We start from the raw sequence: 120742 nt of genomic DNA on the forward strand, positions 1-120742 counted from the left end.
GATTCTCACTCAGTTCTGCCTGTAAGCTCACTGTGAGCTTGGGCGAGTCATTTTCTTTCTGGACTTCAGTTTCTCCACTGATAAGAAAGAAAGAAAGAAAGAAAGAAAGAAAGAAAGAAAGAAAGAAAGAAAGAAAGAAAGAAAGAAAGAAAGAAAGAAAGAAAGAAGGAAAGGAAGGAAAGGAAGGAAAGGAAGGAAAGGAGGAAGGAAGGAAGGAAGGAAGGAAGGAAGGAAGGAAGGAAGGAAGGAAGGAAGGAAGGAAGGAAGGAAGGGAGGGAGGAAGGGAGGAAAAGGGCAAATGTTGTGGGCAGGTAGCTCTGAGATGTCTGATTCCCGGAAGGAGCATGACATGTTCGCTTTAGGGTTTGCCCTGGACTCTGTGCTCTTTGTCACTGGAGACCCAGCATGCCCATTTGGGCAGTTCTTTTGAGCTGAAGGGTTTGGAGGTCAGGTCAGACAGTGTCTTATTTTCTAATAATAATAATAATAATAATAATAATAATAATTTTTTAAAATACCTGTTCCTCTCTTATATTTGACATCTCAACAAATGGCATCTCCCAAGCCCCTTAGTGCTCAGGTCGAAACCCTTGGAGGCATCTAGAACTACCCCCTGCACCTCACCCCCCTCCCCACATTCAATCTATCAGCAAAGCCTGTTGACTCTACTTTCAAAATGCAGCCTAAATCTGATAACTGGGAGCAACCACCACTTCTCTGGCTACAACTGTGGTCCAAGACAGTGTTTTCTCTCCCTGGATTCTCCATCAGCCCCCTAACTGGGCCCTGCTTCTATCTTGTCCACCCAGAGTCTCAGCTCCTCATGTCTAAGAATGCCTTGAAGACATAAATTAGATCCCATCACTCCCCCCAGACCATCCCTCTCTTCCTTTCTCTCTCTCATCATTAAACCCAAAGATCCCACTAGTAACAATAAAGCCCCATATAACCTGGCTTTGCCTTGGCCTCATCATCTCCAACAAAGGTCCCCTTAGTGTTGCTCGAATCTCTTCCTACCTCAGGATCTTTGCACTTGCTATTCCTTCTGCCCAGAAATCGTCCCCTCCAATATCTTCATGGCCTACTCCCCAACTTCTTTCAGGTGTCTACTCCAGGGCCACCTCTTAAGGAATGCTTTCCAGACTGCCCTGGCTAAAATGGCTAAAAGAGCACACCCCCTTCCATGTCCTTATCCTACTAAATTTTTCAGCCAATACCCATCACCCAGACATTATGAGAAGACATCATCACATTCATTTGTTCACTTTACATCTCCTCCTCCACAGTGTAAGGCAACCTTTGTTTTGTTCACCGTTGTAAAATCATACCTGGAATGGTGCACCTGGGATATCTTAGGTGCTCAGTTAGTAGATATGAGAGGAAGGGAACAGAACAGGTTAAGCAGAACTGCACTAACCTGGAGGCTAAATCTAAGGATTCCGTTGGAGGGATCAATGCCAAGGTCCTTCCTGCACTATTCCAGCAGGGTAGGATGTCCTGGGGAGTCAAAGGTAGAGTGGAGTGTCAGAAGAGGGAGGTAGGGCAGCATGGAGGATACAGGGTAGGCAGGGGAGGTAAAGCATCTCAGCTGAATTTATAAGTTTATGGGCTGCAAGTTCTTGATTGAGACCAGAGGAAGCTAAACAGCCATTGTGGACAAGTTCCAAAAGACAGGATCCTGCAGACAAAGGGTAGGTTGTCAGTGAACCACCAGGAGGACCAGCCTGAAATTGGTTCTACACCAAAGCAGGTTTTCTCAGGTCTGATCAGGTCACTCCTCTGTCTAACTGCCTTCTCAGGCTCCCAGTGTCCCCCATCAAGCCCCAGGGAGTGTAGCGAGGCCAGAGAAGGTGGGAGGAGGGAGAGTGCTAAGGAACATCAGCCATTATGTGGCAGGATCTCCCCAAAGCCTCAGTCTCCTGCCCTTCCCTCTTATCCCCAGGCCTTGGCTAGTGTCTCTCATGAAGTAAAGTCATAAGAGAGCATCACCCTAGTAACTATATTGAAGGACAAGTGGGTGCCTGCCACTCAATAGAATCCTCACAAAACCAGGGGAGGTACAGGCTTCATTTTACAGACGAGGCCACTGAGGTTCAGAGAGGTTATTCTGATGGTCCAAGACATACAACCTAGTAAGTTGCAGAGGTTAGGACTTAGCCACCAAAGCCCAAGCACCCAACCCCGTGAGCCATAACGTCTCTGAGCTGCAGCCCACGTCTCCATCCCGACACTGCCTGGGGTTCCCGGGTCACAGCAGTCCCAGTAATTGAGAGGCTGAGGCTGGAGAGGCTGGAGAGGCTGGAGAGGCTGGAGAGGCTGGAGAGGCTGCCTCCCGCTTTGGGCCTGCAGCCACAGGAGCCTGGCCTCCCCCCAGGCCTGAGCAGCCCGCCCGCAGGGGGCGATGATGGCTCGGCGGGAGTCGCCCTGAACGCGGGGTTGGCCAGCAGAAAGCAGCGAAGGGCAAGGAAAGCGCCCAGGGCCAGGGCCAGGTGCTAGGGAACCCCTTGCAGCGCTGAGCAACCCCACGTGGGGGGGCTGCACCCCAGCTGTGTTGAGCGCCGCCGCCAGGCCGCTGGTGCGGTCGGGAGCTCTCCAGCCCTTGTTTGATGAGCAGCGGCCAATAAATTCATTAATCATCATTTTATGCCTCATCAAACCCCCTCCAAGCCCCTCCATGGGAGTTACACAAATTAGCCCCTGAAAAGACAGTAATTTCAGTATAGCGAGGTAAGTGCTTTCTGATGGGCTCCGCGCACAGAGCTCTCCTGACAAGCCAATCCATCAGCGCGTTGGGGTTGGGGCGCGGCCGGCCTCCCCTGCTCCAGCCCTCCCGGCCCTGGCCAGCCTAGCCTCCGCGGGCTACCTGGAGAGGGCCTCCGACTAGGGCACCCCGGCCGCGGCTCCTTTACAGCCGCACCGCAGGCTGGGTGTCCAGCCTCCTGTCCTCACGCACCCCCACCTCCTCCCCAGCCCTTCCCAACAGAAGAGAAATCTGGCGGTGGGGGAAATCCCAGGCCCCATTTAGGGAACAAACCGGGAGGGCGATGGAGGACTAGCGCTCAAGTTCTGAACTCCAGCCCCGGGGAGGGGAGAGCCAAGCAGCCCTTTCTCCTCCTAATGTCTAGATGTCCGGGTTCTGGGACCCCTTGAAATTACTGAAGATCTGTATGTATTGTGTGCGCCCTTTATGGGGCGGGGGTGGCAATCCATGGCATCCTGACAATTGGGAAAGAAATCCCAATCTTTCCAAAAGAGAGCCATCTGGGAACAGAGAAGGGGGTCCTTCTGTCTAAAGGGCGGCTCCACGGGACCCTGGTGGCGGAGGTGGGGGTGGGGCGTGCCTAGCCTTTTCTGTGGCCCCTGCGTCTTTCTCTCTGAGGCCGTCACCTGGGGTGAAAGACGACGCCTGGGGAAGAGAGTAAGAAAGGATTTTCTGTCGAATGGGCCGGGCCAGTTGGACTCCAGCCTGGAGAGCTGAGCATGACAGGAGAAGGGAAAGAGCCGGAAAAAATTGTGGTGAGGAGTAGGATATTTGCAAACACGAAGCCCGCCCGGCGCCTTCTCACTTTCTGGTCCTGGTGCCCAGAATGTCCCACGGGCACCCTACTCGGCGGGCAGGGGCCATGCAAACGGGGTCGAGCCTACCGGCCAGCGCACCGTGACCGGCCAGAGCCCCAGCGCCGAGCGACGCGCAGCTCCTTCATTAGCTTCCCCTCCGCGGCGCTGCATGCCTCGGAAAATAAGTTAGCAAACGGGGAGCCGTTTATCTCTTTTATCTTGGGGCCTGATCCAATTAAATAAGTGCACATTTACATTTGCATCCATCAGGCGGGAGCGCTGAGAGCCCGGGGTTTGCTCCGAGCAAATAAAAGCAGATTTCACTGGGAAAAGTGGCGTCTGGGCGCGCCGGGCTCGTCCGGGCGCCGGAAACGAGCGCAGCCAGGAGGGCCGCTTTAGGGACTCAGAACTGGGGCCTACGGCCAACAGGAGGCTAGAGACGCGCAAGGCCGGGAGAGGCAGGCCTGGGCAGGGGCTGCAGCCAGAGCTGCATCCCCGCCCCAGAGGCGATCCTCCGTTAGGCCACAACCTGGGCCCCGCCTTGTGCCCTGGACCCAAGTCACATTTAAACGAAAACGAAAAGGAGACTAACTCTGGCCAGGTCACCGAGGGAGACCCCTGAGGTGGGTCTAGGGACAGTCCTGCCGTTTTGGCCAGTTTGGAAGGAGGGCAGGTGGCAAGGTCTCAGTCAGGCCCGATTTTCCTATTCGATGGCCCGAGTGGAAAGAGATTCCAAGAACCAGGCCGAGGACGCGCCTCCGCTTTTCCCCCCAGTATCTCTGCAAGACGGGAAGACCAGTTGATACCAGCGGTTAGCGCTTCTGGAGGGGTGAAAGGGGACGCCCAGGTGTGCACCTCTTGCTTTGCAGCGCCCACCTCATTAAGACGCTTTCGAAATAGGAGGGTTTTAAGAATGCGCAGGTAGTTTTGTTTTCCCTTTTCCTGTGTCTGTACAACCCATAGACCAAAAGACGGAAACGGTTTTGGGGGGTGCGGTCTCGTGGTAGACCCCAGGCACCCGAAACCGCAGGTGAACCAAAACTGCGCGGGTTCCGGGACCCTGGCGTGGCGAGGCCCGCAGAAGCGGAAGCGCGCACCTGAAGCGGAGCGGAGCACCGGCCCCACCCGCACACTTGCTCCAGCCGTAGCCGTAGGCATATTTCTCAATTGCCTGCTGCCTGGTTTCCGAGCCCGTGGCCAAACCGTGGCGGGAATCGGTAGGGTTAAAACTATTCTAGTCGCGGGCCCCGCTTTCCAAATCGTCAGTGCTGTCTGGGTCGTGGGACCCGAGACGCAGCGGGTGCGGCTGGCGGGACAGCTTCGGGGGTGCAGAACTAAGATCCCGCTGAGGGGTGGGGGGCAAGGCCAGGTCTTGCCTAAACTCCTCCTCTCTTCCAACCGCGTGGCGCCCGGGGACCAGTAGGCGGCGCCCTTCCTAAACAGCATCCGCGTCCCGCTCCCTCTTGGGAGCGCAATCACATTCCTTTCACTTTGGGCGCTTTGCAAAGCGCTATTGCTTGTCTCTGCCCGAGGTGGCGGCTGGTCGTGGGGGACAGGTGGGCCGGGAGGCACGATCGGCTCTAAAACTGCACGTGCGGACCCTCCCCCGCAACCCTCCAGGCTCCCAGAGCTGCGCACCTCTAGCAAAAGGAGAGGCCCCGAAGGGTTTGTAAACCAGGCCGCGATGCAGGCCCCGCACCCAGGCCAGGGAACCACACTGCGGGCCCCAGCACCCCGAGCCAAGGAGCGGGAGGTGCCGCAGGAATGTCCCCTTTCTGTAGCTCCTCCTCGGTGCCCGCTGAGGCGCCCTCGGGGATTGACTAGGGTTGTTGGCTCTTTACCCCCAAATCCCATGAACTGATTCGGCCCCGCAAAGAGAGGAAAGGGAAGGGAAGGGAACGGACCCAGCAGGTTCTGGTTCGGCGCTGCCTCAGGGGGATGACCCTATAGACCCCACGCAGTGACCCCGCTGCCCCTGCTGCCTGGGATTCAGCCCTCCTGGTCCCTAACTGCCCAGCTAAGCGCTCCTCCGGGGGCCGGAACCAGCACAGCCCAGCGCAGGTGGCAAACGCCCGCGCAACCCCGGCACCCAGGTGTCAGGCACTGCCTCGCGCAGCTTCCGCGCCCCAGTCCAAGCCTGCGAACCAGCCCCGACCCCACTGCACGCCACAAGTTTGCCCCCAGCGCCTCTCAGACGCTGCGCCTTCCAGACGCCCCGAGACGCGGCCGGGCGGGGCTCCAGGAGGCACTCGGGGTCGTAAAGACGCGAAACTACTTCTAGGATTAAGCGCGGGAGACATCTCCGAACTATCCAAACCCCGAACTGCCCGGCAGGCTCCCCCTAACTGGGAAGTCTCTAGGCACCAGAAAAACCACTGGCCACGAAACCCAGCTCTGCAAGGGGCAAACCCCACACTTAATGGGAGGTTTGCATGCAAGATGAAGCACGTAAAGAAGCCCGTAGACACTGCAGAGGCCAAGGGCAGGAGGGATGCGGGCCAGGGGCAGGGACTCGGGCTCCAGCCTTCGCGCCCCAGCCGGTCTCGCTCTTCTGGCGGGGGAGGCTCCTCGCGCCGCCCCTCGTTGGGGAGAAACGCCGGGGGCCCCCGGGTGCGGGGTCCCGTTCCCAGGCAGCCCCGTGGGCATTCGGCTCCCGGCCCCGAGCCTCGGCGCTCCGCCTGGGGAGGCCCGCGCCGCGCTATTTGCATATTCCCGGGAACACAGGGAGGCCTGCAATTTTCTTTTTAAAATCATTAGGCAGGGTTTAGGGCCAGCGCTTCCAAAACCCCGCAGAGTTGATGTCGTCCTTAAACCCTCTCTTAAGAGAAGGGGACTGGCCTATTCTTCTGACTTTTTTAGAAGAGAAGGTGACTCCTGGGGCTGCATATTCAACTGGGGGTGGGGGCGAGGGGGTGGAAAGCTGATTGTGAACGAGGCAGTCGGCGGGGTGGGTGGAGGGGGCCGGGGCGCGGGGGTAGGGGGGTTGGTGGGTGGAGGGCAAGTCATCTCTGGAATTCAATTGTTAAAAAAAAAAATCATTTATAATTAAAGGGACAAAATAAAATACGATCGTCTCATGCATATTTAATCATTCGCACTTCCAGCTTTGAAACCATTTTTCCCTGCGTGAATTTTCTCACTCATTTAAACTCTTAAGTCGACTGTTGTTCGCAAAAACATCTGGACAATGCAGTTTTCAAACTTGTTTAAATTCGAACAAGCTAATGGAACCCCGTCGCAGGTTACAAAAAAAAAAAAAAAAAAAAGCAAAAGTTAAACCTCCGGTGAAAGTTTGGGGTGTGTTTAAAAAACAAGTAGGGTTGAAGTAATCTTGAATAGAAATGCAAATATGTGCATTCCGATTTAGCCTAATTAAACTAGTGTTATGTGCAAACACATTCTCTCTACACTCGGGCTTTGGGTTTAATAGAGCAAATTAATTCCCCTCGATGGAGTATGTTTTTGCTGTAAACCCTCCCCTCCCCCGACCACCGAAAATTTCCCACGAAGTAAAACACGTCCGCGGGTCCATCTCTCCGGCGCAAAATGGAGACGCGAACCCCGACAGTACAGGCGGGCCTCGGGCACCGGGCGGTGTCTCTTCCTCTTTTGGGGTTGAGACTCATCCTGATTTTTCATTTTGAAATGAACCATGCGGGATTTAAACGGGGCGGGGGCGGGGGCGGGGGCGGGGGCGGGGGGGAACCTCAGAAATACTTTAGCTACTTGGACTCTCGACTCCGAGAGGGGAAAAGTGCTAACGCGACGACAAGCCAGATCGAGTTCACAACAGCCTCATTATCTAAGGCCAATGTCCTCGAACTTTTTAAAAGCCACTTGTCCAAAAAAGGGGCCGGTGCGTGGAGCGGGGGCTGGGGGCGCCCCGCGGGCGGCTGGGGGCTCCCCTCACCGCCCCCAAGCGACTGTGGCGCGCCCTCCCCCACTTCCGCCCACTCTCTCCAATCTCCGACTCTGCAAAGTGTAGGCTTGTAATTCAGGACAAGTGTGACACCTACCTGTGAAAGGGGGGAACCGTCCCCTAGCCGGTCCCGCGGCCCCAGCCTCGCTGCGGCGCGGGGATCTGCGGGGCCGCCTACCACCCGCACTGTCGCGGCTGGAACATCTACTAATTTAATCAAATCCAGCGAAGAGATCAATGCCCAATTTTGAAGGGGTAGGGAAAAGAGTGACTTGGGAAAGCCTCCTCCTTGGCATCCCCTAACGCTCCCCGCCCGCATTAGCCCACAGCACCTTTGAAATAGTAATAAGGGCTAAATCCGGCATAAAATCGAACTCATTAGCAAAGTTCACCAGCTGATTGCTTTGCATAAAACACGACACTGATTGGAAGTAATTAGGTTAAGCGATGGAGCTCGGGTGGTGCGCGTCTCGAGCAGGCTTTGCCATCTCTTCTCCCTTCTGGGCACACACTTGGGTCTCTCTCCTCCTTCCTCCAGGGTCCAATCTCCCCCAAGCAGCCCCCCATCAGTGATCCAAATCTGCATTCCCGGCAGGGCTGGGGTCCCCGGGGCTTGCCGCCTAATTATGGTTTCCCCTTGGCACACTGAGGTTGCTCTGCGGAACCTTTCATTCCCCACTTCGAGAAAAAAAAAAAAAAAAAAGTTGCAGTTTCCACCTTTTGTCCAAGGCGATGGACAGTTTACTGAGGCTTCTAAAAAGTAATGAGTGGCTCTGATTATGTTAAAATCTCTTTTAATTAAATATTTTGCATTTTACAAAGGCGGCTGCAGTTTCTTTTACTTTTTAAATCTAAGAGTATAACCTGTTTCCTTTCTGTAATAATACTTTAGCTCATACCCAGCAAAAAATCAATAGGTGTAAAAAAATTAAATTAAACTTGTATTTTTAAACTATGAAACAGTTTGGGGGAACACAAATGTATATATTTATATTACAAAAAAAAACATTAAATGCCTGTACAGGTGTCTTAATTTCATAATTTACTTCAAAGATATTGAATTATCAATTTAAATACAAAAATGCTACATTAAATATACAGAATAAGATTTAATACAAATCCTTTTTTAATTTTTTTTTTCTTTTCGGTTGGTTAAGACATTTTTGCGTGGGGAGGGGAGATGTTTACATGTGTATGTCATCCATCTCCGTGAACTATAAACTTTTTAATAGGAGGGGTAGTTTTGTTTCTCTCTCTTGTTGATGGAAAAATAACTGCCAAGGCCATGTTTTTTTTTTTTTTTTTTTTTAATAAATTAGGAAAGTCCGGGACCGACGCAGCCCGCGTTAAATGTCGGACATACCTTTCTTCAATTCATAGGGAGAGTCTTTGCACAGGTCTAGTTGAGACTGGCTCCGCAACATTTTCGGGTCTTTAGCCAAAGCGTCCGCTCGGTTCAACACGGTCTGGTTTAATCCATTGAAATGCGAGCCCGGACCGGTTGTGGGGCCCGGCCCTGGCCCTGGGTGGCCGTGAAGGTGTCCAAAGGAGCCATAGTTCGTGTAGCCGGGATAGAAGGGCGCCGTGTAGTAGAGAGGCCGGGACAGCACCGTCCCGCCTGGAAAGGGACACTGCGCCGAGGGCGAGCGCGCTGGCGCCGGGGCCGGCGATGCGCGGCTGCCTCCCAGGGCCTGCCCCGCCACCGGCCCGGGGCACGGTGGGCAGGGAGAGCCTTCGCTCCCGCCGCCCCCGTCCTTGACCTTGTCCGAGGATGTGGCGATCTCTGCCAGAGACCACAGTTTGGGCTTGGCGAGCACCGCCTGTGGCGGCGGCGGTGGCGGAGAGTGTATGACCGAGGGCCCGCCGGGACCGGGGGGCAGCTCGCCCGCGGCTGGGTGCGGGCCCGGAGCCGGCGCGCCCGAGGGGTAGTGAGGGGCCGGGTCCTCGGCCAGCCGCGCTGCCGCCGGCCCGGCCGGGGAGGGCCCGCCGGCGCGGGGGGGCCCGGGCAGCGCGTCCAGACGGCCCTCGGATGGCGGCTCCTTAAAATCCGAGTCGCTGAGGCTGCCCTCCGTCTCCTTGCCGGCGGGGGTGGGCGGCCCCTGCAGCCGTTCGCAGCCCGCAGCCGCCTTCTGCTCCGCTCCTCCTGCGGGCGAAACCCCAGGCCGTCAGGGGCGCGGGGGCTGCGCGCGGCGGGGCCCGGGTCCCCGCCCGCAGAGGCGGAGAAGAGCCTCGCCCCCAACCTCCGGGACCCCGCTTTCCCATCTAGCTCCCGCTCCAACACACCCTCTCCCGGGCCCACCAACCTGCTTCGGGGCCCTCGGAGTCGCCCTTGCCCTCGGGCTTCTGGGGCTCGTCCTCGTCGTTCTTCTCCAGATCGATGTTCTCCTCCTCCTCCTCGTCCTCGCTGCGGTTCCGCGGCGTCCACGTCATCTTGTTCTCCTTCTTGAGGCGCCGGCGCGCGTTGGCGAACCAGGTGGACACCTGGGTGAGGGTCATCTTGGTGATGATGGCCAGCATGATCTTCTCGCCCTTGGTGGGGTAGGGGTTCTTGCGGTGCTCGTTCAGCCAGGCCTTGAGCGTGGCGGTGGCGTCTCGCGTGGCGTTCTTGCGGTACGCGGGGTCCCCGTAGGGATAGGAGCCCAGGGGCGCCGCGTATGGGTGGTACCCCAGGGAGCCGGCCATGCCCGGTGTATGGTCGTAGGGCGAGCCCTGCAAGGAACAGGCAGAGAGAAGGTGAGCGTGGGCCGTGGTCCCCAGAACCACCCAGACGACCAGGGGCACACTTGCCCTGCGCCCAGGGGTCCGCGAGCCGCGAGGCCCAAACGCCGGCTTCCCCAGGGGTAGGGCTGGCGGGCTCAGACCCGGGGCAACTCCTCCTCCTCCTCCTCCTCCTCCTCCTCCTCCTCCTCCTCCTCCGCAGGCAGCGGGGGCGCCAACTCCTGACTCCGGTCCTTCCGGGGCGCCTGACGCCGTCCCGGCCTCGGCGACACCCTGCAGGGCCAGTCCGCCCCCCAAGCGCGGATCCGGCCACCGCGGCCAGGCCCTCCGCCCAGACAGAGGCCTGGGCAGCGGCAGCGACTCGGCACTTCGCGCCCTGATGGCTGCGCGGCAGGCGCCGAGGAGGGAGGGCGAGAGGAGTCAGGGCATTCTTCGCCTCTCAGAGAAAGGCAAAGGAAAAGCTAAGCCTTGCGCGGGCACTCCCACCCCTCCAAAAATGTTACCCCAAACCGAAGCCACAGCGCTTTTCCAGAAAGTGCACCCGGCCGAAAAATCCCGGATGCACCGCAGCTCGGCCGACTTTTCAGAAATTTAATACCTCCAAATCGGATTGCGAAGATAGGATTACGGATTTGCAACATTTTGGAGGACTAATTAAAGGCGAGGCCAAACACATTTACATAGACTTAGCACGCTTCTGCTCGGATTTCTGGTCCATTTCTTTGGAACTACTTTCCCAAAATGGCAAAACCCGAAATAAAATAAAATACAATACAATAAAATACAATGAGATTTGCAGGGCGGCCCGGGGCTCCGGTTCGAACCGAACGCTGCTCTTCAATTGCAGCGACCTCTCCCCCAAAAGCCCTGTCAGCTCAGCGCCCCAAGCAGGACGCGCGGCTCCGCTCTCCGAGCAACTCCAGAGCCCGAGGCCCGGGCGAAGCCGAGCGAGACGGTCGCCCAAGTTTGCAGGGGCCGCGAAGCTCGGCGGGGGCGGTCCGCGGTGGCGCCGCGGCCCGTGTCCTCCGCGGCCCCCGCCCGCCCGCCCGCCCGCCCGCCCGGCGCGGCCCCAGCTGCCCTCGCCCGCCGCGGCTCCCAGCTCACTCACCACGTACGACGAGAAGGCGGCGGCGGCGGCTGCCGCGGGGTCGGCCCCGTACTGGAGGTGCGAGTTGTAGCCCGGCGAGGGCGCCGTGAAGGCGGTGGAGCCGGCGTAGGGCGAGAACGCGGAGCCCGACGACGAGCGGCCGAGCTCATCCGTGCGGGGCCCCGAGATGACGCTGGTGCTGTACGCCGGGCACGAGTAGAGCGCCAGCGAGGCGGACGGCTGGTACAAGTAGCCCTGCGGGTAGGACATGGCCACACACGGGCATGGGGCGCGCCGCGCCGCGGCCGCCAACGAGCCGGGCGGCGCCCTGCGAGGGCGAGCGCGCGGGCACCTGGCCTCCGGCTGCCCCCGGCTGCCGCTTGTCGGGCCCCGGCTCCCGGGCTCGGGCCCGCGGCGCCTCCTCGCTGGCTTCCCGCGCGCCTCCGGCGGCGACTGCCGAGCCCGCTCCTCCGCGCGCCTCGCTCGCCCCGGTTGGGTTTGCCCCCCCTCCCCTGCTGCTTTCTCTTTTTCCCCCTCGCTCTTTGCACTGGGGGGCTCTGCTTTTGGCTTCGCAAAGGTCCTGCCAAGATGCTAAGTTGGAAATTGAGGATTCTGACGCCTTGTGCGCGCCCGAAGCTCCTCCTTCCCGGGGTGTAGTCGGTGGGAGGACTGGCAGGAACCTCTGGGCGGCCGCAGCCAACCCGGCCGCCAGGCGCGCCTCGCCCTCTCCCTCTTCCTCCCCGGCTCCCTCTCCCGCTCGCTGGCGCTCCCCTCGCCCCTCCCTCGCGCCCGCCTCTCCTCCGCGGCCCTCCTCTCCACCCTCCTTTTTTTCTCCCCCCTCCTCTCCCGGGTCTCTCTCCCTCTCTTCTCTCTTTCTCAGACTCTCGAGCGCCGGCCCCAGGATGACAATCACATCCCAGGCGCGCCGATCTTTTCCAACTTTCCTTCCCAGCTAAGTCGGGGTGGAGCGGCGGATCCGACGCAAGGCGGGCCCTGGTGGCGGGTCCGGTCGCTCCGAGGCACAAAGGCGACGAGGCGGCTGACTGGGCGCCCGCGAGCGCTCCGCTCTGTGCCGGCCGCAGGAAACCGCGCAATTAGCGGACGTCTTGCTCCGCGAGAGGCTGGGCTCCCAGGCGGACCGCCGCCTACCTGCCCCCGGCTTCTCCCCCCCCAGCCGGGGAGCCGGGGAGCCAGTTGGAGACCCGGAATGGAGGTCCCTGGGAGAGACGGAGGGGTGCCTTCGTCCAGGGCGCAGGGGGGCCGAGATGAGCGGCCCTCTCCGCCAGCAGCAGCAGGTGGGCGAGACACAGGCCCCGGACATCTGCACGTCTCCGGCCTCCCTTCCACCAGCTCCCCGCCAAACGGCGAGGGCGGGGCGGGGCCCGGGACGGCGGGGTAGCCTTTCTCTGGAGGAGAGGTAACGGGTGGGAGCTGCCCTACGGAGAAGCAGCTGTCCCGGAGCGGGCCTCCGGACCCTCCCGCCCCCGCCAGGACGCACCGCCTCTTTCTCGGGGCTTTCCATCCTCGGCTCCCCCTGCCAGGCCGGGGGTTGGGGTGGGGGTGGGGGTGGGGGTGGAGGGTGAGGGTCCCCTTCCCCTTAGCGCGCACTCTAACACCCGCCCCCGCTGCATTGCAAACACCCGGCATTGCCCAACCCAACCACTGTTTGTTCAGCGAGGCGCTGGCAAGGCAAACACACACAACTGAGTCACAGGCAGAGCCCTTGCCCACGACGGCCACACGGATAGAATACAAAACAGCCCCCCTGCCTGGCTCTCCAGCCCGCGCCGCCCGAAGCCAGACGCGCTCGAACTCCGGGACAGACAGGGGCGCTGGTGAACCTAAACAGGGGGCTGCTGGCACGGGGCGGGGCACTCCCCTGAAGCTCGGGCGCAGGGACTTGGTGAACTTGTATAAGCCTGGGCCACACGCAAGCCGAAGCACAAGCACGCGGTTCCCCACGATGCCTGTCGCCGGCAAGATACGCTTTATTTCCAGAGCTCCAGTCCCCGCACAGCAACCGGGTCGGTCAACTCGGTGGCGTTGGGCGGCGGGACTTCACGCACGCGCGCTAACTCCTCCCCCGCGTCCGCTTCCTCCCGGCCCCGCCCCTCCAGCCCACATTGGACAGTGCTTCGGTCGGCCCCGCCCAGTGCCTCCCTGCCTCCGTCTCTGATTGGACGCTGGCCTCCGTTGGCCCTGCCCCTCAGCGACGGCAGCCCGCGGCCCTCCGAGTCCCGGCGCCGAGGGGGTGGGGCCGGGCGGGGCGGCGGCGCGCTATTGTCATGGAGACGAGAAGCCGGCGGCCGCGGAGGCGGGCGCAACCCGGCCCAGGTGGCTGCCAGCCCGCGGAGACGGCGGCGAGGCGCAGCGGCGGGGACTGCCGGTCGGCGCGGGAGGGAGCGCGGAGCTGGGCAGTGCTGGCCACGCGGGCAGCAGGGTTCGGTGGAGGCCGGGTGGTCGCGGGGGGCGACCCCGCCCCGCTGCCTCCGCTCCCGCCTCCCGCGGCCCTGGCGCTGCTCAGCGCCCGCCCCCGGCTCCGCCCGCCGCCGCCGCCGCCGCCGCCGCCGCCGCCGCGGCCCCTCGCGCTAACGGTCGGTAGCGGCCCGCGCGCGCCGCCCGCCGGGGGCTCGCGCCAGCCACGAGGGAGCGTCCGCAGCCCGCGCGCCCGCGCCGGACAGTAGGTGAGTCCCGCGCCCGCCGGTGCCGCCGCGGCCGGCCGGGCCTCCTGCCCTCGAGCCGCGCCCGCGGCCCCCCGTGCCCCGGACGGACGCGGCGGCGCCCCGCGCGGCGGCGGGCGGGCCTCTCGCGAGGTCGCGGGCCCCGGGCCGGCGCGCGTGGGCGTGTCCCCGCCACCCACGCGCGGCCGAGGCCGCGGAGCCGCGGAGGAGGGGAGTCGCGGACACCGACGTCCTCCTTCCAGCAGCGGCCGCCCCGGGCCGCCCCCGCCCCGCCCCGCCCCCGCCCTCCCCTCGGTCCTCCTCCTGCCGTGGTTTCGGTGTCGGGGCTGGAGAGAATCCTGAAAGATGCTGAAGCCTTTCGAATTTATGGTTCTGTTGCTGTGGTTGTCACCTCCGCTCTACGTCAAATTTAAGACTCATTTCTTAAGGATGTCTCTATTTTCTGCTTTATTTGCACATTGATGGCTCCGCTGCTCGGCTGGCCGCGGCCGCCCCGCGTCTCCGACTTGTGCTAATACGTGAAATGGAAGAACTGGTGGGATCTAGATAGCATCTGGCGGGGGTGCTCCGTGTCCGTGGGGAAGTCTTTTTCCTTTTCTGGTGGTAAACACGAGGTTTTTCCCTTTTTGATCCTGGCCGTGGGTACGGTTGAGGTCCGCTCTCCCCTCCCTGCCTTCTCCTTTATCGTCAGCTTTCCCGCTTGGGTCCCTGCTCCCCGGCGAAGCTGCGGTCCGGCTGGCCTCGTGCTGGAGCTTCGCCCCCGCGGAGGGGGGAGCCCTCGCCCCCTCCTCCCACGTTCCCCAGATGACTCCTCTTTTGGCGTGGGGGGGGGGGAGGGGGGAGGCGGGGGGATTATTCTTGCATTTGTGTCTTTCTGAACATTTTTAACTTCCACTGAGGGTAGGCGTGCCCTGTTTGTTTTTAACGTGGCGCTTTAAAAAATTGGGATCTTAAGACTTCCTAAAAAAGGTTCATTGGTTTGTCGCGTCCGCACGGATGCGGTTACGCGTAACTCTTAACATGCAAAGCTTCCAAGTAAGATCCACAATTGCATGGCTAAGACATGGCCGCAGAGCTTGCTCCTCGAGTTTTGGCTGTGCAGTTGTCATCGTTTAAATCAAGTGCAAAAGAGGTTATTCCTGTTTATTTAGCGTAATAACTGTTTACAGTTAAAACTTTAAAGACCCATAAAAGTGGGTCTGCTGTATTTTAAAGATCTCATCATTCTTGTAGGAGAGACACAACACGGGCACTAGGAAAGGCAACAGATTGCTCCTGTCATATCGCTTTGCTGTTTCGGAGTGTACTTAAAGGATTATGATTGATAAGGCTGTCTTGCCAGAGAATGTTGACACAGGTGTGCATCGTTATCTTAATTAAGATCCTGAGAAAATGTTGTCTATAAAATGGTGACATAAGAAGGGCGGCATATTTTTGTACAGTTTTGCTTTTGGAGAATTTAATTGCACTTGAAACCTGTCTTTGAGCTTCCAGATTTTGTGAGCACTTTGGCAACAGAAGTTTTAGAGAGAAATGGTAGTTTAATGTTAAGTGCTCTGGCATGTAGTAATACTACTTGTGGCTTTTGGGCCATGCCTTTGTCAGCTTTCTTTGTGCTCTTTGTGGAGTCATGGTTACTAACTTAGGGGGAAAAAAAGCATAAATGAGACAGTCTGTTATTAAGCAAACATTTATTAGCGTTGAGAATAAATCTGTAGAGGAAGGCTCGCTTAATGCGCAGAAACAGGAATATAATAAGAAGGCAAATATAGGAGAAATTTATGCTACTTTATATTTTGGGAAACTGTCTCCTAGAATGTTTTAATGATCTAAAGTAGTTTCTCTTTTCACATCATCAAGTACTTAGCTTAGTTCTTTATGGAATGCCTTGTTTTTATTAACAGAAAGAGAAGAAAACTGTTTTATTTCTTCCAAAATACTGTCTATAAATTCAAATTATGGGCAAGTGGGCATAAGTGCATTTAGCCTCTTATTAGTTTAAGGATCTGAATCATAACCTGGGCGACCACTAAAATAATATTACTGTCCTTTACTTCAGATTTCTGAATGCAAAACAATAGCGAGACGGATGCTGCTGATTATATTACCCTTGGCTCACCCAGCACCTAATACCCTTTAACATAAGTATTGCATTAAGATTTTCCCCCCTCTCTTTGTAGCTCATGATTTCCTGGAAGCTGGCTGTCCATCAGTGTGTATATAAGATGTGTGAGTGTTTTTCTTTAATATTAAAACTCATTGTAGAAAGAGGAAATGAAAGTGGAGGAGGCCATAGGCATATGATCGGAGAAGCCAGGTGTAGAGTCACAGCTCATTCGTGACTCCAAGGATAATTAGCTGGCTAGAATTACATGGTAAACTAAAATCAAAGAAAGACTTATTTAGATTTGTTTGCTGAAACTAAAACAAGAGCATTAATTTCGAGATAATTACTTTACTTATCCCCCACGCCCCCCATCAAAATTTTTGTTCTGGCAGCTAAGATCAGCATCCCTATGCTGTTTATCCATGTGTTATTTTCAAATTTTATATGCAGTGTTAAAAGAAATGACATAAGAATGTGAACTAATTACCTATTGTCTGTTTTAATGAATAACACTAAATAATTGTTAATATATTTTTACATTATAGAAAGCTTAGGAAAAAATTAAACATTCTTCAGTTGATAATGTGCAAGTAAATGAAGTCATGTAGTCATAAGCGAGTTAAATGTGTTCTTTAAAATAGAATATCAAGAGAGTATCATATTTGGAATACTGTTTTAGCTCTGAGGTAGCACAGCCTTTTTTGTGTAGTAATAGCTCAATATGTATATAAGTGTATTTCTCTTCAATTTCTACATTTTATTGGCTCTTTTAATTTTAACATCTTTTTGGTATATTGTTAGCTGTTTTATAGAGAATAATTCTGCTTGAAAGATGCAGTTGATGCAACTCTAAGAAGATGTAAAATCCTGGACTTGTTTTTCTCTTGTGCAGTAATGACTATGGTTTGCTGTCACAGCACTACTCTGAAGTATGATACTTATAACTTATTTCTGCATAAATTCACGGTGTTTTCATAGCTAGAGTATACCTAAGCACCAATTTAGCTTGGCAAATTAACTTAGATGCTTCAAAATTGAAAACTAGTATATTCTAATGTAGTTCAAGTTTAAATCTTTATTAGTAAGGATGCACTTAACATTTGTTCAGGAGAAGGAAATACAATTTTCTCCTGCAGTTGTCATTTATGTAATTCATTTTTCTAGCCTTTTCTCAGGCTAATGATATTCCACACCTTGATACAGCCTTTATTTGTTTATTTGGAGTAATATGGAGTGATACCTTGGAGAAAATTAGATTAGATATTCCTATCTAATATCCCCAAAGTATTTAACTAGTCTTCTGTGTTTCTTTAAGCAGAATCATTTTCATTTTTGCGTGTGTGTGTGTGTGTGTGTGCAGTTTATAAGTATGACGCTTCCATAATGCATTTGGATGTTTTAGTTCACTTCTGAATTATGGGGTTCCTCCAAATGTTGGCTGAAATTTGTCCTTGTATATCCCCAAGCTCATCTGCAAGTGAGTGTCTGTAACACAGTATGTTTATGTATGGAGTAAACCCAAAATAGCATCAGTGTTGGTTTTACCAAAGTATTTATATTGGTAATAGGAACTAAGTACAGAATGTAAAGAATGTCACTTGAGGCCTTTGATTATTAAAATTTTACTAAATGCATTCGCCAGAGGTTCAGTAAATTAGAAAAATTTCTGATTCGTGGAAATACACTGAATAATTAATTTTTTATGATATCATTGGATGGTGAAATTTATAAACTCAGTGCTTTCCATAAAAGTCAAGACTGAGGTTACATTTTATAGGAATGGAATTATTATTTAAAGGAAATAATCTGTTTATACCAAATTATAGTCTTTCATTATTTTCATTACCCAGCTCTTTTAAGAATAACTTTAATAGGAGGATCAACTCCAGGCAAGGGTACTAAACTCTTTTAATGACAGAGGGTGTACAGGTATGTGTAAAGCTTGTCATTTCTCATCAAAATAGGGGCCGCTGAATATAAAGATGAGAAAAAATTCTTTTGCAGAATATTCACGTTGTCTATTGGGGAGAGCAAGGAACTGGATTTAGTGGTAGAGAATATTTTGTTAAGTAAAAAAGATGATCGTATGACCAAAGGAAAAAAGGCTAATTTAAACAGAAAGCAACTCTAGTTAGTACAGCCTGCGTAGAACAAATGCTTCTGTATAAACTTTCAAAGGGCTTAAAGTGATTTTTAACATAAAAATGAAGTGATACATAATTGTTTTCAAATAATACACTTGTGTTGCCCAGTCTCTGATTGGGTCTTATGGAGATGGGGTTTCATGTATGACCAGGAGCTGATGCCTTACAGCAAGTTAGAAAATACACAACAGGAATCTAAGGAAAATGTGAAGTAGTGAGCAGCTGATTTCTCTCCATTTGACTTTAAGCTTAACCTTTGTTTTGTTGTTGTTTTCAACCATGTTGAATTTTTACTGAGTATTGGTTGGCGATTCCCCCCCCCGCCCCCACCCTAAGAAAAATCTAAACCTATATGCAGATGGGTTTTGTTTTATATCTGTTGTCACCCAAAATTTGCTATTAAGATTTATGTTTCATCTGTATTCATGATATTCATATGTATTAAAACTGATACTCTTTTTATATAAAATAGGTGGGAGTGTCCCCTATTTAAAAAAAATATGAAGAAAACATGTCATTTCAACAGTAATGGGTTATGGTTGATTAATTGAGACGGTTGTACTAAATGTTCTCTAGTGGAAATAGCTAGAGTATGCTTTTTGAGAAATGTGTCATTCAGGAATAAAATCAATTGAAGTATTGGTAATTAAATTGTAATTCCATGAAGGAAGGAAGTGAAGGAAAGATGAAGCTAACTGTTGCTGTTTTTCTTTTTAAGAATCTACAGTTCATAATGGAGCTTCTGTACTGGCTATCGGAAGGAGGAGATTCGGAAGATAGGGAGGTAATATTATCTCTTTTAAAAGAATACTTTCCTCTGTAATCCTGAGCCTTTATTACATATAAGAACTTTATCTACCAGACAGCAATTTCTTTAAATGTGGGGTATGAAACGATCTGATTTTCCTGTGCTGAGTTTTGAGCTGCTTCTCCGAGGACTGTGGGCTGTGCCCGGAGAGCTGAGAAATCTCATCTAGGCATACTCAGCACCCTTAAAATAGCTTCTTTCTGAGAATTAGATCTGTGATGGTGGCCTCCCCAGTTCTAGTAGACGTCATTTTAGTTTGTGGCTGATGTGCGTGCATTCAGCATGTTGCTTGGCTGTCCTCATTTACCTCCCAGTCTTTGTTGCCTTCTCTGGGAATGCACTCTCTGCAGGGCGATCTACTGCCAGCCTCACCCAGACTCTGAGTGGGAGACTTGGTGGTTGACAACTGGCTCCAGAGCTCTGCCAAGGAGTGAGCCTGGGCCCAGCCTGGGCTGCTCTGGTGCAAGGGGTCGCACACACATGGGTCCTTTGCCTTGTTGTTCACCCCTTTAGGTCCCTTTCCATTTTCCTTGCAATCCTAGGTTACGGATAATATACTTTCCTTTTCCTCTCATTAGGTTGGCTTGCTGCTTCCTCTGCAGCTGTTGCAGGGATTCACATGGAATGGAAGACTCTGTTTTACTCTGGATGATATCGTTGATCATTTACCCTTGTGGGTTTTTTTTTTTTTTTCCATTTTCAAACATCTAATGTTAGTGTTAAAGAATGACTCTAAGATTATTGAGGAACAATATTCATGCACAATTTGTAGCCAGAAGAAATTTGTATCATGCTGTGTTGCCACATTGAATATGCAGGTGAAATTAAAAACAGAGTAAAACTCTTTTATGAAAGACCACTGACTGTGTCTAAGAATGTTTATGTAGGCTTTAGTTGGGGAATGATATTTATATCTATTTTTTTTCCTTTTTAAGAAAAATGATATACTTTTCTAGTCACCAAAAACATCTACTTCTTGAACTATACCTGTGGAGGGATATTAATAGGACAATAAAGGGTTTCATGGTATCCAATTATATAATTAGGAAATTGGTAAGCAGTGTGGTAGCTAAAACCAAATTCTTCCATTAAAAGAGCTAGTGTACATTTAAAAACAAAAACCTGCAGAAAACAGACTCTTTGAACTTTAAATCAAATGACGTTTTCGGTTAACAGAACAAGAAGGGGAAATATACCAATCTCAGGTTCTTGTATTGATGCCAAGGTAGAAGTTGTAAGCCGAGGAAGCCATTAAGATGTAGCCTAGGAAAAATGGTGATATCAAAGTGATTACTTGGAAAGCAGTTTACATTCACAAAACAATTCAATATTATGACCTTGACCAACTTTTACACTTCAGATGCTTGGGTTATTACTCCAGTTTTTAAAATATCACTCGATAGCTCGGGTATAGAATGCAAGGGTATTTTTGAAGTGACTGGGTCTTGCTGGTCATCTTAAAATAGGCTACAGTATTACAAAGTTGAAATGCAATATGTATTAATAGAAGGAAAATATAAAATTTAATATCCGGGTCACTCAGAGACCTTTATACCTACTTTAAAAGTATAATCTTGACATCTATGATACGATTTTTTTGTCTTTGTTATATGAGCAGAATTATGGATATTCTACAATCCAGATGTCTCATTTATTAATCCCAAATCCCATTCTCTGTAGTGGACATTGAAAATAAAAGGTGTATGTGGGAGAGTCAAGTTTTGAGTCAGAGGCTAATTTATTAAGCATTCGGACGTAGACCAGCAGCCTTGATTAATGTGGGACCATGAAAGCGGACAGGTGAAACTGTTTTTCAGCTGAAATTTACTAATGCAGCAGTCATTAAAATTAAATGTTTGTTAACATAATAGCGATGGCGTTTTCTCCTCCTCCTCCTTGTGGTTTTGTCCAACTAGATGTTACAGTGGCAGTTGTACTGACTGTTGAGTGTTTAAATGATGACACCATTATGTGAAGTGATTTTGAAATGAGAGATTTCAGCCAAGAATTACATCTGCTCCCATCTCCTTCAAATCATACTCTCTGGCAGTACAGATTATGATTGATTTGTTTGTGACAGATTGCAGGAAACAGTCATTGATTTTTCAATATTTTACCTTAAAATTATTTACAGTTGTAACCATGGGGAGGTATTTCCATGGGCTGTCAGCCCCTGAAAGACTAGGATAATATTCCCTGCTCTCTGACAAGACAAATTACCTGTAATGAGTGCAGTAGCTGAAGGGTATACTTTTATTTTAAAATATGTCAATAACCCCAGTGACTAAACGAATATTGATTTAGCATAATGAAGCCTGAGTAATGTGAAAATGAGCTTTTTCAAGGAGCCTGGTAAAGACTTTCTTTTTAGCTGGTTGTAAGAAGCTTTTCATTCTTTTCAACCAGCTCCTGGAGATAAGGAGTTTTATATGCAAACCATCAGGAATGATAGTGTTGTTTGTGATAACAACCTGGGGCCAAATATTTTTGCCTTTACTTTTATCGATTCTTTTTTGCAAATCTGATTTTGAGTCTTAACTTTCAGTCATAGAATTTGATTTCCTTGATCTTATCTTTAACCGACTTAGTATATTCACAGTTGCAGCATATTTTGCATTAGAACCTCCAGTCATGAATATTAAAATATAACTATATGTATGATCATTTGTAGATGACATAATCATTATCTTAGGACATTTCAAACGGGTTATTGTAGAATTTAATGCACCGTATTTTATGGGAGAATAATTCCCAGTCCCTGGACATCAGATTGCTTTCAGTGAACGAAGATTAATTTACTTAGGCATCGGTGCATGTTTTCATTTTTGTCCAACTTCCCTCCCATTTTTTGAATGTAATTCCCAACTTTTCATAGATTAAGATCCTAATGCATAAGGTCCTCCAGGCAAGAATAATAGTAGAGAAGTATATAGCTGTATTTTAGAATCCATCAAGGAGCCTGAAGACTTTGTGCCTGAATAAGTATCTTCGTATCTAACTTGGTTAGGAGAAAATAGGGTAAAAATTGCTAGTAATATATAGCAGAAAAAAGGAAGTATTTGAACAAGATATCAAACTGATAATTCGTGGAACTCCAACGTACTTTATGATAACTAATAGTAACGGCATCTTATTAAAAGCAGTAGGTAAAGGCCCTTTAAAAATTAATAATGAGTTCCGATTGAAATAAAATTCAGATGGCTCTTTGTGAGTGCTAGTTATCTTGTAGGATGGCCCTGGAAATGTTGCAATAAAATGAAAAATAGAAACCTATTTCTTAATGGAAAAAAGGATAGACTCTAGAACAAAAATTATCATTTCCCCCATCCTCAGGAATTTGCCTAAGGGTGTGACACTCTGTCACTGGTCTTAGTTGTATTCTGCAGTAGATCCGACGCTTTATAAAATCACTGGTCCCATGGTTTCAGATACTGTAAGATTCTATTTCTCTATCACCCCCTCCCCCAAATTCTTGTGCTTTTTCTATAAACAGACCTTTGAAACTAGAACTGTGAGAAGTACATCATTATTACATATAAAACTGGTTGCCCACAAATTCTTCAATTATTAATTGGCTTTACAGTTCTTTTTTTTAAGTTGATGTACTAACTGTACAACTTATCCATGGATAAGGTGATATCTATAGATATGCCTTCCAGAAAAAGAAATGAATATAGGTTTTTTTCTCCGTAGTTTTTTTAAATAAAACATTTTTTTTTCCAGACAAATCTAGGCTAATGAGAACATCTATATTGTCATTTATTTTGGAGATAAAAAATAAATGTATTATTCTCAGCACTTCTTGACCACATCATATGGTTTAAACTTGTGGGTTCATTTTACAGTGCATGTATAGAACTACTTATGTGAAGTAGGTTTTAATAAATATGTAGTTAAAGTAAGGCTTTTTCTGGGGAAATGATTCTCTTTTGGATACTACGTCCTTCTCCATTTCCCCCCCTTGGGAAAAAAAAATACTCTGCCCTTGTTCTTTAAGGAAAAATTATTTATATAGAGTGTTTTTAAATCATGCAACTTATTGCCTGGGGTTAGTTAAGACATTTTTTTTTTTTTTTTTTTTTGGAAAAGGAGAAAATGCCCCCTTTTAAAAAATCTTTCTTGTTATTTGTATCTATTAAGATAAACAGTTTACTTTGATACGGTACATACCAATCTACTTAGTTAATTTTTTTTCCAGAATTCATTTTGCTGTATTTGGTCTGACCTTCTATGATAACTTAATATAGGAACAAATTAGCATATAATTCTATTTTCCATGTGACCTCAACCAGTTGCAGAATCATACCACCACTTTTGGAGGGCAATTCGATAGTGTATGTAGACTGTAGCATTAAGTGTTTGCAAATGTTTAGGGCATCCTGGCTAATGTGATATCGAAAAGATTTCAAAATCATCAGTGAGAGGAAATACCCCAATTACTAACGTATGAAAACACCTCCTAAAGGTACCATTTTTAATTAATGTACATAATTGATTGGTGATTTGTCTTTCCCCTAAGCAGAAAGTGCAGTTGGTGAAGTCTGAGATATTAGGGATTGAACGTGACAGTGATCATGACAACTAAATAGATCTTTTTTTCTTTTTTTTCTCTTTTAGATTTGGATATCAGGCTTTGAAACTTCCTGTGGTCTGTTCAATCTAGACACAAAGGACCTGGGACAATCAAGTGCTCAAGAGGTTTAAATTGTTTTGGATGTTCCTATTTATAGACAAAAATATTTTTCCAATTCAGATCCTCACTTGTTACACAGAAGGTCATGTTCTTCTTGATCATCCATTTTGTTTGAAATGACTAGTATTGTAGAGTATCACCAAACATTTTCTGTTTGAATCAAAGCATAGAAAAAATAAAATCAATTCTGTATGTTGACTTTTTTCTAAAATGTCTTTATTGGATCGAATGAATGTTTATACTTGAAAAAAGAGGGTTCCGGAAAAAAAAAAATCCCTGTCTCTGTCATAGCGATTCTTCCAGCAGTTCAGCATCGTTATATATGTAATATAACTATTACAGTTATGGGAGAAAAAAGACTTGAAAAGTATCCATGCATTTTTTTTTTTTTTTACTTCTCTATATTAATCCCCTTGGAATAGAACATTTCTCCTCACAAAATCTATTAGCGCAACTCAGATACATGAAAATGTTGCCTTAACGGGCAGATCATTTGATATGTGTTTGAATATTTGATTTATGTAAAGAAGATGATATCCAGTTCTTTCACAGAGTTCTTATATTTGTGTAGACCGACTAATAATGGGTTGCCTTGCCATTGGGAAATGCCTTGTTGTGGTGTGTGGCATCTGTAGGAAAACAGAAGGATTCCTCTGGCCTCTGCGGTGTCTGATCAGAGACAGTCCTCAGTGCGGAAACTGGGGAGATTCACAGATGCCGGTGACACCCATAGAAACTACTGTGGGTCACTGTTTTGTGCTTGACCCAGTTTGTACTCCATCCACTTCTGTAGTTTCTACAAAGAATCAAAGGTGCGGTGATTATTCTTAAGTTTGGATCTCAGTATCGCCAAGTAAATTTATTAGGCTAGACTATTTCTTTTTAAATTTTTAATTAAACTTTGTATTTCAAAATAATTCCAGATTTCACCCGCAGCTAACTAATGGAGGGCTCCCATATACTTTTTACTCGGTTTTGCCAATAGTGACGCTAATAACATGTAGTGTAATATCACAGCCTGGCCGTTAACGTTGCTACAGAAGGTACAGAACATTCCCATCACCACAGGGATTCCTCATATTATCCTTTCATATCCATACTCCCATCTCTCTTGCCCCTTCTCCTTAACCCCAGCAACCACTCGTCTGTTCTCCATTTCTATCATTTTGTCTTTGCCAGAATGTCACAGAAGTGGAATTCCATAGTGTGTTACCTTTTGGAATTGGCTTTTCTTGCTCAGCATATTTTACTGGAAATTCAACTTGTACTTATTCAGGACTTTGTTCTTTTTTATTGTTGGGTAGTATTCCATGGTATGGTGGTCCTGCAGATTGTTTAACTAACTAACCATTCACCAGTCGGGACTTCAGGGTTGTTTCCGGTTTCTGACTGTTACGAATAAAAGGGCTATAAACATTCGTGTACAGGTTTTTGTGTGAACATAAGTTTTCATTTTTCCTGGGAAAAATGCCCAGGAGTGCAATTGTGGGTCATATGATAATTACACAGAGTATTTCTTTTTATGACTAGACTTGATTTTGTGTGTGTGGAAGGGGAGACAAGGCGGACATCGACATTTTTGCGGTGTCTTTGCTTTAACTGGATTTGTTTCTGATTTTAAAATATGCAGACTATCTTGAATAACTTGTAGCCAGATATCAAAAACAGTTCTCCACAACCTAGATTTTGTTCTTATTTTTAGAGAAATACTTCTGGAAAAAATTGCTGCTTTTTTTTTTTGTAAACAATTTGTATGTAGAGGGATAAAGGTAGATATATATTGTAGAGAAGGTGCTGCAGAGCTGACGGGTTACTTAGAGAAATGTAGGGGGAGTTTTCCAAGTGTTAATACAGACTTGGCGTTCAAGGACATACCATGGTAGCTTCCAAACTGATAGACTCATGCTTTTGTCACTCTCATCTTGCCTACTTGTAGAATTACTTGTAGAATTAAATCATTATCTTAACAGTTCGTTCTCTGTAGTGTTGCATTTCATGCTCATTTGATTCAACTATAAGACTTGTGTTTGTAAGGAAAAGAAGGAAATAAAAGCCAAAAAGTGTCTTTCCCTAGTACACGACCCCCAGAAATGTTAACTACTTTATATGGATGCTTACAATGCTTACTGGAAGGAACAGCTCTGTTCCCAACCCTGGTGGAAATTATACTGCTTTATTGTATGTGCCTTGACATAATGAGACATGTACAAAACCATGGATGCTATATTTTGGGGGTGACCCACTGAAAAGATTTTTCGAGGACAATTTTGACTCTTATTTTCTTCCATTATATATACTGACTTTAGAACTCTCAGCAAAGACTGAGCTCCATTTCATTTTTAGAAGCATTGGATGTCACTTACTGGTTACAATGATCCTGCTAACAAAAGTCAATATTATAAATCTTTAATTTTTTCCAGTGAGGCACTAGGCTCAGAGGACCCCAATCTTTCAGGGCTTCTAAATATAGTTTTTATCTCAGCATGTTATGTTTATGACCACAGTGATAGAAATGGCCTAAGACAATAGAATCATCCTTGCCCTTAAAAATGACCTGGTTATAAAAGATAGCATGTGCGCGTGTGATCTTTAAATACCAGTAGGTCACTCATCGTTGAGGAGCTGCCGAAACACCCCATGTTCTGGCACTTCTAGGCACTGGGAACCTAAGAGCCCCCCTCTTCTCTCAGCCTGGTTCTCAGTAGGGCATAGAATAGGGGGTGGGGACAGGGGAGAAAGTAAAAAGAAACCGACAGACCGACATGACTGCGTGCTACTAGAACTCCAGAATCTTCAGAACTCGGAAGAAAGTCTAGGCCAGCTGGAACTGCTGAAGCAGGCCTCACAGAAGATGGCAGGCTTGAAGTTTGAAGGAGCATATATGTGATACGGGGAAGGATATCCGCAGAGACAGAAATGAGCTCCTGTGTGGTTTAGTTGAAAGTAGAGAGGAATCTGGTCTGGCTAGAATTTCCTGGGACATTGCAGGGGTAGTCACTGCCCAAAAGTCTATTTAACAGCTTCCTATGTTTTAGGAACTCACCAGAAATGTGGCATGCTGTTTGAAAGAGTAATATTTAAATTTAAATATGTGGGTTTGAGTGAAAAAAAAAAAAAAAAAACAAGTGGGTACTCTTCCTCCTTAAACTAAGGCTTGGAAGTATGTCTTAGCTTTTAAGCCTCCATCTGTTGGTGTGTGTGTGTGTGTATGTATGTATGTAGAACAAAAGATTCTATTTTATTCTCTTTACATTTTATAAGGAATAAGAGGTTTTATACTTCTTCAGTGTCTTAAATGCATAATCTGTAAGACAATCATGCTTCTTAGAATTCTAGTTTATTTGGGGCCTTAAATAACAAAAGAAGTTGGGGACTTAGAAAGATGATTTGATCAAAGTGGTTATAAAAGACATAAAAATTAAGGTAGTCAGGGTTTTATATGTAATAATATTGATCCCAGTATACCCAACTACATGACATTGCCAACACAAATCGTGTTTAGTGCAAGAGCTATGCTAGGTTGGCAACTTAAAAGTCTTGAGTATATATGAAGAGGAAGCATTAAGGGATCATCGTGTAATAGTGTTTAGCAGTTTGAAAAATAAAATAAAACTGCAATTTTAGTCAGGTTTTTAAAATTTTTTTACAAATACTGCAAATCATAGGTTGGTTACCACTAGACTTCCTGACTCTGCCATGATTGCTGTATTCTAGGTCTATTCTTTTAAAATACCAGGCACTTTATAATTTTGTCTATAATTGTTTATATATATATTCTCCACAAAATCTTTTTAGAACAACTTATTGCTAAATTACCTTAACCCACTCGCCATCTTTAAACTTTTATGTATACATACACTAAAGTGTGAGTTGCAAGACACATTGGTGGAGTATTTTATTTTTCTAGGCGCCTTATTCAAAATACCTTTCAAACTCAATGCATAAAAATAGCAGGCCACTTCCTTTTGCATGCTTTTGAAGCTGGAAAAGACTCATTTTACATATGAAGAAACTGAGTCCCAGCAGCATCCCAGCAGGATGAAATGACTAACTAGTAAGTAATGATGAGGACCTTTTGAATGGAAAACAAAAAGTAAACTCAGGTGACTTGCTGCTTTCCCCAGTTCTGGAAATTCAATTTAGGGAGGCTTCTTTCACAACCAGATTCTTGATGTGTTCTTATTCTATATATGTCAGAAATAAATGTCTACTTTGCCGTCTGCACGTCATATTGACATTTGGTCACCAAATACGGGTATAAGTAGCAAGTTCAAGCGTATTAATCTCAGAACTGAATTTTAGTCAATAGAATATTGCATTCATTCACTTCTCTTTGTGCATACCTGCTGTCCCTAAACATTGTAATAAATCCAGGGAACCAAATATGAATCCGACATGTTCCCTAAAATCAGTAAAGTGAGCACAGGGCTCAGGCCTGGAGATGAAAATGGTGAACAGTATGCAGTGTTTGTTTAGGAGCATAGGGCTTAGCATACCGTGGAGATGGGGCATAAATAGACCATTTCACCATTTCAGCCCAGCACAGAATAGTCGCGTGAGCTAGGAGAGTGGCCAGGGAAGGAGAGGTATTAAAGGATTGATGGAAAACACTGAGATGCTGGAAATAAAAGGGCTTGATGACCCATTTCATATGAGGGTAAAGAAGAAGTATGACAATGAGGGTGTCCACAGGGCTTACACAATCAGGTCATGGTGTCGGTGTTCTGGGACCAAGATCCCAGCGAGTAGGTCTGATGGGAAGAAATGGCACCCAAATGGTTTTGAGGTGCCAGTAGAATAGCCAAGGAGTTTGGAACTCACCAACGAGTAAGCAGGCAAGAAACAAATCTCTTCTTCCACGGTGGTGCAGATTTTTTTTTCCCCTTAATGGGAAAATTTCTCAAAAAGTGTGTTTGTTTTCTGTCATTATTCCCTGTTTCTTTATCATGTGATACAGCTATGAGAAGCAAGTCTGAGATGAAGGGTTCACTATTACCAGGCTATGTTTGTTTTGAAAAAGATGGGGTTCAAAAGTGTGTAAAGGAAGTAAAGTAAGTGTTCCCAGCCATAGTTGTCTCCAAAACATGAGGTGTAATAAATTTCAATTGTGCACAGAAATTTTTTTAAAGATTTATTTACTCTTGAGAGACAGACAGAGGCAGAGACATAGGCAGAGGGAAAAAAAAGCAGGCTCCCGTGGGGACCCTGATGCGGGAGTCAATCCCAGGACCCTGGGATCACGACCTGAGCCGGAGGCAGATGCTCAACCACTGAGCCACCGAGGTTCCCCTGTGCATAGAAATTTTAAGATAGGGATAAAACATTTCCAAGGAAAAAACACTGGAGACTGTTTTTGTTTTGAGAAACTTAATGGGTTTGGATTACAACATATGCTTAAGTGATTAGTATGTAATTTTTAAAAAAAGGTTTTATGTATTTATTTGACACAGCATTGAGTGCGCAAGCAGGGGTAGTGGCAGGCAGATGGCGAGGGAGAAGCATACTCCCTGCTGAGCAGGGAGCCCAATGCAGGGCTCTATCCCAGGATCCCGGGATCATGACTTGAGCCAAAGGCAGATGCTAACCGACTGAGCTGCCCAGGAGCCCCGATTACTATGTGATTTTATCTGGATTTTACTACCGTAGACATTCATCCCACAAGTACTTAACGAGCACCTGCTAGGTATTGGATACTGGATAGCATTTGTCATAGAGTAGAGACCACAGTGGGCACGATCCTTCCCTCACAGAGCTTATAGTCTAGCCAGTGGATTGTTAATCATGAAGGTAGCTTTTTATGATATTTCTGCCTGTATATGCTTAATATAATTGGCATATATCATGAGGAAAACTTAGGACTCTCAAATCTATGAAAATGAACATTTATACTTCCAGAGGGCACTGCCGTGTTCATGGGGGTGGCGGGGGGGGGGGGGTGGGGAGTTCAATGCTACCTTGACTTTCTACCTGATGGCTGGTGGGAAGCAGAGACTGGAGCAGAGATGGACAGTAGTTCCTGACTATTCCAGAGTAGTTATGAAATAGAGAGTTCTAACTTGTTTGCTCATAAGAGTGAGGACCAAAATTGTTGAGTTTGAATATGCAGATTTTCGAGTTAGAAGGGAGTTGGAACTTGGTACTTACTTGAATTTTTTACTTTGAAACCTAGAAGCTGACTTAGTGCATGTTTTGATTGTAAAACCAAATCAGATCATTTTTTGAGCAAACCATTATACATTATTTCTGTACCTTTCCAATGGCCAACCTTACTACTGTCCCTCATTTTTCAGAATGGGTAGCTTGTCTCTTGTCTAGCTAACCGCTTCTTTTCTCTTTTCTGTTTTCTCCTGATTTCTTAGCTGTCTTCTATATCTTAAAAATCTCCTTCACTTAATTTATCTTCCTCAATAGCTCCCATTCTAAAATGTTCCCTCTAGACTTGGACTCTCCCTCTAAGCTCCACACGGAATATTCCCCTCCTTAACTGCCAAGCTTATAGAAAGATGTGTCTAGAAACACAAAACACAAAACAAAAACAAACAAACAAACAAAACAGAAATGTGGCTTTATGTTAGCTTTCTGCACTCTGGCTTTCCGTTTAGCACATGTGATCTGGTTTTCTAGTTACACAAAGGCCTATATCTGGTGTTTTTCAATCTCACTGGACTTAGCCATGCTGTGCATATAGCAGTGTCTTTGGCTTCTGAAATGCTGCTGTCCTGAATTCTTTGGCCTCTAACCCTGTTGCTTTTGTAGACCACTTCCCTTGATGTATCCCTCAAATGTGACTGCTCTACTGGGATGTAGCCTTCCCTTCAGAACTGTTTCCTTGCTTGAACCCTGGTCTCAGATTTTCAGCTGTCTGCTGGGACAGCTCCCGATTGGCCCTCTGTCCTCTCTGCTCTGAGTCTACTTCTTTCTATGCCCTCCTGAACATGTTATATTGGTTCATGACATCGAAGAGCTCAATGTCTTCATAGAGCTCTTGCTCTAGTTACCAAATCAGATCAGTGTTAATCTCATACCTTCTATCAGGCTGGGTCAATTTCACCTTCTAAAATCTCTTAAATCCCACATCTTAGTCTATTCCTACTATCATGCACAGCCTCCCCACTACCAACATTCCCTACCATTGTGGGACATTTGTTAGGATTGATGAGCCAGCATTTACACATCATAATCAGCAAAGGCCATAGTTGACATTAGGCTTCACTCTTGGTGTTGTACATTCTGTGGGTTTGGACAAATATATAATGATATGTATCCACCATTATAGCATCATACAGAATAATTTCACTGCCCTAAAAAAAAAACTGTGTTCCACCTATTCATCCCTCCCTCCTCCCCACTAACTCTTGCCAACCACTGACCTTTTCTATCTCTGTAGTTTTGTCTTTTCAGATGTCATATAGCTGGAATCACACGTATGTAGCCTTTTCAGATGGACTTCTTTCACTTAGTAATATGCATTTAAGGTTCCTCCATGTGTTTTCATAGTTTGATAGCTCATTTCTTTTTTAGGGCTGAATAATATTCCGGTCTGTGGATGTACCACAGTTTATCTGCTCAACTAATGGAGGACATCTTGGTTGTTACCGAGTTTTGGCAATTATGAGTAAAGCTGCTGTAGGTTTTTGTGTGGATATAAATTTTCAACTCCTTTGGGTAAGTACCAAGGACGGCCATTGCTGCGATGTATGGTAAGAGTATTTAGTTTTATATTTATTTGCCAGACTGTCTTGCAAAGGTAGCTGCACCATTTCCCATTCTCAACAACAATGAATAAGAGTTCCTGGTGCTCCATATCATCACCAGCACTTGGTGGTGTCTGTGCCTTGAATTTTGACCATTCTAATAGGTGTATAGTGGTATCTCATAATTCTTTTGATTTACACTTCACTGATGACCTACAAAATCTTTTCATATGCTTATTTGCCAGCTTCTTTGTGGAAATGCCTGTTAAGAACTTCGGCCCATTTTTAAATTGAGTTGCTCATTTTCTTATTGCTGAATTTTAAGGTTTCTTTGTCTATTTTGGATAACAGTTCTTTATCAGATGTGTATTTTGCAAATGTTTTCCTCTTTTCATTCTCTTAATGGTATCTTTCACAGAGCAAAAAAAAAAAAAATATTTTAATGAAATCCTACTTGCCAATTCTTTCTTTCATGGATCATGCCTTTGGTGGTGCATAAAAAGTTATTATCAAATACAGTATTATCGAGAGCTTCTTCTATGTTATATTCTAGGAGTTTTATAATGTTATGCCATACATTTAGGTCTGTGACCTATTTTGAATGAATTTCTGTGAGGGGCTTAAGCCCTGTGTCTAGATTCACTTTTCATAGTACCATTGGTTGAAAAGGGTCTCTTTGCTCCATGTTTTGCCTCTTCTTTATCAAAGATGTGTTGACTAGATGTATATGGGTCTGTTTCTAGTCTCTATTCTATTCCATTGACCTATTCATTTATTCATTCACTAATGCTACACTGTCTTAAAGTTGGGTAGTGTCAGTCCTCCAATTTTGTTCTTCTCTCTCAGTCCTTTGCTGGCTATCGTGGATCTTTTGCTCCTCCATATAAATTTTAGGATTGGTTTGTCTATATCCACAAATAACTGCTGGGATTTTGATTGGAATTGCATGGAATCTATAGAGCAGGTTGAGAAAAACTGACATCTTGATAATACTGAGTCATCCTATCCATGAACATGAGCTACCTCTTCATTTATTTAGTTTTTCTTTTATTTCTCTCATCAGAGTTTTATAGTTTTCCTCATATCGATCTTGTACATATTTTGTTAGATTTATACTTAAGTATTTCATTATAATTATAATTTCAAATTTCACTTATTCATTGCTGGTATATAATAAAACATTTGACTTTTCTATATTGAACTATATCCTGCTATCTTGCTTGTAATTGTTTGTTAATTACAGGTTTTTTTTTATTATTGATTCTAATTTTCTACATAGACAATCATATCATCTGCATACACAGATTGTTTATTCTTGGGTAAGTTTTGGCAGATTGTGTCTTTTAAGGGATTGATCTATTTCATCTAGATTGTTGAATTTGTGAGCACGACATTCGTAGTATTCCTATATTATCCATTTTATCCCACGTTCAGTTATGATATTAGTAATTTGTATCCTCTTTCCTTTTATCTTAATTAGCTTGGCTAGAGGATTACCAGTTTCATTAATTTCTTTCAAAGAACTAGCTTTTGGTTTCATTGATTTTCTCTATTGATGTCTTGGCTTTTTAAATTAATTTTTGCTCTAATTTTTATTATTCCTTTCTTCTGCTTACTTTAGATTTAACTTGCTTTTTCTCTCTAATTTCCTAAGGTGGAAACTTAGATTATTGATTTTTGAACTTTCTTTTTTTCTAATATATGCATTCAAAAGCTATGAATTTTCCTCTAAAAACTGCTTTTCCTCCATCACACAAATTTTGCTAAGTTGTGTTTTCATTTTGATTTAGTTGAAAATGTTTTGAAATTTCTCTTGAGATTTCTTCTTTGACCCGTATGTTATTTAATATTCAAGTATCTTGAGTCTTTCAGCTATCTGTTATTGGTTTTATTAAGTTTAATTCCAGTGTAGTTTGGGAGTATATATTGTTTGAGTCCTATTCTTTTAAACTTGTAAGGTGTGTTTTATGGCCCAGAATGTCATCTACCTTAGCAAATGTTCCCTGTGAGCTTGAAAAGACTGTGTATACTGCTGTCATTGGATGAAATAATCAACAGATATCCATTATATTTAGTTTCTTGATGGTGGTGTTGAATTCAACTATGTTCTTACTGATTTTCTACCTGTTGGGTCTGTTCATTTATGATAGAAGGGTGTTAAAGTCTTCAACTATAATAATGGATTCATTTATTTTTCCTTCAGTTCTATTAGTTTTTGCTTTGCATATTTGACTCTGTTGTTAGATGCATACACATTAAGGATTACTATGTATTCTTGAACATTAACCCCCTTATCTTTATGTAATGTCCCTTTTTATGCCTTATAACATTACTTGCTTTGAAATGTATTGTGTCTAAAGTTAGCTACTCCTGCTTTATTTTTTATTAGTGTTAGCATGGTTTATCTTCCTCCATCTATTAACTTTTAATCTATATGTATCTTTATATTTAAAGTGAGTTTCTCATAGACAATATATGCTTAGGTCTTGTTTTTTTTTAATTTACTATTTTTATTTTTTATCTACTGCTACTATGTTTGCCTTTTAATTGGTATATTTAGACCTTGATGTTTAGACTGATTCTTGATATAGTTGAATTAGTACCTACCATGTTTGTCTCTGTTTTCTATCTGTTGCTTTTGTTCTTTATTCCTGTTTTTGTTTTCTTTCTTTCTGCCTTTTGTGATTTTTTTTTAAGATTTTATTTATTTATTTGAAAGAGAGAGAGAGAAAAAATGAGTGGGGGACAGGAGCAGAAGGAAAGGGAGATGCAGAATCCCTGCTGAGAAGGGAGCTCAATGTAGGGCTCAATCTCAGGACCCTGAGATCATAACTTGAGCCAAAGGCAGATGCTTAACCTACTGAGCTATCCAGGCATCCCACCCTTGGTGGTTTTAATTGTCCATTTTATAGTATTTCATTTTCTCTCCTTTCTTAATATATCAGTTATACTTTTTTTTTTTTTTTACTTTTGTAGTGGTTGCTTTAGACTTTACAATATACATTTACAACTAATACAACTTTAAAATAACAGTATACCACTTCAGAGGTAGTGTAAGTAACTTATAATAACAAAATAATCCTAATTCCCCCATCTTGTCCCTGTATCACTGCTGTTATTCATTTCACTTGTCCATATACATACATAAGCATATATAAGCATACATAATCAAATACATTACTTTTATTATGATTTTGAACAAATAGATCAATTAAGAATAGAAAATAGAAAAAAGAGAGGTTTTTGTTTTGTTTTAACTTTCACTTATTTCTTTTCCAGTGCTCTTCCCTTCTTTATGTAGATCTGAGTTTCTGACCAATATCATTTTCCTCCCCTCTGGCTCCTTTCAGGATTTTTTTTTAAGATTTTATTTATTTATTTGAGAGAGAAAGAGAACACAACAGGGGAAGGGAGAGGGAGAGAGAGATGGAGAAGCAGATTCCCCACTGAGTAGGGAGTCCAACGATGTGAGACTCAATCCCAGGACCCCAAGATCATGACCTGAGCTGAAGTCAGACACACTTAACCACCCAGGCACCCTTCTTGTCAGAATTTTCTCTTTACCTTTGATTGTCTGCAATTTAAATGCTAGGTATAGTATTTCTTGGCACTTTATTCTACTTATTGTTCTCTCAGTTTCCTGGAACTGTGATTTGGTGTCTGACCTCAATATTGGGAATTTTTCCATTATTATTACTTAAAATATTTCTCCTATTTCTTTCTTTTCCTTCTGGTATTCCCATTATGCATATGTACCCCTGTCATAGTTGTCCCACAGTTCTTGGCTATGCTGTTCCAGTATTTTTCAGTCATTTTTCTCTTTTTGATTTTGGAGGTTTCTATTGAGATATCCTCAAGATCAGGGATCCTTTCCTCAACCATGCCCAGTCTACTTATAAGCCCATCAAAGGGATTTTTCATTTCTGTTATAGTATTTTTTTATTTCCAGCATTTCTTTTTGATTCTTTCTTAGAATTTCCATCTTTCTGCATATCTTGCCCATCTGTTCTTGCATACTATCTATTTTATCCATTACATTCTTAGCATATTGATCATAGTTGTTTTAAATTCCCATTCTGATAATTTCAATATATTTGCCATGTCTGGTTCTGATGCTTGCTCCATCTCTCTAAATTGTGTTTTTTGCCTTTTGTATGCCTTGTAATTTATTCATGATAGTCAAACATGATGTACTGGGTAAATGAACTATTGTAAATAGGCTGTTATCAATGTGGTGATAAGGCACAGAGGGAGGGAAACCATTCTACAGCCTTATGACTAGGTCTCAGTCTTTCAGTGAGCATATGCCTCTTGCCTAAACTTCACACTTGTTGAGTCATCCCACCACCATCACCTACCTTGCTGAGGTGGGACAGGATGACTAGACTGGGCTGGACTTATACATTTCCCTTCTTCATTGTGGAAGGCTATAGCCAGCTGTGAGTGTGCATTTCCTTTACTGTAGGTCTGTTAGGCTCTGATAAAATACACAATCCACAAGCATTTTGGGTAGGGGGAGATCCAGTTTAATTGAGAAGTAATTGACATAAATCACTGCAAGTAGATGTATAGCTTGATGGTTTGATACATCAACACACACATTTCACATAGTGTGAAATGATTATTTAGTTAACATCCATCATCTTCTGCAGATACAATTAAAAGAAAAAAAATATCTTCATGTGATGGAAACTCTTAGGATCTACTCTCTTAACAACTTTCCTGTATATCATACAGCAGCAGTGTTAGCTGTAATCCTCGTGTTGTACATTACATTTTTAATACTTATTTTTCTTATAACTAGAAGTTTGTACCTTTTGATCTTCGATACTTTCTTCCAATTCCCCTTTCCCTACCCTCTGCCTTTGGTAACCACAAATCTGATCTCTTTTCCTGGGAATCTGGGTTCTTGGTGTTTGGAGCGGGGTGTTAGCATTATTCTACTTGTGAGTGAAACCATTTACATTTATCTTATCTGACTTATTTCACATAGCATAATGCCTTCAAGATCCATCCATGTTTTTGTACATATGGTAGGATTTTCTCATATTTTATGCCTGAATGATATGCTAATATTATGAATATCCATTCATCCATCAAAGGATTCTTAGATTCTCTCGAAGTCTTGACTTATAAATAATGCTGGTATGAACATGGGGGTGCAGATAGTGTCTTCATTTCCTTTGGATAGATTCCCAGCAAGTGAATTGATAGATTATTGGTAGTTTTATTTTTAATTTTTTGAGGAAACTCTACACTGTTTTCCATAGTGGCTGTGCTAATTTGTAATCCCACCAACAGTGCACAAGGGTTCTTTTTTCTTCACATCCATGCCAACATTTCTTATGTCTTGTCTTTTTGATGATAGTCTTTCTAACAAGTATGAGGTGATATCTTATTGTGGTTTTCATTTGCATTTCCTAATGATTAGTGATGGTGAGCATCTTTTCATGTACCTGTTGGACATTCCTATATCTTCTTTAGAAAAAATTCTATTCAAATGTTTGCCCATTTTATAATTGGATTATTTATTTTGGGTTTTGTTTGTCTTGTTTTGTTATTGAGTTATACGAGTTTTATATATTTTTATATATATTGGATATTAATTCCTTATATATATAGAAATTTCAGATAGTCCCCATTCTATAGGTTGTTTTTTTTTATTTTGTTAATGGTTTATTTTGTTGTGCAGGTTTTTAGTTTACTCGAACTACCTCAAGTACCTAGAAAAGGATGATATATAGTCCACTTGTTTTTTATTTTGTTGCTTGTGCTTAGGTGTGATTTTTAAAAATTCATTACCAAGACCCAAATCAAAGAGCTTTTATCATGTGCTTTCTTCTAGGAATTTCAGGGTTTATATTTAAGTCTTTAATCCATTTTTGAGTTAATATTTGTGAGTGGTGAAAGATAGGGGTCAAGTTTCATTCTTTTACATTTGAATTTCCAATTTTCTCAGCACCATTTATTGAAAAGACTTGTCTTTTTTCCAGTAATTATTCTTCCCTCCCTTATTAAATATTATCGACCGTATATGTTTGGATTTATTTATTTCTGTGCCACTGGTCTATTTGTTTTGTTTTGCTGTTTTTATTTTTTTTAAATGTAGGTACCATATTGTTTAATTACTATGACTTTATCATATAGATTGAAATCAGGAAGTGTAATGCCTCCTGCTTTATCATATAGATTGAAATCAGGAAGTGTAATGCCTCCTGCTTTGTTCTTTTTCAGGATTAATTTTGCTACTCAGGAGACCTTTGGTGGTTTCATATAAATTTTGGATTATTATTATTTTTTGTATTCATAAATGCCATTAGAGTCTTCATAGGGATTGCATTGAATCTTTTGGTACATTGAAATTTTAATGATAGTAATTTTTCTAATCCGTAAACACAGGATTCCTTTCCATTTATTTGGGTCTTTTTCAATTTCTTTCATCAATGTCTTGTATTTAAAAGTAAAGCTCTTTCAGCTCCTTGGTCAAATGTATTCATCAGTATTTTATTGTATTTGGTTCTATTATAAGTGGGATTGATTTTTTTTAGATTTCCTTTTCAGAAAACCTGTTGTTTGTGTATAGAAATGCTACTGATTTTTGTATATTCGTTTTGTTTCCTGCAACTTTACTGAATTCATTGACACAGACATCTATTAACAACCTGTGACAAGATAAATACCAAAGATAGGAAAAAGATTGGAGAAATCTGTATAGCAATTTGACAGTGCCATGATATCCAAGTGCACGATTTTGTATTTTACAAAAATACTGACCTGCAGAAGACTGGAATTAGAAACAAAATCAAACAACAACAAACCATTGGTATATTGCTACAGATGGATGAGAAAGCATGGGACAAAGAGGCAGTTGAGAAAAGTGATGATTTGGGGTAGAAACTATATACTTTTGTAGTTGTCCAAAAAGTGACTTGAGTGCCTAGGGAACAGGTCGAACTACCTCAAGTACCTAGAAAAGGATGATTAGGGAATTTCAGAATGGACATGGGGTAGAGGGTACAGCGTCATAGGGGAGAGCAGAGATGCCCCCCTCCCTTCTATCTCAGCCCTGCTGCTGTCAGAGTGATCTTCCTAGAATGGAGATCTGATCGTGTCGCACCTTGCTTAAATCCTTCATACAGACACCCTTCTGCCTAACACTCCTCTGCCCCTCAGCAGCATCTAACAAGGCTGCTCACCACCTGACCAAGGGACTCCTTTAGCATTGTTTCCTACCATTCCAGCCATGCATCCTCATCCCACAGTAGCTGGTTTTCCCGGAATGGACCCAGCAGGCACTGCCACCTCCTTGCCTGCATACCTGCTGCCTCTTCTGTTTGGAAGGCCCCTCCTCCTCTCACCTTTTCTAGTGACTGCCACCCACCCATTCATATTTCATCTTCCATATTTCTTCCTTGTGGCTCTCCTGTACTTGATGTCAAATGCATAGGCCAGGCCCAGGTGCTCAGTATTGAGAGAGCCTGGAGCTGGAAAGGGAACTTACAAATCCAGCCACACCTCTGATAATTCCATGGCCTTGTGTCTTCACTGGGCATATCACACTGGAAAGGGAAATGCATTTTAGGCCGTTAGGTCAGAATAATGACTAAATAACTCTGAAACCAGCATCTGGATATCTCAGGGATAGGGGAGAGCAGGGAAGAGACTCCTTGAGGTTGGTGGTAGGGGAGGTAGCTTTCCACAATAGAGGCAGCTGTTCTGGGATTCCCATCCTGCTTGGAGACAGCCCCCAAGAAAGCAGGGTTTAGCAAACTTTATCTCTAAAGAGCCACATAGTGAATATTTTAGGCTTTGTGGGCCGGACAGCGTTCATCGCAATGGTTTTGTCACTGCAGTGCAAAGACAGCTATGGGCAAGTGGGTATGGCTGTGTTCCAATGACACTTTTACAGAAGTGTTCCAATAACAGTTACAAAAACAGGCTGCAGGCTGGATTTAGCTCATGGGTTACAGTTTGTCAACCCCAACTCAAAGGAGAGAGAGTATCCCCCTCTGCCCTGTCTCTAAACAGCCTTTCAAAGGCCTTGATAAATTTACCTGTAGAGTTTCTAAATCCTGGGTTGTTGGGTTTTTTTCTTTCCAAATAGCACAAACAACGAGTCATCTGCTTCTACTTGCCTATCAGCAGCAGAGGCCTGAAATGTCCTTTACCAGTAAAATGAAAGATGCATGGCCCACACCGAACACTGTAAATGTGAAATTAGTCCTTAACCCAGATCTGCATGAGATAGATGGGTAAGATTCCTGCTATGGAACTGTTTGGGACTGAAGTGTTGCCATGAAGTGATTCAGAAACAGCAGCTTGCACTGCCTGGGTTTTGGTGGGCTATGTAAACTTGGGACCTGGAGAGTCGAATTAAACTTTTCATAAAGTGGGGTACAGTTGGGACTTCAAGAATGTGCAGGTCCATGGTCTAGATAGACTGTCTAGAATTTTCAGCCTGTATGAAAAACTGCAAAGCTTACTAATGTGTTTGAGTTAATAGAGAGGTAGACAGTACAGTGACGCATACATTAGCCAGTAGACATTAAAGGCAAGCACACTTGTTTCCATGGTTATATGCTCTATAAAATGCCCAAACCAATTGCCACATCAATTAAAATCTAAAACAGGGACGCCTGGGTGGCTCAGTGGTTAACTGTCTGCCTTCGGCTCAGGGCATGATCCCAGGGTCCTGGGATCGAGTTCCACGTCGGGCTCCCTGCAGGGAGCCTGCTTCTCCCTCTGCCTATGTCTCTGCCTCTCTCTCTCTGTGTCTCTCATGAGTAAAATCTTTTTAAAAATAAAATAATAAAATCTAAAACATTGGGGTTACTAAAACCCTGACATAACCAGCACCACACAAGGTAGTGAAGGAAGGGATAGCCTTTGTCACCTCCCTTGGTCCCCAAGAGGCTCCATGGAGGTCACCCTGCCTCCCTAACTCCTCTAAGTCACACATCAGGACACATTTTGTCATCCTGACTGAACAGGACCACCTAGTAACGATGCTAATGCCAGGAGAGCTGTGAGGCTGGAACCCTGACTTTGTCCTCATCATCTCTTGATGCTATTTTGAGTGTCCTTGGATTGGCCACAGTCCCCTACTCTGAAAGCTAACCAGGACCTTGTTCACTGAGAAGCTTCCGCTCCTAGAGGCAGTCCTAGTCAGTGTGGCCTTTGTAGCTATCAGTGGAGCAGAGTCCTTTAAGATCTCAAACTCTCTTTCCTCACATATTAGATGTCTACATACTCCCAGGAAGCATTGATGATATTCCTGATATTTCCTACCTTTTATTTATAGATTGAACCACTGATAAATTATATTTCAGTGCAACATCAATTTAGTGAGCACCTACCACTTCTTTATGATGTAAAACCAATAAGAATGGTGTAGAATATTACTTTGTTGTCACACAGATACATAGGCTGGGTCTGTTTTCCCATAGACTCTTTTCTCACCATTTATTTTTGAACATTTCGTTTTGAAGTCTATTTAGAATAAATGTATCAAATGAAGAGGATCAGTTTTAGCTTATTTTAATGTTATGTACTTTTATGCTTGAATTATTTACTACGGGTTTGGTTATTGACCTATTTTATTCGTCATTTTATGACATACATATTTTCAGTGGAGACACTTAGGCTAAGCTATATTTATTTATACCACAGTACATTAACCATAAAACTATCTAACTACAGTAAAACCACAATAATCTGGAATCCACAGGGAGTGTGTTATACAAGATGGCCAAGTTTTAAGAATCAACATTAACTATTTGTAATGGAAATCTTTTAAAAATGGATCATGCCTTTCCCTCTTCTCTTGGAAACAGTCTCATTGGACTTGATAGTGACTCACGGTCATCAGTAAGAATCATGCTGTATAACTCAGCTCTCATTAAAGGATGTGGGAGTTTGGTTTTGTTTTATTTTGTTTTGTTTCAGTTCTCCTTGTCGTTTGTTGAAAGGCTCTTGTTTCTTCCATTGCTGTCAGCTGTATTTCTCACCGACTCTACCTGTAGTCCTTCCTCTGCCCTTCAGATTGCCACCTTTATGCCTCTGTGTACTTGGGGACCAGCCGTGGCACTCGTTAGAATATAGACAGACCCAAGAAAGGGCTTCTGGGGGCCCACTAGTGGCTCACAGGCCTCATTGGTGTATTAACTTGCAAGCGGTGTCCCTCCGAAAACACTTGTTCCCTAACATGTCCATTCTCCATGTGTTTTAGCCAACTGGGTGTTTAGTTGGGGAACATCTGCTCTAACCCCTTCCCTCGACATGCCTCTCTGCTAAGCAGAGCTCTGCAGAGGTTGAGAGGCACCTACAAGACGGGGGAGCTCTGTGCCTCCTGTCTGCGACCTAAGGCAGCTAGCTGAACACTCCTTAGAAAAGAAAATCAGGTTTAAAACAGACTTCATTTTAATTCATAGTCTATTAAATGATGACCATATTGTGATAATATCCTGCTAACTCTCCTTTTCTTCTTTATCCTATTGCTTCTATTTCCTTTTATAAAATGCTCAACGTATGCTCTTTAGGCTTGTAATTTATTGGGACTAAAGCTAAAAGCCTTAATTCTAAAAGAATCTGTAGTCAAACTGTGAAGTCCTTAATTATTCTAATTTATTTTTTTTTATTTCTTAAGATTTTATTTATTTACTTGAGAGAGATAGAGCATGGGGGGGGTGGGAGAGAAGCAGAGGGAGTAGCGGACTCTCTGCCTAACGGGGAGCCTGATGTGGGGGCTCCATCCCAGGACTCTGAGATCATGACTGAGCCGAAGGCAGAACCTTAACCAACTGAGCCACCAAAGTGCCCAAATTATTCTAATTTTTAATGCACATTATTATGGATGCATTACATATAGTTTTAACTAGGTTCTTTGCACAATAACGGAATGAAAAAAGCATTATTATAGGTCCCAGTAGGTGAATGTTGGACTAGAAGTCTTGGTTACCTTAACATTTCCATGGCACTGCAGCTTCTCCAATGTTTTCATCATGTTTTCTTATTGAGTCTTCCTAACAACACAGTGATTATATTGTTCCACATGTCAGAACAGGAGACCAGAGATATGGGGGCACCTAGTGCCCTGCCCAAGGTCATACCAGTTAGTGCCTTCAGAACTGAGCCCAGATCCTCAGCTTCCCAGACCAGCTCACTGACCCCCAGCTCCTAAATAATTGTATTGGTGAGTGATTGGTGGGACTTAGTTCTTAACGTGCAGATTGGAGCTGCCAACCACTTTGATTTGGATGAAGCATCAAAATCATCCAAAGCAAGAAGAGGGGAATTTGATGGGCATGTGATCCTGAGGGGAAGCAGACTGTTGTCTTCAGCTAGCCCTGCTCCTGCTCTGCTTTTTTGGCATCTGAGAGCCAGCTGGTTAGTTGGGTGCCATAGTTTAAGGGCCCTGGGACAAAATATAGTGGCTTTAGTAATTATGTGGATAATTGTCCAATGTTTTAGGGAGCCATGTATTGTTTTATTTAATTGTGTTTTGGATACAGATTAGTAGTCTGTTAACAAAATCCTTATTTTTCAGAACTAAATGCTAAATTATTTTGGAATAGTTTCCTATCCATTCTTTAATACAAACAGTATCTTTACCACTTGTGTCTTTATCTTTAGATCTTAAAATTTAAGCTGTTTTTTGGGCTGGAAATAAGATAATTTGCAATACTAGATTTAACATGTCATTTACAAATTCTGTGGCTTTTTGTTTTAAGAATTGTTAATGGTAATAAAAAAGAATTGTTAAGGATAGGCCATAGTAAGCCAATGGCCAATGTTTTTGAAGTCTGATGAGATGCTGCCTTCCATATAGAATAATATTGAAAGAAACCTTAAGCAGATGTATATTTTTCTTTTCATTTTTATGGACGTGTATTTTCTGATGGAGTGGAAACGCTTCCTGAGGAGTCACCCCGACCCGCCAAATTCTAAAATACTCTCATTATCTACTTTAGTTCTTAAAAATCAGAAATTTAGGCTGATCTATTTATATTAACAGGCGGATACTATCAAGTTAATCCTGTAATTAAAGCCCATTTCTCAAAGATGTTACTAAAATCTTCAAAATATTAAAGACTTAAACCCTAAAAATTGGTATGGAAATGATTCCATGTTCCCTATTATTTTTCTTCTCTCTCCCAGAGTGATTAATTTCACTTTCCGTGTCTTATTCCATGAGCCATAATGCTTTTGCTGAGATTCCTAACTCAGTGAAACCTGTTTAGGGGATCATCTCTGTAAGAAAGACAGCTGCCGAAAAGGCATTCGCTTTCTGAGCATGGATTTTAGATTATGGCCAATCAAGACTCGAAGCTGGAAGAACACCTGTCAGAGACGTTTTTCTACAAGGAGATGGTCTCTTTAATCAGATTTCATTGCACTTCAGAAAAAGGTTCATTTAAAAATGTGGGTAAAACAGCATCTGCTTTTATGATTCATCCTCACCATAACTTTTAAAGCTGAGAAACCAATTTAGAACTTATTTATGACATTGTTCTCTGGTGGAAGGAGAAACTGCAACGGAGTGTTGAAAAGGAAGAACTTTCCCAGACTTTTGGTTTGGAACTTTTCTCTTGTGACAGAAATGTCAGAATTTATTTTGGGGGCTCTTTGTGTGTGTGACTATAATTAATGATAGGAATTCTTAGGGGCAAACTTTTTAAATGGCTAAGCTAAATTGTGAATACATGGAATGAAATCCGGGAAACCTTCTTCTGTTGAAATCTGTTGCATTTATCTCTGAACAATGCAAAGCGTTATTGATACTGACTGGTGTTTAGAGGAGCTACGCTTGACTTTCAACTCTGCTCTAATTAGAGGCACCGTTAAGTACATAAAATGTAGGTACTTTCTCACATCTGCAGACTCTATTGAGTGTAACTATTAGAAGACAAACTTCATTCTGCAAACCGGAGTTTAATGGTATAACTGTGCAGACCGGAATATCAGTTAATTTTCAAAACATTTTATTCTACACCAATTAGCTCAGGTCCTGGAGGGCAAAATGACAAGAGGTTACTCGTTCGCTATGTATTTAATTAATTGAAAAATGCTCAAATTGCTTTTACAGTTGTTATTAAAAAGTAGAATCAGTGTTGCCAGTGCTCAACCATAATTGGAACCCCAGGGAATTAAATATTTAGCATTAGTAATGTAACAGCACTTAGGACACAAATTTCTATTTTCGTAATGAAAGCTATACACTGTGAGTACGAGCGGCTAAGACGACAGCCGTGACAAGTGAACTGGCCTGGGATATTTCAATAAGACACCTCATTGGACAGCAAGTCTTACCACATTACTCGTTTGTAAGAGATCTGCAAGTTTAATTCCCAGTAGAAACCCGTTACCCAAGTATTTAGATTTCTAATTGCATGCAGGATGAACAGTTGGGCAAATGTCTTGCCATAAGTGGCTGAAATGTATAGTGCTTTCTAAATAATCCTATATAAGTTCATGCCTTTGTCAATTTAAAAATAGCAGGACTGTCAGGGAATAAAGATCTTGTTTGTTTTAAGTTTAATTACATTTTAAGCATAAATGCTTTCAGTGTTACAATGAGAAAAGTTGGATACTGGGCTCTAATGAGCTGCGCTGGTAGACGGCTGGAGACCCTAAGGGATTCCTTCCGTAAATTAACTGGATAAAAGTACTTGGTTAGGATATAGTTGATGGCTGAGCTGTTCTTAAAACCCAGTTATAGAGCTGTCTCTCCCTCCTGTTTTCATTCTAAACAGGCCCTGTAGAGACTTTAACAGCTGCCTGTTACAACTGTTCAACTTGTCAAAATGTATTATATTACTCCACTAATAAATAGCATTAAAGGGTATTTGACTTCATTTCTCATTTTCAGAGGGGATCAGGCCGATAAACACAACTGGCTTAGGCTGGCCTTATTTTAATTTGTTTATGTCATCTAAGTAATATTGAAGGCCCGTGGTTTGAATTTTGCAAACATTTTCCAGGGGACGTGAAACTCACAAAATAGTACAGACATTGGAAACAATTAATGGAGGCAATTTGTTATAGAGTCTTTGTCCCTGGAAGATGGAGGACTTGGACATTTTTAGCACACAAAGTATTTTCAAAACCATAACTAAACTGACGCTCTTTGAAGCACAACTAGACTAATTCCTTCGCCACTCATTCCATCTTTTCCTGGGAAAAAAAAATAGTTGCAGGATGATTTGATTTCCTAATTTCCTCTCACTTGCCATTGTCTCTATGTCAGTGTTTTGAGAATGTAACCAAACTGATCATGATTTTCTATTTTATTTCTTGTAATTTTTAGAAAGGCATGTGCTTGTTTTATTTTTATTTTTTTTAATTATTTTTTTTATTTATTTATGATAGTCACAGAGAGAGAGAGAGAGAGAGAGAGAGGCAGAGAGACATAGGCAGAGGGAGAAGCAGGCTCCATGCACCGGGAGCCCGATGTGGGACTCGATTCCGGGTCTCCAGGATCGCGCCCTGGGCCAAAGGCAGGCGCTAAACAGCTGCGCCACCCAGGGATCCCCATGTGCTTGTTGTAAAACAAAAGGTGGGTGGCGCCTGGGTGGCTCAGTCAGTTAAGTATCCTACTCTTGATTTCAGCTCAGATCATGATGCCAGGGTGGTAGGATCGAGCCCCATGTTGGGCTCCATACTCAGCAGAGAGTCTGCCTCTCTCTCTCCCTCCCTCCCCCTCTGCCCCTCCCCCACTTGTTTTCTCTCTCTCTCTCTCTCTCTCTCTCTCCTCCCTCCTCTCAGATAAATCTTTAAAAAATAAATAAAACAAAAGAGAGAAAAGAAAAATGAAAAAAAAAAAAAAAAGAAAGAAAAATGCGAGGGTTTATCTGATAAGCTTTTCCCTTTTGCTTTCACCCCCGATCCTACTTACCTTCTTGGTCGTAACAGTTTGCAAACAGTCTGATAACATATTAAACATTCAGAACACTTTCTGTGCATATTATACATCTGCACATACAGGTATATATTCATGTGTATATATTACATATAATGCTTTTAAAGAACATAATTTGGGTCATTCTGTGGATGTCTGTGACATTTTTCTTCCCACCTAATTTATCATAGACATCTTCCCATACTGGTGCCTAGATCTTCCTCCTTTTTAACAGCAAATTGCCATTCCAACTTTTGGAAATGTAAAATTCACTTATCTATTGCCTATTCATGTCACTTAAAGTCGTCTCCAGTTTTTGTTAGAGCAAATAATGTTGTAGTGAAATTCTCAGTGTGCCTAGGTATGTGCATTTTGCGGCATGTATGTGTGTACATTTGTTCATGTGTCATAATACAATATTGAACTAGTATTTAGTAAGTGAATACTCTGTGCCAGGCAGTATTTGAAGCACTTTACATATATGAACTCATTTCATCTTTACAATAAAGCATTAAGATATATTATTATCCCCATTCCTATTTTACATAGAGGGAAGCTGAGGCATGAAGAGGTTAAGGAGCTCGCCGAAGGCCATAGTGAAAAATTAGCAGAGCCAGGCTTCAAACCCTGGAGGTTTGGCACTCCAAAGTCTAAGTTCTTAACCAATACGATGTGCTTGCAGAAATACTTTGTGTTTTTTCCTTGTAATATGCCTTTCCTTATTAGCAACTTTGAATGTAGTTTCATATTTTTATTAACTTTATGTTCCTTCTCTAGGGAGGTGACCTGTTCGTGTCCTTTGCTCATTTCCTATAGTATTGTCTTACTATCAAATTACAGAAAATATCTCTCTGTTATACATTTTAAAAAAGATTTATTTATGTATTTATTTTAGAGAGTGAGAGTGAGTGAGTCAGGGGAGAGGCAGAGGGAGAAGGAGAGAATCTCAAGCAGACTGCCTAGGGAGCATGGAGCCTGGTGCAGGGCTTAATCTCACAGCCCTGAAATTATGTATGACCTAATCAGAAATCGAGAATCAGACACTTAACTGACTGAGCCACCCAGGTGCCCCTACTCCTTGTTTTACTTTATTAAATTTTTTTCTAAGCCTGTTGCTTGTATTTTTACCTTGTTTTATTTTAATATTACCAAGTTTTGCTTTATGGACTGAGGTATGAGAAAGCCTTTCACTACGTCAAGTTTACAAGTATGGTTTCTCATATTTTCTCCTACTACTTTTAATTTTTTTGAAGTTTTGATCTTTAACCTATGTGGGATTTACTTGGGTTTGTGTGTGAAATAAAAATCAAACTTTTTATTTCTGGTAACAACCACAGGTTCCTTCTGTAAACCATCCATTCTTTTTTCTCCATGGTTTGATATAACCATGATATATGATTTGATATATGGTTTGATATGACCTTTGCCTAATGCTATTTCCGCCTACACATGTCTCTAAATTGCTGGTTCTTTGGAATATGCCATTTGTCTAATCCTCCAACATTACAGTTTTAATCATTAGTATGTAAAAGAAAGCTTAAATCTTTTAAATTTTGAAAAATAATCTCTATCAAATACTCTTAATCTTAAATTATAAAAGCAACATGGACTTATATTAACAAATGCAAATCATTTAGAAAGGTATAAAGTTGTGGTAAAGAGAGATGTCTATGTCCTAGTTTCCAGAAGCTGTGAATATGTTCCATTACATGGCAAGGGGAATTAAGGTTGCAGATGAAATTAAAGTCACTAATCAAATGAGCTTAATTAGGGATATTATCCTGTATTATCCAGGTGCACCAGTGTAATCACAAGGGGCTTCAGATGTGCAACAGAGGGGCAGCAAGGTCAGGATCAGAGTGATGCAATGTGAGACAGATCAACTGAGCATTGCTGATTGCAGGCTTTGCAGGCAACAAGGCCATAAGCCAAGGATAATGATCTTTGTTTTTTCTGAGTTGGACTCTTTTCTCAGTTTTATGTTCTCTTCTTTCTTGCTTCTCATTTGCGCGGATCACATCTTCCCACAGCTTTCTAAAGAACTATTCATGGAAGTAAAATACTTTCCTCTGAAAATGTTTTTATGATAGGTGTCACACTTTTCCAAAAGCTCTATTTTATACTCTGATGGTTCCTGTTTTATGACAGCCTGTTCTTGTTTCATAGATGTAGCATCAAATCTTATTTCTCTGAGGTTATTAATAATTTGATGGATCTCTTTTTTTATTTGCTTTATTTTTAATTTGGTAGCATCTGGGAGAAATCCAGACAACAAATATATGTAAGTATTATTAACCACACTTTAAATTTGAGTAAATTCTGGGAAAGCCAGAATTTGAACATAGGCCTGTTACCGAAGTTTGTTTGGCAGATAAAACAAGATGGCAAAGTCACCACCTTGTTTTATCTGCCTTCCAATAGATTTGGGGAGCCATTATGAGGGTTTTTCTCTTTTGCTAGCCAGTGGGGGAAGTTTGCAAAATTAACCTCATGAATGACATTAGGGTTTGTTTTTTTAAAAGAGATTTCCTAGACTTCACTTTTATAAGTTACAATTATATTCAAAACCTAGGCCTATAGTTAGTTTCTTATTGGTAGTATAACAAATCACCACAAACTTAATGGCTTCAAACAGTAGATATTTATTCACTTATAATTCTCAAGGCCAGAAGTTCAAAATGAGTCTTACAAGGCTAAAAATCTAGGCATTGGCAGAGCTGGTTTCTTTTAAAGGCTCCAGGGGACAATCTGTTTCTTGCTCTTCCAGATTCTGGTGGCTGCTTTTGCTCCTTGGCTAGTGTTAATAATTTGATTTTAAACAATACTCTCTTTCGTTCTCTGCCTGGTCTTGGTTTCCTCCAGATCCCATTTTCCTGCTTGCAGGTGTTTTTCTTTCATGTTGGAGGATCTCCTCCAAATGTATTACTTCCATGCATATTTCTTTAGAGAGCTGTGGGAGGGTGGGCCCCACAAAAATGTTTTGTGGTCATTGGCTATATAATATGTAAGATGAAGTTCCTAAAAAAGCTGATTGGAAGCTCTGTGTATGTTTATGGAACTTGTTGATAGATGAGTTTCACTTTGCGATGATCAAGTGAGATCAAGAGTCAGACACTTAACTGACTGAGCCACCCAGGCACCCCAGGGACGTCTTCTTCTAATTTCCACAATGTACCCATTGACTTTATATATGGGGAATGGATTATAATCATTTCTTTCTACCAATAAAGTAAGTGACAGTGCTTAGGACAATCATTGAAGAATGTCAGTAATGTTAGACTGAGGCCAGTAAACATGCAGGACTTCTGGTGGGTATGTGCTCTCTTGAGAGATGGGAAGTTAGAAGAATCTCAGTCAAGGGTTTAGACCAAGCAGTCTAGCACTTGTTAGAGAAGAAAAAGAGCAGACATGTCCATAAGCAAAGAAATTGACTTTAGAGGGATTTGGAAGATCCTGGGTCAGTCTAACGGTTACAGATGTAAAAAGTTTCTAGAAAAAAAAATTAAGCCGAAGGAAATGAAAGGAGATTAGAATCCAGCTCCTGTAATTCTTATAGTTGAAGCATCTGAAAGGAAGCAGTTTGGGGTGAGAAGTGGGAGAAGAATGAATGTGTCCCTGAGAAAGAGGACTTAGTTCACAGAAAATCTGACTGGAGTGAAATCCTGGTGAAGTCTTGGTTGGACTTTAAGATGAACATGAGAGCTCAAGAAGCAAGGACAGCCCTGATTAAATGCCTTGTTTTTGGAGTGCTCCCTAGTGTTGAGAACACACAGCTTTATGGTGAATCTACATCCTTCTTTGTTGCCACTGAGCATTGCCTCCAGGATGGTGGAAAAAACACCCATAATCAAACACATCATCTTTCTTCTAAGCCTCCTCCACCAGCTCTGTGCTCTCCTGCACCTTATATCCTCAGGGAAGAGAGAACAGATGCACCAAGGGTCATAGAGGAAGGGGATGGTTTCAGAGAGAGATCAGTCCTAAACCCCCCCTTTGGCGAGATCCTGGTCTTCATGGTCCATGACTGGCTTGATGGCTATTACCAGTTGCATAAATGATTTATGTGCATGTCCCGTCCTACTAGTTGGTAAATACTGCAGGAGCAGATGCTACCCTTTTAAATAGTGCTATTCTCATGGTGCCATACATGCAGTAAGCAGGTGCTCCATATATGCTCACTCATGGAGACGATAGCACAGACCAAAGAGCAGGCTCATGAACAGAGACTCAGACATGCGCTGGCTGGCTCAGTAAGCAAAATGAACAGTAGCCTAGTAATGATATCATTGGCTGCCAAGTCTAACTGACTGCTAGGACTAACTGTCTTAATTGCTTATATTGCTTAATACAATATTATAGTTGTATAAAATATAACTGTGATTAGTGTACAACTTAGAATTTCTGCATCTATTAATTGAATTTGAAGGGAAGAACTCACATAGGGAATGGTTGTGGAGAAGGCAAGTAAAAAGGTGTGTGAAACCCCACCCCTGAGCCCCCCACCAACTTCTCATTTCCTGAACTGATGCACAGGAAGGTCACCCTTGTGGTCATTTTCCAGTTGTGCAAACTTCTGTGACCTCTTCGAAATTGGGTCTGATCCACCTCAGGGTAATTACAGAGTATCTTAATTAAACCAGTAAAGAGCCGAGAAGCTTCTGAAAGTTGCTGGCTGCTTGTGCTCTCAGAGGTCTGTGGAAGGGCAAGGTAATGATCTCCATGTGGAAGATTCTGGATGGAGGTGTCCTTGACCATGGATGCCTGGCAAGCCACCCCCAGAGGTTTTGCTATTGCTAACGGACTTTTCCTACTTCTCCTGGGGCTTCCAACCTCTTGGTTTGGGATTTGCTTGTCCTCTTCCTCAGGGCCTTAGTTCAACTATCACCTCCTCAGAAAGCCTCTCCTGGGTCTCCATTTTCTTTCCCATGGATTATCTCTCCTCCTCTCTAGGCTGCAAGCTTTGTCTTGCTATCGCTCTACTCAGCTTCATCCATCTCGGTTGAGTGAATAAGTGAGACTAACCAAAGCAGGCCTAGATTGTTCTAGATGGGAAGAAGTGTGCACTTTTCCTTGCATCTCACCTGGAGGCAGCTGCCATCAGAAGTACCTGTGGCACCTTGTAATGGCTTCAGATCCGGAACCACATACTGCTTGAGGAAGGAGTGACATTGGGATCCTTCTAGAGAGGAAGATTCTGTGTTTCTATTTTCCTCCCATTCCTCCTCTCCTCACTCCACATCTGTGGTCCAGCTGTGATGAGTGTTCCTTTTGGAGGAAAGTGTGTAGCTCAGTGCTCTGGGGTTAGAAGTTGACCCATGGTGTCAAATAATGAGAGCTCATGTTTATGGTGTATTTGCTGTGTGCCAGGCACCATGCTTACATGTGCAACATGCACGATCTTATTTAATTCCCACATGAGGGTAGAGTACCTCCATTATTCCTGTTTCATGAGTAAGAAAACGGAAGCTCAGAAGGCAAGTTCATTGATTCACAAACGCGATTCATGAACTAGGACTTGGGCCCACGTCTGTCCAGTGCCAGCGCTTCCCCTGGTAAAGTCATGCTCTACTTTTTCCATGGTCCTGTTCTCCCTCCCATTTCTGCATCACAGAATGGCTGGCTGGAGTCATGACATCTCAGAGGAAGGAAAAAGCATGGGGGTCATCTCTCCCATCCAACTCTCGTTGGCACAGAGGAGAAATGACATTTCCAGCCCCCGATCTTTTGTAGCGTGAACACCGCACTGAGCAGCTCACTCCTCACAGGGCTGTGGGACTCGTATCTGCAGCTTCCCCAGGCAAAGAGGGGCATGAAAGCCAGCCACAAAGCATTTTTGGCAAATGCACACACTCCTTGGTCCATCGGATAAAAGAACCTGTAGTCTGGAGTAACCTAATTAAGTATAGTGTGCAGCCTGAGAAAGATCCTGGAGGGACCTACCCTGACAAGTATTTCCTTCTGACATACCATTAATGCAAAACACCTAAGATGCTAGTGGCCCCAGAGCCCCCGGGGTCCCTGGGCTTGGTGTTAAATGCAGCCCTCCAAAGCAGCCCAAGACTACAAGACAGTGTAGGATAAAAACAGCAGGACCCAGTTCCAAGATTTGCTGTACAGAACAAATTCTGGGCTGAAATCACAAGACATCCCCCTCCCCCCCACTGCTCAAGTTCATCTACTCCTCCAGTTCCTTAAGCTTGAAAAGATTTGAGGGCCAGGGGAATACCATCGAAGTAAGTAGGTTTCACATCCTGGTGATGTTTTTGTAGCTGCCACATGTGGCCCCGTGTTAAGTAGGTGAACATTTCTGCTTGCTGGCAGCCAAAGTCAGCCCTCACCTCCCATGGAGCTCCTCCTGACTTCAAAAAGCATTCCATGGGGTTGCAGAGAAGAGGAAACGGAGGACAGGGTTACCACTTATGCTGCCTGAATTCATTTTCTATCCTTGTGCTCGCTGCTCCTTAGAGCCATGCAGGAGACAGAAGGGCAGAGGAACTTGAGGGTTTTTCTTTCGATAACATGCTAGAAGCCCTGATATGTGAGTGAGAGATTGGATTCTCTTAGAAGCAACATTTTTAAAAGCATCACCCAATGCAATTTCAATAGGGAAGGTCCATGTACCAGAAGCACAAGGTATGCTGAATCAGTTAAAAGAAATCCTTGTTACACATAAAAGCTTATCTCTTTTCCTCTCTCAGGAAAAGAACAGCCACTTGGAGTGTTTGCCACAGTATGACAATTCCACCAGTGGCACGCAAAGCCGGCCTGACAAGGCACTGCTTATGGAAAGGCATAAAATGTGCCATTTACAAACCCTCACTGTGCATAGCTGGAAAGCATGAATGAGACTAGAATAAATATAAATTAGCCAGACACCCCCTGATCTCAGAAGTCTTAATGCTGGCTGGCCTGTCAAATTTTTAATTTTTGTTTTACCTTTTGCCTGTGAGTTTCTCAGAGCTCAAAGGGATCGTTCCAGTCTTCTCCATAGTTTTTCATATTCAACATAAACCAACACAATCCATATTTTGTTCCATTTTCTATTTTGCATGAAAATTTAAAGTAATATAGGAATGGATTTTCTTTTTTAAATCTGCAAACTTTGGGCAGAACTTTTAGCACAGTACAATAGGTTACTGCATGAGCCAACTTAACCCCAACGAATTGGATCTTAGCATACTCTGTTAGATTGAGTGAACAGTGGTTGACTGATTTTTACTTTAGAATGTAGTCAGGCAACAGCCGTTTGTGCACTTCACGGTGCATAAGGAACCGTGTTAGATGCTGTGGGCATCACGTATGTAGGAGGAAATGAGCCTCTCTTCTGTTTTCCTACTGCAGTGATATATATTGAGTCTTGGATCAGACTGGATTATGATTCTCCTGGGGAGTAGAAGAGTGGGACCCTCTGAGCAGCCCCTGCTCCTCGAACTGTCACACAGTGGTCTGAGCCTGACTTGAGTCGGTCCCTTTGCCCCTCCCCCTTCTGACTATGCCAGGGTGGGGGTGGGGGACTGTGACTGATGTTTCTCTGCATGAAGCCAACTGGCCCATTTGGGGCTTAAACTCAGGTTCTTAGACTTCTTAGCACCTTTCTTTAGACAACTTGGCACTTTGGATGTAAATGCTAATTGTTAATCATTAGCAATGGCTTTCTCTAATGGAGTTACCTAGGGAAGGGGCTCACCCTTAGAGCATGAGCTTGATCTTTGGTATAGAAGCAAGCAGAGTTGGAGTGTTATAGGGCCGATAGGTCCCCTCTTGCATTCCAGGGTACAGCTCAGTGGACAGTGCACCCCTTGACCTAGCATACTCCCAGATAGTATGCACTTATCAGTGGCTAAATAGTACTTAGAGATTGCAAAGCCATGGATGCAAATGTGTGAGGTACAACCCAATTTTTTGGTGGTGACCCAAAGGCTGCCATGGTAACTTTTGAGGAAAAACTTGTCTTCTCTGTAAATGTGTGATCCTATGGGTTAGTCAACTCGAATTAGAGCAACCTGAGAAGGGATTCAGCTGATAGACTTTGTTAGCTCAAGACAGAATGTTTTCCTTATGTTCTTGAATAACAAAGCTTGAATGTCACAAGACATGTATGTTTAAAGAAAAACATTTACTTTTTAGTGAGTTCAGAGTTGCTGAGTTATGATACTAAAATACATGCCGTATGCACAGGAAGCTGAATCTTTGAGAGGCCTTAAACCTATAAGAGGAGAGTCAGAAGGGCCCATTAACCAATTTCCAGATCTAATTAGTAACCTCACAGCACACTTACCCCGACCCTTCTCCCCACATATTCAAACAGTGTCCCTCATTCACTCTGGCACTCCTCTCTGAGCGCAAATGTGTCATCAGAATCTTTTTTCTTCTCCTCCTCCTTCTTCTTCTTTATTTATTTGAAGGGAGGGAGGAGAGGCAGAGGGAGAGAGAGAGATTCCTGAAGCAGACTCCCCACTGAGCACAGGGCCAGACTCAGGTCTTGATCTCAAGATCCCATGATCATGACCTGAGCTGAAATCAAGAGTTGGCAGCTTAACCAAATGAGCCACCCAGGCACCCCACATCAGAACCTTTCTTAACACAAGAGCTCAAAACAGGTGATTGGAACTGGCCCTCAAGAATGACATTTATATGCCAGCTCTGATCAAGGTAGCTTCAATCAAGGAGATTTCAGTGTGCCACTTGTTTTGATCCACACTGGTTTGTGTTTGGATATTCACACCTGCTTTGCCTCATGACTTTTGTGTATTTACCATCCATGGTGTCGATTTCCACCCTACACTTACTACACAGGCTCTGATAACTACCTAGAAGGAAAGGAGCTTTTCCAAGTCCTGTGCAATTTCACATCACAATAGATGCAAGGTAATAGTCACTGACTTTTAGCCATGTTAGCTAGACCTTCTGAGTTTGAAAAGTGAACCATGTTCAATCTTTTAATTAAAGTTTCATGAAGTCTATTGATTGGGAAAGAAGCGTTTTTGAAATTAGGTTTGAATACCTCAGGGTACATGTTCTTCAAACCCAAATAAAGGCTCTATGTGTATGTATTTGTGCGTAGTCACAATTGAACGAATAGTAAAACCCTTTTGAGCACTTATTATTTGCCAGGTACTACGCTAATCATTTTACACGTATTTGGATTCGCTTTCTAGGGCTGCCATAATAAAATGCCACCAACTGGGTAGCTTCCACAGTGGAAATGTATTTGCTCATACTTATGGAAGCTAGAAGTCTAAGATCAAGGTGTCGGCTGGTTTGATGTCTGCTAGGGCCTTTCTTCTTGGCTTATAGATGGCCATCTTATCCTCATGTCCTCATGTGGTCTTTCTTCTGTGCGTGTACATCCTTGGTGTCTCTGTGTGCCCAGATCTCCATCCTTGTTAGGACACCAGTCATAACTGGATTAAGGCCCACCCTAACAGCCTCCTTTTTTCTTAATCAACCCTTAAAAGCCCCCGTCTCTAAATATAGTTACATTCTGAGGTCTTGGGGGTTTATTGTTCATTGTTAGCTTCAATCTAACAGTGTTGAAGCCTCAAAATGTTTGTACTAAGGGTGCTAATGCTAACAAACATCATCTCCATTTTAGAGATAAAGAAATGGAGGTTCATAGAAGCTGAGTCATTTGCCTGATGACTTTCATGTAGCAAGACTGGCATAATATTTGCGTATTCTGTATTTCTAATTTTTTTTTAGATTTTATTTATTTATTATTTATTTATGAGAGACACACAGAGAGAGGCAGAGACATAGGCAGAGGGATGCACAGGCTCCCTGTGGGGAGCCTGATGCAGGACTCGATTCCAGAACCCTGGGATCATGACCAGAGTCAAAGGCAGATGCTCAACCACTGAGCCACCCAGGTGCCCCTCCATATTTCTTACTCTGGTGTATGCCATAAGGGCTATAATTTTGTTGATATAATAAATTTTATGTTTTTGTTAATTTTTAATTTTTAAAAAGATTTATTTTTATTTCTTTGAGAGTACTCACACAAGCAAAGGAAGGGGCAGAGAGAGAGGAAACAGAGAATCTTAAGCAGGCTCCATGCCCAGAGCCTGACATGGGGCTTGATCTCACAATGCTGAAATCATGACCTGAGCCAAAACCAAGAGTCAGACACTTTACCCATTGTGCCACCCAGACGCCCTAATGGAGTGAATCTTAAAAGGCCTATTGAGACTTCTAGATTTCTTCCAAAGGAGGTGTATGTAGCAAGGTTATTAATGGAGCTTCTTCCCTTTACCATTTGTGTGACCTCTGGCAGGTCACTTCACCTCTCTGGCCCTTGATTTTCTTGTCTACAAAAGGAAGGGTAAATAATAGTACCTGCCTTAGAGGGCTGCCACGAGGAGGATGTCCTTATAACAATGTCAGTACATAGCAGGCATTAAATATGTTGGTAGCTATTATTTATGTGTTGTTATTCTGAGAAAGATGTATTTTCACAATGGGACAAAGTGGTTATTATCACTCCATTCTAACGTTTGAAAGTGTTATTACATCCCAATTATTTGGAGTCACATAGTATCACAGTTTTAAATATTATCATTTTTTAGTATGTCATGTCATTTACATTGGCAGCATGTCAGAGACTGGTGTAAGATGTCAAAAGTGATTTAGTTCATTGGCTGTGTGTCATAAATGTGACACAGCACTGAGAATCAGACGGACAGTACCTGCTTGTAACACGTGCTGGGTGTACCAGTGGGTTTTCCTTGGAAGTAGGTGACATGCCAGGCTGGTGTAGCAGCTGAATGCTTTTTCTGGGGAATCCTGAAAGACCATAAGATATGATAATTATTCCCTAAAAAAAAAAAAAAAAAAAAAAAAAAACAGTTTTTAAATGGCCTGACACAAAATGGCTCTGCAGTCACTCTGTTACGCTGAGGTCTAAACAGTAGAATGTTGTAGAATGAGGCCCACTGGAGCCCATGCTGAGTGGTACAAGGTGGCTTATCTTTTTAAACAAAGCCTTTTGTGCTCTTGGTCTTCCATGTTTAAGAACAAACTGAAATCAAATCGATGAACTAAGGAATACAAGAAATGCTTTATCTATCCTTAGGTTAGGCTATGCAAGAATCTGTATATTTGGTTATTATTTTATGAATATTGCTTTTTTATTTAGATAAAATACTTGAAATAAATGACCCAACTTACCAGTGTGATTGAGTGGTGGAGTGAGTGAGCCCTGTATTTACAGGCTTCGTGCTTACAATGACATGGAGAGTACAGTCAGGAAACTAGAAAACAGAATGCAATAGCATATTACCTGGTTCTAAGGTTGCAAGTAATGTTCCCAATTTTTTATCTTTCCTTCTTTCACCCAGCAGTTAAATATTAATCACATCATATTTAAAAATATATTGTCTATTCCTGAAATTATATGTACCTTGGATATATTTAACCAAACTAAAGTCAACCTAATCAAGCAGTAGTTACACATATGGCAGCAAAACAAATTAGAGGGATATCCTATTAAAAGAGAAAGATAGACACCATCACTGTGAAGTATTGTTGCAATTTGCTATTGTTGTTCGCTGCTGGTACAAGTCCAGGAAAGTACTGTGATGTGTTTCTGTCCAGGTGTCTCACTGGAATGTGACCACATGGGAGTGTTGACCAGGCCTTTCTGGGCAGGTTCCCACTGCCCCATGATGCTGCCTGTCAAATCCCAGGACCTGGTTTCTTCCTTTGGTAGATAGTCACACTGACAGGCACACTAGCTCACACCATCACAGTGCTTCACTCCCTGAAGACGTGGTGACCCCACAACGTAACAAGCCTAATGGTTGAACAGATAGGGAGTTATTGGCTTTAATTGCACAATTCTATGTGTTGAGCAAGTCGTATTTTTTAAAGACTGTACTCCTCAACTCCCTTGCAATTAGTCTGGGACTACATGACTAGTTCCAGCCACTGGTAAATGGAGATGGCATGTGTCCCTTCCAGAGAAAGCATAGGTGACTACAAGCATAAGCATGGGCACTCAGCACTCTGTCTTCCCATCATGGCAACCTGTGTTGAGCTGGCAATGTCAATTCAATAATAGAAGCTGGATTGTGGAGTCTTACGTGGAGGACCACCACCCTAGTGAACTCACCGAACTCACAGAGGACTTAATGTGAGTTCAATAGACCTGTATTGTATATAACCACTGGACTTTTTTATGCATAGCCCAGCCTATCCTGACTAGTGCACTGAGTCTCATAGGAAATAACTTACCTGGTCATGATTTCGTGGATGCTGATCTAGAACTCCTGCTTAGGTCTAAAAGCACTCTTTATCCATTCTAATATTATCTCTTGGTTAGAACAGGGAAATGTGACATTGCATGCCCCTAGAGTATGCTGGTATAGGACATTATACTCTGATTCTGTCTTCTTCCTTCTCACCAGTCTGTGAGTGATGATCAGAGGAAACCCAATTGGTAGCCGGGTTGATGGATGTCTGAATAGTATTCATTCTACTAACCCCAGATGGTTTAATTTAAATTGCCCATCTCTATTCATCAGCTGGATTCATCTTATGACCAGAGGGCTTGAGTGGGTTAAAGGACGGAGTCAGAGCCTTGGATTAGAGAAATCACATGTAAGGTCCATGTGGGTCTGGGCTTATAAAATTTTAATTCCTCTAGAGCTTCTAAATGATTCCGAAGGGCATCACACTAGTTCTATGATGGGATTGGAAAGATGGCTGTGTTGCCCAGGATGGAGTAAACCAGATTTGTAGATAGTTATTCACAAAGAGCTGATGATTTATACTGGACCTTCATTCATGTGTTCATTTACTGGGCATTTTTAATGTCTCCAAGTATTAAAAAAAGAAAGATCAATAAAACCAGTGCCCTTGCCCAGCAGGAGCCAACCATCTTGATGTGGATTCTGACAAGCGAACAATTATAACACAGCGTGATAGATATTACACTCTATAGAGACAAGCATGGAGTGCCATGTAATTGCCAAAGCAGGCCCCCTGATTCAGCTGGACTGGCCTGGAAGAGGCAGGAAGGTCTTCCCACAGGAGCAGCCCAGCAAGGCCTTGAAGGCCAAATGGTCCAGCCAAAGAGCTATGTATAAAATTATAAAGCCGGTGGCATTCCGACCTCAAGATTCTCTAGGGTGGCTGATCCTTAACTTCCTGGTCTTGAGCCCACGCAGTCCATGAATAGGTCTCAGGTGTCTTATAAAACCCCAAAATGAACCCAGAATTTTGTGTGCAGCTAAATTTTTCTGACTATGCTTTCCCCAAATTCCTGAAGTTTTCTATACCCTCCAAAATTGCTCACCATTGCCCAGAGGACACAGCAGTTCTTTGGGAAATCTAGCTGCTTTGTGGTTGAGAAATCTGCTTGCCTGTGGAAATCCAGTGGTGAAGATAAGCTTATGGAGAATAATGTCACTCCAAAGAATTTTCCACAACATTCTTACATCTGGGACCTAATAAAACAAAATGGCTTGTAATGTCAATGCCAAGGTTTTGCTTTCTCTCTCTCTCTCTCTCTCACAGACACACGCACACACAAACACACACACACACACACACACACACACACACCTCTTTTAGAAAATTCAAAAGATAAACATATAATTATATGAAAAGGTTTTCTCCCATTCCTCAACCTTATCACAAAGTTAAACAATCTTAGCTGCTGCTTATATTTTCGGGGGGAAAAAAGTCAATCATAGACCAATATATACATATTTTTGTTTAACCTAAAAACATCAAATTGTACATACTGCTCCATCTCCTGCTTTTCTGTTCTTTGTCTCTCCATGACTGGTACATCTCAGAAATCATTCTGTAGCAGCATGTGCTGGTCTGGATGATTCTCTGGATGGCTGCGACGGTCTTCTCGCAACCCTTCTTGTTGGGTTGCACTGTCCCAGCTGCCCAGCCCTCTGGCGTGATGCTCCTTGAGGTTGCTTCCAGACATCCAATAACGCCAATACTGTCGCACTGTGTATTATCCTCATCCATCTAGTTTAAGGCACTTTTGCCAATATTTTCCTAGATTAAATTCCTCGCAGGAGAGTTGTTGCTTTAGAATGTAAGTGCCTTCACAATATTGGTAAATATTACCAAACTGCCCCTCAAAACAGCTGAAGTGACATTATCACCCCTGCTGGACGAGTACACCTGTGTCTGCACACTACTGATATTACCGAACATTTTAAATTTTGCCAACTAGATTGGTAAGAACCATTCTTTCACACTCGCTTTGATTTGTATGCCTTTAATTATGAAGAAGATTGAGCACCATTTTATACATTTATTCAGTTTGTATTTTTTACAACTCCGCGTGAATTGCCTATGCATATCCTTCGTCCACTTTCCCACTGGGTGTGTATTTTTCAAACTGAATTATTAAAACCCTTTGTCAATTAAGGAAACGAGCCAACAGCTTCACATGTCCCTAATAGCTTCCCCAACTTATCTTTTGTCTTCTGCCTTTATTTAGAGTACCTGGGGCCATGTTAAGTTTTTAAATTTATATGTATTTAAATTTATCAACACCCAAAAAAGCTGTTGAGAGTTGAACCAGGTCTCACGGTCCCTTCAAGTCTAAAGAAAACCGTAATTAGCTAGTTATACTAAGGACCACACAGCCTAAAGGAATGCGTGCCCAGAGGTGGGTCTTTGCTGACTTTGGCAGGTGTAGGGCAGCTCTGTTGTATAGGACTAACAATTGATACGTCTCTCCTGTAAAAAAACGTTACTCTGAATTCCAGCCGCTAAACAGTTGCTACTGCAGTCAAGATATGATTTTTAAAAATGACTTTATTGTTGCCAGAGAAGTCATATAGTTCACTGCAGTGATTGGATTTTTAAATCCAGTCTGTTAAATCATGCCTATCACTCAAAAATGTGCTGGGTGAGTCCTTGAATGTCTGGGGCGGAAGGAAAGTGATTCGCAGAGGGTTGCACCTCCCTAGAAGGCTTGGTGAACTCAAGGATACTCTGAGACTTCATGGGGGAGTGGGGAGAAGAAAATAAGAAATTGGAAAGAAGATATTAAGTTACTTTCAGGTCGCTTTAAATAATTTATAATCTAGTTTTCAACTTTTGGTGAAACATGGATCTTTATCCTTATAAGTTTTTATAGCTATAGAACTTACACTATTAAGGAAAACTCAGTCATCTAAATTATAGAGCTTCTCAACACCTTGATATGCAGATGAATCACCTGAGGATCTTGTTAGAATGCAAGTTCTGATTAGGGTGGTCTCCAGAGAGAGCACGCGCAGGGGGCAGAGGGAGAGGAAGAGTGCGGGACTCAATCCCAGTACCCCAGGATCATGACCTGAGCCGAAGGCAGACGCTTAACTGACTGAGCCACCCAGGGGCCCCTCAAAGACATACCAAAAAAAATAAAATAAACAGAATCTGAATTTTCCTCCTATGTTTGCTGGCTTCTGCTTCCTTCCTTCTTTCTTTCTCTGGGCACGTGATCAGATAGTATTTCTGTACATGCAAACACATGCTTCATATATGTATTCGTGTTTCTGTTTTCTAAAACATTAATTGAGCAATAGGCCATTGTTACAGAAACCAGAATGTACTTCATGACAAACCATTGGGTACAAGGCAAAACACTGACAAATTGATACTTTCTTGCTTGGTCACGCCTGATTTAAGGGAATGAACCCCAAATAGGCAATGTGAATTGGAAACCGACTTCAACCACATTTAAATCATTCTCCTTGAAAATATTAGCAGTTGAGTGTGCAAACCAATATTTATTTTCTAATCAAAGGTCTGCGGCGGATGGTTTATAAATGAGAGAAATGAGGGAAGAATGCTTCGAGATGTTTCTCGTAATAGGAACGGAAAGGGGATATTTTATTTCTTTAAATGGCAGACACGGGGCCTCAACTAAAAAAAAAAAAAAAAGAAAAAAAATTTCATCCCGCTCCGGTTTCTGTATGAGAAACTGACCATCATTTGAAAGGCCAGGGCCCGTGCTTCTGTGGCACCGGTTATAATAAATATTATTCAGTGGGAATAAAAGTTGAAGATCCAGCCACATTAAGGGAGAATCTATTAACAGAATAATTGTATGGCAAGGACCCCTGAAGAAAAGCTTCCAAAATTCCATTATCTTAACTGTCACTCGCCACTTTGAGTTGTCTTGGTGCTGTGTGTTTTCATGAATTACCCGAGCTGTTTGTTTTTGCTTTATCCGTCATCACCCTGTCAGCCGGGCCATTCATAACAACTTTTGGCAGCTCATCAGGGGAGTTCAGAGCTTGAATAGGCCCCTATCCACTCTCACACCTCATTGTGTGAAACTGTTTACTAGCATTGCCTTTTTCTGTAAATATTACAAGCAGGGCCCTGAAGGAGAGACGTGTGAAAACAAAATGGCCTACCCTTGTCGCAGCTGGCTGAGCTAGCAGATCTGGGTTGGCCGAGACGCTGCAAGTCCCTGCGTTTCACTTACTCAGCCCAATAATACCTAGTCACCAGTCTTGAAGTCCCGTGTATGCTAGTTAATTAGACAATATTTAATTTGACTTAACATTTGTGTCAGCTTGGTGGAAGTGAGACTTTGTAATTAGGGAGTGCAGAGCGGCTTCCTGTCACCGTTCTGCACCCGTATTCTAAATTAAGGCACACTTTTGCAGTGTATTGTCACACTTGATGTGCTGGGTTCCCCCCGCCCCCCGCACTGTCTTTCATGCTTGACTAGTAACAAGGTGGCCCAGAATATACAACCAACAGCAAATGGACGCCGTCCCCCAGACGTAGCGGCCCAAAGTTTCTGCATGATTCACCCACCAGAAATAATTCCCTAGCTGAAGAGAATGTCAACAATTCTCCATGGAAGCTAAGATCACCAGCCTGCAAATGGGTATGATTTTTTTTTTCTTTTTGGTCTTTATTTGTACTGAGGTTAGATATGCACAGATTCTCAAAGTATCACATAGTCTAAATTTTGGGAAGAAAAATAGCAGTCTCCCCAGTTCCTCTTCCCCAGAGGCAACCACTTTCAGCTCTTGTGGCAGATTGTTTAGAAATTAATTTCACAGTGAGAAATAGCCTGTTTCGCTTTGCCTATTTTTGAATGTTCTATGAATGGAATCATATTGTTGTAACTTGCTCCTTTCACTTACCATTAAGGTATTCTTTTTAAATTACTCCTTTTTTTAAGTCGAAGTGTAATTATGTACAATGCAATGCACAGATTTGAAATGTACAGTTCAATGAGTTTTAAATGAATGCACCCACCTCACTGTACACCCATCCAACTGTGGGGTATTTCCATTACCCCAGAAACTTCCCTGGTACACCTTTGCAGTTGATCCCCCTCCATGAAGCAATCGCTTTTTTTCTACCATCACAGACTCCATTTCCCTTCTCTAGAACATCTTTGATGGCATCATACAGTAGGTACTTTTTTGCATCTGGCTGCTTTTGCTCAAAATGATGTTTTTAAGACTCATGCAGAAATCTATTCCTTTTAATGACCGAATGACGTTTCCACTGCAGAGTATACTATCATTGGTTTACAGATGTACTTGCTGATGACCATTCCCATTGTTTCCAGTCTTTTGCTATCGGCTTCTCTTTTATTACCCAATCGGAGAAGTTCTTGTATTTCTAGACAACCTGTCCTTTGTCAGAAATGGGCTTTGCAAAAATTTCTCCCCACCTGTATTTCGTCTTTTCTCCTGTGGTGTTGCTCAATGAGCACAAATTTAAAATTTTGATTATGTCCTATTCATGATTTTTTTACAAGAAGGGCTTTTTGTGTCCTGTCAAAGAAATCTTTGCCAACCATTAGATCATACGGATATTTTCCTATGTTTTCTTTGAGAAAACATTGAACTTTATGGTTTCAGATTTTACATTAAGGCCTGACACAACCTAAGTTTTGTGTATGGTGTGAGGTAGAAAGTAGGATCTTTTTCTTTCTTTCTTTCTTTTTTTTTTGTAATTTTTTAATGGATATACAATTATTCTAACGTGATCTGTGGCAAAAACTTTCCTTTCCCCAGTGGATGTGTGCACGTGTGTGTGTGTGTTTGTACATGTGCCTTTTATGAAAATCAACTGACCATATGTGTCGATCTCATTCAGGAATTTATTCTGCTTCATTGACTTGTTTATCTGTCTTTATGTAAACAGTATAGTGTCTTAATTATTGTGGTTTCATAGTAAGTCTGGAAAGCTCACAGTGTAAGTCTTCTAAATGTGTGCTTTATGTAAGGTTCTTTTTCCTATTCCTCCTTTTTTGCATTTTCATAGACATTTGCAATCAGTTTGTTAATTTCTACTAAAAGATTCATGAAATTTTCATTGGGATCACACTGACTCTATTGATCGATATGGGCAGAACTGACACTTCAGCAATATTAACTTTTCCAATCCCTAAGCATGTCACATGTCACATGGCTTATGGAGTAGGTTTTGGGATATGAGTCTTGCATATACTTCCTTAAATTTATTTTTGGGTAGTTTATGTTTTTCCTGTGATTGTAAATAAACTGCTTTCTGATTTTATCTTCTAATTGTTCACTGGTAAAGAAAATTGAAATATAATTAACATTTTACATATTGACCTTGATTCCTAAGACTTCACCAAATTTGCTTTCAGTTCTGGAACTTTGGACATTGAAATTTGGTAGATTTCTTAGAATGTTTTCTATATATATGATCATGTATATCTTTTCCAGTTTTGCTTTTTTTTTAATTTGTAAACTTTTTCAATTTTTCTCACATTTTTTTTTTTTTTTACTAGCTAGTACCTTCAGTGTATTACTAAACAGAAGTGGAGACAGTGACTATTACTGTCACTATCATACCTCCTGAAGTAAGAAGCATTCAATATTTCCCCACTGAGTATGACATTAACTATCCTCCTTTTGTATATGCTCATTATCAGGCTGATGACATTCCTTTCATTTCCTAGTTTTTTGAGGGTTTTTTTCATGAATCGGTGTGGAATTTTGTCAAAATTTTTGCATCGACAAATTTTTTCTCTTGATTCTATTAATGTGGTGAATTACAACTATTGATTTTAAAATGCAAAACCAACCTTGCAATCCTGGCCTAAATTCCACTTCTTAGTAATATTTATCCCCATCATAAGATGCTGAATTTGATTTTTAAAATATTTTATTAAGGATTTTGTATATATTTACTCATGCACCATCTTGATCTCTGATTTTCTTTTCTTGTAATGTTTTTGTCAGGTTTCGGGAACAGGGTCATGCTGGCCTCCTAAACCAACTCAAATAGCATCTCCTTCTATATTCTCAGAGTTTGGGGTAAAGCTGATATTTGTGTTTCTCTTACAATTTTGATAGAATTTGTGAGTAAAAGCCATCTGGGCCCGGCTTTGCCTTGTCAAAAGGTTTTTAATTATGAATTCAATTTGAAAATACAAAATGAATTCTGTTTGCATTTTTCTGTTTCTTTTGTGCTGATGTTGGTAAGATGTGCTTTGCAAGGCATTTAACCACTTGTCCTAAGCTTTGAATATTTTAAAAGATTTCATCTATTTATTTGACAGGGAAGAGCACAAACAGAGGGAGTGGTAGGCAGGAGCAGAGGGAGAAGCAGGCTCCCTGCTGAGCAGGGAGCCCGATGTGGGGCTTGATCCCAGCACCCTAAGACCATAACCCGAGCAGAAGGCAGATGCCTAACTGACCGAGTCACCCAGGTACCCCTAAGCTTTGAATTTATAGGCATCCAATTATCAATGCTTTTGTCCTTTTTTTGAGAATTGAAACTCTTTTCATTATGTAATAAGCCCCTTTATTACTGGTGAAATTTCTTGTCTGAATCCAACTTTTTTTTCAAGATTTTATTTATTAATTTGAGAGAAAGAGAAAGAGAAAGAGCATGAACAAGGAGAGGGAGAGAGGGAGAGGAGGAAGCAGGGATCCCAGCATGAGGCTCGATCCCAAGACCCTGGGATCATGACCCAAGCCAAAGGCAGATGCTTAACTGACTGAGCCACCCAGGCACCCCTGAAGCCAGCTTTGATATTAATAAAGCTACTTCAGCTTTCTCTTGCGTAGTGTCTACAAGACATCTCTTTTTTTTCTCCCAACCTGGGTCTTTATATTTAAGTTGGTGGTTCTAGAGGCAGCAGATAGTAGGCTCTTATTTCTTTATCTAATCTAACGATCTAAATTTTGATTAGTGTAGTTTACATCACATGTGACTATTGAATTAAAACCTATCATCTAACCAACTGTTTTCTATTTGCTCCTTTTGTTCTTTGTGTCTTTTCTCCATCCTGCTTGCCTCCTTTTTGATTAATTGAGCCCTGTTTATGATTCAATGTTATTTCCACCTTTGGATTCTCATGGACACCTCTGAAAAAAAATTTGGTAGCTACCTTTGAGGTTACCGTATATGTCTTATATAATTAAAATCTACATTCAAATAATATTCTGTTTCATGATGAGTGTAAGGACCCCAATACAGTCCTGAATGTCTTGCTCACATTCCTGTTTTATTGCTGCCACATACTTACTCTTACATATGCCATAAAAACACAAGACTACTATGTTTGCTATAGAGAGTTATCTTCCAGAACAGTTGAAAACAATAAAAACTGGATGTTGAACTTTATCTTTAGTTATTTCATTTCCAGGGTGCTCAGTTTCTTTGGGTTGTAGATTCCAGTTTCTGTCTGCTATTAGAGTCCTTCTGCCTGAAGCACTTCCTCTAACCTTATTTACAGCATGGGTCTGCAGGCAATGAATTCACTCAGGTGTGGTTTGAGTTTGTGTTCAGCAGTCTTTATTTCTCCTTTGTTTTTTCTTTGAAAGACATTTTTGCTGGGTATAGGATTCAGATTTGACAGATTTTTATTCAATTACAGAGACATAATCCATTATCTTCTGGGTTGCATAGTTTCTGATGAGAGATCTGTGGTATTCTTATCTTTCATTTTTATTCTGCTATATCGAATGTTCTTTCTGTCCTGCCTGCCTTCATAATTTTCCCTTTGTCCCTAGTTTTCAGCAGTTTGAATATAATATGCCTTTGGTGTGGAGATTCTTATGGAAGGGTTGCATTTATTCTCCTTGGTATTCTTTCAGTGTCTTGGAATAGTTGTTTGATATCTGTCATTCATTTTTGAAGATTCTTACATATTAATTCTTATCATTTCTTCCTGGCATGCTAATTACACTTAGATCTTTTATGTATACGTATCTCTTGGATGCTCTGCTGTGTTTTGCCCTTCAAACTCCATCCTTCCCCACTGTTCTTCAAATCAATGCTGGGGCTGTTATGAATTTACTTTCCATATGTGTGAGGCTGACTAAAAAAAATTTTGTTGCTGGGACACCTGTTGCTGAGAGTCTGCCTTTGGCTCAGGGCATGATCCCAGAGGCTCAGGATTGAGTCCAACATGGGGCTTCCCCTGGAGAGCCTGCTTCTCCCTCTGCCTGTGTCTCTACCTCTCTCTGTGTGAATAAACAAATAAAATCTTTTAAAAAAGAGAAAATTTTGTTGCTGTCATCTCCTCTCTTCTTCTCCAAATCCCTGAAGATTCATCCTTTTAAAAGATCGTTTTCTGCCATTTTAGGAAGCTGAGTGAAAGTAGATGCATGTGTGCAGTCTGCCATCTTTACCAGGAGGTCAGCTTTGAATTTCATTATTTAAATTAAACTTAAGCAGTGATAAGGATGAAATTTTCTATCATCTTTGGAATGAAATAATATATTATGTTTTATTTTCTCATTTTGAAAGACTTTTGCATCCTCAGAAATAAGAGAAAAAATCACAAATAATAATAGCTAACATTTATCATACATTCTACATGCCAGTGTTGTAAATGCCATTCTTGTACTAACTTAATCCTCACAGTGACATTCCAGTCTAGACAATCTTATTATACTCAGTTTTATAGTTGAGAATAAACTGAGGGGCAATTAGATTAAGTAATTTGTCTAAACATTCAGAAATAGAAAATGATAGAATTTGGTTTCTTAACCACTCTACACTGAGTGCCTTTAGCAGATGGGAAGATTAAGGCTTTTAGGTAATATATCTTTGCTTTTGGTCTCTGGAATTCTTCATGTACTACTGTTACCTCTCTAAGAGTCATAATCTATTAATCAGCAAGTACATATGCAGTGCCTATTATGTGACCCAACTTGTCCACTGGGGGTGTAAAGAACATAGCAGGGCTATTTCCTTCAGGGAGTTTACATTTCTCCAAAGAAAAGGGTCCCCAAAATATGAAAATAAGTTTTATAGTCCAGAGGGGTATCACCATTCAGGGAAAAAAGAAACCTCGATTTGATCTGGGTGCTCAGAAACTATGGGAACACATTAAAAACAATGACAATCATTCAAAAGTTTGCTCAGCCCCTAGATTATCCAGGGAGGTTTTCACCTTTCCTTTTACCTCTTTTTGCCCCCAAATTCTTTTTTTTTTTAATTTAATTTATTTATTTATGAAAGACACAGAGAAAGAAAGGCAGAGACATAGGCAGAATGGAGAAGCAGACTCCCTGGGGGGAGCCTGATGTGGGACTTGTTCCCAGGACCCTGGGATCACATCCTGAGCTGAAGGCAGATGCTCAATCACTGACCCATCCAAGTGTCCCTATTTTCCCTAAATTCTTTGCTGTTGTACTATGTATAAGTACTTCTTCTACAGAACAAAATAAGAGGATTGTTTACAAACTCAAAAGTTCTTTATAAAAGCTGAAAATGGAAAGAGTCTCAAATTCTTGGTCACACTCAAATTCTTGGTCTACACATGTATCACCTGGAAGAGATACACACACATACACACATGTACACACACTTTATCCCAACTATTTTCCTTCCCCCATCAGGATGGTTAACGGAGAATTACCATATCTTAATGGTATTCCCTAGTATTTCTTTAGTAACTGTGAGTAAATAAAGGGTGTAGCTGATACAATATTATCTTTAGATTGGCTAGTACAGTATCTGAGTCTTCAGAGGCACCTGACTAATATTCATGGTTTCACTGATTGAAGGAATGAAATGAAAGGAAGCCAAAGGTGAACCTTCTCATAAACAATAGTGATCATGAGTCTGTATTTTGATTTGAAGAGATTTTCCTCAAGCCTCATGCATCAGCATGTCTCAGGGAGAAAGGATGCTCTGTAGGATCAAGGGACTGTATTCATTCATAGTCATGCCCCACACCCTTCCACTGCAGTGCAGTAGCTGGCAGATAGCAGATACTCAATAAATACTTGTTGGATGCAAAAATGAATCATTTGACAGTACCTACTTGGATGCTGGAAGAAGCCGATGTGCCACATAACAACCTATCCAAGGGAAAATTTCAGACAAAACTAAGAGTAACAACAGAATAAATTTTTAGGAAAAAATCTGACAAGGTAGTGGTCAGACCATCCACTTTGGGACCATGCAGATCTGGGATGTAGGACTGACTCTGCCACTTATGAGCTAGCTATGTGACCTCAGGAAAGTTGCCCAGCCTCTGCAAGTCTTCATCTCCCAATTTGTCCATGGAGGGCCATACCAGTATTTCATATTTGTTGTAATGATTAAGTCAAATATTCTACATCAGGAGCTTATGTTATGACCAACTGCCTTAAGTGCTCAACAAATGGTAAATAACTAGTTATTGTTACACAGCAATTTCAGAAGTGGAGACTATGGCCATTCAGATCTCTAGAGAATCTTGACAAAAATGGAAAAACCTAAAACGGAGGTGTCTACATCCTTCCTATGTTCCTCTTTTCTTGCTTGAGGAATTTTGAGTGACCTTCATTTGGCTGTATGGGTATGTGGAAAGGTACAGGATGGGACAGGAGTTAGAAATCCTTTCCACTTCTAGAGAAATGCCCTCTACCAAGGATTTATGCTGACAGGGCAACAGAGGCCCACCCTATCAGCTGAGAATGAAAACAGCTACAGACAATGGGATATGACACAGTAATGAGTTCTCATTTGTCAGGTGTCAGCTTGCTGATATGGTCTAAGGATATGGTGTTCAATAATTCTTAGAAATTGGTAATAACAATACCATTTACACAGCAGTTCTTCTTGCAGTTTGAAAGCACTTCCACACACACTATCTGTTTTAATTTCCACCACAATGCTACAAGGAACCTGAAATAAATACCACCACTCCCATTTTATGGATGAGTAAATACATTCTAAGAAGTGAAGTGACCAAGCCTCAGGCTACTCAGCTGCTCAATAATTGACCTAAGACTTGAACCCAAGTCCTCACTGTGGGTTCATTACTTTTTTTCCATGAAACTTTAGTAAGCTGTTTGCCTTACAGGATCCATCTATTTTGATTATGAAGTGTGCTTGCAAATGTACCAAGCCCTTAAGAATTTGTGTTTATAAAATCACTTAGTAATTGGTAGTATCAGCCTGTTTTTAAAATCTTATTTTCTTTTTGATCTAACAGGAAATGAAGTTTTTCTTCTGGATACACCAGATCTTTGATGATGCCAGTAAAGAAACATTCACACCCTTTGGTTAAAAGATGAAGCATGAGGCTGTGGTTATTTTAATCAGTTATTCCATGGAAGGTTGAAAGCTGCTAAGCAGAATGAATCTTACGACAGAGAGCAGTAGAGCTCAAGAAGGTGTATATAACCTTACCAGCAGTTGAGGTCTTGGTGGATGCTTCCTGATTATGGGGTCCTTTTCATCCTCAATTTATATTCCAAGTTGTTCCCTAGAATAAATCCCAATGTTTCTAATTAATGCACTGTCTTTGTTTTGAATGGAAAAGGGAAAATATGTTGATCCCCCTGTAGCAGCACAGGAAATATGCCTAAAACGGAATATCTTTCACCATCATGAATAACATTAGTCTTTACAGTTCTCCAGAGTAAATTATTATCGTATAGTTGGCTTCCTATTTATATAGATTGGCAGCATCCTTTGAGTTTCCAGGTGACAGGAATTCTCTCCAGAAGTCATTCTTAAGACTATTGTCAAACTCCTTAATGAAGAATTAGAAGCCAAAGTGGCTACGCTGTATGTACAACCGGTTGGCAACAAGCTGATCCTCTCCTTTCTGGATTCTTCAGAGAGGACTGACTGATAAAGCTATGAAGAGCTGTTGACCATGCCAAGTCTGCTGGTGTGAGGGCAACTGCCGTGCCACAGTCTATCCTGAGCCTGTCTTGTGTATTTCCAATTACTTAAGTATGTGATCCTTACATACCCATGTCCTCTGATGAGATGACATGGTGATCATGAGCGTGAGGATGTCACATGCACTGTTCTACATTCATTCTCTAAATAATCTCATTTTATTCCAACAACAATAATTTGAATTAGGAAGAAATGTTAACACTTTGCACATTTCAAAATGAGGGCTCAGATAGCTGATCTGCTTTGTCCAAGGTCACACAGCTATTAAATGGCAAAGTAGGGACCTGAACCTAGTTCTATCTACTCCCAACTCAATGCTTTCAACCATCACCCTCATCATCTCCACCAAGATAGCGACTTTCCTGTGGTAACTGCTAGATGCTGGAAAACATGGGCCTGAGAGAACTTTTAAATGTGAAATTATAACTCTTTGCCCACTGAGATTCTTACTTTTAAAAACCCAGAGGAAGATTACATTAATATATTTACTTAATATTTATGTGCAATCTTTACATCTACAAAATGCTTTATAGTGTAACAGAATGGGCAGAAATTTTTGTTTGGGCATATAATTGTCTTTTCTTTCATATTCATTTATTCCTTTGATTTGTATAATATGTTCTCCACTTGGTCTTCTGAGATCATGTACAATGGTAACAAATTTTAAATAAGATTAATAAAAGATTATTTTGTATCACTCATAGGGAAAACTGACTAGGGCCATGCCTGTCTCCGTTCTTTATAAATGGTATGCAAAAGAGTATAATGCCATCCCCAGAATACTGTCTATAAGACCAGCTGTGCTTATTCATGGTGCTTTAAAAATATATTAAGCTCCTATTCCTCATTTATTCTGTGGTATTCACTTTCTGCCCTTCAGGTGGTTGAGGATCTCACCAGTTTGGATGAGGAAATAACTTTGGTGAGCATCATCTCAAGTAGCCATGCTATGGCCTTCTTTCATTGATCATCAAGCAAGAATCCTCAGCAGGAACTTTCTTCCTGACAGTTCCCTCCGCCTGGAAATCTTTTCCCAGATGGTCACATAACTGCTGTGTTCAGTTTCTTCTGGCCTGAAATCAAGAGGCACCTTCTCCAAGAGGCCTGCCCCAACCCCAGATCCCAAAGAACCCCTTATCTGAGGTGTATTCTGGCATCTCTTTTATTTTCTCTTTAGCACATAGTACTTTGTGTTAAGAACCCTAGAGTTCCAGGGTTTGGTGAGAATAGATTTTAAAAATATGTCGATAGGCCAATATTGTGTCATTTTTAAATTGCCACCATCTGCTTTAAGATGAATCTTTAAGGAATCTCCGTAGCATAAAGTATTCTGAGGGCTTACGATACATTCCCTGTCTTTTTAAGGACCCAGGTCATTACTGAGGATGACATACAAATATGAGGCTGGGTCAAATGCCTATATGTGGTCAACTTACAGGTTTTAAATAACTTGTATGTGTAATCAGCAGATTAAAAGTTATTCTCAAAAAAAAAAAAGATTGTCTCATCCCTGTATACATGTGTGCAAATATTAATTTTTTTCTTTAAAACTTGGAGGCAGGGGATCCCTGGGTGGCTCAGCGGTTTAGTGCCTGCCTTAGGCTCAGGGCGTGATCCGGGAGTCTCAGGATCAAGTCCCACATCAGGCTCCTGGCATGGAGCCTGCTTCTCCCTCTGCCTCTCTTTCTCTCTTCCTCTGCCTCCCTCTCTCTCTCTCTCTCTCTCTCTCTCTCTCATCTTTCATGAATCAATAAAACCTTAAAAAAAAAAAAAAAAACTTGGAGGCAGAAGTGCTTCAGTCAAGTGTGGTTAGATCAGGGCAAGGGCACCAGGGTGGCTCAGTCAGTTAAGTGTCTGACTCTTGGTTTCAAGGCTCAAGCCATGATGTCAGGATCGTGAGGTTGAGCCCCACATCACACTCTGCATTCAGCACAGAGTCGGCTTGAGTTTCTTTCTCCCTCTTCCTCTGCTCCTGCCCCCTCATCAAATCAACCTATAAATCTTAAAAAAAAAAAAAGAAAAAGAAAAAAAGTCAGAGCAGTCCTGTACTGGGGCAGGGGCCTGCAGGGGGTACAGGCAGACTGTTTAAATGGTTCTCAACTCAGGCTGCACATTATTGATAATGTTATATCCTACCAACGAGGACCAATCAAATTCTGACCTCGGGGTGAGCTCAGGCGCTAGTATGTTTTCCTGAATCACAGGGAGGGGTGAAAACCACTGCGGGTCAACAGACGGCCAGCAGCTGTTCTTGAGGAAAGTGAGCAACAGTTGTTGACCTCTGCTTTGCCCAGGCCCTCAGGTACAGGTGCCCGATTCCCGTTCAGCTCAGAATCCCTGTGTCCACATCGCCATGGTTTCTAGAACTAGTCTTTCACACCATGTTCTGATGAGCCTAGTGGTGCTGTCACTTCACCCTCCCCTTGGGCCTGGTCTTCAATTTCCTGATTGCTCTTCGACTACCTTCCTGGTTTCTCAGCCCGCTGGTACGTAGTCAGGCACAGACCTGCCAACCTCTTCCTCTTGGAGTCAGGCCCTGTTCCCCGTGCCCCAAGCCACCAACTGGGGTCCTGCTTCAAATGGGTAGGGTGACCCAAATCACAGTGGTGTCCCTCCCGACTCATCACAGCCTGGCACCTCTTGCCACCACCAAATCCTCTGACAGATCCATCACCTTGAACGTGGACCCCTGAACAAGACCTTTGGATTCACAAAGAAATGCGTTCACCTCATTAGCAGTCACATGGCAAGGGGAGGTGTGAGGGATGGGGACCATTAGTGAGATCAGTCCACCATGGGTAGGAGGCAAACAGAGGAGGTGCTGATGGAGCATTTCTGGAAAGAAGTGAACATCATACAGACATCAGCTACACAGGGAGTTTACTTTGACCCGGAGTGAAAATAAGGTGTGACACAGTGACAGTGGTGATCACATGGCTGTGAAGTGTCCAAAATTTGGCAACTCAGTGGGGCATGAGAAAGGTGTGCAAACCACTTAGACAGGTCACTAGTGAAAACCACAGAGTGCCGCTCAAAGGCATGAACCTGAGGAGACGGCGGGCTTGGGTTAGATTCTGTCCAGGACCGGTAGGTCCACACTACAAAGCAGCCTTCTCCCAGGGAAGCAGGGAAGCCAGGGCTACTGCAACCGCAGCCAGGGTTGTGGGAAGCCTATACACCCAGTTGTTCTAGGCACCCTGGGTTCATCACCTGGCTTCCAGCACAGGGGCTTCAGCTCCCAACCTCCTCTTCTCCAGGCACCTGGGTGCATTGCATTTCCCTGACCCTTTGAAATGTGAGAGGAAGTGTCACGTATCACTTCCTTGTGGAAGCAATCAAGAGCTACTGCTATTTTGTTGTCACCATTGGCCCCTGTAGCCCGCCCCGACCAGACGATGAACCATCAGCCTCATGTTCAGATGGTTTCATCAAAAGATGGTGGAGCCTTGGGTCTCTGAGTGACTATATACAGCTCAGCCACCTGCTGGCCCACACTGGACAGATGGCATGAAAAAGATATGAACCTTTCTTGTGCTAAGCCACAGAGCGGCAGAGGGTGTTTATGGTTGCAGCAGAGCCTAGCTTATCCTGACCAATTTGAGGACTTGCTGCATGAATGTGTCCTTGCATGAATTCTCTAGAACTTCAACGTTTACCTCTAGCCTGGTAAAGTAGTGAAAGCAGGTCTTTTCTTTTTTCTTTTCTTTTCCTTTTTTCTTTTCTTTCTTTTTTTCATCACCGAGAGAGGGAAAGAGTTTCTGGCCTCACCTTCCTGTGCTCGTGTAAGTGGGTGGAGGCAAAGGGAAGAAGAATGAAAGAGGACTGCTGCTGGCGTCTTATTCACTGCCGTGCATGCAGTCAACCTGTAGAACAGCCTGGCTAGAGGATTTTCATTTTTATATTACAGATGAAGGAGAGCTCAAGATAGGTTAAGTCATTTGCCTAAAAATCCCATAGCTGGGACCAGAACCCAAGCCCATCTGACTTCAAAATCTGTGTTCTTTTCCCACAGCATAAACATACAAGGAGTGAGCTTTTAACTCCTTCTAGCCTGTTCGTATTTTTCTCCTACCCATAATCTCTTTAAAATAATCTTTAGTTAGGTCAATCTACTATTCAAAGCTATTATTCTTAGAATTATGTTCTTCTTTCATTCCACCCAGATTTGTTTTTACTGATCTTTGACACCCGAGGTGCTACAAATCTGTGTGTTTGTTTAAACTCCAATCAAACACACTCGTGTTTGTTTTAAGTTGGAATATCACCGCCAGCATATCTGGAAACGCCTCCTCAGCAGCTTCAGGTTTTAAGAAATGTGAGGGTTGCTCTTTGTGGCGAGGCTCTAGGAGGAGAGAGTGGGATGAGACAGAGGAGGAACAGGTTTATTTGTGCAAAGGGGAAAAATGAAGGTTTACTCAATTAACAGAGACCTTTTGGTACGTGGGATCTTCTCAGCTGCCAATCTGTGACCCTTAGAAATGTTATGAGGCATTTACTTCCCGCTGGGCCTCACCAAAAAAGACAGATGAAATCACGGTGCAGACCCACAACTCACCCCCTCCGTGCACATGGGATGGTTCACTTGGCTTTGAAAGTGCAGCCAAGCTGCTTCGTTCAGACGTCGGCGGAGGGCAAGACTCGGCCTGCCTTCTCTGACTCCTGACATGACTTCTCGATGGAGAGCCAGGATTTTTCTCAAGTGTAACAATATTAATTATCAAGTCACTTTAAAACACGTGTGATGTATGTGTGCATTTATTTCACAGGAATGGTATAAAGATTAAATACTTAATGAATCCATTTTTCATATCAAGGATATATTTGCCCTACGCCTAAATATATCTCTCCCTTCTGTTTCTCATGAGAAATATAGCTATCTTTATTATGTAATCAGTAATATATCATTCCTTCTAAGCAGGATCTAATTTTAGCAACATGATGAATGGCCCAGGAATGTACTCCACTGCCCTCTGCAGAAAGGAATATATATCAGACCTGCTCAGGTGTGTGTCATTTCTTTATATCGAGAGCTTTCTGCTCCCCAAGTGGCAGCCCGGGTTTTTCTGGCTGAAAGCCCCAAGTTCTGTCTCCGTTTCGGTTCGCGCAGGCACCGTTAGGAAACGACCATGTGTGAACAATAACCAGGTTTGCTAGCTCCAGCCAATGAGGGATGTGGCTCTCTTGAGCCTGGGTTTATTGCACCAGCTAGAAAATGACCCACTGGGGTTTTTTTCCTCCTTCAATTCATTTCTGAGCAGCAACTGCTTGCAGAGGACTACCCCCAAGTCCCCAACCACCAACTCCCATTTTTTTCCCATTTTGTCTTTAAACAGAGAAATTTCTTTAAAATGCAGGAATCATTCCACTTTGACTAGCACGATAAGGAATCAGTATCTTCTTTTTTTTCTTGAGCTCCAAGGAGAAAATGTTCATTTTTCTTCCGTGCTACTTGTGAGTTTTCTGGCTGCTTCTGAACATTCATCACAGGTACCTGCACCCCACATCTTGATAAAACTTTAATTTTAAAATGATGTTGAGGGCACAGCCCCCGGGTGGCTCAGTCGGCTGTGCATCTGCCTTCCGCTCAGGTCATGATCCCAGGATCCTGCAGTGGAGACCCCAGTCAGGCCCCCTGCTCAGTGGGGAGTCTGTGTCTCCCTCTCCCTCTCCCCCTCCCCCTCCCTCTCCCCCCTGCTCATGCTCTCTCTCTCTCTCTCTCTCTCTCTCTCTCTCGCTCTCTCTCAAATAAGTAAAATCTTTTAAAAAATAAAATGACGTTGAATTCGTTTTTAATTCACCTGTAAGAGAGGCAAAGCAGTACTTTATTCTCATTTTGCAGCTGTGAAGATTGAGGCTTGGGCAGATTAAAATGTGACTCATTAAAATTTTAAGATATGGCCCTGTAAGGACCCAAACCTATGACTCCCTATCATGCTACTGACTATGCCTAATATTTAATGGTTTATATACAAGATGGAAGATGAACTTTAGGAGTGTTTTTTTGTTTTGTTTTGTTTTGTTTTGTTTTTTGCAAAAATTGTATATGTAAAACTCTGAAGTTCTTTGGGCAATTACTATATTTTTTTATCCTAAGACGTCATTTTTTTCCCCTCATATTCATGCCTCTGAACCTGGGATACACCCTACAGCCAATAGGGAATCATAATCTAATTGGCAATTATTTTTCTTTCTTAGTGGTCACAGCAGACTGATCCCTAAAACGTCCCAATCTTCACCCCCTCTTCATCTCCTTGGCCTTTGCAATGTTGCTTTGTAACAGGTCAATTTCCTTACGTCTTGAAAACGGATTGGTCTCATCTTTACTTATTTCTGTAGAGGGCGCTATGGTGCCCTACCTATTCCCCTTTGCTCTTACCCACTTCAGCCTGCCTGATTTCCAGAAGCACCTGCATTTCCTTGCCTGAGGCCATCTCTGGCTGCCAAAGCTCTCTTTGCCTGCTGTGATGGTTTAAAAATATGTTCACAGTTTCTTTGACACTCCTCCCTCCTCTCCTCTTGAATGTGGGCCAGACTTCATGACTTGACTCGCTTCTGTCAAATGAAATGTGGTGGAAATGACAATGTGATTTTGAAAACTGGGTCATAAAAGGCACTGTGGCCATGCTCTGTCTTGGATCACTCACTTTGGCATAAGCCATATGTTTTGTCATGAGGACCCTAGAGTTGTCCAATGGGAGAGTCTACAGGGAGAGGAATTGAGGCTTCCAGCCAAAAGCCAGCACTGGCTAGCCAGCTGTGTGAGTGGGTTATCTTAGATCCTCCACCCTTAGTGAAGTCTTCAGATAACTAAAGTCCTGCCAATTTTCACTGCAACCTCAAGGGGAAGAATCAACCAGCTAAGCTATTCCAAAATCCTTAACCCCCACAGAGGATATGAGATCATAAACGTGTACCATTATATTAAGCCACTAAGTTTTGGGATAATGTATTGCTCAATACAGAAATAAACCCATCCATGTGGCAGGCTGGAGATGGTGGCAGATTACCTCTTGACAGCATTCCTCAACCAGTGACAACAGTAGGTTGTATAAATACCTCAGCTTCCTTACCCCTTTGGGTAGGATAACTGAACTCCCCGAGTTTCCCCAGGATTAAGTTCCAGTTGCCCAGAATAATAAATGACTTGATAATACCCATTATTGGCCATTTTCCCTTCTCTTTCTAACTTCCTCACTTCCCTACTGGTGTTTCCCTCATTTTCCGTATTAAATACCTGCTCTCAAGTTCTTAGCTCAGAATTGCCTCTTTTGGAGAGAGTAGGAATGCAAACTAGGGCAATTCCACATAACAAGTTGCCAAGTCCCATGCATTTTCCTTTAAAATTCTTTTTCCATGGAGGCAGTTCAATAGCACCAACCTGAGCTGATGCACAGATACATGAATGAACAGGAGTGCCTGGGTGGCTCGGTTGGTTAAGCATCTGATTCTTGATTTTAATTCAAGTCATGATCTCTGGGTTGTAGGATCAAGCCTCATCCAGTTGTGCTCAGCAAGAAATCTGCTTCTTTCCCTCACCCTCTGCCCCTCTCCCCACTTGGATTTTTGTGCAGTCTCTCTTTCTAAGATAAATAAGGGAATCTTAAAAAAAAATTTTTTTTAATGAATGAATGGATAATTAATTAATTAATTAAGCAAACAGCAACAAAAAATTCCTTCCACTTCACACATATATAGATATGTGGGTGAACATATCCCCCCTCCCCAATTTTTAACACAATTTCAAACTTAAAAACAAAAAAGAAAACCTACAAGTGTCAGAAACAGACAAGATACTGAGCTGCCATGATAAGAGAGAGGTGAAATGAAAATGTGCCCATGTGAATCAATAGGACAGAGAAGCCTCAGCAGCTGAAGCTTGAAGCACTATGAGCAGGATCGTGTAGGCCTGAGTAGGCCCCATGAGTGCCAGGAACAGGAACCAGGCTACATGCATGAAGCCAGGGGTCCTGAAGAGCTATTCTAGTATCTTCTGAGTCAGGGACTAGTGAAACCATCCACAAGTCTCAGGGAATAGTAGGGAAGCTTACAAGGCCATGTGAGTAGTAGAAATCATCCCCCCAAAATAGAGATTCGTGCCACAATGGTGTAAGGCCTGGTACTATTACTCAGGTATCTCAAAATTAGAATTTTCCTAAAATCTTGTCCAGAATTGGTAAATGTAAAAATACTCAGAGGGATGCTCTAGAGCACATGAAACTTCCATAGACTCCCCTTTCTCTGTCATCTCCATAAAGAAGAGTTTACAGAAAGAAAAAATGAAAAAGAAACAAAATGAAAAGAAAAAAGAAAAGAAGAAAAGAAAAGAAAAGAAAAGAAAAAAAGAAAAGAAAAGAAAAGAAAAGAAAAGAAACCACAAAAGGAAGCCAATCACAATAGACGGGACAAATGAGAAAACCTGCATTTCAAGAACTAGAAATAATAGAATAACAATCAAAAAAGATTCAATTTCAAATGAATATTTTAAAACATTTCAAGACATGAAAAAAGGAATGGTAACACGATCCAAGAATAAAATTATTTGAAAATGGGCAGATTTTGCGGGGGGAGGTTCTAAAAATGAAGGAAAAAAAAAAAGGAATGAAAACCTAATAGGCCAGTTGGACTATAAGTAGATGTGGCTGATGAGAGAATAAGTGAACTGGAAGACAGATCAGAGGAAATCACCTAGGCTATAACACAAAAGGCAAAGGGATGGAAAATACAAAAGTTGATTAAATTAGGTCTTACATAGGTTTCTTAAGAGTTCCAAATGGAAAAAAAAATAGAGTAAAAGGCAAAAAGATAATAGTCAAAAATTACCATTATCTAAGACATGAGTCTTCAAATTAAAGCAACACACCAGGTGCCATGCAGTATAATTAGAAATAAACCCACTTTTAAACACAGTAGTTGAATTGCAGAGTATTAGCCTTAAAAACTAACAGAAAGAAGAAGAACATGTTACCTTCTATCAAGAGCGTACTTCTCAAAAGCAGCCATAGTTGGCACAACACAGCTATTGTGTTGTAAAGACAGGGATAGGTCCACAGGAAAAATGCACCTAAATGCTGACACACACTATCATCCCAGAGTGGAAGTAAAATAAAGTCAACTTTAGACATCAAGAAACTATTTTGGGAAATAACACTTTGTGTTGGGTAGTATGTGAATATTTACTTTGGCAAAAAAGGAAAAGAAGTAAAATGCAGCATTGAAGAAATGGATAAATGTAGGGTAGAGCTAAATAAACCCTCAGTAGTATAATTTAAAATGTCTCCTTTATGGGGATCCTGGCTGGCTCGGTTGGTAGAGCATGTGACTCTTGATCTCCAGGCTGTAAGTTTGAGTCTCACATTGGCTATAGAGATTACTTAAACACAAAAATTTTTTTGAAGTCTCCTCTATGAATGTTTAAAACTAAGGTAGAAATAAATTTCTAAGTCATAAAACCATGAATGATATAGAAGATCAGAGTTAGATCACACATTATTTCAAAAGAGGTAAGTGATATTGGGTAATTCTAGACTTTAATTTAGGTGCAAATGTTAAGACAAGGGTAGCCCTAAAGTATAGAAATTGAATACATAACTTCCATACCAGTAGAAGAAAAATGTAAAAATGCAAACTGGAAAGTTACCCACCAAATCAGGAGAGTAGATTTTTCTTGGGAGACAAGTGGTGATGGCAACCAAGAGGGGTTGGGGTTGGAAGGCAAAACAAACTCCATGTTATCTGCAATGTTCTATATTTTTAAAACATTTATAAAAAGATGGGGCACCTGGGTGGCTCAGTCAGTTAAGTGTCTACCTTCAGCTCAGGTCATGATCCCAGGGTCCTGAGATCAAGTCCTGCATTGGGCTTGCTGCTCAGCGGGAGTCTGCTTTTCTGTCTCCCTCTGCCCCCTCACTTGTGCGCTCTCTCACTATCTCTCTCAAATGAATAAATAAAATATTTTTTTAAGGATTTTGAAAAAAAAATAATTAGCACATGCCTTGTATCTTTCTTTATCCCTTTACCAATGGAATAGGATCTTGATTTTTCCCTGATATTCAAGGTCCCTCCTAATTTGCCTCTTTTTCCCCCTAACCTGCATTTCCCATTCCCATCAGGCCAACTTCCTCCCCTTTCATACATCCTCTTCTTTAGGATTAACGCCTTTGTTATCCAGGTTTTGCCAATCCATAGACTCTTCTTCCTAGCCCCTGATGCTGACAACAACAAATAGAATGGTCTGTGGCACATGATGCAAACTATATTCTGTTAACTCTGATACATATGTCTTTTTTATTTTATTTTATTTTATTTTAATATTTTTTCCTTATTTATTTATGATAGTCACAGAGAGAGAGAGAGGCAGAGACACAGGCAGAGGGAGAAGCAGGCTCCATGCACCGGGAGCCCGACGTGGGATTCGATCCCGGGTCTCCAGGATCGCGCCCTGGGCCAAAGGCAGGCGCCAAACCGCTGCGCCACCCAGGGATCCCACATATGTCTTATATCTTATATCTCTTCTTTAATTGTTTTATTCAGGAGATCTCTCTTAAAAGATTATAGAAAATCAGAGCTCAAGAACAGTGTTGTTTATTAGACCTTGCCCTGGAATCCCTCATGGCATGTTCACAGCTAAGCGCATGGTAAATGTTCATAATGTATGTGTTCAATTGAAAGCAGTCCCTCTGGGGCACCTGGGTGGTTCAGTGCTTGAGTACCTGCCTTTGGCTCAGGTCGTGATCCTGGGATCCTGGGATCGAGTCCCATTCTCTTTCTCTGTGTCTCTCATGAATAAATCTAAAAAAAAATCTAAAAAAAGAAAGCAGTCCCTCTGGTGGAAAGACAGACAAGGAACAGAGGAAATTTTGAGCATTCTTTGGTGGATAAATTGCACAGATGAAACAATAAGATAAGTCACTCATTTCAAGGTTCTTTTTTATTTTATTTTAGTTTCTTATTTTAAGTAGGCTCCATGCCCAGTGTGAGGCCTGAACTTAGGACCCTGAGAGCAAGGGCCACATGCTCTACTGGCTAAGCCAGCCAGGAATCTCCCTACTTCAAGGCTTTTATTGACCTCAGTGATAGAGAATGTATTTGAGATTTAAAAAAAGTTGGCTAAGACCATGGGGCTTTGGTGTCAGGCTGGCTCTGAATATCAGTTTAGCCATGTTATTACTATCTTTATGACTGTGAACAAGTGACTTAAGTAGTCTGAGTCTTAATTTTGTCATATGTATAGAGGGGGATATATGTATTACATGGAAAGCACTTAGCACAGCACTGGCACACAATAAATATAAGATAGGATTTTTATTAGCTAAAATATATAAACCCAAAGCCATGCGTGAGATAACCTAGTTCTCCTTCAGCCTCATTGCCATCCCATAAAGGAATCGCATTTATCTGCCTTTGAGAAGTCAAATATGTTCACCAATGAAATGTAAGCATAAAGACATATGTGATTTTCTGCAGAATGTATGAGACCTACTGAGCAATTTGCCACTTCCCCTTTCTCTACATGGGACTGTGGAAGCATGGATGAACATGGGGCCTCTGTCAGCCTGGTCCCTGCATGACCATACTGAGTAGAGCCCTTCTGCAGCCCAAGGGAACACACCAAATGCATGAGAAACAAACTTTTGATGTGTCAAGCCCCTAGAGATTTTATGGTTGTCTGTTCCTGCAGCAAAGCCTAGCCCATCCTGACTAATACAATGCACTAATGGTCGTACATTTCCACCCCCAGCTCAGGAAAAAATATCTAAAGCCATGCCTTGGACCTCACCTGCTCTGGCTAAAAAAATACTTCCTTCCAACCTGATGAGGCTTCCATTCTCACAGGATATTAGAAGCAAAACACTAGAGGAGAAACGAGCTGAAGTCAGCGCCGAGCCCATGGAGAGGAGAGAACTGTAAGACTGTACAGAGAACTGTTAGGGAAACCATGAACCGAAGCTAAGGAGCTCTGAGGCCGTCTAGGGTAGGTGGAATTAATTCGGCCTACTAAGAAGCCTTCAATGTCATGTCTGTAGCATCAAGATGCTCTCTCAGTTTGTTATAGTTTGTTTTTCTTTTTAAAATTTTATTTATTTGAAAGAGAGAGACAGAGCACAATCAGGAGAGCAGCAGGCAGAGGGAGAAGGAGAAGCAGGCTCCCCGCTGAGCAGGGAATCCAATGCGGATGGATCCCAGGACCCGAAGATCATGACCTGAGTTGAAGACAGATCTTAACTGAGACACCTAGGTGCCCCAGCTTATTACAGTTTTTATTACATTTTCATTTTGTTTATTCATTTTATTTATATTATTCTCCACATTTTTTAATACTATATAAAAAAAATGCTTTCTATCTCCCAAGCATCATGGGGAACACTTGAAATAGTAGTAGCAGGTGTTAACACTCCCAGCATCCCTCAGAGGCGGCAGGCTCTGGTCTGTCGCTGCGGATGGGAATGGGACTGCGATGAGATATGTAACTGTTCCCAAATTTGAGCAGCGGCAGCAACAGCAGAGTGTCGTGGGAAGCCAGCCCACATCGTGCCAGAGTCCTTGCAGCATCCACCCTCTCCACGCATTTAGCAGAATGCCACAGGCTGACCCTCAACAAAGACTAAATTATGTTTCAGGAAAGTCTGTTTGAAAGGCTGCAAAACACGTGTGACATTTTGGAAATTTTTATCCAAAAAAAAAAAAAAAAGAAGAGATTCAACTATCACAGGTACTGGTGCTTCAAAGGGTCTAAAGCTCGGGTTATCAGGAAAAGCCACATGTGGGAAGCAGCTCTCTCTCCCATTGCTGGATCAATGAGACAGTGTTGAATTTCAATGATCTTATAAATGCAACAAGAGTGATAAATATAAATCTATTAAAGCTCTTACATTTAGAACAAGTAATCTGTATTCTTCGGCCATATAACTCTTTTTTTTTTTTTTAATTGCATCTCTCAGACAGAAAAATTTGCTGGCCACTGCTGAGTCATTTCCTTGGTTCTTCACAATGTGGGGAGAGGGGACCAGGGTGGGGGCAGGGAGGGCTGGAGGGAGGATCGAGCACTCTGTGGAGTCCATGAGGTTTCCAGAGAGGCCTCTGGTTGTCATTCCATCTCCCTAGTTGCTTCCTTATGGGAAGGATGGCTGCTAACACCCAGGGGTCTCCACTTGGAATGAAAGGAGCCGAGAAGAACCAAGTTGGGCATCTCAGAGATATTTCATTGCTACAGAAAATTCTGCCGGAATGACATCTCTGGGGGTTCCACACTCTCCTGCTTTGGAAACCCACATTTTCCTCCATGATCCACAGCGAGGTTTCACTTTCATTGGACATTTGATTTTTGTCTTCATTTTTGCCCACCATGCAACAAGTAAGCGAGCATATTCATCAGAGGAGTGTTGCACCGTTGTTTAAACGTGACCGTGGCAATTTCAGTTTTCTCCAGAGGGACCCTTAAGAACGTCGGGTCCTTTTCCCCGAGCTGTGTTTCTGACCCCATTATCGCTGGTGCTGTGCCTTAATGTACCTTCAGAGCAATTCAGATACTCCAGAAAGGGGTGGGGGGAGTGCAGATGCTTACTATCAGGCTGCTTCTGACAATTCCTAATGTAATCCATATACTACACATACATTCTGGTTACACAATTTATGAGGTATAACAAGGGGGGAGAAGTGAAGCCGGGATATAATTGTGACTGATGTGAAACAGACATGGAGAATGAATGGCCTTACAACATTTTCTTTGAAGTTTGTTAAAAGCAGTAAAGTGATATTCACTATAAGTGAAACCTGCTGTTACAGACATCCACTGGCTTGAGGAGCATTTGCTCTTTACTTTATTTCTTGAATTTTAATTTGCCACTCGAAGTTTTTTAAAAACCTCTTTTCGATGTATGATGGAAGGGAAAGAGCATAAGAATCAGGGAGCACCTACTGTGCGCTCATTCCGTGCCAGCACTTGACACCAGGGCTAGCGTAGGAGCCTCAGAGCCCACAGGAATGTGTTCATTTTCATTTGTTTTAAAACCAGAAGAAAATAAGAAATTTAATAATAATATAAGAACATATTAATCAATTTGTATAATAAGATTAAGAATTAATATAATAATAATGAATATAATAATGAATCCCACCTGGATGATATTTGTCTTTTTATCCCTTTGTTTTGGAGGAAGGGACCCATGAAGGCAGAGTGCCAAGGGCCTGCGGATTTCATAATGTGGCCCTGTTTTTATCACTTATCTCGTTTAGTTCTCCTGAATTATTCTTAAAGAATGGAAGACGTGGGGAAAGTGATGCTTCCAAGATTTAAGAAATCTTTCTCTTTTTTTAAAAGATTTTATTTATTTATGCGTGAAAGACACAGAGAGAGATACAGAGACATAGGCAGAAGAGCAGCCTCCCTGTGGGGAGTCTGATGCAGAACTCGATCCCAGGATCCCGGGATGATGCCCTGGGCCCAAGGCAGGTGCTCGACCACTGAGCCACCCAGATGTCCCTTAAGAAATCTTTCTAAGGTCCTCACACTAGAAAGTGGTAGAGCCAGGTCCTAAGACAATTGTCTAACTCTTTCCATTGAAGAAGACGGCGATGCACAAGCAGTTCTACATCTGAACACCTGGTGTTAGGAATGAAAAATGTCACTTGTATATTTGCAAACAAATAAAGGAATGGCAAATCAACTCTGAGGGTGGCATGTGTTTTTTCACATAATATAGGAAGATGTATTGAACAATTTGTATCCCAGATGTCCCCAGGTTCACCTGTTCAAGGTCAGGACCTGTTTGTATAAGCACCCACAGGAAGTCCAGGCTCCATCCCATCCCTATTGCCTCCCTTATCTTTCTCCTGGGGTTCCAGAAGACCACTTCTGTGTTGCAGTCCCGATTAATATGCATAGCCTCAGCCCACTGCCTCTTACCAGATAATTCAGTTTTGGGGCAGGTTCTTCTAGCTCGTGGATGCATGTCCCTGCCCTATTCTTCAAAGTACAGCTAAGACAGGGTTAGGGCTTCCAACCAGGTTTTTCTGAATTATTGGGGGATCAGCAATACAACACAAAGAGTAATATATGACTAATACCTGGGTTGACCAACTATCCCAATTTACCCAGAACTAAGGGAGTTTGCAGGAACGTTCAATTTTAAAACTGAGACAGTGCCAGGCAAGCCTGGATGAATTGTTCACCCCATTAAACTACAGGTGTGTCTTGAACCCAAAGCCCTAACTTGACCTCACTTAGAGCCTCACCTTCACGATTAGCCTACTGCAGCTTGTCTATGCTGCTTCGTCTCCATCCCTGTAATCTTGCTAAGCATGCTCTTTCCTCTGATTCTTAGACCCAACCTTTCTTGGTCTCAGAAAGAGAGACATCTCTCCTCTAGTTTAAGACTAGCCTTCTTTCCTGCTTCAGCCTAGTCGATGAGGGACATTTCTTTTCTTGTGAGGAAAGACCTGTGCTTTTTCAGTGGAGTGCTTTGATTTGGAGAAAAACAAAAACATTCCTAGAAGCTAGGAATAAAAGAAGACTTTTTCAATCTAATAAAAGCATCTTTGAGAGTCCGATAGCTTTAATAGTGAACGACTAAATATTTTCCCCTTAGGATTGGGCACAAGATAAAAATATACTATTCTACTTCTTCTGTTCAACATTGGGTTGAAGATTATAGCCAGTAAAATTCAGGCAGGAAACAGGAATAAAAGCATATAGATTGGAAAGAAGGAAGTAAATAGTAAATCTGTCCTTATTCACAGATATCCTGATTACATACACAGAAAATCCTAAGGTAACTACAAAAACAAAAAGTGCCAAAATACATAAATTTGGCAGGGTGCCAGGATGCAAGGTAAATGTATAAAAATTAATTGTATTGCTACATGCTAGTAGCAAAAAATTGGAAAATAAATTTAAATGTTTTTAATATCATAAAAATATAGCCTTAAAAATAAGTTTAATAAAATGTGTAAGACTACCATACTGAAAACTATGAAATATTCCTGAGAGGAACTGAATGACTTAAATAAGTAGAGAGATATGTTATCCATGGATCTGAGCATTCAATACAATTCAGATGTCAATTCCCCCCAGATTGATCTCTAAATTAAATGCAACCACAATAAAGATCTCAACAGGCTTTTGGTCTACATGGACAAACAGATTATAAAACTCAAGTAGAAATGAAAGTGGTCAAAACAACCTCAAAAATAAGAACAAATTTGGAAAACTCATACTACTTAACTTCAAGACTTATTAGGAAGGTACAGTAACAGTAACTAGTATGGGATTAATGTAAGAATAGATGGATTAATGAAACACATAGAGATTTCAGAAATAAATCCATATTTACATGGTCAACTGATTTTTTGACAACAGTTCCAAAATAATTCAATAAAGGAAAACATTTAACAATTGCCACTGGAAGAAGTGGATATCTGGGGGGGTTGGGGGGGTGGGGATGAACCTTGACCCTTACCTCACACCATATACAAGAATTAATTTGAGATGGATCATAGACCCAATTGTTAAAGCTGAAACTAAAAAGTTCCTAGAAGAGAATATAGGAGAAATATTTCATGATCTTGGGATAAAGACTTCTTAGAAAAGATACTGTAAGAAATAACCATAAAATTTCATCAAAATTAAAAACTTCTGCTCATCAAATCCCACAATCAAGAATATGAATAGACAAAGTACACACTGGGAGAAAATATTCACAAAAAATATATGAGTCATAAAATTTGTATCTGGAACATATAAAGAACTTTCATAACTGATTACTGAAAAAACAACACAACTTTTAAAATGTGCAAAAGACTTGAACAGATGATTCACAGTAAAAGAGGTACAAATGGCCAGTAAGCACATAAAAGAACACTCTACATCATTAGTTATCAGAAAAATATTAATTAAAATCATAATGAGATACCACTACACACCCAAAAGAGTAACTATAATTGTAAAAGACTGAAAATATCAAAAGTTAATGAGAATGTGGAGTGACTAGAACTTGAATGTATCTCTGGTAAGAATTGGATGTAGTACGGTCACATGGAAAACTCTGATATTTTCTTGTAGAGCTAACCCTACACTTATTCTTTGGTCTAGCAATTCAGCTCCTAGCTATATACCTAAAGGACATGACAACATGGGTTCATAAAAAGATGTATAGAGGCGAGTTCATACCAGCTTTATTCATAATAGCCCCTAATTGAGAACATGTCCACCCATTGGAGACTGGGAAAACAAATGGATATATTCATAGAATGAAATACTACCCAGAGGCACCTGGCTTGGTCAGAGATGCACATGACTCTTGATTTGGATCATGAGGATGAGCCCCATGTTGAGTGCAGAGATTACTTAAAACAAAAAATTTTTTTAAAAAAGAGTGAGGGACGCCTGGGTGGCTCAGCGGTTGAGTGTCTGCCTTCAGGTCAGGGCGTGATTCCGGGTTCTGGGATGGAGTCCCACATCAGGCTCCCTGCATGGAACCTGCTTCTCCCTCTGCCTGTGTCTCTGCCTCTCTCTCTCTCTCTCTCTCTCTCTTTCTCTCTGTGTCTCATGAATAAATAAATAAAACCTTTAAAAAAAATAAAAATAAATAAATAAATAAGAATGAAATATTACCCAGAACTAAAGCAAAACAACTTACATGAACAACGCTCAAAAACCTATGCTGATCAAAAGAAGTCACACACCAGAAGTATAATTGCATTTATATCAAATTTAAATCAGGCAAAGTTAACCTATAGACCAAGGTATATATGCAGGACAATGGAAAACATGCTGACCCAAAAACTTGTATGCAGTGTTCATAGCAAAATTATTTATAAGAGCAAAAACCAACCCAAATATTCATCAACCAATGAATGGGCAAACAAAATGTGGTATAGCCATACAATGAAGTATTATGTAGCCATAAAAAGAAAGTAACAATACATAAAACAATATGGACAAACCTTAAAAACATTATGGTAACTGAAAGCCAGACACAAAATGCCATGTATTGCATGATTCCATTTATAGGAAATGACCAGAATAGGCCAGTCTGTAGAGACAGGACATAGATTACCATTTGCCAGGAAAGGGGGATGGCAAGTGACTGCTGATGGGTACAGGTTTCTTTTTTTCCAGAATATTCCAAAATACTCTGGAATTGGATAGTGGGGATAATTGTAAAATTTTTTGAGTATCACAGGCACTAGTGACTCATACACTTTTAAAGGATGAATTTTATGGTATGTGAATTATATCTCAATAAAAAACTTATTTACAGTGACAGAAATTTGATCAATACTTGACTCAGTCAGGATGTGGATGGGGATCAACAGGGAAAAGATAGGATGGAACTTTCTGAAATGATGGAAATATTCTAGATTATGTTACGCCCCTGAGTTATATGGCTATATGCATTTTTCAAAACTAATCAAACTATAACAAGTAAGAACTGTGCATTTCACAGGTAATTTTTTTGCCACAACAACACACATGAAAGAAAAAGAAAAACTCAATAAAAATTGGAATAGAATCTTAATCTACGTTTGATAATTTCATCATATATAATCTCATTTTGCTTACCTCTGAAACTCACTAGAATCATATCATTACAGTTGGAAAGAAGATGAACACATCTAGTCATGGATATGTTTTGCAAGTTTTTGGAAGTGCTTGCCAATTAATTAGTGAAAATAAGAAATGAGGTTCATGTATTAGAAAGGAGGTGTTGAGGGTACTATTATCTACAGTTACTGAAATTGACCATCTGAAAAACCCAGGGAATACTGAGAGACTGGGGCTTTACTATCCTAACTGTAAGACCAAGAGGCATCATAAACAGTAAATGTGATTTAGAAAATATGATGGTTTAAACAGCTTCATTTAAAAATTAAAACACACACACACACACACACACACACACACACACACACACACAAACTGCTCAGGACCAGTATAAAGAAAGTTATTAAACTCTACTGAGGAACATAAAAATAACTTTAATAATTCAAGAGTGCATCTCATTTTTGCATGGGTGGACTTGATATTATGAAGATATCACTTCTCTCCAAATTCATACACATATTCAGTGCCAAGGAAATCTCAGGAAGCTTTTTATGAAACTTAAATACATTGGGACAACTGATCATCTGTGAACAAAATTGGCTCCCGATTTATTACACACCTGACAATACAACAAATTTAAGACGGATTAAAGGTTAAACGTGAAAATAAAACCATAAGAGTACTAGAAAAAAAAAGATAACTATTTGTTAACTTTGGTTCAAGAAGGCTTCTGAGGAGTAGTTTTGAAGTGTATGAACAAAACTAGACATTAAAGTGGGAAAGGAGTTAACTCCTTAAAAATGAAACACTTCTATAGGACAGAAACCTTAAAATTAAAAGACAAACGTTGGGGAAAGCACTTGCCACATATGTGGCAGACAAAACGTTAATATCTTCAATATGTGGTTTTGTAAGGCTGCTTTCTCCTGAAGTGAAAATAATCCAGTTCAAATACTGCTGAAGCATACAGGAGGACTTGCTAGCTTCTGTAACTGGCAAGTCCAGGGATGGAGTGATCTAAGCTCTGTTCATAAGGAAGCCATGTTGGTTGTCTGTAGTCTAGCGCCTCCTACCCTACCAGCTTAACAGTCCCCCAGGAAAGACTGCCATTTCTCTGAAGCTCTGGCAGGAAAGGTTTTGGAAGGATTTTAGTCCAGGTTGGGTCACAGGTCCATCACTGAATAAGCCCGTGGCTGGAAGAGGGTCACTTTTCTTATGTTCTTAGGTTCTAGTAGTTTATCCACCAATGTTTCTGGCCAGGCATGGATCATGTGCTACCCTTGTGGCAGGGAGAGGGGTAGGTCAGTGCCATACAAAATACCTGGAATGCATTTTTCATAATACAGGGTGATTCTGTTACCAGAAGAAAGGAGAAGAGATGCAAAGGATCAAACCCAGCAGATTTTCACTAACATATATAATGAGTTCTTACAAATCAATAAGAAATAGAATTCTCAAAATGACATGAAAAGCCATGAAGATTCACCATTAATTAAATTTACTTTCCCTGAGTCCTATTATTTTATAGTTCTCCTGAATGCTTTCCAAGATTGTAGTTAGCTAATTTTACAGATTAAGTGATAATATTTTATCACAAGATACTAATATGTTATAATAAGCTTCTTTGCCTCTTAGGTCAATACACAGAGTATAGAAACCTTCTGATGACAATGTTTGAATTCAAAGGAATATCTCTAAGTAGTGAGAATTTGAGGCATGATGATTAAGTACAGTCCCTCAGGCAGAATGAATGCTCAAATCTTTATTTCACTAGAGTTCAATAAGTCTTTCTTCTTTCATCTTTGAAAAGTAAGGGAGGGGCTTGTTCCCATTTTTTTAAAAAAAATAACCTATAATTTTGTGGTGATTTTATGTGCATGTTTCTAAAATGAATTTAGGGAGCCTGACTTTACTGATTTCATTTTAAATTTAGTTTGTCTTACTGAAAGAAAAACTAAGTTATTACTTTTATATGTTTTACCCATTTGCTCAGATTATAAGTTTTACCTGTTAGATTTCACATTAGTGCTTTTTAAAAATATAAGCTGTATGTTTTAGACCTATATGAAAACATTCATAGAAGATTTAAAAAGTTTAAAAAGTTTAAATTTTGAGAAAACAGAGGATTCCTGTGAATCCTCAAACCCACAAAGCACTTATTTTGATTTTTCATTTGTTTGCCTTTGTGAATGGTACACATAATTTTTATAAAAGACAGGGAGAAAGAGAGAAAACTAACAGCAAGGAGATAGCTCCAGAGAACACCTCTAGATTGTATTTCATTGAGTAAATAAAGATATATGCTCTATTTACAAACTGTGTGCCTGGGCAAGTCATTCATCTTTCCTGTGCTTCAGGCTCACCATTTATGAATGAGGATTACAATGGTACCAACCTTAGAGGGTGGTTTTGAGGGTACAATGAATTTAAGTGCTTTGAAGTGTGAGTAGCTCAAAGTAAACGCACAGTCAGTTGGCTACCACTGTTATTTTGGGTCATTTCTTTCTTTTCTTTTCTTCTTCTTCTTCTTTCCTTTTTTTAGCAGACTTTATGCCCAGCATGGAGCCCAACATGGGGCTTGAACTCACAACCCTGAGATCAAGACCTGAGTGAGATCAAGAGTCAAATGTTCAAAGGACTGAACCACCCAGGTGCCCCCAGGTCATTTCTAATCTCAGCCCAGCCTGCTGATGCTATGTTGCTGACGCTGTGCAGGGGCCCTTCTGGGGATTACAAGTACTTCCTACTTGACAGAATGCAGTTAAATAGAGTTGAATAAACTTAGGTCCTTGAAGTCAAATTCCCTGGAAATAGGTGTTTCATTAATGGGTAAATAAATGGTCACTACCATTAATCAGAGGTGCAAGGTGTCCTCGGAGTTCCTTGCTACCTCTCTGTGGCCCTGATCCTAGGGCGATTTATCCACTGCTGTTTCATTCCTCTACCAATCTGTGAACTCCAAAGAGGGCTATGATTTATTCACTACTAATTCCCCTGGATCCGCTGAGGGCTGATCACTGAGGGGCTCACTGAATATTTGTTGAATAAGTGAATGAATGAATGAATGAATGAGCAAATGAACAATCAAACGGGCATATGGCCCTCCAACTCTCTTATTTAACTAGCACTCCACTGTCAGGTTTGAACAGTGTGCAAGTCAGAACTAGAAGCCCCACAGGCTAACTACCTGGATGGCAAAGGGACATGTTTCATCTACTTGAAATCTATTAAAAGATCATCCTTCACAAATTCTTTCAAGCTTCTTAAAAAGAGGAAATTCTGTCATCATATGTGTGGCAGCTATGAATTTCAAAATTTTTCTTTGAGAAAACATGAAATATTATGCCAACTTAGATAAAAATCTTTTGGCTACTTTTTTTTGGTCATTCATGCATATATATTGTCAAAGATGAAACAGAATGGAAAGGTGGTGACCAAGAGGGAATGCGATTTAATTTGAGGGAAGCAGAAGGAAGAGAAGGAAGCAATAAACATGGTCAAATTTGCTGAATATTTTTCTCTGCCTGGAAAAAAAATGTCCCTTGATATGAATTCAATACAGGAACAGAATGAAACATCAGTTCAGAAAGTATCTTGAAGATATGGTTTTGCTTTAGGGTCATAGGTAAGGTCTTAGGTATCTATTTTTCTTCAGTGAAACTTGGCTTATTTCATGTTGTGTAGGATGAACAGTTTGGATCCAATTTGGCTGGTAGTTCACCAAGATGCTAGGTCTCATTCTGGCATGGTTGTTGCTGTGGTAGTTGTCACCCACATTTTGGTGTATAGCTCATACCTCCAGCATTGATGTGAGACTCAGGGTTCTCTTCTGAAACAGGAAATGGAGACTCAGAATGAAATCAAATGGGGTAGACTCCTTAAATCAGAAATGTCTGTTGAGGAAAGAGATCTTTTTATGGGGTCCTGCTGTGGTCCAGAGGTTTGTCATTCAATTCAGAGCTAAAAGAATGCAGGCAACCCATTGGGCTTTTGGAAGTGGTTAATTTAAACTTTTCCCCTCTGAGGTCAGAATTTTTTAAAAATTTTATTTATTAATCATGAGAGACACAAAGAAAGAGAGGCAGAGACATAGGCAGAGGAGAAGCGGGCTCCATGCAGGGAGCCTGATGCGGGACTCGATCCCAGGACTCTAGGATCACACCCTGAGCTTAAGGCAGACGCTCAACCACTGAGCCACCCAGGCATCCCTCTGAGGTCAGAATTAATCAAGAAATAGCTACAAGAATCAGATAGATGAAAGTCAAAACATTTTTATTGCTGTTATCATCATTCAACTAGGATATATGGCTGTTATCTGTGGCACCATTTTGGGCTTCCACCTCTTGCCTCTCACACCCTCCTCCAAGATGTGATGTCAGGATGGCCCCTTTGTAAAGCAGACACTTCTTTGGTCAACTGCAAATGGGACCACTGTCTCCCATCTCAAACCTCATCAGACCAGATCAACAGAAATGAAGCTCAGAAGCTCAGGTCCCAGCCCAAGGCTAGGACCATGTGGATGATTTCTTGCACTTAATGTAATCACCTCCTGGTGTTAGAAGCCTCCCTGGAGAATTGTATCTACTCAGTGTTTTCTATACTTACCAAATATAAGAATTGAAATGTTAATGATGTTGGTGATTTTATTGTTTTGTTCTCTTGACCACATGCCTGTTAGTCCTTGGGCAGGTGGATTCATTCAGTTGCTCATTCATTTATTGATATGCTTACTAATCTTTATGGAGTGTGCTTTTGACACTGTGCTGGACCCTGGGGTTACAAATAAAAATAATTCCAACTCCTATCTTTGGCAACTCGGTTGGGTGGCGGGAGTAGCAGATGCACATAGAGATATTTTGTGATATGGCCAGGTAAACCAGATCATAGAGGCACACAGACTTGTGTGAGCACTCTGCCTGAAGGTGCGGGACATTTGGGTGTCACTTAACCTAGGTCTCAAATGAAGGGTGCAGAAAGAGTGACCCTCCTATGTAAGAGAGGCCGCTCTGGCAGGGCCTGCTCTCCTCTAGTGTGAAGGGAAGTGGGGGACACAGCAGGAAATGTGAGGCAGGCTGGGCTCAGGCTGTGGAAGGCTTTGTAAGACAGAGGAAAAAGTTCAAGCTTCATTTGGTAAGCCACAGGAAGCGAGCCAGAGGTGTTAAGCAAAGGTGTAACTGGCTCCGTTTTTTATTAGGGAGATAACTCTGCATTGGAGGGATGGGATTCATTCTCAGCAAAGTTAATCCTTAAAGGGCAATAGGCATTTGGCCGCTGAGAAGCCCGGCTTTTAGCTTAGTGTTTGGAGGGTCTCGAGTGATATTGATGTAATTGAGCTTTTAGCAAAAAAGATGAAATCGTAATAGCCAGTATGTTTAAAATGAAAAGAACGTGATTTGCCTTATAATAATGCACCCCCTAAAATAAATCTTTAATTCAACCTATGAATCTTTAATGCCAAGAATGCAGCATAATACTTTGAAATGGAAACTTGAGAATCAAGCTTTGCACCATCAGCCCTACCGTGGGCTTGGGGCACACAAATTGAGCAGTATGAACTATTGACACCTCCTGGTGGCAGCAGATGTGTGCTGTTTGCCTGGTCAAAACAAGAAGGAAATGAATCAATGGCATTAAAAAGAAACAACAGGGGCAGCCCAGAAGGAATGGATGGAGGATGAAATGATCCTGGTCGTGGTGGGGTCTCTGGCCGTCAAGAAGGAGAGGAAGCAGAGGGAGGCCTTGGAGGAATGGGGACTGGGATGGGGTGGCCACCACCACTCCCAGTGGGAGGGTCTGCGTAAGGGTGCTTCTGACAAATTTAAACCCAAAAGGTAGACCACGCAGATAGATGTTCCAGAATGTCCACCGGCAGCTTTGAAAGGAAATTGTTTTCATTTTTTGGTTCTAACCATCCAGCCCAATAAATGCTTTCTTATAATGATCTTTCAACCCTATAAGGCCTTTTGAACTTTCCCAGAGCCCCTTCATGTATGGTTTTGGATCTAATAGAAACGGTGGCAACTTGAGGGAAGAACCAGCTGGAGTCACCATATTTCTCCCTTGTGCTTTCCCTATTTGAGTTATTTTAAAAAGTCATGGAGATGTTAACCTGTGAGATGTTAAATGTCAAAGAGCAAAAGTCCATCAAAGGCCATTTCAGATGTATGCCCCCACCTATGACTAGAAGGAACAAAAAGAAGCTTTAGGTTTCCGATTCATGGCAATGGCTCAGAAGCGAGATGGGAAGATCAAGGGTCCAGGCTTAATCATCCACTTGCTGGGCAACGTAGGATATATTCCTTACACTTTCCAGGCCTCATGTCCCTCCAGGTAGAGAGAGAAAATAGACTCTGAGAGAGCTCCAGGATCTAGTGGGGGCAGGGCTGCCTTATGAAATTCATGGGTCTGCAGCATTTTTGTCTTCATGGTCCTTTCCTCCAGTAAAAAACTAAAAAAAAATTAAAATAAAAAAATTAAAACTATAGTTTACTAGGGCTTTGGTAGAATAAAAATATGATCAAGTCCAGATTGAATTTGTCTTCATGCCAACAGCTGAAGTATGTATCTTGCTTTTTGCAAGAAGCAAAGCATTCTGGCGCCAGTGGGCCCTACACGCGGTAACCCCCTGCTCCTCTTGGGGAAGGGAGCCCTGAGTGGGGTAGGGAGCAGATCTGGGCAGCCAGGAGAGGTCAGAGCCTCCAGCTTAGCCTGGAATCAAACTTGCACTCAGCCACTTCCTGGCTGTTTGGTTTAGACAGATTACTTAACTTTTCTGATCATCAAGTTTCTCAAAAGTTGAATGATGATAATAAATCGTAACGACTGTGCAGGATTTTTGTGGGGGTTAAATGGGACAGTGCCTCCAAATTCAGGCCAGACATTTAGTAAGCTCTCAATACATGGACACTGTTACTATTATTATTATTATTATTATTTTATTGTTGTCATTGCTTTCCCTAAAGGTCTGACCAGTTTGGAGAATGTGGTTGCTTTGCTCAGTGCAGGGCAGCCACCTGCCTGCCCCGAACTTCTTCCCTGCAACGTGAGCAAGGCTCTTTCCCCCAACAGGCATGGAACCTGATGGTACCATGGCTTTGGGTTCTCTCTCAAAGAGCAGGTGGGACTCTCAGAATGGGGAGCCAGCTGGTGGCCCTCCCCAGCCTTAGGCACAAGCCCATGAGCCTGGTTCACGCTCACAATTTGTGAGCAGAGCAATTTCAGTGTGGTGTCCCCATTGCATAGGGGGGTCCTCTCTGCTGCCACAGAGCAGGGCAATCCCTGCTCTTGCTAAAAGGCCGGAATAATTACTGAACACATTTGATTTCATTTCCAAACCCCTCCTTCTTTTGTTACATATACAGATTATTATAATTTGAAAATGCCAGCAGTACAAAATTTAAATACCTGAACCCGTCATCGCACGTTACAACTCAAGAACAGAAACGTTCCATGAAGGGGGTGCATGCGTGTGTTTGGGTCTTTTGCTATCCTAAAGTTTCCATAACTACATCTGTTTAAGATTCTGTGGGTATACGGAAAGCACATACTGTTGACCGAGGAGGGCTATTTTTGCTTTACCAAAAGCCAATCACACAGGTCAGTGGCACCCCCTTGCTCAACCGCTATTCTTTGGGCATTAATTTTAATGTTTAAATAGCAAGTGCATTTTCCAAAGGCTGCATAAAGCACTAGATAAGTAGAAGACCACTGGCTTGGGAAGAACGAATGCTCAGCGAAGCCTTTCGCATAGAGAGAATGCTGAATATCTGCACCATTAGTTAGCATCAGAATCAGTTATGGTTGTCTGACTGATGGACAATTTTTTCCCGACCTGCTCTCTTTGCAAGTGCCCTATACTGTCTAGACAGTTGCATATTATTTATACATTCATTTCAGATTTTATGTTTTTTTTTCACTGAAGTTGTGCAGGTTTCATGCAGCCAAGTAACTATTGGAAATGCACTTCACGAAAAGCCATATAATTGCACCAGGTGAATGCCTTCTTTCTTAGAGTTGTGTCACCATTAAAATAATTTTTTTTTTTTTAAAAAAAGACCATCTTACGAGCTTTGGAAGAAAATGAGACCCAACTCCTCAACCTCCACTCTAAGTACACAGAGACGCACGTGACACACACACACACACACACACACACACAGACACACACACACACACACCTCCTGTCTTCAGAGTACCAGCAGCAGGCCATGGAGGGAATTAAAGACAGCTAATTTCAAAGGTTCTTAATCAATTCAAGTTGATCCCATTTGTTGATTAGGGAGTCAAAATGCATTATTTGCATTCTGTTTCAAATTCAGCATTTTCTTGCAGAGGTTCCAGGCTGGAGAAATCTCTTTCAGAGCGATCCCCTTGGGCAGAAAGGGAGTTAATTTGAAAACTCTGGTGAGTCTGATGGGTTGTGAAAGTTCCACATGAAACATTTATAATGGCTCCTTTCAGGGTGGTGGGTTTGTGTGTGTGTGTGTGTGTGTGTGTGTGTGTGTGTGTGTGTGCCTGTGGACTTCAGTAGTCATGAGCTTTGTGTAATTAACTGGGTAGTAAGCAGAATGCCCCCTTTCCATCCAGACACTCAGGTTGTATAGGACTTACAGCCACAGGAAGGGGGAATGGCAAAGTTTAGAGATCAGTTGGAGGGACATTCCCTTCCCTAGGTCTGCCTGCAACTGGGTGGAGGGGTAGTTCTGTGTGAGCCTCAGGCCCCAAGTCTGACCAATCCACTGCTCCAGATACAAAGTTTAAAACATTGAATTTTCCTGGTTTCATAGAGGGGTTACTTTCAGTGGGAGACTGAGGTTTGAAACGGGTTCCCTCAAGCCCAAGCCAGTGACCTGGTAAGCTCTGGAAAGTGTGCCCTGGCCTGAGTCAGAGGAAGTGAACCCAAGGGCCAGTTCTCTTGGGACCAGATGCTCAATGTAGCCAGAAGTGAGGGCATGCATCTGGAAATGCCCCCGCCCCCCTCTGATTTCACGCACTGTTACTTTTTGCTAGGAAAATCCCAGCCCTGCTTAGAAAAGAAGTGTGTTGATGTGTTATGTCCTACATAGCGGGAAAACACTACTTCTTTGGGGCAAGATTATATATTAACCTATTTGCATCTCATTTATGTCAACTGGAAGTGGTGAAGGTGAGCACTTCACAGGAATGGTGCCAGGGATGAATGTAACTCCCACTGGATACAATGTGTTCTATAGCTTTGGAGCCTCACCCCCTCACCCCCTCACCCCCTGCCCCCTCCATTACATACAGCTTACTTCCTGTGTCCCATGGCGGGGGGTCACAATTGACATCTGAAAATTTTCCCTGGCCACCAACTGGCCCACCATGTTCTCTTTAGCAGCCAACACCAACATTAAATTGTAAAGCTTGCTTATCGAGTGGCTAACGTGATTTTGGATGTAAAGAGTCCCCAGGAGGAAAGCCTACTCAACAGTCTTTTGGGAGGTGAGAAAGTTTTCCTTGTCTAAATACCAGTTCTAAAACACACCATTTCCTTCGATAACAGCCCAAACTGGCCCTTTTCAAAGGCTATTTCTTTCTCAGCCTTGATTTTATTTTCTGTTCCACTTCTACAGTAGAAGATTAATTCCTGCATTCTGCACATTGCCTGGAGTTCAGCGCACATGTTTACTGAGGTGTACAGCTCTCAAATAACTTTGGTGCTTCTTTCACCCACTGTTAGGAAGTATATTTAAAAGAAATTGCCTTTTATAGATTTAAATTACAAAAGTACTGATATCATGCAAAAGGCAGTTTAACTCATGCAAGCATACAAATAGGTAAATCTTAGGGAAAAAGATACCAAGGCTAATATGAATGTAAATAGGATTAGCTGCCTGCATTAGCAAAGGCTGTGAAATTTAAAGTACTTTCTGTTAGGTTATTCTTTAAAATACACCTATATTTCATGTGTGCATTTGTAGATATTTGGGAATGCATTTTACTTTGTCTTGGGCTTGCATTTCAAAACAAGTATAGACAAATGGCTCTGACTCCTGCTTATTGGCAGCCAGCGCAGATGTGGGATTTAATCTTCTTGATGCTTAAATATTTATTGACATAAAATTTTAAATCTCTAAAAAAAAAAAAGAAAGAAAGAAAAAGTTCGACCAAGAAAACGTAGATAAATATTGCGAAGAAATTAGATAACAGAGTATGAGTGAGTGGTTTGGGGCCATTTTGCAAACAATAGCCCGTGGGCCTGATTCAGCCCACTGCCCATTTTTGTTCATCCTCAAAGGTAGGAATGGTTTTCACATTTTTCAATGGCTGTAAAAAAAATCAGAAGAAGAATAATATTTCATGACACATAAAAATCATATAAAATTCAAAATTTAGCGTCCATAAATAAAGTTTTATTGGAATCCAGCCATGCCTATTTGTTTAACTGTTGGGTGCTTTCTCACTACAAAAGCAGATTTGAGTAGTTATAACAGTGACCCTTTGGTCCCCAGGATGTAAAACGTTTACCATCTGCCTTTCGTAGAAAATGTTCACCAGCCCCGGATGTGGAGTACAAGTATCTTCATGTACTTTAGTGTTGAGAATTAAAAGTATTTAGTTGGAGTTGGAAAGAATGAGAGTGAAGGTTGAGAAGTTGGGCTCTTTTTCTCTAGAAAGCATCTCCCGTATCTGTTTGAATTTAGATTATTTTCTTAGCTAGAAGCACCAGAAACATGAGAGGTAAGGCCTGTTGGTTTTTTTTAAAAATTAAGCCACAACCTAGCAGAGCACCCAGGGGCCCACAGGTATGACACTCTGGAAGGAGATGTGGTTGAGTGAGAAGGGGAGATCCCTCTTCCAGGCCCGACTTGCGGGATTCACACCTCCAGTCTGCCACATGGGATGTTGTCCTTAAAGCTTCTCTGTGCCATGTTGACCTTAGGCATAAAATAGGGGCAATAGTGAAAACTTGCCTCATAGGTTTATTGCTGGAATGAAATGAGATGATGCATTATCTAATGTTGAGAAGAAGGCCTGGCCTTTGCAAAGCTCAATTAGTGCTAGCAATTATTATTCTTTTTTAGATAGGATGTTTTCATTTGAGTCCTTGAGAATGCTGAGAGATAACTTTTGTTGTAGAAGCACCTATCTTTCTGGTCAACATATCTTTAGAGGGTCCATCAGGTAATCGTGCTTTGGGGTTTTGTTAGCAGAACACGCCCATGTGGTGTGCATGCCAGCTGAGGATAAAACACCAAAAATGCACTTTCCAGGAGATCTTGATTATTTGCCCCAAGCTATGCTAATCCAAACTGTTGGACGAGACTGAGAGAATGGCTGAATTGTTTTACTTCTGCCCACTTTGTCCTATAGAACGTAACTTTACATCTAGTTAAGGATGTTCAAGATCATCATTTTTACATGAGGACATGGAGGCCCAGTGAGACCGGGATGAACTTGGCCAAGACCTGATAGTAATGCAACCTCAGGGCCATGAGCAAGATTCAAGTCTTTTCACTCTCTGACCTGGAGCTCTTTTCACAGGAAGAAACACGCACTCAGCATCCTTCTCCTTAGTGCCATGATACTGAGCTCAGGGCCTAGCATGCAGCTAGTACTCAGTAAATACAAGAACAAGAAAAGTAGAAAACAAAACAAAACAAAACAAAAAAAGAATGAATGAGCTCCTTGAGCTCTTCTAAGCACCCCAAAACACACACAAACATGAGAAAGAAAGGACTATTCCAATGTTTAAATGAAGAAAACTGTCCACAATGAATTTTTTTATAGTAGATCTATTGCACTGTCTTATACCCGAGCGTCTGCCATGATCATGAGAGTCCAGTCCGTCATTCTTTTGCCAAGAATTATTCCTACTTCAGCCCGTGTGTACTGAGTTTATGCCTTTTCCTTTTCATTTTTCACCTACTCATATTTATATTATAGCAGTGTAGTTTATGAGTCTCTATAAACCACCTTCAATCCATATCGGAGTAAGGTATGGTGCACATAAGTGAATGAATAAATATGTGGATGGATAAAAAAGTAAATAAAAAACCAAAAGGAGAATAAATGGTAAGTTGGGTGAAAGAGAGTCAATCAACCAACCATTAATCTCTTTCAGACTGGCACACCCTAGGTGCTTAATGAATATAGGTTGACAGGATAGCTAGATTAATATATTTTAGAAAGCTTTTGAGCAGGTGAAGTTACCACAAAAATGTCACCTTGCTATCAAGTTGACTAAACTGGACACATTATTACAGAGCCCTTGAGTGAGATAAATTTTTGGTGTCTGTCCTCAAGAGGGATCTGGGAATATGCAGGCACCTTCTTGCCAGAGTAAGTCTGATCCATGAAAATCTAGATTTTCAAAACAGATCAAACTCATCTCCCTACTCATTTGCTCATTGAGTCGCTACATTTCTGCCAGTCCAGTACTAAATGATGGGGACCCACAGCCTTGTTCCTGCTCTCATGGAGCTCATTGTATAGAGGAGTAATTGGCATTGAACAGACAATCTGAATGGTGGGTTCTTCCTGGAAGTGTGAGCGGCACACTTTAGTGTGAAAGAGCTGATGGGGGAAGTCAGATTTAATCACGTATAAATTGAAACATGTTCTTCCTGAGGCTTAATGGTGTGTTTCCCACAGGTAGGAGGCCTGACCTGACTCCAACCTCCAGCACTTTGGGGAGCTTCTCTTCTCACTAAAGAGCTTAGAAGGCCAAAAGCCAGAGAGACCCATCAGATCGAGATCTACGTTGGTCCACACTGCTCCTTTTCTGAGGTTGTGTGCACAAAGCCAGGATCATTTAGAGGAAGTAGGAAAGAACTCAACTTGTGAGATGTATCAAGTGATCAGATGCCCCTGTTGGTTGACTGTGTGTCTGGCAACAGTCTCAATATGATGATGAATATTCATCTCATATAAATAATACATAACTGATATTTTTGTAAGCATCATTAACAATTTATACATTTGATAGGCATTTGGTGGAAGCATTTGATGAGCTTCTAGATTGTACAAAACACTGACCTGCCTACTGTGGAGGTGGTGGCCATGAAAGTGTGCCTCTCATGTCGCCCTTCAAGGAAGAACCCACCATTCAGCAGCAAGCCAGGCAGTTACCTGACAGCCTCCAGCTGCTGGCCTTCAGAATCCACTCAGCTTTCAGCCAACACCCATGCTCTTTCTTGGGAGTCCCCAGATCTTGGCCAATTTTGCCCAGTGCGGAGCTTTATCAATGTACAAGCTTTGCTCTGAAGCTTCCTGTTGAGATGACTTTATCAGATGAACCTCATGTTCTGAGGTTCTGTCTTCCTTATCCTGCTTCCTCCCCTCTCCTCTCTTCATCACTGTCAGGTCTGCACTGTGGCCCAGTGGCTTCCCCCCAATCTGTCCAGCTTCCTCCTTTGTCCCAGGCCACCTTCTAAGATGGCACTCAATAATCCCTGCCTCCTGGTATCCATGCCCTTGTGTCATCTCCTCTCTTGAATATTGGCTGGACTTAGTGACTCATTTTCAACAAACAGAAATCAGCAAAAGTGATGGGCAGTCACTTTGGAGAGTAGGTTACCAAAGACCATGACTTTACTAGCACTCTCTTGCTTTCTCCCCCATTTGCTCACTTCCACAAGGCAGGCTGCCATATTGTGAGCTGCCCTACGGAGAGGCAAAAAATTTCAGGTAGGCTGCAGCCTACAACCATCTGTGGCCCTCAGTGCAATAGTCTGGGTCCTGCCAACTACCATACAAGTGAACCTGGAAGAAGATCCTTCCTCATCTGAGCCTTTACACAAGACCAGAACTTCACTGACACTTTGCAGCCTTGTGAGAGACCACAAGTCAGATGTGCCCAGTTCCCTCCTACCCTTGTTCTCAACCCATAGAGACTATGGGGTAATTGGTTACACAGCAATGTCTGAATGATACATCCTCTTTTATCTTTTACAGGCATGACTCCTTCAGGCAGAGTCCTAACTCTGGACTCTGTTCTAGCCTCTGCTTTCTGGAAGACCCAACCGACCCATAGGCCATCAAATTTGAGGCTTTCAAGAAGAGTCAAGCTGGGAGTGCAGATGCAGAACAGGAGGTATGAGATTTCCTGAGCATGAGGTGAGAAGAGAAGGGATCAAGGGTGGGGTATGTATGTCACTTTAGGTGCTGGAAGAAGAGCCAGTTGAGGAGATTGAGGAGGGGATCTGAGAGCTTCCTCCCCCAGACAGCTTCCCTCACACTTCCCTGGCTCCTCTTCTGGCTCTCCACAGAGGCTGGGTGAGCTAACCCTCTTTCCTTGTCCTGCAGACTTACAGCCTGTTTTATAATCACTGCTTGCTGTGTCTACCTCCCTAGGAGCCCATGAGGGACCCTCGAACACAGGGCTAGTATCTTACTCACTGTTGATCTCCCCAGTGCTTCACGAAGCTGGTGTTTAGAAGAAGCCCATTTAATCTTAGGACACACGTTATGATGAGAATGTATGAAACTGGCAAAATAGGATGCAAGTTTGATTGAGAAACCAGAAAGTCAGCTAACAACCGCTGTATTGTGTAGTTCAACCCTTACCAGGGAGGTGGGGCAGTGGGTCTCAAGTGTATTTACAATGATTAAAAAAAAAAAAATACAAACCTAAACTATAGCTCACCCTTGTCAACATCTGCCTTGTAATATAGGCAAAGTAAAATACCCAATTTTCTCATTTAATATATGCATGTAATATATGCAAATTTTTCTAATTTAACCCTGTACCCTATAAGACAAAACTATTTCCCATTTTATAGTGAACAGACCAAAAATGAAGCATTGTTTAGTGGGCAGCAGAGTGAAGCCTTCATTGCAGGCCTTGATTGTTGGGACTTGGCAGTTCTGCTCTGTGTGAGATCATGACATCAAGTGAAGGCTCCCTGGGACTTCGATCTACAGTTAGATTACGCTTCTAGTGTCCAGGGGCCCAATCTCCAGGCCATTCAGAGGCTGGGAAGTTCCTCCCCTTCTGCTGAGATCTATGAGGTGATGGTCAAATAGCTGATGTGGCCAGGTGGGCCAGGTGTCTGAGTTCAGCCTTTTCTGGGGGAGAGCCTGGCCCACCAGTGAGAATAATATGTTAACCATCGATGACCTACCTTGCTCAGGTGCCATTCTGCTTACCTGTGGTTCAATGTCATGGAGATAAGGACAGAGTCTACCCCTTGAAATATGCCACAACCATTTGTTAAAGAGCCAAAAGCTTAATCAAGAAGCCAGTTAGTGTTCTTCATTTGGAATCATTTCTCCTTAACCATCCCGTACCCTGCCCCTAAATCAGCCAGCTATATGGCTATTCTACTGAAACAGTTTCAATAAACTGATTTTTCCTAGCACCATCCACAAATAAAAGGCTGCAGGGATTATATACACGCAGGTCCAAAAGCTCTTAAAGCATCAGGACGAGCATGTTTTCCTTGTAGTATAGAATCTTCATGCTGAGTGAGCATCTGGTGGTTACACTGTATGCATATTTTGGCAATCGCCAGATAGTTGCACAATTATCGAACCAATTTTGGTTAGACGCATGCCATGTTTTCCCAGCAGAATTGAAAAATACATGCAAATGACCACGGAAGGCATTTTTTTTTTTTTTTTTTTTTTTTTTTATTGGCTGGACTCAATGAAACAGTTATTTTGAGTGATTTTTTTTTATTTGAATTTCTATACAGGACCTCTGGTCAAAAGCTTTATCTGTTTCTAATTTCTAATACAGCAAAGAGGAAATTTATTTTAGGGGCCAGGAAATACTTCCTTAATCTTGATGCGCTTCTATCAATCTAGCAAGTAGCTTTGAAGAACTAGAGATATAAACTCAGCAACTGAAACCAGGATGAGGCAAGGGTACTGCTTTGACAGAAGCGCCAGCCAGTTCCACTTTCAAAGAGGCTACAATGCGCTGGCGTGGGACAAGCATAAAGACTGGCATCCCACTTTCTTGCTTCTTTTTTTCAAAGTGTGGTCCCTGGCAGCATCAACATCAGCTGGTTCGAAAGACAGAATCTCAGGCCTCCCCCTAGACCTATGGAATCAGAATGCCCCTGAACAGGAGGCCCTGGGTGCTTCTTCTGCATATTAATTCTGAGAAATCAGTGTAGTGCCAGTCTTGTCTGGAACCTACCACACTGATCTGAGTACTTCCCATATTTAAAATGAGGAATTTGGGGCACTCAGCTGGCTCAGTCAGTAGAACATGTGACTCTTGATCTTGAGGTTTTGAGTTCAAGCCCTGCACCGGGTGTAGAGATTACTTAAAAAAATAAAATCTTAAAAAAACAAAACAACAACAAAAAAAAAACCCGAGGAATTTAGCCTAGAGCAGTTGCTTTCTAAAGTAGGATCTCCCAGACACTCATATCATAAGATGATCCCTGGTAGAAAGGATTCTGTAGCCAAACATGTTTAACAACATACTGTTACTTAATGCAGACTAGTTTATTAAAGGCTCAGAGAAGTCCTGCAGTAAAACGGCCTTTTTAAGTGGCATAAATTTATGCTGTCTCCGAACCATTTTTCACATAAAATTGAGTATCATCCCAAGGAATTTGTGTTGCACTGAGCATACTCTGCAGGAAATAGCTTCTAAAGTCGCTTTTACTTCTCTCATCCTATATAACAAATTTCCTCCATGCACGTTCGTTAGTATTTATGCTGTGACAGATTGTACCTTTCTATAATCCTCTATCAGATCTAAATGTCACTCTTCTCAGCTTGTTTGAGCCTTTAAAAGGCTTGACCTGGAAGTCTAGATCAAAAGAAGACTAGTATAGAATGGCCAACCATCCTGTTTCTGCCCAGGACTTTCCTGGTTTTAGTACTGAAAATGCCTTGTCCCAGGAAACTTGTCAGTCCCGCACCAACCAGGGCAGCTGAGCAACATAAAAACAGAGCAGTCTTCACAAGACAGGCAAACTGCCCACCTTCTATTTCTTTTCTCTCTCTAGCCAATTCCCATCCCCACTCCTTCCCTCAAATAATCAACACAGGAAGAATTGCCTGGTAGTTTGGTCAGATTGAAAGCAAAGCAAAAAAAAAAAAAAAGGAGAGCGAGAGAGAGAGAGAGAGAGAGAGAGAGAGAGAGAGACCAAGTGACTGGTAGTTGACTTTGTAGACACAGATCATATGGATTTCAATTCCAATGAATGCATTTGTCCCAGTCCCCCACCCTGACACAAGAAGAAATCCCAAGCTTAAGGTAGACTGTGAGTCTTCGCTTCACAAAAGCAGATTCATCATAATTGAAATATAAAGATCTGCTTTGGAGGAAGCATGATTAGTGCTGAAGGTGTCGGATGTATTGTTGCATCTTTAATCAGTTCTTGAAGAAATGTAGTATCCCCCGTAGGAATGAAATCTAGATCACTCGGGTTTCTAAGTATGAACATTCTGTGTAGGTAGACTGCTCCTGCCCTTGAACCTTTTTTCCTGAGGCTTTCAGATACATTATATTTGATTGACGAGATCCACGCACATGTCCAAAATTCCTAGATCAGAGATTCTGTTTCCTTGTCATGGTCCAACCTCTGTGAAGTATACCTCTTTATTAAACACTTATGAAGTTTCTGAGTCCTTCTTGTAATCCCTATAATTCTAAATTCCAGCCTTACCTCCTTGCATTGCATTTTCCTAGTTTGACTTAAACAGAACATTTCAAAGACGTCGTGGCGACCAGAATTGGATACCTTCTTTTTTTGCAAGAGCAAAAACAAGTATGAGCATCCTTTAAATAACAATATTTTCTGATGTTAATGTCGAATTAATCCAAGAAATGAATATGTATTGATGGTATTCTTTTGGGTTTTGAAAATCCTTACAACCACATAATTAAATGAGTGCCTTTAGAAATACTGATAAAAGCCCATTGCCATTCAAATATCTATACAAGACAATGGCCGTAAGCTGTGGGCTTGGGAGATTAGTTTGGCCACGAGCCAGTGTTTATCACAATATTTCCATCTCAGCTGATAAAATTTAATCATTCTTATTTAAATAGAAATCAGAATTAATGCAGGTTTTAAAGAGAAGGAATAATAAACAAATCGCACTATCTTTATTTCAGAGCTTCTGGCATATATTCAGAATGGAAATGCTAGCGGTTGTTGTGCTGTTTTTCTAGCCTGGACTTTCATTCCAGAGTCCTCAAAAATAATGAGCTATATTGCTTCTCGAATATTTATTTCCTCAGCTCTGCTGTAAGTAAAGTGGTTTCCACCCTCCTCTCCAGTGGGATAAACAGGGCTTTGTGTGAGACAGGCACACGGACTGAATTGGAGTCAGCAGCACTGTTCCTCCCAGGGTGGCCAGGGGTTTGGGCTGACCTGTGGGCATCCTCACACCCGGGGGGCCCTGAGCCCAATGGCAGGAAGTGAGAAGGTAGCTGGGGTGGAGGGGGTGCCTGGCTGACTCTGGACTGGAGCAGGGGGCTGCTCCCGGTCAAGTCCAGAGTCAGATCTCCCTGGGAACAGCCAGATATCACAGCTTCCTACAAGCAGTTACAGCCCATTGGCCATTTAGTTCAACTCTCTTGGGGGGTGAGCAAGTGGAGGTCCAGAGAACCCAAAGTGTCGTGCTCGCCCAGGGTCACCTGTCAAGTTAGCCGGAAAGCCACCATGCAGTCAGGTCTCCGGAGCCCAGCCTGGTGTTCTTTTGAGTCCTTAAAGGTCCTATTCATCCAGGGCAACTCAGCACCATTTTGTTTTGACTCTGTCTCTACATTTCGCTTCATGTCTCAAACGCTTTATACCAAACCAAGCCCTTTCAAATTGAGGTATGTCCTGTGCACAAAGTGAACAAAGCAATGAAAGGCACTCAGTTTCCCCCAGGAATTTTGTTTCTTAGGTGAAGATATCTAGAGAACCTCTTTTTCCTTCAATAATATTGTTAAAATTTTAAATGTCTTCCATGTCAATATAAAAAGACAAGTCCCAGTTTGTCCATGACTTCACTGTCTCAATAATATAAGTAACATTAAGAAATACATAAAATAAAAGGATTCCAATAGGTAAGATTTACTGATCATCTACTACGTTTACTAGCTCTTCCCTGCACTGTCTTATTTAATCCATACAACATCCCAGAGAGCTGGGTATCATTCTTATCCCCATTTTACAGATAAGAAAGCTGAAGGACAAAAGGGTCATCACAAGCAAGTGGCAGAGCTGGGATTCCAACATAAGCCATCTGTGTAGCCTCAGAAATGTGGATTCTCAATTTCGCCAACACTAAGAATTTACCCGAGTTTTAGGTTTTATTCCATCTTCAAACTTTATTATGCATCTCATTGTTTCCATGGCCATATAATCTCTCCCAAGTAGGAATCAGGCCCCATTAAAGTCAATGGGTGTAAACAGATTTGTTAGAAAAGACATTTTGGAATCAATTTGACTCTATTACTTTTGACTTTGTTGTGAATTTCAGTTTGGGTTAAGGGTGTATCAGACTTCAAAACATCTGGTTAGGTCATTTAAGAACTTTCCTGAGACTTCACAACCCCTTAAGACTTCCTTTCAAATTCAGACATTTCCTCTGTCACCACGCTCTTAAAAATGCTTTGAGAAACAATGAAACAATGCTTGATTCATTTGAGAAAATGCATAGAGGCCTCCTTAATCTGGTATCAATGGGAATAAGATGTTTCACATAAGTAAAATCTTAGGAAACTAAACCTTAGAACTCTAAGAGCTGAAAATGTTTTGTTTTTTTCCCACTAGTTTTTGGTGGCTGCACATCTTTTTTTTTTTTTTTTACCTTTTTTGGTCTGGTTTAACAATTTTGTGATAAACCCAAGCCATGATTGCAATTATTACTAATACACTATGTGCCCCAGTGAGAGTCTCTGGGAAAACATTCTTTTGGGATCTAGGATTCCCTAACACATGCTACTTAATAATAACGTCCCCTAAATCACTTGAAACCCTTAGATCCTAATATATAAACAGAAAGACATCGCTTGATGGCAATGCCATAGTTTGAATTCAGATGCCTGCTTGCATTTTGATAATGTGATTGGTTGTTAGGAATATGAACACAAGCTATGAGTTGATGAATTGTGGGCGATCTGGCCCATGCTGTCTCTAAGAGGCATGACTATTTCCTGTAGATAGTCCCTAATGGGGCAAGACATGTCAGCTGGCCTGTGCTACTGCCATTAGCTCTGCTGCAACCTCTGTGGGACCATTGTCCCCACCCTGAATAGACGAGGCTGAGACTCTGGGACTCTCTGGAAGCCAGGACATTAGCATCTTTCTACTCAAAGACATTTAGGTGGTTTCTACTTTTTCACTATTAAAAACAGGGCCGCAAGGAACATAACAGGGGTGATGTCTCCTTGTGCACATAAACTGAGGGTATCTCTGGGGCAGGGACCTAGACCTAAACTCTAGGCATTGTCAACTTTCCCCAGGACCATTGAGTTGCTCTCCAAACTGATGACACCAATTTACATTCTCATCGGCAGTATATAAGAAGGGGTACCCCATTCCCTACTATTCTCAACAACACCTGGTCTTCTCGAATTAAAAAAAAAAGTTATTATAGTACTGATAGAAATACTTTTTAAAAAATCACTTTATTGAGGTATGATTGATGAATGAAAAGCTGTACATATTTAATGTAAAACAACTTGAAGTGTTTGAAGAGAAGTATAGATCTGTGAACCCATCACTGCAATCTAGGCCATAACCATATCCATTACCTCCAAAAGTTTCCTCCTGCCTTCTATATTGTTCTCATCATTGTTATTATGGATAGGAACACTTTATATATTTTTTAGCAATTTTTAAGTGTATAATACAGTATTGTTAATTCTAGGCACCATGCTATATGGCAGATCTCTAGGACTAACCCTTCTTTATTACTGAAAGTTTGTACCCCTTGACGAATGCTTCCCCATCCCCTCTCTACCCCAGCTTCTGGCAACTGCCATCCCAGTCTCTGCTTCTATAAAGTATGACTATTTTAGATTCCTCATATAAGTGAGAGCATGCAGTATTTGTCCTCCTGTGTCTGGTTTATTTCCCTTGGCATAATGCCCTCCAGATTTATCCATGTTGTTGCAAGTAGCAGGATTTTCTTCTTTCTAAAGGCTGAATAATATTCCATTATATGTACATATCACATCTGCTTTACTATTTGTCCATCGATGGACATCTAGGTGGCTTCCATGTCTTGGCTATATGAATGCTACAGTGAACATGGGGAGGCAGGTACCTCTTCTGGATCCTGATTTCAACTTATTAGTCTTCTCCTTTGTGCCTCTTAGCTAGTATGTTTTAGTCTTCTGTCAAACCGAAATTTTAAATGTAATAACTCAATTATGAGCAACAGAAATGTTCACCTATTTCCATGAGGCAATTACTTATGATCATCTCTTGATTGAAAAATCAATGACGTAGAGAAAGAAGTTACATTTTGCCTGACAACGGAGCCTGTTCCAACCATTTTGCTGCTTAAAAAAGGACTACTGGTGTTTAGATTTTTTAATTTTTGCTTTATTTTTGAGAGGGAAAGAGAGTGAGAGTGCAGAAACATGCACGCAAGAGCATGGAGAGGGTTGGGGCAGAGGGAGAGAGAATCTTTTTTTTTTTTTTAAGATTTTATTTATTTATTCATGAGAGAGAGAGACAGAGATAGAGACAGAGACAGAGAGAGAAGCAGGCTCCATGCAGGGAGCTTGATGTGGGGCTCGATCCTGGGACTCCAGGATCATGCCCTGGGCCAAAGGTGGCGCTAAACCACTGAGCCACCCAGGCTGCCCCAGAGAGAGAGAATCTTAAGTAGGCTTCATGCTCAGCACAGAGTCCATCTCAGGGCTTGATCCCACAACCCTGAGATCATGACCTGTGCTGAAATCAAGAGTCAGATGCTTAACGAACTGAGCCACTCGGGTGCCCTTCAATCTTTTAAATATACCTATAGAAGTCTGCTTAACCAAGACACAAGAAAGAGAAATCATAATTCAGATTCCAGCATTCTGGGCAGTTTCTCTGCCCTCCTCAACCCGAGTCCAAGGATGAACAGTGCTGACCCCCAAATAGGCAAAAGGCAGAAGTTGTGGGGAGATGATGAGGTCACGTTCCTCTTTGCCCAGAGAACCATGTCACAGGTATGACAACACAGAGCAACAGGCATCAGCCTCTGTGTTGGGGGACAGCAAAGAACCAGGGGAAATCCCGTGCTGACTGGGAAGCAGGATACGCAGCCCAGCCAAGGAAAGATGCTGATGTGCAGCCCCGGGGATGGCACCTCATGGCTGTCCCCATCCCCCATGGGATTTGGAAATTTAGATTTTTTTTAATACTAAGCCTCCCAATGTTTTATATTATTTAAAAACTGGCAAAACTGAGACACCTGGGTGGCTCAGTGGTTGAGCGTCTATCTTTGGCTCAGGGTGTGATCCTGGGGTCCTGGAATCGAGTCCTGCATCAGGCTCCCCGCAGGGAGTCTGCTTCTCCCTCTGCCTGTGTCTCTGCCTCTCTCTGTGTGTCTCTCATGAATAAATAAATAAAATCCAAACACATACATACATACATACATACATACATACTGGCATCTAATTTAACTCAATTTTTTTTTTTTTTTTAATGCTACATTACTGAGCCCAGTGCAGGCCTAACAAAAGAGGCCTAAGGGCTATAACAGGCTAATGGGACACCAACCAGTTTTCTTGCTGGGGATGGCATGGCCTCTTATGAGAGTCCCTATGTGTTTCCAGTTAAAAATTTGGCCCTTCTTAATCATGTCACTACCCCATAGATTTTCAGCACTCACATACCTAATTTCTACTAACCTTGCAATCATTTTCATTCAATGCTTTGCAGTTTCTCCAGCAGTTTCATTTCTGTGTTTGTCTCACTATCTGGATCAGAGCTACTTAGGATCAAGTCAGACAATGGACTAGACTCTAGGGAGGCCCCTGCCTTCAAAGAAAGAAGACAGGAAGGTATATACCTGCCTGTACCAGGGGAGGTACAGCCCAGTGATGGCCTGAGGGCCAGAACATCTGCTTCTCAGGCCCATTGATTATTCCAGTCATAACCTCTGGACTCAGCTTCCTCATTCCTTGCCTAAACCATCACAGAAGGCCCTGACTGACCTTTAAAAATCACTGCAGCCAGAGTGACCTGGTTATGTTCCTACTTACATCCTTTTAAAGCTTCTTACTGCTCTTTAGATGAAGCCCCCAGGGACCTAAGGAGACCTGCCTGGTTTGCATCCTCTCCAGCCCCATCTCCCACACCCTCCTTATCTTTTCCACTTCTTGCCATTTAGTTCTCAAACCCTTTACCTTTTCCCCCTACCACTGGGCCTTTGCACATACTACTCCCTGTTTAGACCCTGCCCTTTCCCTGGTTAAACCATCCTCAGAAGGTTTCAGATCTCAACACCAGCATTGTTTGGGTGAGGAAAGCTTTCCTGAGCCCCTAGACCAGGTCAGGCTTCCCCATGATCCATGGGATTCCCAGCTCCATGAGAACAGAGGTTTTGTCTAGGTTCTTAGCCACTAAATTCCTAGCTGGTTGCACTATGCCTGGCACAATGTAGGCACAAATCAAATGCTCAGTGCATGAAGGTAGGCAGAAAAATAAGAGATGTTGCCATGGTGTGATTTCAGGACTACCTGTGAGGTCCCTCTGTCCTAAAATTAAGTTTTCATCTGTCACCTCTATCAGGAGATAAGGTCTTTACTTTTATAGTAGGAAATATGGCTAAAGAAAAAACATCCTTCCATGTCCTTTCCCTGAAAGTGGAGTTGAAGAGTACCAGGGAGAACTTGTGGGCACCAGGAGCGTGTTCTGTGCCTTGATGACTTTGAATCCACCACTGCACCAAGTACCACCAGGAGAGATGTGACATATATGAAAAAAATGCATTTTCATTTTTTGTTTTAGATTTTATTTATTTTTTTTATTCATAAGAGACACAGAAAGAGGCAGAGAAATAGGCAGAGGGAGAAGCAGGCTCCCTTGAGGGAGCCTGATGCAGGACTCGATCCCGGGACCCTGGGATCACAACCTGAGCTGAAGGCAGACGTTCGACTGCTGAGCCACCCAGGTGCCCCAATGCATTTTCATTTTGAGGATGCAGCATCTGGAAGGGATCCAGATACTTTGCCGCCCAAAGTGTGGTCTGCAGTCCAGCAGCCTCGACATGACCTGGAGCTGGTTGGCTGTCAACTTCATGTGGACAGAAGTTTTGTCTAGTTTACTATTGCATTCCCATGGCCCAGAATGGAGGCAGGTGCACAGCATGTGTTCGATAAATGTTTGAATGAATGAGTGATGGAAAACATAAATGCTGGATTCAAGGGACATCGGACTGAGGGAATGTTGGAGATGGAGTGAAGGCTGAAGGAAGGAACATGAGAGCGTGGCATCACAGGTGTGCAGGTGATGGATTGTTTCCCTTTGGGCACACAGCCCTGAGAGAGGGGTGAAGAGAAGGTGGGCAATCGCCCACTTGGCCTGGAAGGTGGAGCTTTGGCTTTGATTGAAGAAAAAAACCCCAGATAGGAGCTGGACTTCCTCCCTCCTTCTTGGCCTCACCTTGTCAGGGACATGGGGCCACATGCCATGTTTGGACATTGAAAAATGAAAAACAAAAAACCTGTTTGCTCTATGAAACTGTTCCTATTGCCTCCAATCTGAACAAAACTTGCTTTACTTAATCCTCCACTGTGATCATTATTAATCAAGGCAACATAACCCCAACCCCTTGGTCTAAGCCAAGCCCCAGGCTCACAAATGCTCATGGGATCCTTGTAATGAGATCTTCACCAGTGCTTACTGGATCCTTGTAATGGGATCCTCATCAGTGCTCATGGGATCCTGGTAATGAGACCCTCACCAGTGCTCATGTAACTCATTACAAGAATTTCATGAGCACATGCAAGTCACAGAAAGAGGAAGAAGGAGGGCAAATGATGCAGTGACGCATCTGAATCAAGACTTGCATACCCAGGCAAGATGTAAAGGAAAAACTACATTTTCAAAAAGCTTTTATTCATTTATTTATTTGTGAGAGAGAGAGAGAGAGAGCATGAGCAGTGGGGAGGAGCAGAGGGAGAGGGTTAAAGCAGACTCCCCACTGAGCACGGGGCCTGACACAGAGCTTGATCTCAGGACCCTGAGATCATGACGAGAGTTGAAATCAAGAGTTGGATGCCCAACTGACTGAGCCACCTGGGCACTCCTACATTCTCTTATTAATATAATTCCTAGCAGAAACAGATCCATGAAATAATAAGCGCTGAATGTGGGACATGGAACATGGTATATTGTTTGGCAAATTCTCTGTCCTAGTGATGGAAGCCATGATAGTTAACACTTGTGTAGCACTAACTGTGCTGAGAAACTTACTCATATTAACTCATTTTACCTTCCTAACAATCCAACGGAGAACCATGATCACGTTCCCATTTCACAGATAAGGAACTGAGGCAGTGAGAGATTAAGAAACTTCCCCCAGGATCACCTAGCCACTGAGTGAATAGCAAAGTTGACATCTGAACCCACGCTGCCAGGCTCCCTGGGTACATTTTATCTCAAGCTCTATATTCTACATGGATGATTATTAAAAGAAGAAAAGCATGCATGCATTCATTCTGCAGATCTGTGAGCCCCTGTATGAACGAGGCCCTCTGTGTGGGGAGCCAAAGGCAAAAGTAGCAAGCCCTTACCCTTGCACGGTGGTCTAGAAGATAAATGTCCTTGATTGTCTCGTGGTCCTTTTCATAGCTGTGGACGCCTGAGAGCCAGAACACTTACATATCTTTTTCGAGGTCCTATGATTAGAAACAGAATGACTTAGAACCCGAACCTGGATGTTTTAACTCCAGACCTGGTGTTGTTTCTACCCTAACATGCTTATTTAAAATACCAGAGGAGGGCAGCCCGGGTAGCGCAGCGGTTTAGCGCCGCCTGCAGCCCAGGGTGTGATCCTGGAGTCCTGGGATCAAGTCCCACATCGAGCTCCCTGCATGGAGCCTGCTTCTCCCCGCGTGTGTCTCTGCCTCTCTCTCTCTCTCTCTGTGTCTCTATGAATAAATAAATAAATAAAATCTTTAAAAAAAAATACCAGAGGATATCAGACCTGCAGATGTGTGATAGGAATAAAACTGACTGAGCAGCAGTGTTTGTGATTTATAAGGACATATTGAATACCATGGGTAGATACAGAGTGTCACAGTGTCATGGACCAAATGCCACCATCCTAATGGAAGTACTCACCTCCTTCACTAGCTCTCCCAGAGAGGTGTTGGCGCAGGTTGTTTTATTTTTTATTTTTTTATTTTTTATTTATTTATTTATTTATTTATTTATTTATTTATTTATTTATTTTGCAGGTTGTTTTAAAAGAGTAAATATAAAATATCTTTCTACGAGACCTGGGTGGCTCAGTTGGTTAAGCTTCCAATTCCTGGTTTCGGCTCCAGTCGTGATCCCACGGTCGTGAGATCGAGCCCCAGGTCGGGCTCAGCACAGAGTCTGCTTCATATTCTCTCTCCTTCTCCCTCTGCCTCCTTCTCCCTCTGCCCCATGTGCTCTCTCTCTCTCTTTCAAAACAAATTTTAAAATCTTAAAAACATGTATCTTTTGAAATATATGACTACATGGGCCACACTTTCTACTCAGAAGAGTATGTCCTGAAACTCATAAAATTCTCTAGAAAGTCCTCTTTGCCAGTATGAGAATGATTTGGGGTCCACATTTCTCCCCCTTATGGATTGACTTGCCCACTTAAAAGGTTGCCCTTTTGTAATGAACTCTCATTAAAATGCTCAGTTAGCGACATCGATAAGTTTATCCCTCAGAGAAGGCAAGCGTGCTGGAGCCCTAATGACATGGTCTTTCGCTGTTCTTGAGGCATTGATTTACCCTCACCTGCCAGAAATCATTAGCGAACGATTGCTATTTTCTGATAGTTTTGAAAGGAGGATAACTTTTAGTAAATAATCATTGGCTGCTTTCCCAGGGGGTAAAACCGGATTGGAGCCGCTCTGAAACGCCACATTGGTTTATTTTTTAGTGGGTGTATTTAGGAAAGGATGGAAATTGCATTCCAAGCAGCTAATTATAGGATAAGTGTGCCTACTTAACCAGGCAGCGAGCATGTCAGCTCTGCACAGAGCTCTCACATTATATACATTTTCTGTTCTCCGGATAATTAACAGGATCAAAATATTACTGTCAGATTCAAGGGGAAAATTAACACATTATCTTAATTGTCTTTTCTACTCAGGTACAAGGCATTACCATTTCAAAAAGGACTTGTCTAATACATTGGAATTTTAAACTACAATTCCTGAAGATGCCATTAATCCCTTTCCAAACTTTGATCTACTGTTGTGATATCTTTGGATCCTGGTTTCTCTGTTTCACGTTTGAACTCTTGGGTTAAAGATATTATTAAAAAGTAAACTTTATAAACTTACAATTAAAGAAATGATATCAAGACAAAGTCGATAAATACTTAAAACTCAGACCTTCCTAATTATTTTATTACATTTTACTATGATCTAAGTTATTGAGATTATTATATCTGTATGATGGAAAGGCCTTATAAAGGTGACTGGTATTCATTCATCTTTCCCCAGCTCTACACTCGGTGACGTTACATGCGTAGCCTGACATCAGCCACAGTGGGGGTGTTTACACTATAGAAAATGGTAAATACTAGAAGTCAAGGCTTTGCTGGTTGTCTAGACCAGGTTTGGCAAACTATAGTTCGAGGGCTGGATGCTTATTTTACAGATTTTGTGTATTTATTTGAGACAGAGAGAGAGAGAGAGTAGAGGGAGGGGCAGAGGGAGAGGGAGAAGCAGGCTCCCTGCTCAGCAGGCTGCGGGCTCAATCCCAGGACCCTGAGAACATGACCTGAGTCGAAGGCAAATGCTGAAATGACTGAGCCACACAGGTGCCCCTGGATGCGTATTTTAGTGAATAAAGTTGATTGGAACACAGCCTCACCCACTTGTTTGCATATTATCTATCGCTGCTTATGTGCTAACATGGAGTTCTTACAGAGACCTATGTTCCACAAGCCTAAAATATTTATTATCTGGCATTTAACAGAAAAGTTGCTGACCTCTGGTCTATAGTAAGACAGTGATGGAGAAAATATTGATAATGCAGCTGCAATTTATAAGTGTATCATGTCTGTAACCTGTCTGTACATTTTTTGACTAGCTTCTGTCACTATGGAAGCCATGGATCTTCAGCTTCAGGCATGGCTGTATCTAGGAGTTCGAATGATGTAATTAGAATGTCATTTGATCTCCTAACTTTGCTTTCTTCTCTATCAACTTTATTTTCAGGCAGCACTTACCAAGATGTGATAAAATGGCTTCTCCGTGTCACTAATGTCCTAGCTATAGTTTATAATTCCAAGTAAGAGGACATCACTTTCACCATAGTTGAGACAGCCAAAGCCCTGTGTTGTGTTAACTTGGGTCATGGGTCCATGTCTGAACCAAGTACAGAGATAAGGTGCCCTGATTGGCTAGGCCTAGGACCTGGGCCCATTCTTGGAGCTGGGGGTTAGGATCAGCATCAGCTTACCCGAATGCCCTAAATGAGACAGAGGAGGTGTGGTTCCTAAAGAAAACTAGGCGACTTATTGGAGGGCGAAGATGCTCTAATCCTTGGATGCTGGGTGAGCAGGAGGAGGAGATGTCCACTGTAAACATCATCTAAACCCTCAAAGGGTGGTCCATGGGCCAGCATCACCTGGGAACTTATTAGAAATACAGAGCTTCGGGTCCCTTTCCAGACCTCCTGAACCAGAATCCGTATTTTCACAAGATCCCCAGGTGATCTGCATGCCTGTTTCGGCATTAGAAATGCTGCCCTGGGCCAAACTTGTCACTCTGCACGAAACCAAGGCTCAGAAGTTTCCACGACTGTTCCGATGTCACCAGGTTAACCCCTAATATGACCACACTAGAATTGATTTCTCACCACCCGCTGTTCTCCCTGGTGCCCCAGAACTCCTGCCCAACACGCGAGGCCCTGCGCAAAAGTGCTACGGGAGCTCTCGCTTCTCACCGACTCCTTCCACTGAAGCCAATTTAAATTCTACACCCTGGGGCACCCGGCTGGCTCAGTGGTTGAGCATCTGCCTTGGGCTCAGGGTGTGATCCCCGGGGTCCTGGGATCAAGTCCTGCATCAGGCTCCCTGCTCAGTGAGGAGCCTGCCTCTCCCTCTGCCTCTTTCTCTGCAACTCTCATGAACAAATAAATAAAATCTTTTAAAAAAAAATGAATTCAATCCCATGTCAAGAAAGAGGTTTTAAGGTAAGACCAGAAAAAAAAAAATCCCAGTATTTCCAAAAAAGAGCACATCCAGCCCTCTGTTGGCAAGAAATGCGATGTTAAGCTCCCAAACCATTATTGACACGTTGCTGGTGTCCCCAGGCGCCAGGTGGTCTTGTCGTATTGCTGTTGGGCTCACACTGAATCCTGTGTGTTTTCATCATCGTCATTACCGCTACCACAACAACAATGGTGATCATAAATATATATTTCCAAAAGCCAGCGATGCCCTTTTCCATTCTCAGAGCTGGAGTGGAAATGCACAAATGTGAGGCCGCTCCCATATTTCCTTACATGTTGACATCAGGAATGACACACATGGTTAACAGATTTTCCACATGTTTTTCTCCTTGGCTGACATCTCCCCACTCAATCAGAGCGAAGTCTGTGATCAGAGAGAGTGTTGATTGACTGTTTAGAGGGCATGAGCCTTCATGAAAACAGAGGAATGACAGTTTATATAAATATCCTGACACTTTTTTCTTATTCCCCCTCCTCCCTTAAATTCCCTTTTTAAAAATTTTTTCTTTGAGCTTAAAATTAATATTTTCTTTGTGGACATGTAATATCCCGGCATGCCTCAGAGCTCACTCAAGCAGCTTGTTAGCATTTCCTACTTAATTGGATCTTTTTCTCTCTTACCCATATGGGATTCTCCTGCCATGGGTTTCCAATAGATCTAATGTCAAAAAATTAGAAAAAAGACCAACTCCCCATATCACGTCGTGTAATATATTGTTTGCTTTCTTTAGTGAGGTAACCACAAGGATTCAGACTTAGGCTGCTGTTATTTGGGGGGCCAGATCTACAAAATTCCAATTATTTGGGTAATTTGGGCAAATAGACCCTCCCTCATTTGTCTAAATTAGTTGGCTAATTGCAGCTTTTCGGTTCTGACCTAGAGGGATTTTGGCTGCTTCCAAAGTACAGGGAAATAAATGATGTCGTTTCCTTTGGAACAACATTAAAGTTGGAAAGATTTTAATACGTGCAATTTTCCCACCGATAACATTTTACTTTCTGGACACCCTGGAGTGGAAGGAAGATTATACTATATTGACAGAGGTGAAATTATTGTTTTCTTTTTTACTTCGTGGTCTCAAAAATCTGTCATAATTATGTAGTACATATTTCCAAAAACGACTTCAGCAACCAGAGGACACTGGTGAAATATTCTCCTCTAGTCATCCAGATAATTCCAGCTGGCAGCAGGCTGACCCCAAGCTCTGTCAACAGCCACCTAAGATCTTTGGGGATTAGGAGTTCTACCGGGGTCAGTCCTAGGATAGAACTGGCGAGGACATCATTCCTTCACCAGTGCCATACTTTTACCTGGGGGAGAGCTTCTCCTTCCTTGGCCTTTGACCTAGTATCTTCTCCGTTTCATGGATGCACCAAATCTTTGTTCCCAGTGCTATCCTGGTCCCTGACATCCAGGGGACTCAACTGCCCAAAGGTAGACCCTTGCATCCTTTCTAAATATATAATTTCTAGG

General features: G+C 42.4%; 2 protein-coding genes and 2 long non-coding RNA genes across 22 annotated transcripts; 2 read left to right on the forward strand and 2 right to left on the reverse strand.

Moving 5' to 3' along the window:
• Positions 1-8254: 8254 nt before the first annotated feature.
• IRX5 (iroquois homeobox 5) lies at positions 8255-11624 on the reverse strand. The gene is made up of 3 exons (XM_038531021.1): positions 11304-11624; positions 9781-10186; positions 8255-9620 (listed from the first exon to the last, which is right to left on the reverse strand). The coding sequence occupies exons 1-3, from the start codon at positions 11550-11552 to the stop codon at positions 8824-8826; spliced, it is 1452 nt and encodes a 483-aa protein (XP_038386949.1). The 5' UTR covers positions 11553-11624; the 3' UTR covers positions 8255-8823.
• Positions 11625-12115: 491 nt separating this feature from the next.
• Positions 12116-72873, forward strand: LOC111092789. Of its 12 annotated transcripts, none has more exons than XR_005355731.1 (5): positions 12116-12577; positions 18933-18998; positions 23640-23720; positions 70712-70892; positions 72290-72873. XR_005355731.1 is itself a non-coding variant. In XM_038531023.1 (5 exons), the coding sequence occupies exons 2-5, from the start codon at positions 15309-15311 to the stop codon at positions 70784-70786; spliced, it is 234 nt and encodes a 77-aa protein (XP_038386951.1). In that variant the 5' UTR covers positions 14277-14566; positions 15197-15308; the 3' UTR covers positions 70787-71013. The 12 variants fall into 12 exon arrangements, 3 of the variants coding, with proteins under 3 accessions (XP_038386950.1, XP_038386951.1, XP_038386952.1); XR_005355737.1 differs by lacking the exons at positions 12116-12577; positions 70712-70892; positions 72290-72873 and adding exons at positions 14277-14566; positions 16144-16192; positions 16872-16999 and having other exon boundaries at positions 23640-23913; XM_038531023.1 differs by lacking the exons at positions 12116-12577; positions 72290-72873 and adding exons at positions 14277-14566; positions 15197-15320 and having other exon boundaries at positions 70712-71013.
• On the reverse strand, positions 19686-73742 carry LOC119870321. 5 transcript variants are annotated; one of them, XR_005355741.1, is made up of 6 exons: positions 73571-73742; positions 70909-70984; positions 59600-59750; positions 57472-57554; positions 56991-57087; positions 19686-20285 (listed from the first exon to the last, which is right to left on the reverse strand). It is a non-coding gene; the product is annotated as an uncharacterized LOC119870321 (long non-coding RNA). The 5 variants fall into 5 exon arrangements; XR_005355742.1 differs by lacking the exon at positions 19686-20285 and adding an exon at positions 24493-24511; XR_005355744.1 differs by lacking the exon at positions 19686-20285 and adding an exon at positions 55670-55687.
• Positions 73743-73789: 47 nt separating this feature from the next.
• Positions 73790-117389, forward strand: LOC102155218. Of its 4 annotated transcripts, XR_005355747.1 has the most exons (8): positions 73790-73895; positions 76328-76412; positions 98282-98353; positions 99306-99412; positions 102566-102700; positions 103868-104006; positions 107997-108129; positions 117176-117389. It is a non-coding gene; the product is annotated as an uncharacterized LOC102155218 (long non-coding RNA). The 4 variants fall into 4 exon arrangements; XR_005355746.1 differs by lacking the exon at positions 76328-76412 and having other exon boundaries at positions 103868-104029; XR_005355745.1 differs by lacking the exon at positions 76328-76412.
• Positions 117390-120742: the final 3353 nt, after the last annotated feature.

Source organism: Canis lupus, chromosome 2 (assembly GCF_011100685.1).
Source record: "Canis lupus familiaris isolate Mischka breed German Shepherd chromosome 2, alternate assembly UU_Cfam_GSD_1.0, whole genome shotgun sequence".
Taxonomy (NCBI): domain Eukaryota; kingdom Metazoa; phylum Chordata; class Mammalia; order Carnivora; family Canidae; genus Canis; species Canis lupus.

Bases quoted from the DNA above. Each gene is read 5' to 3' on its own strand.
- IRX5 (XM_038531021.1), bottom strand. From the start codon at position 11,552: ATGTCCTACCCGCAGGGCTACTTGTACCAGCCGTCCGCCTCGCTGGCG. The intron at 10,187-11,303 runs GTGAGTGAGCTG...TGTTCCTTGCAG, and splicing joins CCGCCTTCTCGTCGTACGTG to GGCTCGCCCTACGACCATAC. The intron at 9,621-9,780 runs GTTGGTGGGCCC...TTTCGCCCGCAG, and splicing joins CTCCGAGGGCCCCGAAGCAG to GAGGAGCGGAGCAGAAGGCG.
- LOC111092789 (XM_038531022.1), top strand. From the start codon at position 12,548: ATGAGCGGCCCTCTCCGCCAGCAGCAGCAG. The intron at 18,999-23,639 runs GTAATATTATCT...TTTCTCTTTTAG, and splicing joins GAGATTCGGAAGATAGGGAG to ATTTGGATATCAGGCTTTGA. The intron at 23,721-70,711 runs GTTTAAATTGTT...TTGATCTAACAG, and splicing joins GACAATCAAGTGCTCAAGAG to GAAATGAAGTTTTTCTTCTG.